The 144,179-nt window shown below is 41.5% G+C and overlaps 1 protein-coding gene across 1 annotated transcript; it reads right to left on the minus strand.

Annotated features, from left to right (window-relative positions):
* Positions 1–19,738: 19,738 nt before the first annotated feature.
* cacul1 (CDK2 associated cullin domain 1) lies at positions 19,739–104,927 on the minus strand. The gene is made up of 10 exons (XM_055646940.1): positions 104,800–104,927; positions 104,341–104,660; positions 95,436–95,562; positions 92,933–93,035; positions 70,446–70,541; positions 54,619–54,721; positions 51,422–51,511; positions 35,278–35,416; positions 25,612–25,655; positions 19,739–24,549 (listed from the first exon to the last, which is right to left on the minus strand). Exons 2-10 carry the CDS (start codon positions 104,648–104,650, stop codon positions 24,488–24,490), a joined length of 1,074 nt encoding a protein of 357 aa, XP_055502915.1. The 5' UTR covers positions 104,651–104,660; positions 104,800–104,927; the 3' UTR covers positions 19,739–24,487.
* Between the last annotated feature and the right edge of the window lie 39,252 nt (positions 104,928–144,179).

The following is a 144,179-nucleotide window of genomic DNA, read 5'->3' on the forward strand; positions in this document are numbered from 1 at the left end:
GTAGATAGGGTGGTCAATAAGGCTTTTGGTAGATTGGCCTTCATCAATCAAGGTATAGAACATAAGACTCAAATTGCTGGACTAACTTAGCTGGTCAGGCAACATCCCTAGAGAACATGGATCAGTTATTTTGGGTTGGGACACTGCTTTACAGTTGTATAAGACATTAGTGAGGCCACAATTGGAGTACTGCACTCAGTTTTGGTCACTCTGCTATAGGAGGGATGTTATTAAGATGGAAAGAGTGCAGAAAATATATGAGGATGATGCCAGGACTTGATAGGCTGAGCCAAAGAGAGAGGTTGCATAGGCTAGGACTTTAGTCTGTGGAACATAGGAGGCTGAGGGGTGATTATATAGAGGTGTATAAAATCATGGGGAATAGATAGGCAAAAGGAATACAGAATCTTTTTGCCAGGATAGGGGAATCGAATACAAGAGGATATATGTTTTATGTGAGAGGGGCAAGATTTAATACAAACTGGAGGGGCAACTTATACACTCTGAGGGTGGAGGGTATATGGAATAAGTTGCTCGAAGAGGTGGTTGAGGTAGATATTATAACAGCATTTAAAAGACACTTGGGCGGGTACATGGATATGAAAGGTTTAGAGAGAGATGGACCAAACATGGGCAAATGTGACTACCTTAGAGGGGCATCTTGTTCAACATGGACATTGGTCTGAAGGGCCTTTTTCTGTGCTGTATAACTCCATGACTCTAACAGTTGTACCACCAAGTCACCGCAGACCTTCTGCCACATTGGAATTAATATTTATTTCAATATTAGGGCTGATTGTCCAAATTGGACACCCGTTTTACTTTAGTAATCCATCCGAGTGCTTGAAGCCCTGAACACCTTGATCTTGGTGCTGAAAGTAGGTTCTGAGGACCTTCATGTGTCAAGAGCTAAGTCGCACGTCATTTGTTTCTTTCATCATGATGCAAAATGCATTGCTGATCCCTCACATTTTCATACATTCATTCTTCACAATTCATGGCCACTATTGTGGTAATGGCAGCGATGTGTATGTTTGCAATCTGTCCCATGATTCACAGATGAAAAGGAAATGAACTGCCTGAAATATAACCAGTCTACTGTAATTTTATTTTTTTATTCCTTTGAAGGTATCAGTACTATAAGTAGCTCTTCATCCCGTGAAGCAAATCATTGATCATTATGTCTCAAACATCATCTCTGTGAACCAGCTTCTTTCATGATATGATGCACCTTTTACCATAAATTGGAATTAACACCCAGCACACGGTGTCACAGCTGGTAAAGCTGTTGCCCGACAGTGCAAGAGATCTCAGGTGCTGTCTGTGTGGAATCTGTACCTTCCAAAAGCTTGCGGGTTTGTAGGCTAATTGACCTCCGTAAAATTGCTCTTAATGGGTGAAAGATGAAGTGGGTAGGATAACATAGAACTAGTGTGCTCTCTCCCCCCTCTCCTCTCCCCCCCCTCTCTCCCTTCCCCCCCCCCCTCCTCCCCCCCCCCCCCCCCCCCCCTCAATTCACCAACCTTCTCTCCCCCACCCCCCCTTCTCTCTTTCTCTGCCAAGGGTCTCGATCCAAAACGTACCCATTCATTCTCTCCAGAGATGCTGCCTGTCCCGTTGAATTACATTGGCCAGGATACTCTTTGGTAAACATAAGATGATCTAGAACTTGCTTGGTACTGTAAAGCTCTTCAATCAAAAGTTAATTGATACTGTACTTAGAAATTAGATTTAAGGTATAAAGGCACTGTGAGCATCAGTTTCACTCCATCTGAAAAACAAAGGCATTGATTCTCTGTGGCATCTAACTTGTTAAAAACATAATATTAACTGACGGGATGAATAGATGCAGGAATACTGAATGTAAATGCAGTTATTTCATAAATCAATAAATAGGTGAAAAATAATATTTTTATTATTTTGATGGTGTTTAGTTAGTCGCACTCTATTCTCCGAGTCAGTAAACATCGAATTCAAATCCTAGTCCAAATGCAAGAGTATTTATGAATTTGAAGGAATGCAGCACTATTGTGGACATGAATAAATCATGAACCAAAATCTCTTGGGGATTGCAGACAATATCTCTCTAGTATGATTTCAAAGAATATTATTCTTCATATCTTGCCCAACTTTTATCATCAAACCAACATAAAAATACTAAATAGATTTAAAAAACTTAACCAATCCAATGTATAAAAATGAATTTTAGAACCTTTAACTCCATGTATAGTTAACTATTAAAGATAGATAATATTTTCTGTTTTAGGATTGCAATTATACTACTGACCACATTAGTATGCAGTGGTTTGGAGAAAATATTATTTTGAAGCCATAGCTCTGTAGTCGGGCCATGTTCTTACCACAGCGGACTGTCTGAAACACCGTGAGACTTTGTTTGATGAGATTGTACTTAAATTCTTTGAAGTCGATTTTCAGAAATATGAAAGTGTTTCTAATCTCTAGAATCCAAAGGTGTTCAATGAATTTTGAGCTGAATTATTTCACCGTTGCAAGAACACTAATGGGCCTGTCCCACTTAGATGATTTTTTTTTGGGCGACTGCAGCAAAATGTTCACATTTTTCGGCGACGGTGGCGACAATTTTTGCTGTCGTGGGTGAATTCCATTTAAACTAGTCCCTGGCTGTCGGCTAAAGAGTCGCCTAAGTGGGACGGGCCCATAATGTTCTCCTTGCATCCACATGTCAACAATAGATGACAGGGATTCAAGCTCGGTGAACGTGGGCAATTGAATGAGATTCAATGAGTGCTTTTGTCACATCACTGCGATTAAAAGCAAAAAATGATGTTATTATCACTGAACGCTGTTCATGCAGACAACAAAATTAATCTGCTTGTTTATTCATCGGCATTGCTGCTTATTCAGGCACAGTAGTCAAAACCTGTGCTGCTCCTAATTTAATTCTACATCACAAAATTATAAAATCTCCTCAGATTTTATGCCATCTCTTATCAAATTGTATATACAGGTCCACCATCAATTTTCCAGTAGCTGGTGGTCCGGCACCTTGTTTAACCCAGATACATTTCTGAGAGCGCACTAGAAATCCCTTGAAAAGCCCTGCTGCAAATGTGGAGCCAAGGCTGGGAGAGATGGCTGATCTCAACCTCATCGGGACTTCCGTGCTGGTCAGTGGTTCGAATTTACCCCTTGTGGCCTGGGCTATGGAATTCCGGCCCGGCCAGAACCGGCAGGACCGTTCCCTCTGTCTGGCAAGGCCAACTTTGTGGGCCGGTATCTCTGCCCCTCAGCGGACCATCCTGATACTGTTCAACTCTTATGGAGCCCATGACCTAATTGGCAAAACAGATAATCCAAAAAGGCACAAAATGCTGGAGTAACTCAGCGGGACAGGCAGCATCACTGGAGAGAAGGAATGGGTGTTGTTTTGGGTCAAAACCCTTCTTCAGACTGATCCAGAAAGGCTCTGGAACCAAGGTTCTGGAAAATTGGTGGTGGACCTGTAGTAGATTTTTCTTAGGTACCATGATCGGCTTCCATTTCTATTCAAATATAATCACCATGAATGCAGATCACATGAAGTTTAATTGTGTAGCCACAGCTGTACTGATACACTAACAGTTTCAGGCAAGTGTTCAATGGTAGTATGTTCAATGTTTCCATATCACCAGACAGCAATTTAAAATGTTTTGTTTTATTGCAAGATAGATAATTTAATATGCTAAGACATTAAATTTGGGGATGACTGACAAGTAACCTATGTGATACTATTTAAAGTGTGGAGTTTTCCCACTGGACTGCCAATCCTCTGTCTCACCCACATCATCCCAAATGGAGTAACCGAGCAATAGTCCCAATACTGTTTGTTGGACACAAAGTGCCTGAGTAACTCAGCAGGTCAGGCAGCATCTCTGGAGAACATGGGTGAGTGCCGTTTCCTGTCAAGACCCTTCTTCAGTCTGAAAAAGGCTTTCGACCCAAAACGTCACCAATCCAGGTTCTCCAGAGATGTTGACTGACCTGAGTTATTCCATCACCTGGTGCCTTTTTTTTTTAAACCTGAGGACATGGTTCCCCTTGTTCAGTTGTTCTTGAATTATCTTAAATGGTCTTCTCTCCACAGATTTAATCCACTGAGGAAAGATTCAAGGTAAATAATCCTCACATTTAAAATGATGTCACAAAAATCTGATATGATACATTTTAATCTGCACTTTGAGAGGGAGAAGTGTCAGTGTTGCAGTCGAACAAAGGGGACTATGAAGGCATGAGAGAGGAGCTGGTCAAGGTCGACTGGAAAAGGATCCTAGCAGGAATGACGGCGGAACAGTAATGGCAGGAATTTCTGGTTATAATCCAGAAAATGCAGGATCATTTCATTCCAAAGAGGGAGAAAGAGGCAACTGTGGCTGACAAGGGAAGTTAGGGATGGAATAAAACTAAAAAAAGGTGTATAACATAGCAAAGGGTAGCGGGAAGCCAGACGATTGGGAAACTTTTAAAGGACAACAGTAGGTAACAAAAAGGACAATACGGGGTGAAATGATGAAGTGCGAGGGTAAGCTGGCTAATAATATAAAGAAGGATAATAAAAGCTTCTTTAGGTATGTTAAGAGAAAACGATTAGTAAAGACAAATGTAGGTCCCTTGAAGACAGAAACAGGTGAAAATATTATGGGGAACAAGGAAATGGCAGAAGTGTTGAACAGGTACTTTGGTTCTGTCTTCACTAAGGAAGCATTAGGCAACTGAAATAAATTTGCATTAGGCAAGAAATACTATTGGGTAGATTGATTAGACTGAAGGCTGATAAATCCCCAGGGCCTGATGGTTTGCATCCCAGGGTACTCAAGGAGGTGGCTCTAGAAATTGTGGATGCATTGGTGTTAATTTTCCAATGTTCTGTAGATTCAGGATCAGTTCTTGTGGATTGGAGGGTAGCTAATGTTATCCCACTTTTCAAGAAAGGAGCAAGGGAGAAAGCGGGGAATTAGAGAATCGGTGGTGGGGAAGATGCTGGAGTCAATTATTAAAGAAGTAATAACGGTGCATTGGATAGCAGTAAAAGGATTGGTCCAAGTCAGCATGGATTTATGAATGGGAAATCCTGCTTGACTAATCTTCTGGAATTTTTTGAGGATGTGAGAAGTAAAATGGATGAAGGAGAGCCAGTGGATGTAGTGTATCTGGACTTTCAGAAAGCCTTTGATAAGATCCCACACAGGAGATTGGTGGGCAAAATTAGAGCACATGGTATTGGGGGTATGGTATTGACATGGATAGAGAATTGGTTGGCAGACGGGAAACAAAGAGTAGGAATAAACGGGTCCCTATCAGAATTGCAGGCAGTGGTGAATGGAGTGCTGCAAGGCTCGGTCCTGGGGCCGCAACTATTTATAATATATATTAATGATTTAGATGATTGGATTAAAAGTAACACTGGCAAATTTGCAGATGGCACAAAGCTGGATGGCAGTGCGAACTGAAGAGGATGCTAGGAGGTTGCAGGGTGACTTGGACAAATTGAGTGAGTGGGCAAATACATGGCAGATGCAGTATAACAAAGATACATGTGAGGTTATCCATTTTGGCAGTAAGAACAAGGAGGCAGATTATTATCTCAATGGTGTCAGATTAGGAAAAAGGGAAGTGCAATGAGACCTGGGTGTCCTTGTATACCGGTCACTGAAAGTAAACATGCAGGTACAGCAGGCAATAAAGAAATTTAATGACATTTTGGCCTTCATAACGAGAGGATTTGAGTATAGGAGTAACGAGATCCTTTTGCAGTTGTACAGGACACTGGTGAGACCACATCTGGAGTATTGTGTGCAGTTTTGTTCTCCTAATTTGAGGCAGGGCATCCTTGCTATTGAGGCAGTGCAGCGTAGGTTCACAAGGTTAATCCCCGGGATGGCAGGATTGTCATATGAGGAAAGATTGGAAAGACTGGGCTTGTATTCACTGGAATTTAGAAGGATGAGAGGAAATCTTATAGAAACCTATAAAATTATAAAAGGACTGGACAAGCTAGATGCAGGAAAAATGTTCCCAATGTTGGGGGAGTCCGGAACCAGGAGCCACAGTTTAAGAATAAAGGGGACGACATTTAAAATTGAGTTGAGAAAAAACGTTTTCACCCAGAAAGTTGTGAATTTGTGGAATGTTTTGCCACAGAAAGCAGTGGAGGCCAATTCACTGGATGAATGTAAAAGAGAGTTAGATAGAGCTCTAGAGGCTAGCGGGATCAAGGAATATGGGGAGAGCACGGGTTACTTATTGTGTGTACACAAAAATGCTGGAGAAACTCAGCGGGTGCAGCAGCATCTATGGAGCGAAGGAGATAGGCAACGTTTCGGGCTGAAACCCATCTTCAGACTGATAGGGGGTGGGGGGGGAGGCGGGGAGAGGAAAGGAAAAAGGAGGAGGAGGAGCTTTTGTGGATGATCAGCCATGATCACAATGAATTCTGGCTCGAAGGGGCAGATGGCCTCCTCCTGCATCCATTTTCTATGTTTCTAATCCCAAGAATTTATAAATTCACCTCCACTTTTCAGAACTTGTCTGTAGTTTTGAAAGAGGGAAAAGTCTCTGCCCTCTCCTCCACACCTCACTTACTCAGTCTGAATTGTACAGGATTGCTCCACCCCACCTCCTCCCCATCACTTCCCGACCATGAATCATAAACCACAATTCAAAGTACACATAAACAGAAATATCCAAACATTTACAAATCTACTTAGAAATAAGTAATGCAAATATTAATGCACCGAAATCATACCCACGACTTTCTATAATAAATGGACATTTCGCTCTATTCATTTGAAGACTGGAGGAACTAAGCTTATGATCTTGGATTTCGAGGCAGCTAGTTTCTACAGGTCTACTGTAAACTAAATACACAAAAGTAATGTAAAAAATCTTCAATTAATGGAGAACAGCAGTTACTATTTAAAACTGCAAATGAATGCACCCAGGCTTTGTCAAAAATCAAATTTATAACATTTGCCCTTTCAAATTGCTGTCATAATTCGGGTTTCAAACTCAACAGGCTTGGCATTCCTCAGTGATAAAATGTTAATACTGAATAGAAATTCATTTGTCTTTGAAATTCATGAACACAGGAGGCTGTTTGATCCAGCAAGTACACAGACACAACAAAATGTGACTTTATCCCACTCAGCAGCTTCGGATCCAGAACCTTTGGAGTTTGGTTAATCAGTACTCAAGCTTTTATTAACTTATCCGGTGAGATTTTGTGCCTGCATTACCCCAAATACCAAAACCCTACATCGCATGAAGTGAATTATTTTTTCTTCCCCCCCAGTGTTATCCTAAATGCACAATGCTTCAACAAATTCATACTAAACCCAATTTTTAAAATGTAATCAATTGACTGCAATGACAACGAATTTCGGAGATGAGTTTACTGTGCAAAAGTTACAATATTGCTCATTCAGTGCATCTGGAGATGGGTTTTTTACCTGCTGATTCTGCTGGAGGTATGTTTCCAATTTATCTCCAGGCAACAGAAGGCTAAAAATAATCATATTGCTGCACACTTTTCCACGAATGCAAAAACTCATCACCTTTAAAATGCACTCAAGTAGCTTTCAGAACCAAGTACAAGTCATAATCAGCTCCTGATACATTGAACATCACGTTTGTATTTGCAGAATGTTTTTGTTCATTTCAATTCTTAAAAGTTATAAAGCCCAGTTTTCAAATTGCACAAAGTAAATCTTGTGCATTTTACATTGAAGGTGGACGTGGAGAACCCTCTTGAAGCACATCAAGCAATATCAGTTTCCAGGAATTTCTAATAGAGCCTAGGTAAGCTTCATCTGTACCACCTCTTTAATAATAAAGTTTCATCTAGTTTTTAAATTCAATCCAAGGGTTGTTACAGGTAAGGGAACATGTTATTGTGTAATTAAACATGTAAATTGATGGGTCTGTGTAAATGTGGTCCATGAATGGTCTCATCTATTACTAGTTTTCCTTTGATGTCTTGCTGTGGAAAGCTGAGCAATGAAATATAGCAGGGCTTGGGTTTTTTTAAAACACTTCATGGAACAATACATATATTTTTTCCACATAGATTAGCTGTTGAATTATTACTTTTGCTAACTTAATTTCACAATAGAGAATCAAGATTAGTTCACAAGGGGAAATGGCATGATAATAGTTTACTCTGATGGTTGAATATTATCCTGTTAAAAGCTTGATTAACTTTGTATTTAAAGTGATGAAAAACAATTGATCCAAAACTAATGGTCTTAGCAGCGGCTTGACCCGCTGAGTTACTCCAGCACTTTGTATTATCTTGTAAAACATAATCTGCAGTTCCTTTCCTGTCTTATCTTGAATATTGTCCTCGAGTAAAGTGCAAATATATTACTTAAACCACTAAAAAAACAATTAATATTATAGTTACGTGTGCTTGGATAATGAAATATTGTGTGCTAGCCAGTTAACTAATTGGTTAAATTAGTGCAACTTGTACACAAGTGTAACAGGGAGTATAAAGAGAAAAATATCAGAGTGCCGAATACGGTTTAATGGTGTTACAATTACAGAGAAAGTGCAGTTAAAAAAAATTGAGTGGCCACATTGACTACACCCAATCAAATGCACAAAAATATGGTTGTAAAGCTCAAATCATTAAATATCTAGAAAAGGCATGGCAATTCTACAGAAAGTGCATCTGTGAATCTACTGAAAATAGGAAACTGAACAGCACAGGCTACGTTGTATCTGTCCAGACTTGCAAGAGGCTATAATCGTACTGCTACCAACCCTCATCTCAGTGGCTTTATAAATTCTTTGCTGGCAGCACATTGGAACTACACACGTCCACTGAGTGAGAGCTCGTAGATTCAAGGCAAGATAAAAAGACACTAAACAGCAGAAGCATGGAGGAACACAGAGCCAGGAATACATACCCTCAGTCAGTAACAAGACAGGTGAAGTTTCAGGTGACATGGTGCATTTACTGTTATTGGCTCAGACATAGAATGCTCTGGAGCTGCACAAAAATCTATTTGGACCACAGCTCAAATAACTAGGTTGCACAAAACAGACTGGCAAGAGAATATGTTTTGGTATATTCTCAAGAATGATGGCTATCTCAAGAATCAGAGGCTAATGGAACCCCGGAGAGTCAATTATCTGAAGCGTCCCTCTTATGCGGTCATTCAGGATCAAGGACGGCTTCCTTCCACTCAGGTTTTCTGAGGACAGAGGCCAACGTGGGAACTGTAGTCCCTTCTACAGGTATGAATTGCAAAACAGAGCATGGGGGTATGCAGTGTGTGCTTTCTTCAGTTTACGCAGGGCTTCTGCACTTACGGTCCATGGACTCGAGATTCACAATATCATCCTGAATACTCCTTCTCCATTCTGAGCTGTCGTAGAAACATAGAAAATAGGTGCAGGAGGAGGCCATTCGGCCCTTCGAGCCAGCACCGCCATTCATTGCGATCATGGCTGATCGTCCCCAATCAATAACCCGTGCCTGCCTTCTCCCCATATCCCTCGATTCCACTAGCCCCTAGAGCTCTATCTAATTCTCTCATAAATCCATGCAGTGGTTCGGCCCAGGGATCAATCTCTTGAACCTACGCTGCACTATATTTCTATAAAATTATAAAAATCCCCCTCATCCTTCAATCACAAGGATGTACTTCCTCAAATTAGGAGACCAAAACTGTACGCAATACTCCAGATGTGGTCTTACCAGAGCCCTATACAACTGCAGAAGAACCTTGCTACTCCTATACTGAAATCCTCTTGTTATGAAGGCCAACATTCCATTAGCTTTCTTCAGTGGCCAGTGTACAAGGACACCCAGGTCTCGATGTACCTCTCCCTTACCTAACCTAACCCCATTGAGATAATAATCTGCCCCCTTGTTTTTGCCACCAAAGTGGATAACCTCACATTTATCTATATTATACTGCATCTGCCACGCATCTGCCCACACACTCAACCTGTCCAGGTCACCCTGCAACCTCCTAATATCCTCTTCACAGCTCACACTGCCACCCAGCTTTGGGCCATCCGCAAACTTGCTAGTGTTGCTCCTAATTCCCTCTTCCAAATCATTAATATATATGGTAAACAGTTGCGGCCCCAACACCGAGCCTTGCGGCACTCCACTCGCCACTGCGTGCCATTCTGAAAATGATCCATTCACTCCTACTCTTTGCGTCCTGTCTGCCAACCAATTTGCTATCCATGTCAACACCCTACCCCCAATACAATGTGCTCTAATTTTAGTCACCAGTCTCCCGTGTGGGACCTTATCGAAGGCTTTCTGAAAGTCTAGATACACTACATCCACTGGCTCCCCTTCATCCATTTTACTTGTCACATCCTCAAAAAATTCCAGAAGATTAGTCAAGCATGATTTTCCTTTCATAAATCCATGCTGACTTGGACTAATCCTTTTGCTGCTATCCAAATGCCCCATTATTACCTCTTTAATAATTGACTCCAGCATCTTTCCCACCACTAAAGTCAGGCTAACTGGTCTGTAATTCCACATTTTCTCTCTCTCCTTTCTTGATAAGTGGGATAATATTAGCTATCCTCCAATCCACAGGAACTGATCCTGAATCTATTGAACATTGGAAAATGATCACCAATGCGTCCACTATTTCTAGACCCACCTCCCTGAGGACCCTGGGATGCAGTCCATCAGGCCCTGGGAATTTATCATCCTTCAGTCCCATTAGCCTACCCAATGCTATTTCTCGCATAATGAAAATTTCTTTCAGTTCCTCGACCCCCTTGGATCCTTTGTCCTCCAGTACATCTGGGAGATTGTTTGTGTCTTCCTTAGTGAAGACAGATCCGAAGTACCTGTTCAACTCTTCTGCCATTTCCTTGTTCCCCATAATAATTTCACCCGTGTCTCCCTTCAAGGGACCCACATTTGACTTTTCTACTCTTTTTCCCTTAACATATCTAAAGAAGATTTTACTGCCCTTCTTTATATTCCTGGCCAGCTTCCCTTCGTACTTCATCTTTTCAGCCCGTATTGTCTGTTTTGTTTCCTTCTGTTGTCCTATGAAAGTTTCCCAATCCTCTGGCTTCCGGCTACTCTTTGCTGTGTTATAAATATTTTCTTTTAGTTTTATTCTATCCCTAACTTCTCTTGTCAGCCACGGCTGCCTCCTACTCCCCTTAGAATATTTCTTCCTTTTTGGAATGTCATGTTCCAGAGGTCCACAGGAATTTGTGGGTATATAACTTTGTTTTGAAAAGACGTCTTTGATTCTTCTTCATCTGGTAACCACTTCCCACAACAGGGCTTATTTGGTAGAGTACATGCCAATGCTGTGGCCTACCCAACAGAGGCTATGTTGGCCTGGGTTGGGAACACAGATGCTGATTAACATCCTTCCAGGGAATTTCTTGAATTTTGCAACAGCAATGGGGTCACATTTATATTGCCTTTGGGTGCATACTCTCAATAGTCCAGGTGTCAGAAGCATACAGGAGGGCAGGGATCACTGCTCCACCGTGGAGAGTTCTGTGCCATAACTGATGTCTTGTATTCCACAGCTGAAGTCTTCTATACCAAAGGATATGCTGGTGTAGTGAAGATAATGAATTTCATCAGTGAAGTCTCTGCCTTTACTGACAGGCAACTCCTGAGATGGGTAAGGTAATCCATGCTCTATAGGGTCGCGTCATGGACTTTGAATGCCAGAGGGCAGTGCGATACAGTGATTAAGGCCCCAGATCCTTCATTTAATAATTAATATACAGGCAATGAAAGCTGTGTGGTCTCTGGCACCCCCTACTTTCAGTCTGAAGGGTCTCAACCTGAAACGTCTTTCAGGTTGAGACCCTTTTTTCTCCAAAGCAGTGCTGGGCACGTACCTCAGCTGGACAAGGCACCGTCTCGCCTCCTCCAGAGAAAAGGTTATTTTTTAAGGCGGCACGGTGGCTCAGCAGTAGAGACGCTGCCTTACAGTGCCAGAGACCCAGGTTCGATCCTGACTACGGGTGCTGTCTGTATGGAGTTTGTACGTTCTCCGTGACCTGCGTGGGTTTACTCTGGGTTCTCCGGTTTCCTCCCACACTCCAAAGACTTACAGGTCTGCAGGCTAATAGGCTTGGTAAAATGGTAAATTGTCCCTAGTACGTGTGGGATAATGTTAGTGTGCAGAGATTGCTGATTGGCGCAGGCTCGGTGGGCCGAAGGGCCTGTTTCCATGCTGCATCTCTAAACTAAACTAAAATAACTAAATTTCCATGGTTAAAATTAGGGTCTGCAACTGGGAGGGCACAGAGAAACTGCTATTAAAAGTTGATCTTGAGTCTTTGGAACAAAATAAATAGACGTTAGCATACAGATAATGGGGCAAAGGTAAATTGAGAAAGCAAGCAGCAGAATAAGGGGAGGGAATTTCAGGCCAGGGAATAGAAAGAATGGAAACAAGTGGATAAAATGAAGGATTCCTGGAAAGATAGACAGCATTCAGGAAGGTCAGATATCAGAGCAAACAGTTGGGCACAGGAACAAAAATATTAATTGCGTAGATGAAAAGTAGGAAATAGATGTTCAAAAAGGGGGGATAAATGATATTTTACTTGAACGTGAACAAAAAGCAGATGAACACAAATTCATGCAAAAGAAAATTAAAAGATGAATTGTATTTTAAAGAGTAAGCCATCCATAAGACTTTCACATAATCTATATAATGAAAAGTCTCATCTTGACCACTTCCTGTTTGCACTGCATATTAACTTTTTTTAAAACGCTACCACTTACGGCTGAGATTTTTGGCCATCTTACTCAGATTCCCCCTCCGCTGCGCAGGACAAGAGGATTTTTCCCATCGATGAAAACTAAGAGTTATTAGTTTAAAAAATGTTGAGGTTCTCTCTTCTATCCATCACCGCCATGAAGGCCACGCCCCTTCCGGCGGGAGGGACTATAAAACCCAGAAGTGTGGGCGTGGCTCAGTTTCTGCAAGATGGGGGAGGGAGAGGTCACCTTGGTGGCCTTGCACCCTGCTTGAAATGGTAGGAAACTGCTTTTGAATTTGGTGGCCTTGCACCCGGCTTGAAATGGTAGGAAACTTCATTTGCATTTGGTGGCCTGCACTCTGCATGAAATGGAATTTCAAGGAATAGCCGTGAGTCAACTGCCAGCCCACCAGCCGTGAGTGAGCTGCTAGCACACTATGCTTGAGTGACTGAGCTGCCAGCCCAAGAATCCATTTGGCCCACGGTCCATACTAGCCCTCTGGAAACCTATCCCTTCAGCCCACAACACCCATACTAGCACTCCAGAAAGCCCCCCCCCACTGGCCACCAATATTGGAATTGGTGGAGAGGTGGAATATTGCGTTGGGGGACCAGCCCTCCTGTGTGAACATGAGACCCAACGGGTCCCACTTAGTCTAGTTTCTTTATCATTCTTAAGAAATGCTATTAGCATTTGTTTTCATTTATACTATAATTTTTTACAAGGCCATGTGTCAATTAGCTAAAACGGTTGGAAATGGAAAAAAAAAAATTACAGAGCTAATTGATAAACAGGATAAATGACAATTCAAGCTGTTGGGGAGGTGGGGGGATCCTAACTTCTGCTACAAATAATACAAGTTGAACGTTACTGAAAGTGTGAATTAGCATAAGAATTGCAAATTATTCTGTTAAATTAAACAATTTTGACCAAACCACGATTGAGATTAGGATATTGCCAAGAGTCATAAAAATCAATTTAATATAATATAGGAATTAGAAGCGACATCCATTTTACAGGCTACAATTTTTGACAAAACATCCAAAAATAAAACCGCATCCTTTATTAACTCGCCAGACAATTAATCTAACATTCTGAAATACAGTGCCATCCATGTTTTATGGTACACAGTCAGATTTTATTAAAGGGTATTTTTATACATGTTGGCTTTACCAGGTAGAAATTACAGCAGCGTTTATACATAGTTCCCCACATTTCAGGGCACCATATTGTTTGGGACGCATGACTTCACAGGTGTTTGTAATTACTCAGGTGTCTTTAATTGCCTCCTTAATGCAGGTATAAGAGAGCTCTCAGCACCTAGTCTTTCCTCCAGTCTTTCCATCACCTTTGGAAACCTTTATTGCTGTTTATCAACATGAGGACCAAAGTTGTGCCAATGAAAGTCAAAGAAGCCATTATGAGACTGAGAAACAAGAATAAATCTGTTAGCGACATCAGCCAAACCTTAGGCTTACCAAAATCAGCTGTTTGGATCATCATTAAGAAGAGAGCACTAGTGAGCTTACTAATCGCGAAGGGACTGGCCGGCCAAGGAAGACCTCCACAACTGATGACAGAAGAATTCCCTCTATAATAAAGGCAAACCCACAAACACGTGTACGACAGATCAGAAGCACTCTTCAGGAGTCAGGTGTGGATTTGTCAATGACCGCTGTCCGCAGAAGACTTCATGAACAGTAATACAGAGGCTACACTGCAAGATGCAAACCACTGGTTAGCCACATAAATAGGATGGCCAAGTTACAGTTTGCCAAGACGTATTTAAAAGAGCAACCACAGTTCTGGAAAATGGTCTTGTGGACAGATGAGACGAAGATTAACTTATATCAGAGTGAGGGCAAGAGCAAAGTATAAAGGAGAGAAGGAACTGCCCAAGATCCAAAGCATACCACCTCATCTGTGAAACACGGTGGTGGGGGTGTTATGGCCTGGGCATGTATGGCTGCTGAAGGTACTGGCTCACTTATCTTCACTGATGATACAACTGCTGATGGTAGTAGCATAATGAATTTTGAAGTGTACAGACACATTCTATCTGCTCAAGTTCAAACAAATGCCTCAAAACTAATTGGCCAGCAGTTTATTCTAGAGCAAGACAATGATCCCAAATATACTACAAAATCAACAGAGTTTTTCAAAGCTAAAAAATGGTCAATTCTTGAATGGCCAAGTCAATCACCGGATCTGACCCCAATTGAGCATGCCTTTTACATGCTGAAGAGAAAACTGAAGGGGACTAGCCCCCAAAACAAGCATAAGCTAAAGATGACTGCAAAACAGGCCTGACAGAGCATCACCAGAGAAGACACCCAGCAAATGGTAATGTCCATGAATCGTAGACTTCAAGCAATCACTGCATGCAAACGATGTGCACCAGAATACTGAGCACGACTACTTTCATTCACATGACATTGCTGTGTCCCAAACCTTAAGGAGGCCTGAAATGGGTGGGGCCTATGTATAAACATTGCTGCAATTTCTACATGGTGAAAACAAAATGTATAAAAAGGGCCTTTATTAAAATCTGACAATGTGCACTTTAACCACATGTGATTTTTTTCTATTACAAATCTCAAATTGTGGAGTACAGAGGCAAATAAATAAATGATGGGTCTTTGTGCCAAACATTATGGAGGGCATTGTAGAAACAAATGCAGTTACGTATATACAACAATTACAAAAATAAATCCTGGCAAATTTGCAGCAAACTAAATAACTTTATTGGAAGAGGGGTGCACACCCAAAGTTGTGAAGATCACAAAACTGACATCCATTGTTAAATAATCAATTCTCTTTTAATAAAATAGGTGACTTTACCAAACATCATAAGTTTTAGTGCAAAAATGAATTCAATTACTGTATAGTCAATTACTTTATATTGCCTTCCATTCTTAAAAATGTTTATTAATAAAGTGAACCACATTCATTGGATTCCATGAGTTTAATTTTTAAAGTAATTAAACCCATGCAACATTCTGCTTTACTTGCATTAGTTTTTTTTCTCCAAGCATATGTAAAAATGTTAACAGGACTACATAATCACAGCAATATCATTATTTGAAGACACACTAAGCAATCCTACTATAGTAATCAGTTTTACAGAAACTACTTTCAAGATTTGAGGGATTTGAATTGAAAAAATGTGCAAAAGATCTATTTTTAACATTTTGAACAGCCTAGTTAAACCATAATAAAAGAATACCATGCCGCCGCAACTTAAGACATGTGCTATAATGCATATTCTACTTGCTTCCTATGCATGAAATGTCCCAGAAAATGTCCCAAAAAACCCTAGATTTAGAGTGGAGAGGAGTGCAAGGGTTTGAGCTTAAGCTCTTTAGACTGAGATGCAAATATACCAATTTAATTGTACTTTTAAGAGAATGGGTTACAAATGGCTTGTATTTAAAATTGAAATGTTTAATCATTTCATTCTCTGATTATAGTTGAACCAAAATTGTCAATGTAATCCTTGTGTAGTCCCTCACCAAACAATTACAAAAAAAATATGATTTCCACCCATGTGGAAATGTAATTTGATTTGGTTTGAAATTTGATTTGAAATAAGTGAGGCTACCCGATTTCTCTCTCTGCCGGTTACTTATTGAAGGATAATTTCCCACCCCACACCATTTGTTCCATTGAAGTTTTCTCTATCACATTAAAAAGTTGTATGTGAGAGACATTTATGTACTTGCCATTTGAGGTATCTAGATGGGCAATTTAATAGGAATGATTTGACTCTGGATTAGAACATTTCATTGTGTCTCAATTCTCATACAACATCCATTTAACGCAGTCACTATAGCAAATCGAACATAGGCAGTAAGGCTAATTTATTATTAAATATCAGTCTGGCTCTTACTATTCAACCATGCTTTGATCAGCCAATTGTGCAAAGACAAGATACTAAACCCAGCATTTTCAGATTTGCATCACACAAGATACACACATTAAGCATGGAAGATACACAATGATGTACAATGTTGTACAAGTGGTCAACTGGGGTAAATTTGATCTTAAGGCTTGGTAATTGTTGGGAGAGAGAAATAATACTAAACTTGGCTCACAGCAACCAAATGGACATGCACCAATCGTCGGATTTCCTCCAACAATGTCAACTGGCTTCTCATTTAGACTGCCTTCTGGGCTACAATATTTAAAACACTTTTACATAGTCAAGAGGGCAAGTTGAGCAGAACTCCAGCATATAAAAGAGCAGATGCTCCTGGAATCAAAATCTTGATCAGCAACTACGAAGGAGTTAAGGTGAATCATTTAGAATAAAAGTGGGTGAATTATTGGCATTCAGATTTAGTTTTAGCTCAAGCACACAGCTATCCAGAGAAATGGACTTCCAACTTTGGGCTACCCCTTATCTAGAAATCAGCAAAGAAATCCAATCATTAACAATTCTAAAAGTAGAGTCAAGAGGCATACTAGAGAAAAGTGGCCGAGCTAATGGAATGCATTTTATCAGGACGCAGCACAGCTTGGTTTGGGAACAGCTCCATCCAAGACCAGCGAATTGTGGATGCAGCCCAGACCATCACACAAACAACCTCCCTTCTATTGATTACATTAATACCTCACGCCGCCTCAACAAGGCCAGCAGCATAATCAAGGACGAGTCGCACCCTGGCCACTTCCTCTTCTCCTCTCTCCCATCAGGCAAAATGTATAGAAATGTAAAAACACACACCTCCAGTTTCAGGGATAGTTTCTTTCCAGCTGTTATTAGGCAATCAGTTTTACAGAAACTACTTTCAAGATTTGAGGGACTTTGAATTGAAAAAATGTGCAAAAGATCTATTTTTAACATTTTGAACAGCCTAGTTAAACCATAATAAAAGAATACCATGCCGCCGCAACTTAAGACATGTGCTATAATGCATATCCTACTTGCTTCCTATGCACAAAATGACCCAGAAAATTACCAGAGAGCAGTGCTGAACTACTATCTACCTCTTTGGTGACCCTCAGCCTGTCCCTGATCACTTTGCTGGCTTTACCTTGCACTAAACGTTATTCCCTTATCATGTATCTATGCACTGTAAATGGCTTGATTGTAATCATGTATTGTCTTTCTGCCGACTGGATAGCAGGCAACAAAAGCTTTTCACTATACCTTGGTACACGTGGCAATAAATTAAGTTGTAAACTGTAACTGAGGCTTTAAGAATACGGCTCTGAACATACATGCACCTTTCCCTAATAGGTATCGATACAAAAATTCCAGACATTTCTAGCATAGGGGAATAATAAACCTGTGTGTTATTGAACAGTGTTGTACAACAAGTGGCAACTTCCTGCAATTTTTGGGTACACAAGGAGGCACGAATGACTCCAGATGCTGAAACCTGGAGCAAACAACAAACTTGAAGAAACTCAGCAGGTCTGGCAGCATCTGTGGAGGGAAATGTTGATGTTTGAGGTCATGACTGGACAGGAAAAAAAAAATCAGAGGAGAGTTAGAGATGGGGAGGAGGGGTAAGAGCTGACCATGAAATCGATGATCCAGGTGAGGAGGGGTGGAGTGGTGGATGGAGTCAGACGTGTGGGAGATAAGAGGCCTGGACATGGTTGGTTGAGGTAACCAGGGACTAAAGATGGTGGAATTTGATGAAAGAGGAATGTGAAGTATGTGACCAAATAAGGGAGGTAAGCGATTCTGATAGAAGAGAGTGAGCGTTGGGCAGATGGGGTGGGTAGGAAAGAAGCTGGGTGAGAGGTGTATGGAGTTATAGGAAAGTAGGGTTGAGTGGGAGGATCCAAGTGGAGAGAGGGATAACAAGTCTTCTGACATTAGATAATTCAATGTTCATGCCTTTGGGTTGTAGATGATCAGGATGGGATAGTTGGTTTCTCTAGTTTGCCTTTGGTCTCGGTCTGGCAGTGAAGGAGGCAGAGGACCGAGATCACTGTGGGAATGGAAATGGCTCCAGGTAGCCAAGGCAGACAGAGCGCAGGTGTACAGCAAATAGATCGCCTAGACTATGTTTGGTCTCTCTCATGAAGAGGAGGCCACATCGAGAACTCCAATGCAACTAATGAGGTTGGAGGAGGTGCATGGGAATCTCAGCCGAGGTCTGGATTGAACCTGGGTCTCTGGTGCTGAGAGTCAGCAGCTCTACCAACTGTGTCAATCATTTTGTAACTAATATCTTAACTTAAACACGTCGTCTTATGTTGATATCATTCAGACAGAAAACAATTTACAGCAGAATTGAAATGAAGCTAAATACATTTCACTTACAGCATAGAGTTTTTTTTTAATGTGGGAAATGGTATGAGGGAAGAAATGTTTGGCCAGGATGCATGTTCCCAGTACAAACACAAACCGGAAAGCTATGCACCATTGCTTCAAATCACCATTTCCGTTCACTGCCATAATCGTGCTTTAATGCATTTTCAATAGTTAATTATCTTAATCAGACACTTAACAAAAATAACTTGGCTTTGCACAACTATAGTTAAACGATTTTGCCACATTTGAAACAACGAGCAAAAAGGTTTAAACTATTATGCAGTCAACCTGATTTTGCCTGTGTGCTATTAAATGACCAAAAATATAAACGCATTCCTTAAACATCCATTTATGATTTCAATATAAATGATGCACCAGAGATATTTTGCTTGTCATACCAGAACTTCATAAATTTGTGATGAGTGAGTCAGCTTTATAAAACTGATTAATTATCTCTAATTAAACCGCAGCTCAGTCAATCAGAATGCTTCTTTACATTGATGTTCATTTCTATTTCACATAAAGCACTACAATTTACAATTGGAATATATACTCGAACAAAGACTTCCCTTTCATTTTTTTTAAACCAAAAATGGTGAAGTAAACAAAATCATTTGTTTATAATGGCAGAATTAAAATGGGAGACGATAACCACTAGGACCAATTTCAGACGCATGCGCTCCCCCCCCCACCCCCCCCCCCCCCCCCCCCCCCCCCCCCACCCCCCAGGGTAGAGAAGCATTGGGGAGAAGTTTAAGGTGAGAGATCGGAGGTTGGTGGGTTTGTTGAAAAAGCTGTCAAAGGTTGTGGCAGAGGCTGGTACAATTACAAATGTTTTCAAAAACATTTGGGCAAGTTTATGGATACGAAAAGGTTAGAGGGATATATAAAAGCAGGCAATTGGGTTTAGTTCATTTAGGCATCTCAGTCAGTACGGATGAGTTGGGTCCAAGGATCTGTTTCCATGCTGTACAACAGAACTAATCTATGCAAAATTAGATGAATATTAAAATTGTTACACAGATCTCCATTGTGCTAGGATTAATTTAAAATTAAGTAGCAGGTGCCATAACTTATTTTAATTAATTATCAAATATCTCACCAGCTAGATAACCCCTATATTAAAGTATAATAATTCAAGATGGTATGCAATAATTCCAATAGAAATACATTGGAAACTCATCTGTCGATAAAGACTACAATTTTACAGCACCCTTCACAACCTCAATGTAAAGCATTTACCAGTCAATTAAGCACTTTTGTATTGTACTCAGTTTAATGCAGGAAACAGGAATTTCTGCAAAGATCCCATGAGCAATAATGTAAATAGCCAAAATCTGTTTTAATAAAGTGCTGTTGGATAAAGGCTAAATATTGGCCATGGTACTGGATGCAACTCCTCTGCTATGCTCTGATGTTATAGGATCTTTTGTCCACCTGAGAAAGCAGGTACAGACTACAGTGTAATGTCTCATCCTAGAGCCATCAAACTGCCAGACTTTAGTTGAATGTGGAACATGATACCATGAGGCCAACTCAGCTGAGGCAAATTTAAGGGCAGAAACAGTACATTATGCTGAAAGAACTGGGTTGAGTAGGTACACTTTAGAAGGTGCTTCAACACTTATATAGAACAGTTGTGTCAAATAACCTTTTCCATACTCTGAAATATCTATGTGTGACACGTGGGGAGCACAATGCCACTAGAAATTACCACTGTTTATGTTTAAAATGCACCAAAAGCCCATTCAGGACTTCAGCTTTGCAAAGGCGAGAGTGTATTCCATCAAACAGAATATCTTTAACTTGTGTCACGAGAATTCCCCATTATCAACAGTGAGCAACGAAGCTGAAAGATGGAAACTAACACATTTTTAGAAGTTATTTTCAGAAGAACTAAAACATTGTTAGAAACTTAGAGAGTCCTGGAACAGAAGTAAAGTTCTTCAGCTGGTCTGCCATGACCACGAGATATTTCTAACCAAACCAGATGAGTTAAGACCTCATTTTAATCCGTGCATCAGAATAAGAGCTACCCATTTTTATTGAGAACTAAATGCTGGGGAAGGACCCATGACTTTCCATATCAAGGATAAACAACCTTAAACATGGTCACTCTTCCACAGTGGCTTGCAAAAGTATTCATACCCCTTGAACTTTTCCACATTTTGTCACGTTACAACCACAAACGTAAATGTATTTTATTGGGATTTTATGTGATAGACCAACACAAAGTGGCGCATAATTGTGAAGTGGAAGGAAAATGATACATGGTTTTCAAATTTTTTTACAAATAAAAAACTGAAAAGTGTGGCGTGCAAAAGTATTCAGCCCCTTTTACTCTGATACCCCTAAATAAAATCCAGTGCAACCAATTGCCTTCAGAAGTCACCTAATTAGTAAATAGAGTCCACTTGTGTGTAATCTAATCTCAGTATAAATACAGCTGTTCTGTGAAGGCCTCAGAGGTTTGTTAGAGAACAATAGTGAACAAACAGCATCACGAAGCCCAAGGAACACAACAGACAGGTCAGGGATAAAGTTGTAGAGAAGTTTAAGGCAGGGTTAGGTTATAAAAAAAATATCCCAAGCTTTGAACATCTCACAGAGCACTGTTCAATCCATCATCCGAAAATGGAAAGAGTATGGCACAACTGCAAACCTACCAAGACATGGCCGTCCACCTAAACTGACAGGGCGGGCAAGGAGAGCATTGATCAGAGAAGCAGCCAAGAGGCCCGTGGTAACTCTGGAGGAGCTGCAGAGATCCACAGCTCAGGTGGGAGAATCTGTCCACAGGACAACTATTAGTCATGCACTCCACAAATCGGGCCTTTATGGAAGAGTGGCAAAAAGAAAGCCATTGCTGAAAAAAAACCATAAGAAGTCCCGTTTGCAGTTTGCCACAAGCCATGTGGGGGACACAGCAAACATGTGGAGGAAGGTGCTCTGGTCAGATGAGACCAAAATTGAAGTTTTTGGCCTAAATGCAAAGCGCTATGTGTGGCGGAAAACTAACACTGCACATCACCCTGAACACACCATTCCCACTGTGAAACATGGTGGTGGCAGCATCATGCAGTGGGGATGCTTTTCTTCAGCAGGGACAGGGAAGCTGGTCAGAGTTGTTGGGAAGATGGATGGAGCCAAATACAGGGCAATCTTGGAAGAAAACCTGTTAGAGTCTGCAAAAGACTCGAGACTGGGGCAGAGGTTCACCTTCCAGCAGGCCAACGACCCTAAACATACAGCCAGAGCTACAATGGAATGGTTTAGATCAAAGCATATTCATGTGTTAGAATGGCCCAAAGTCCAGACCTAAATCCAATTGAGAATCTCTGGCAAGACTTGAAAATTGCTGTTCACAGACGCTCTCCATCCAATCTGACTGAGCTTGAGCTATTTTGCAAAGAAGAATGGGCAAAAATTTCAGTCTCTAGATGTGCAAAGCTGGTAGAGACATACCCCCAAAAGACTTGCAGCTGTAATTGCAGCGAAAGGTGGTTCTACAAAGTATTGACTCAGGGGGGCTGAATACTTTTGCACGCCAAACTTTAGAGTTTTTTTATTTGTAAAAAAATTTGAAAACCATGCATCATTTTCCTTCCACTTCACAATTATGCACCACTTTGTGTTGGTCTATCACATAAAATCCCAATAAAATACATTTACGTTTGTGGTTGTAACGTGACAAAATATGGAAAAGTTCAAAGGGTATGAAAACCTTTGCAAGCCACTGTATATGAAGCATATTGGAAGGTTTCTGAGGAGCCATATTTCAGCATTTGCATCATAAATCACTACTTGTAATAGTCACTGAATATATTAAATTTAACAATGATTGTACCCCTCAGTCCTAGCATTTCCAGTTATCATTAATATTCAGAGTATAAACAAAATCCTGTCTATCAAATTTTCTTTTTGTTCTCTATCTCAATATTACTCCTTGACAATTCAATAGGTAATATGCAAACAGGCCGATGCTCACACGAACTATCACAGTGGTTCCACCAGCGAGCTGTGGGGAGAAAGCAGGAACAGGGTACTAATGCTGGATAATCAGCCATGATCATATTGATTTTGCCGGTGCTGGCTCGAAGGGCCGAATGGCCTACTCCTGCACCTATTTTCTATGTTTTTAAGTGTGCTATAATATCCAAAGTTAATTTTGGATTTTATTGCACAAATGGAATAACAGCTATAACCAAGTGGGCAAGAGTTGCATAATATTAGTCTAAATTTACAATCATTATTCTCATACATTTTTCCCTCAAACCATTATTTCAATCATTATCAAACCAACTTAGAAAGCCATCCTTCAACCATGATCATTGAATGTCAAATTATTGGATCACCTTCATTTGTGTGCATTTAGCCTCTGCTTTACTTTCCTCGAATGACTTGTGCTCAACAGTGAAACAGTAGGTGAAATTGAAAACAATCTCAGCATGCACAGCAATTCTTTAACAGCCCAGGTTTAAAATAGCAAATGTGCGGGAATAAAATATTTTACATTCTGAGTGTCGCTTGACCAACCCAATTCAAGGTGATGTGAGGAAATAAAAAGTATAATGGCAGAGTTTTCACATGGCCAAAATACCTTCAATGGCAACAAGTTCAAGATAATCAAACCAACCTGAGGAGCTGGGATGTTAATTATTTTGCAGTGTTACATAACTGAAGTTGTGCTGCACTCAACAAGAGATTCGTTCATTGAAAACAATGTTGTTGGATTTTCCCATCAGATGGATGACAAATCCTTTTATGGCTATTTTTGAACAGACTATGTTGTTTAATCCTTGAAACAATAATTATTTTTAAGATTAACTATTTTCAGCTCACCATATGTTGGATAAGGCAGAATCTCATAATTGTGCACTCATTTCATCAAATGAAGTGCATTGGAATTAAATTTAGTTGAGATATTAACAGAACACTGGTTCAATAATTTAAAAACTATTTGGTGAGGATGTTATTAGTGTGTAAAATAATGTCAATAACAAACTCCAATCAAAATTTACCTATATGCAAACATTTAGGAGCACAAAAAAATCATATTCTGGCTGATGCCATAAAATATGGAGTACTTTCTTTATACAAAGTGTCTAGATGACAAACAGCAGTCAAAATGGTTAGTGGGAGAAAAACTGCTGGAAACTGGGTTTCTTGTGAAAAAAAGTTACATTCCATTCAGACACCAATGGCAAAATGCTGAAGCTTGCTCAAGAGGAACCAGTATACTATACAACAGGTCCAGACAGTTCACCACATTACAAGCCAGTAGAAAGTACTCTCAAGTCAGTTAGCAGCATGATCATCAAAAAAAACCCTAAGATGGCATCCTTTTTAAGGGCAAGAGGAAAAACAGGCCCGAGCTTCAGCAGATCTCTTCACTGCATTACTTCTCTACCGTCCTTGCACCTTTGTGTTCAGTCCTTCTTCCAAAGGCGATTTAAAACAGGTCTTCACTATCTGAATCCTCTTGCATTTGTACATGATGACGAAGATGATGATGATGATGATGACCCATCTAAAATAAAATAGGAGCAAGTACTCATTTTCTTTCCATTACATGATTACACAAGGAGGTAGAGCAGTGAAACTTTATAGTATTTGAATAGATCCAATAAATTGCTCTGGAGGAAACCAAATTAACCCAGTAATTCGTGGAATTCGCACACCAAGAACAAATTGTGTCCAAAATTACACCTCAGAAATGTCTTGTCTGATAAATTTTCCACTCAGATTGCAGAATTCCAGGAACCAGTTCAACCAGGCATTTTAGCAAAGTAATTTAAAAATATTAATTGATACATCTATTGCCAATTTTATTAACACCACCGAAATAGAATTGTCAGAAAATAGTATTTGCAATTTGAAATGCTCCTCCAAAGTAAAGTCTTGCCCACCAGTAATAATTCATTGAATTTTAAATGTACTAAACCATTTACTGAATAAAACCATTTACTAGATATATAGCAGCTTCTTAAGTAAACTGAATAATATTTAGAAGATATTAAAATATCCACTTCTCAGCTCTTTAGTACCATGAGCTCACATTTTTATAAAACTCATCATTACAAGTAATCCATATTGACCAAATTTGTGGGCAGTCTGTTTTTAGCACAATGCCCTGTAAAAGATTGCAGATCATTCATTTGCACTACACATAGTTGGCGATGGGGCCTCTGCCTCACTGCGTCAGAGACCCAGATTTGATCCTGACCATGTGTTGCTGTGCGGATTTTGTACGTTCTCTCTGTGACCATGTGGGTTTTCTCTGGGTGCTCTGGTTTCCACTCACATCCAAAAGAAGTGGTTGTGTAGGTTAATTGGCCTCTATAAATTACCTCTAGTGTGTAGGATGAAATGGTGGGATAACATGGAACGAGTGTGTAGGTGATCAATGGTCGGCGTAGAATCGGTGGCCCCGTTTCCGCACTGTATCTCCAAACTGAAAATTTGTAATCTTTAGCAGCGATTTAAAAATAGTGCACCCTGGTGAACGTTCCTAGCATAATTTACATATCTTATAGTTTACATTACAACATTGAAAAAAAGTCAAAACACATTCAAGATTTAGGGTACTCACTGAATATCAGCTCCTCTCCTGCTCTTTTCCGTGACTGGTCCCCTCTAATAAAATAAGTAGAGAACAAACATCAAAAATCTCCCTGTATTTGGGATCAGATCAGCTAATTCTTGTATTAATAAAAAGTAATTGCCAGTTTTGCTTAAAGTACTTTCATGAACTTTCAGCGTTGAGAAATTTGACAGCTATTTCTTTTTGAAAGCAAAGACTTTCGAATCAAATGATAATTTTCTCTTCAATCACTTAACCAAGTCTCATCACCAAGCTCCAAAACCTAGGCCTCCAAACATCACTTTGCAATTGGATTCTTTACTTCTCTATCAACAGACCTCAAACAGTGCGGATCAATAATAGCAGCTTCTCCTCACTGATCATCAACAAAGGTGCACCTTAAGGCTGCATGCTTATTCCCACTTCGGCAATTCCAATACACAGGAACGCCAGAGGTTGAAGAGAGTGTGTATTCAGCTCAATCCATCAGCATTGAGAGCATCTACACGAGGGGTTTTCTCAGATAGATCTCAGTCAGATAAACAAAGGAATACCAGAAACACTTCCATATGGTTTAAGTGGGAGCTAGGATGCCTCCAATCCCAAAACATTTTCAATGATTTGATTTTAGAAGTGACAATTTTGGGTAGCAAAGTTTCAGCAGCAAATCTCAATACAAAGCCATACCAGAACACTGCAAATGTAAAACAATCTTTCTAGTCAAGTCAACTCAACTCAAGTCAAGTTTATTTGTCACATACACATACGAGATGTGCAGTGAAATGAAAGTGGCAATGCTCGCGGACTTTTGTGCAAAAGACAAACAACCAAACAAACTATAAACACAATCATAACACACATATTCTTTTACATAATAAATAATGGAAGGAAAAACGTTCAGTAGAGTTAGTCCCTGGTGAGAGAGGCGTTTACAGTCCGAATGGCCTCTGGGAAGAAACTCCTTCTCAACTTCTCCGTTCTCACACCCTGGCAACGCAGGCGTTTGCCTGACCGTAGTAGCTGGAACAGTCCGTTGCAGGGGTGGAAGGGGTCTCTCATGATATTGTTGGCTCTGGAGTTGCACCTCCTGATGTATAGTTCCTGCAGGGGGGCAAGTGAAGTTCCCATAGTGCGTTCGGCCGAACGCACTACTCTCTGCAGAGCCCTCTTGTCCTTGGCAGAGCAATTCCCAAACCAGATGGTAATGTTCCCGGACATTAAAAGAAATCGCTGGCGAAATAGATAAGCTGTCACTTGGGATTAAAGAATAATCAATTAATTAAATAGTTTAATGTTCTCATCAAACTCAATCCTCTGAGCAAAAAGGAAATGGCCACATGTGGGCCTGTAGCTTCTTGGAATCAAATAGTTCAACCATCGATATAGGCTGTAAGCAATTTCAAAGCATGGGGATAAAAGGCTAGCGAGAGTTGTGCATTCAGCTCAATCCATCAGCATTGTGAATATCTACGCAAGGCGCTTCCTCACTCAGATGAATCTCCAAGAATAAACTTGAGGAATTGGTGCAAAACAAACTGCTGGAAGAACTTCAACAGGTTAAACAGCATCTGTGGGAGCGAGGGGTGGTCAACATTTTGGGTCAAGACCCTGTGATCAGGACTGAATGGCCTCAATGCAGGTCCTGAATGCAGGGCATCAACCAGAAACATCAACCATCCCTTTCTTTCATTTTGGTGCATGGCCCAGAGTTCTTCCAGCAGTTTTCAAGTTTTCTAAATGTCTGTTATTAAAGCAGTCAAAACTGATTAAAAAAAATGTTATAACTGATAAACCACTAAAATAATTAAAAACATTGTACGGATCACTGCGTAAAAATGGATAAATAACTACAGTTTCATTTGGAACCCTCAGCATTTACCAACAAAATGCTGTTTGAGTATCAAAGTTGGGATGTTATGTTAAGAGTTGTATAAGACGTTCGCGAATCCACATTAGGAGTATTGTGTTCAATTTGTCACCCTGCTATAAGAAAGATGTTAAACTAGAAAGCGTGCAGAGAAGATTAACGAGGATATTACCAGGACCTCAGAGCCTAAGTTATAGGGAGAGGTTAGCCAGGCTAGGACTTTATTCCTTGGAGTGCAGATGGATGAGGGGTGATCTTATGGAGATGTACAAGATCATGAGGGGTACAGATAGAGTTAATACACAGACTCTTTTATCCAGAGTAGGGGAATCATAGCTTTATGGTGCGAGGAAAATATTTAATAGGAACTGCAGGGCAACTTTTCCCACACTGAAGGAGGTGGGTATATGGAACATCCTGCCAGTGGTGATAGTCAAGAGAGGTACTATAACATTTAAAATACTTTTAGGAAGGAACATGTACAGTGCCTCCCACAATGTTTGCAACAAAGACCCATCATTTATTTATTTGCTTCTGTACTCAATTTGAGATTTGTAATAGAAAAAAATCAAGTGGTTAAAGTGACATTATCAGATTTTAATAAAGGCCATTTTTATACATTTTGGTTGCACCATGTAGAAATGACAGCAGTGTTTATACAAGGTCCTCCCCCCATTTCAAGGCACCATAATGTTTGGGTCTCAGCAATGTCATGTAAATGAAAGTAGTCATGTTTAGTATTTTGTTTAGTATTTAGATACGTTTTTTGGCCTTCCATCACGGCAATGTGATGGATGTTTATGTAAATTATGTTGCGTCTTGGGTCTATTTGTTTGTAACATATGGCTGCAGAAACGTCATTTCGTTTGGACCTCAAGGGGTCCAAATGACAAATAAATTGAATCTAATCTTGTTGCATATCCTTTGCATGCAATTACTGCTTGAAGTCTGCGATTCATGGACAGTAGTTGCTGGGTGTCTTCTCTGGTCATGCTCTGCCAGGTCTGTATTGCAGCAATCTTTAGCTTATGCTTGTTTTGGGGGCTAGTCCCCTTCAGTTTTCTCTTCAGCATATAAAAGTTATGCTCAATTGGGTTCAGATCAGGTGATTGACTTGGCCACTCAAGAATTGACAATTTTTAGCTTTGAAAAACTACTTTGTTGCTTTAGCAGTGTTTGTGGTGTGGCGGCGCCTATCGGCAGTGGCTCAACTACTGTCTGTCAGTATTTTTTTACATTTTTGTCTTGTTAACTGTATGTCTTGACCCTAGTTTTTATTATTATTTTTCTTTAGCTGTGTATATGTGGGGGGTGGGGGGAAACCGTTAGTCTCTTCCCTGTATGGGGACCACGACTTTTTCTCTGTCGGATCTCCGGTGTCATTGGGCCTAACATCGTGGAGCCAGCTGCGGTCTCCGGCCAGTAGCAACCTAAGGGCTCCAGTCGCGGAGCCTGCGGACCTGCCATCACGGAGCTGGCCATCGTCGGAGCGGGAAGAGCTGTGGCGGCGCGCGGCTGCGACCCGACTTAGGAGCTTCAGAGGCTCCGGCCGCAGGCCTGGTGGACAGGAACATCAGGAGCTCGCTGGTCCCTGGTGGGAGACCGCTTTTCGGAGTTCCTGCAACGGCATCTTCCCCCGCTGGAATCGCGGGGTTTAAAGGACTCGGAGCGGGGCCTAACATCACCCGGCACAACTTAAACGGCCACGGGACTTACCATCGCCCGCCGGGGGCTTTAACATCGGGAGACCCAGTTTGACCTCGATGCTGCAGTTGGACTACTGGACCGCGGGGGGAGAAGAACAAATGGAAGAGATAAGACTTTTGCCTTCCATCACAGTGAGGAGGTGTTGGAGATTCACTGTGATGGATATTTGTGTAAACTGTGTTAAGTGTGGGTCTTGGGTTTTTTTGTAATGTAAGACTGTAGAAAATGCAATTTCGTTCAAACCAAGCTGTTTGAATGACAATAAAAGGCATTCTATGTTTGGGGTCATTGTCTTGTGGAATTAACTGCCGGCCAATGAGTTTTGAGGTATTTGTTTGAACTTGAGCAGAACTAACTTGAGGATGTGTCTACACACTTCAGAATTCATTATGCTACTACCATCAGTAGTTGTATCATCAATGAAGATAAGTGAGCCAGTACCTTCAGCAGCCATACATGCCCAAGCCATAACACCTCCACCACCCTGTTTCACAGACGAGGTGGTATGCTTTGGATCCTGGGCAGTTCCTTCTCTCCTCCATACTTTGCTCTTGCCATCACTCTGGTGTGTTAATCTTCGTCTCATCTATCCACAAGACCCTTTTCCAGAACTGTGTTTGCTCTTTTAAGTACTTCTTGGCAAACTGTAACCTGGCCATCCTATTTTTGCAGCTAACCAGTGGTTTGCATCTTGCAGTGTAGCCTCTGTTTTTCTGTTCATGAAGTCTTCTGCAGACAGCACTCATTGACAAATCCACACCTGACTCCTGAAGAGTACTTCTGATCTGTCGAACACCTGTTTGTGGGTTTGCCTTTATTATAAAGAGAATTCTTCTGTCATCAGTTGTGGAGGTCTTCCTTGGCCTGCCAGTATCTTTGCGATCAGTAAGCTCACCAGTGCTCTTTCTTCTTAATGATGTTCCAAACAGTTGATTTTGGTAAGCCTAAGGTTTGGCTGATGTCTCTAACACAGTTTTATTTGTGTTTCTCAGTCTCACAATGGCTTCTTTGACTTTCACTGGCACAACTTTGGTCCTCATGTTGATAAACAGCAATAAAATTTTCCATAGGTTATGAAAAGACTGGAGGAAAGACTAGGTGCTGAGAGCTCTCTTATACCTGCATTAATGAGGCATTTAAACACACCTGAGCAATTACAAACACCTGTGAAGCCATGTGTCCCAAACATTATGCAAATAAATAAATTATGGGTCTTTGTCCCAAGCATTATGGACGGCACTGTATAGGAAGTTTAGAGAGATATGTGCCAAATGCAGGCAGATGGGACTAGTGTAGATGGGCACCTCAGTCGGCATAGGCAAGTTGGGTCAAAGAGCCTGTTTCCATGCTATACAACTATAAGACTCTACATTCTTGATCACCACAGTCCATTGGGAATGCAGAAGGGTTGGATTAAGTCTTTTCACTCTTCATTTATACTGCATTCTACATTCTTTCCCAAGGCTTTATTTTCTATTACTGTTTTTCTATTGATCGTTCTACTTAAATTATTTTCCACTGTCTTGCTGCTTTACCTCTCATCACTGCACATACCGATTCAAAATTCAATTGTACTGGAACTTAAGAACATTGCAGGCATCAGGATCTGAACTCTTGAGTAGATTCAAATATAGGTTGGGATTCAGAGCCATTAGCAGGCAGACAAATGAGGGGATACCAGGAACACTTCCTTATGGCTTAAGTGAGAGCAAGGAAGCCTCCAATCCCAAAATATTTTCATTGATTTGATCTTGGAAGTGACAATTTTGGGTGGCAAACTTCCAGCAACAGGTCTCAACACAAAGCCAGACCAGAGCACTACAAATGTAAAACATTTTTTCTGTTATAAATCACTGGTAGAAACAAATTCATTGGGGATTAAAGAATACCCAGTAAATTATTGCTCTAGAAAGGTGACCAAAAACATATCATCTGCTTCTATGAAAGAGCCAATCAAAGCCTAAAATAAATGTGGTTATGTACTCAGTTTCCAAAGACCTATGCTTTGGAATGTGCACCATACATTTCTTGGCCTCTGTAGATCTCCCCTTCCAAGGCACTCCCATCAAACCTGCTTTTTTTGTGCCAGTTTATAGAACCATGCCCTTGCAAACTGCAAGGTCAAATTCACCCCTGAAGCTCAGAGACTTGTTTTGCAATAATAAAGATGCTCTACAGTCACAGATATCTCAATACCAAAAAATTACTAAACTAAGTTTGATGATACGTAGTTTAATAATCCAAGATGGTACAACCTAGCCTTCTTCCCCAACTCTAGAATTACTTCAATGAATGGAAGAATAGAGGGAAACAATGGAAAATTTGCTATTTAAATTCTAATGGAACCTAAATAATGGACTTTAAAAGAAACAGAAAGTGCAGTAAATATTCAGGAGAGGTCTGTGAGATGGCTTTGTCAGTCCTAATCTACTGAATATTTCTAGCATGTTGTTATATTTTGTTTGTCATGTACATCAATGATCTGGATGATGGTGTGGTAAATTAGATTAGTAAGTATGCAGATGATACTGAGATAGGCAGGGTTGTGGGTAATGAAGTAGATTTTCAAAGTCTACAGAGAGATTTATGCCGGTTGGAAGAGTGGGCTGAAAGATGGCAGATGGAGTTTAATGCTGATACGTGTGAGGTGCTACATCTTGGCAGGACAAATCAAAATAGGACGTACATGGTAAATGATAGGGAATTGAAGAATGCAGGTGAACAGAGGGATCTGGGAATAACTGTGCACAGTTCCCTGAAAGTGGAATCTCATGTAGATAGGGTGGTAAAGAAAGCTTTTGGTGTGCTGGCTTTTATAAATCAGAGCATTGAGTATAGAAGTTGGGATGTAATGTTAAAATTGTACAAGGCATTGGTGAAGCCAATTCTGGAGTATGGTGTACAATTTTGGTCGCCTAATTATAGGAAGGATGTAAACAAAATAGAGAGAGTACAGAGGAGATTTACGAGAATGTTGCCTGGGTTTCAGCAACAATGTTACAGAGAAAGGTTGAACAAGTTAGGGCTTTATTCTTTGGAGCGCAGAAGGTTAAGGGGGGACTTGATAGAGGTCTTTAAAATGATGAGAGGGATAGACAGAGTTGACGTGGATAAGCTTTTCCCACTGAGAGTAGGGAAGATTCAAACAAGGGGACATGACTTGAGAATTAAGGGACAGAAGTTTAGTGGTGACATGAAGGGGAACTTCTTTACTCAGAGAGTGGTGGCTGTGTGGAATGAGCTTCCAGTGAAGGTGGTGGAGGCAGGTTCGTTTTTATCATTTTAAATTAAATTGGATAGTTATATGGACGGGAAAGGAATGGAGGGTTATGGTCTGAGTGCAGGTATATGGGACTAGGGGAGAATACGTGAACGGACTAGAAGGGTCGAGATGGCCTGTTTCCGTGCTGTAATTGTTATATGATTATATTATATGGTTATATTTTGGATTTCCAGCACATGGAGGGTTTTACTTACAACTTGAGACTCTGTGCAGCTGCTACTGAAAGATATCGCCATTAAGCAGCAACAGGTCATCAGTCTCAAAGTAACAGCTTGTGGAATGAGTGAATTGATAGATTGTTTTAAGCAAGAATGTGATCAAGAGCAACTTCAATGATCTTTCAGAGCAAAAATTTGATCTGCAAGTATCAATATTATTGGTACCATCACAGGTATTGCTGCTGACTTAGTTTTAAAATTCCAAACAAATGGAGACCTTGAAAATTCAAGGTAGATTGGAAATCTCAGTTTTTGACAAAGATGGCCACAGTCTAGAAACCCTCTGGTCAGAGACATTATGGCCAGCAATTCAGATGTCGTGGAAAAGCAAAAAAAAAAATTGTGTGTTAAGTAACTTAAAACACAGAAGCCCAAGCTGAAAATATCAAATTATTTATTTAGCATTGGTGTGCACAGAGATATTTCATGTATTCATTTGTTTTCTTTCCCCTCACAAATACTACAAAAGGCAAGACAATATAGTAACAATGGTCAACAGCGGACAAGAGAAAAATATAAGCAAAGAAATTCTGAGCGATGCAAAGTGAAATGAGCCTCAAAGTTAGGTTTCAGTTAAAATAGATGAAGAATTTAGTCCCCACCATAAACCTAACACTAAATATATCCTGTTCCACTAAATATATTCACTAAATATATCCTCTTGTGCTTGTCATACAACACTTGCATCTCATGACATATTTTCCAATGCATCAAAAATAAACCATAGATCTTGTATAAAATGGAATCCTGATGTGTCTTTTAATTGTTTCAAAATGACATATGCCTCACTCTCCGAATTCTCCATCACTTAAGTCAAAGCTGCAGCTTTGAGTTATAAAAATGGTCTGATAATGTTAGTGTCTTTTAAATCAGCAATTTCTAATTGAAAAAATATATTCACATGAATACTTTACACCCCAGCAATGGAAGGAATCTAAAATGTAGTGTATTTCATTATCTGTATTGGCATTAAGATTTATGGCCTTGAATGCTGTAATGGGTGCTTGTGGTTTGTGGCCAAACATCCTTTTGCTGTAAGCCTATTGCTACAAATTTTAGGCGGACAAGTGCTAATTGAACTGTGCTGCATTATTCCCTTCAATGGTTCAGCAGAGCATTAAGAAAAATCTGCCTTTCACAACTGCCCTTTCAGAGGCCGGAAGGTTGAGTGATCAGAAGGGGGTTGGGGTTGGCCTGCAGGAGGCAAGGGTATACAACTGATACATTCTGAAAATCAACTGTGATGATGCACACGGGGGGAGGGGGGGGAGAGGAGGAGAAGAGGGAGCAGATGGGAGAGCATGGTGTTGATAGTCTGCACAAAAGGAGGTAAATACAAGTCGCAACCTAGTTGGGTACCAGTCCAGCACCATAGTAAACATGGCTGTCCTGAGAGTGATCAAGAATGGTTCTTCCCAAATCAACATGGACTAATTTCTGCTGTAATGCTCCCTATGGAGTTTTATACAGGACATCAGTTGGCTATACATTACTGAGATTGTGCCAGAGGATCGATTAGATTTTATGCTGGTATTTTCCCGAGTGAGACAAAACAACCCAGGAAAAGTTATTGCCAAAACACTCCAAAGTGCATTTTCAATTATGTACCATAATTGTACCATGCATTTGCACTCAGAGGCTAACTAAATTAGCATTTAAAATGAATATGAAACTATATTTTATATATTATATTGGGGCGGCACAGTGGCACAGCGGACGAGTTGTTGCTTTACTGCGCCAGACCCAGGTTCAATCCTGACCATGGGTGCTGCCTGTATGGAGTTTGTATTTTCTCCCTGTGACCGAGTGGGTTGCCTCCCCGTGCTCAGTTTCTTCCCACATTCTAAAGACGTGCAGATTAGGTTAATTGGCCTCTGTAAAATTGCCCCTAATGTGTAGAATAGAAAAAGTGTATGGGTGATTGTTAGTTGGTGCAGACTCGGTGAGCCAAAGGGCCTGTTTCTATGCTGTATCTCAAAATTAAACATTAACTATTCAGTCACTGCTGTAAGGAACATTGTTAGTGGAAGGATCATTGAAAAAGTGACAAAAGGAGACAAGGTTTGTGACAAATGTCTGGACAGTAAATTCTACAATGTAATTTCAACAAAAACTATTTGTTTTTGTTTGTATGGTCAGTGTCTCAGACATTAGTCATTTCCTGTAAACTTATTTTCAAAGAATCATCAGGTTGATCAATATTACTCAGAAATAAATGACCTTTAATATTTCATTTCAAAGATGAGTAATACTGTGTATTTCAATTGGATAGTGAAGTAAACAATGGCGATTGAATAGCAATTATGAATTTATCTAATAATGCCAGTACACAGACAACAGAAGCAACTTACCATTTCACTCACTGCTGTAAATTTGAACCAGAATTTTTAAAGAATAAAATTGCATTAAATGACGGGTGGAGTGGTGGGTAAAGAGAGATCAACAGTTTTTAGCTCAGCATCACCCATTTTTTTTGCATTCCTATTTGCTGGATCACAGAGATCGGCAGTGAGAAAATCTATGCCCAATGCCTGATTTAACTGACAGAGCATATAAATACAGGGCTGTGAAAGATTCAAAAACTGATGTCCTAATGTTACCTGGCAAAGCCATTCTGTATTAATTCTCGCTGGAGTTTTTGGTCTTCAGCGGCATATTCTGACAGCTTGGATTCCATTGCAGGGGGAAGGATATTTGGGATAAATTTAGAAAAGAGACTTGGTGCCAGCTGTGCCCAATCTAGAAACAATACACATAGAATGAACAAGATTATTAAACAGCAGTTTTGTCAGTATTTTTAAATGCTTATAGATGTGACGATATAAAATCAGCATTAAAAAAATTTAAACTGGAGACAAGAGTCTTGAATTTGAGACAAGTTGCAAATTGCCTTCAATAATATTCACGTATCCACGTCTGTCAACACCTTATCTAATTCAATGATTAGAAATATAGAATGCAAGCGAAGAAAAAAAACATGCTTCAATTACTGAAATATATTTTATACGGGCTCCCTAATAGGTCAACACTGCAGAAACAGTCGTAACAAAATGTAAGATTTAATTTCCAAATTAGAATCCAATAGAGCAAGAAAATACAGTGATTGAATACTAATTAACCAAGAGGTTCAGAATCTTGAACAGCATCTGGGAAAAGCTGATTAATACTACGAGCATTGCTACCATGAAAAGTTATTGCCTTTGTGCTTATTACTTATGATATCCGTTTTATTATTATCAGCAAGAGCAAACAAGCATAAAGGGCAAAAATGCCTCCTGTACTGTCATCAAGTATCCATATTCACTTAATCTGTGAACATGATTACCCATCAGATACAAAAACATGCCTACACTATTTCAGAAAATCCAATCATTTTGAAAGAGAAAATGTTCAAATTATGGGAATACTTAAATTGACCAAAAACAAATGCAAAGTTGAAATGCAATCACAGCTATCTGCCTGCTATAACACAGTAAAGGGCCTGTCCCACTTTGTGATTTTTTTTCACTGGAAAATACGCGGCGCGATGACGCATGACGCGCGGTGTTTTTTCAAATGTCACAACATTTTTTTTGACGCCGCTGGATTTTGAAATGTTCTTTTAGCAGTTTCATTTTGTGCCTCCTCATTTTTCCTGTGAAACTCACAATTTAACACCTTGGCACATAGAAAGGAATTAAATAGTGTTTTACTCTGCATCTGTTAAAAGTTATGCAATATCTAACGAGGGCAAAGAATATATAGAAAATGTGGCGATTGATTAACAAAAAGCCTTCCTCAAAAAACTATGGAATAAATTACACAATTATTTGATGGGACATGGCAGAGATTCATGAACTCTGACTGCAGCCAGCTGAGCAAATACCTGAAGACCATATTTGGAACACGTTTCCAGTGGGTGTCAACAATTATTTGCAGTAAGTCAAATTGCATGAAACTTATTTAAAACTAAGCATTTTATAAGCAGTAAACCGCAAACATTTTGAATGCAATTTTACATTGTCTTAAGAATACAATTTCCAAACGTAAATAGGTTTTAGATTAACCACTGGAACAAAAAACATGTTGGGAAATGTCTGTAGTTTTATACCAAACACCTACCCCATAGACATCTCGTTAAAGACTGCGTTATTAAGTATTATTATTTAAAACCACTTAAATATTCTTTAAAATGATTAATTGGTTCATTTTAGAAGACAATTTCTAAAGTCTTATTCATCAACTAGTTGCTCTTCAAGATTTGAGAAAGTTTCACTTGGATCCAGTCACCCAGAGTTGCCAGAGAAACTAAGGTTAACCGATCGGCATAGTTTAATTTTATTTAACAGTATAATTCGAGTTTTATGACAAAGTGGCAAACACTAATAAAAATGGCTAAGATCTGTAATCCTGCACTCTTGCCATCCCAAAGTTCACTCAGGGTAGAAGTGAGCAGACTTCAGTTCCAAAACACTGCCCTTCTGTTGCCTGATAACATGATGCACATTCCATATGAACCAGCAATAAATCAGATGAGCTCACTAATTAAGTCCATTCCACAAAACTGATAATATAGCTGTGGGAAACCAGTTCGCCCAATAATAAAATGGAAAATGAACAGAAGTGAACTAAGTATTTAATTGTTGTCCAAATAAAACATCAAGTTGTCAGGCTTCCAGATGAGGCATGTTCAGGAAACTCAGAGAAAGAATCAGAAATGCAATGTTGTGGCGGCACCCAGTGGTTAGGCCACTTGCTGTGCGAACCCTCAGCAGTCGGGAGAAGGGTCACGTGACCGGGCAATGGCGGGAAGGAGTTGTCTCGGGGTATAAGGGTGTGCCCTAGTATATAATGAACCCCGGGTCAACCTTCCCGCTCTCTTCCTCTCTCTTCGCATGAGTGTCCTGCCACCTCAGCAGGAGCTCAGCTTGAGCCCATGAGGCAACAACTTCGCAGCAGCAACAATTACTTTTGTGTTGGAGGACTAAATGTGCATGTATATCTAACAGTTTGGTGCCTCTACTCTACAATAAATACTTAAAACTAGTGTAAGCATATCACTTTTTTTCAAAACGGGTCTTAAATTCAAGCACAATTATAGATGATGATTGTGCAACAGGAAAGTAAATGGCCAGATGAGTAGTTTGGAAGCTATTTTTTCGCTGTGTTAATTATGTTGAACATTCGGTTTATTTTATGATGTCACTAAAAGCTGCCAAAATGGAGTCTTGAAAATTTCCATCCCTTACAACCCAACAACCTTCACTTCTAACTAATTAAATATAGCCACCAATAACTTCCGAACTGTTGCAGTGATACTTAGGTATTATTTTGTTGGAAAGTACATTCCGTCCAGTTGTCTCGCACCACAGTGATCTAGGAATGATGAACAAACAGTGGTGAACAAGTTGAAAATCCAACTTGGTTTCTTACCAAAGTTCACTTCACTGCTCTGCAAGAAATACTCTTCACCACAGAAGATCAAGAAGTGGATTGATACGTGAAGTTGGTTCATATACTGGAAAGAAAAGGTCCCAAAGATACCTCTTTGATTGGTAGGTTTGTGCTTCAGAACTGATTCTTAGGCCAAACTGTTCAAGTACAGGTGCACAACCTTTTATCCGAAAGCCTTGGGACCAGACACTTTTCGTAATTCAGAATTTTTCGGCTTTCGGAATGGAAGATTTTTAGCGTAGATTTTAACGGCTGGCTCAGTGGTAGAGTGCTCGGCTCATATCCGCAAGGTCGCGAGTTTGCGCCTCGATCCCGGCAGTTACTCGATCGCGAGTTTGAGTCTTCAATGTAGTTTTTTTCTTGCAGAATAGGAGAGAATAGGGAGGGTTAGGCTGGGATCATTCTCTGTGAGATGATCTTAGTGCGGGAGACAAGTGTAGGAGAGGTGTACTGACTGTGTGGGCAGAACTTTGGAAGAGATTGCCCACCATTCTCAAAAGCCGCTGTGTCTCCCTGTCCCTCCAACTCCAGAGGAATCCGCTGCCCGATGGGCCGCTACGGCGACAAGTGGCAGTTCGCCCACAGCCCGAGCTGCGCCCCCTCATCCGCAACCCGGGCTCCTCTGGAGTTGGAGCGGGGCTGGGCTAGAGTTGTTGCTGGCTGTGAGTCTCTGGGATCTCCGTGCTTGCAGTGGGCCTGGGGGTCGGTGTCCCGATGAGGGGGCGCAGCTCGGGCTGTGGGCGAACTGCCACTTGTCGCTGTAGCGGCGCATCGGGGAGCGGCTTCTGGTGGTCCTGACGTCTCTCAGCTCCTGTCCAGGGGGGTGGCCAGAGACGTCAGGACCAACAAGAACCCGCTCCCCGATGCGCCGCTACAGCGACAAGTGGCAGTTCGCCCACAGCCCGAGCTGCGCCCCCTCATCCGCAACCCGGGTTCCTCTGGAGTTGGAGCAGGGCTGGGCTAGAGTTGTTGCTGGCTGTGAGTCTCTGGGATCTCCGTGCTTGCAGTCAGTGTCCCGTTGGTCCTGACGTCTCCAGTCACCCCCCTGGAATGGAGCTGAGACTGGGAACTGTACCGCCCTTGCCCCCTCCCTCTGCAAATGCAAACAACCCCACAGTTCCCAGTCTCAGCTCCTGTACAGGGGGTGGCCGGAGACGTCACAGCCCGAGCTGCGCCCCCTCATCCGCAACCTCAAGACCAAGACGCACCTTGCACACCATCAGCTTCGGTCCCTACGGGGAGCGTGTTCCTCTGGAATTGGAACGGGGCTGGGCTGCTGCTGGCTGTGGGTCTCTGGGATCTCCGTGCTTGCAGTGGGCCTGGGGGCCGGTGTCCCGTTGGTCCTGACGTCTCCGGTGACTGGCACTAGCTCCGACGTGAAGACAGTGCAAAACCCCCGCGCCGGTGCAATGGGCGGGGAGCTGGAGAGGGGAGGGAAGGGGTCACACACATGGCCGGGAAGCAGAGGGGTGTAGGTGGGGTGAAACTTAAGGGAGCGACAATTTGCTGCTGCCTGCCCGCTGAGTTAAAAAGTTCTCATGCAAGACTCACGATACACTGTGTATCGTGAGTCTACCGTGGGAACTTTTTTAACTCAGCGGGCAGGCAGCAGCAGATTGTCAATTATTAACCCTCGCGCAATATACCCTCACCTTCTCTTTTATGAATGGGGATTTAGTTCCCCTTTCTTCGAGGACCGACCGGAGGTTCCGCTGTCACCTCTGCGGGCCGCCCTCGGTGAACGTTTTCAAGGACCTTTCTTCAAGGACTGAAAAAATGTCGCTATTCGGAGGTTTTCGTTATTTGGAACTTCGGATAAAAGGTTGTGCACCTGTATAACCAAAACACTTGTGGCCCATTAACGTGTGTGGCTAAAAATATGAAGAATTGTGGAATATGTCACTTCTAATTCTGAAAGCTTTACAGGTATATTGTTTTGTACCGTTTATATGAATCTTTTTTTTTTCAAGGTTTATCAAGTGACACACACATATATATACACATATACATATCATATCATATCAGGCCGCCCCCTCCCCTCGCAACCGCGTGTTGCGGGAACAGACCCAACGGATCTGCACTTGGTCTTGTATCTATTAAAATTGTGTGTGTGTATGGGTGTGTGTGTGTCATTTTGCATGTGAAACGTATCTCCTCGAAAACCAGACCCCGAAACGGGAAAATCTTTACATATTTCAGTAAAGATTTTCCATCTGATTTTAGAAATCCACTGCTCTGTACATTTGGTACATTATTTTCCCGGCTTTTTTATTAAAATAGTTGACCAATCTGACCTTTTTTTAACATCTGACCGCTGCCCAGCGGCTGACGTTAGAATAACAGTGACATTTTTACATCTTCTGGTAGAAATTTTCCTATGATTTAAAAAATCCAATCCTCTAAAAATCTGGTCCATTATTTCACGAGATATTTACTAATATTTATCACCAAACTGACATTTGTTTTAAATATTGGTTGCCCAGTTGCTGAACTCACAGGCTGCCCTCGCTGCTCACCTCACAATGCTCTCTCTCTCTCTCTCTCATGGATTAATGCAGCTGCTCTCAACGCTCATCTGCAGTTTTCCACGAGATACGTTAGCCCACCCACTCCCCTATTCTTCAAAAGGCGCAGAAAGACAAAAAGAAGAGAACGTTCTGCAGAACAAAGATCCTACAGCTCAGCTCATCCGCTATAGGATCTTAGTTCTGCAGATCTTGAGCTCAGAGGCGCCTCACACGATGAAACTTCTCCTCACTGTCGGCGCAGGTAGTGAAGCCCCGCACGTCCCATCCCCTGCGCGCTCATTCCAACTGTGGGTTTCCAGAGAGTCAAGCCGCTTCCGTCTCTCTCCACATTTCACAGCCCACTCACAGCCCACTCACTCTCCCGGCTCCCCCCTCACCCCCCCTCCTCTTCTCACCTCCCCCCCCCCCCCCCCCCCTCTCTCCTTCCTCCCTCTCTCCCGTCTGCTCTCTCTACCCGTTACAGTGGACGACCTCCTCTCCGGGGAAGCCCGATCGTCAGTCCCCCCCCCTGGTCCGGCTCTGTCACGCTGGTGGGTGCGCTTCCCTTTGCGGAAGCCACGATCGGCTGGTCCCCCCCGCTACTTTTCACCGTCCTCAGATCGCACCGTGCCTCACTAGGGCTGCCGCCCCGCCCCTCTCCTGTTCCTGTCTCTCTCCCCCCCTCCTCTCCTGTCTCTCTCCCCCCTCCTCTCCTGTCTCTCTCCCCCCCTCCTCTCCTGTCTCTCTCCCTCCTCCCCTCTCCTCTCTCTCCCCCCCCCATTCCTCTCTCCCCCACCCCCCTCCCCCCCCCTCCTCCCCCTCCCCTACCCTCCACCCGCTCCACTACCCCCTTCCCTCCACCTCCCCCCCTGCATTACCCCCAGAGGTCAGAGAGATGCCGAGGAGCACCCGAGTGATCATAAAGAGCGACACGCAGTACGCTCACCTCGACTTTCCCAAGAGAACCCGAGGGCTTTATACTAGAGTCCGGCCCTGTACTACAGTTCTCTCCGCTTTTTGCAGCACCCTCGCTCGCCGCCCTCCCCCCCTCCCCCTCCACCTCTTACCCACCTCCTCTTCTCCCTCCTCTCCCTCAAACTCCCCTCTCTCCCCCCTACCCTCCTCTCTATGCCTCCCCTCAACCCCCTCCTACACCCTCCCTCCCCTTCAACCCCCCTCTACCCCTCCCTTCTCTCCCCTTCTACTTTCTCCCCCCCTCCCCACTACCCCCCTCCTCCAGCCCCCCCCTTCCCCTCGACTCTTCAACATTTAAAGAGGATGAGAAGGATTTGGTACTCCCATCTTCATTTTGTGGTTCTAACTTTTCAGGTAGTAGCCCTTTTATCCAAACTGCAACATGACATCTTCCTTTCAGTTGTGACTTTTTCTTCTTCAACTTTATTAATATTTTCTATTGTGCTTAGCATGTTTGAAGCATTATCGTGACGATGCATAGAATCTGGTCTTTCTTAATTTCAAAACCTTTCAAAATTTCTTCTACTGGAGATAAATGTCTGGGGAGATAAATGCTGTCATGATGTGCCTTGGTGTCCATTACGCCTAATGTACAAGGTACTATTTTATTGTTTTCATCGATAAATCTAGCATTGGTGGCAAAATAGTTAGCTTTGTGTGGAGTGATGGCATCCATTTTAATGAACATGAACCGCTCCTTAAGAGTTTTTCATTGTAAGTTACAATGACAGACCTGGGTTCAATCCTGACTATGGGTGCTGTCTATGTGAAATTTGCATGTTCTCCCTGTGATTGCATGGGTTTCCTTCGATGCTCTGGTTTCCTCCTACGTTGCAGGTTTGATGGTTGATTGGCTTCTGCAAAATTGCCCCAGTGTGTGGAATAGAACCAGTGTACAGGTGATCGGTGGTTGGCATGGGCTCAGTGGGACGAAGGCCTGTTTCCATGCTGTATCTCTAAACTAAACTAACACCAGAGCAGCACCCTATTTCAATCCACCTGTTAGAGTCATAGTGATAATGTGTGGAAACAGGCCCTTTGGCCCAACTCGCCAACACTGGTCAACAATATTCCAGCTACACGTCCCACTTGCTTGCGCTTGGTCAATATCCCTCCAAACCTGTCCTACATGTACCTGTCCAACTGTTTCTTAAACAATGGGATAGTCTCAGCCTCAACTACCTCATCTGGGAGCTTGTTCCTTACACCCACCACCCTTTGTGTGAAAAGGTTACCCTTCGGATGCCTATTAAATCTTTTCCCCTTCGCCTTGAACCTATGTCCTCTGGTCCTCGATTGCCCTACTCTGAGCAAGAGACTCTGTCCATCTACCCGGTCTATTCCTCATGATTTTGTACATTATTTATGGTAAATACAGAGGAGAAATACTCATTTAGGATTTTGTCCATCCCCTGTGGCACCACACAAGGAGATTGAGAACGTGTCCTGGTGTTGAGGCAACAACCTTTCTCTCAACGCCAGCAAGACAAAGATGATCGTGATCAGGAAGCGAGTTTACATTGACGGCACTGAAATAGAGATGACAATTCCTAGGAGTAAATATCAGCAACAACTTGTCCTGGACCACTCGTATTGAAGCAACGACCAAGAAAGCACACCAACACCTCTACTTCCTCAGAAGACTTAGGAAGTTCAGCATGTCCCAACAACATTCAACTTCTACAGATGCACTGTAGAAAGAGTTTTATCAGGATGCATTACAGCTTGGTTTGGGAACAGCTCCATCCAAGACCGCAAGAATATGCAGCGATTGTGGACACTACCGAGACCATCACACAAACCAACCTCCTTTCCATCGACTCCATTTACAAGTTCACAAGTTATAGGAGTAGAATTAGTCCATTTGGCCCATCGCGTCTACTCCGCCATACAATCATAGCTGATCTCTGCTTCCTAATCCCATTTTCCTGCCTTCTCCCCATAACCCTTGATACCCGTTATAATCAAGAATTTGTCTATCTCTGCCTTAAAAAATATCTACTGACTTGGCCTTCACAGCCCTCTTTGGCAATGACTTTCACAGATTAACTCCCCTCTGACTAAAGAAGTCCCTCCTCACCTCCTTTCTTAAAGAGCACCCTTTAATTCTGAGGCTATGACCTCTGGTCGTAGACTCTCCCACCAGTGAAAACATCCTTTCCACATCCACTCTATCTATGCCTTTCATTCTTCTGAAAGTTTCAATGAGGTCCCCCTCAACCTTCTAAACTCCAGCGAGAAGAGGTCCAGTGCTGTCACATGCTCATCATATGCTAACCCACTCATTCCTGGGATCATTCTTGTAAACCTCCTCTGGACCCTCTCCAGAGCCAGCACATTCTTCCTTAGATATGGGCCCCAGATTTACTCACAGTACTCCAATTGCAGCCTGACCAGTGCCTTTGGAGCCTCATCTCTTGATCTCTCGGCAAGGCCAGCAGCATAATTAAGGACGAGTCGTATATTGGCCACCTCCTCTTCTGCCCTCTCCCATTGGGCGAAAGGTACAGTGTCAAAAGGTTTCATGTAATCTCAGAAATTTATGTTGAGGTCGGAGTCGGAGTCAGAGTCGGGACTTTTTAACCGTCTCCGACTCCAGCATCACCAAAGTTGCTCCGTCTCGACGACTCTGACTCCACAGCCCTGCCCGAAACCTTCTCTTGCCGCTTGATGTGAAGTACCTTGCACTGACAGGTCATTTGGAAGTGGTTAAGCTGTCTTGTATGTCTGCTGCACTCTGTTCATATCTTGCAAGCATAGAGTAAGGAGAGTACAACAGCACAATATGCCTTCTATTTCACCATTAGGTCGATTTCTCTTCATTCCTACAATTTATTTCTCAGTATTGCAAAAGCAGAGTTAGTTTTTGCTATCCTGTTGTCTTTGTCATGAATGTCGGCTGTTCTTCAAAGAAAGTAGTCAATGTATATGAACTTCTCCACTACTGGCAGGATAAGGCATGGTTTTGGTCAATCACCATAAGACATTAATGCCGAGAGCCCAATGGGTATACCGTGGAACATCAAAGTGACAAAAAAGTTCCTTTTTATTGCAAATAGTCACTTCCCACTCTTGTTTGGAACTGTTACTTATCACAATACTTATAATCTGGGTATACTAGAGTGATCATTAGAGCCAGGATTTTGCCATAAATGCCTTTTCATGGATTTTTCGATGATTTCACCAGGATGCCTTTTTCACGATCAAGTGTCTAAATCAGCCTTTTTTTTGCCGTTTTGAAAAGGTCGTGCTATTTTCTCTAGTCGTACCATGATTACAATGACGTTTTCGATGTTAATATTAATGTTATTATTAACGTGTTGACATAGTATAACTCACAAGTAAACTTTCACCACCGGGGCAAAACCGGGGGTGCCACCGTCAGTCTTTCATTCATTTGTGCCGCTGCTCGCTGGTTCAGTCTTCTCCAAGATCTATTTAAGAAAGAACTGCAGACGCTGGAAAAATCGAAGATAGACAAAAAATGCTGGAGAAACTCAATGTGTGAGGCAGCATTTATGGAGAGAAGGAATAGACAAAGTTTTGGGTCGAGACTCTTCTTCAGACTAATGTGGGGGGGGGGGGGGGGGGGGGGGAGACGGGTAAAAGAAAGGAAGAGGCGGAGACAGTAGGACTACAAGGAGAGCTGGGAAGGGGAGGGGGAGGAGGGAGAAGATAAGGGCTATCTCAAATTTGAGAAATCAATGTTGATACCACTAGGGTGTAGACTACCCAAGCTAAATATGGATCTCAATAGATGAGATAACCGATGCTGTGGGGAGATATGTTGCCAATGTGGTCATCTGTACACTAAAGGCAGGTCAACCATCAAAGGAGTATTTGTTGACATGGGAAGTATTGGAGAAGTCAAACCGCTCAACTATTGCTCAGTTGTTTACATCTTCACTTGCTGTTCTTTGGCCAGAAAGTATAAAACACGAGAATGTTCTTCTGTTTGTGACAAAGTTTTATTCCCCAAAATGTTGCATTTGACATGCTTAGCTCAAGGACTTCATAAAATTGCCAAGCACAGACATAGCTTGTTTCCAAATGTCAATCCCTTAGGCAATGTCAAGAAAATCTTCCTCAAAGTACCGTCACGAGTACAGTTGTTCAAGGAAATGGCACGAGAGATTCCGCTACCTCCTCGGCCCGTTTTGACTAGGTGGGGTACATGGCTCTCTGCTGTACTCTACTATGCTGCAAATTTTTAAAAGATAAAAGAAATCAACTGTTTTAAAGAAGAAGAATCTGCTGCAGTCAGAATCATCAGTAAAATCATGCAGAAAAAGTCCCTCCACCGCGATCTTGTGTTTATTGCTTCCAATTTTGCAAACTTCCCACAAGCTACCCTTGAGAAACGTGGCGAAACATTAGTGAATAATTTGCAAGTTTTCAACAAAGTAACTGACGATATTCGTAAAGTTCTTGGCAATGTAGGTAAAGACATACAACGAAAATGTGAGAGACTGATTTTAGCTAGCAAAGATCTTGAAGAAATACAAAACATAGCTAAGATTCTCAAACTTAGTTGTAATGCACAAGATATCAACAAGAATATAGTCAGTAGCATGTTTCGGGTATGCACCAGTGACCTCAGCTGGGGTGAAATAAGTTTTTCACAACTGAAGCATATTTTGTCTGACAGACGGTATAGTTTACCACCAGATAATATGAGAAATAAATACTAGTAATGATGTGCAACCAGGCAACTTTGGTCATTTAATGTAGTATACCTTTACATTATTATTTGTAACCATATTTTGGTGGTGGAAATAAATGCCTTTTTAAGCCGTATGTCAATAAATGCCTTTTTCCTGCCTTTTTTAAAATTTTATTTTGCCTTTTTACCTCCCTATTACAGACTTTTAGTGCCTAAGCATCCTGGCTCTAGTGATCATGCATCTAAAATAATGCCCCATTTAACATTCCCACATGATTTGACGGAGAAAGAAGCAGCTAAGATAACCGTCCAGGACATTCTTGAAGAAGATTCCAATGAAATTTCTTGAAGTAGACATGGCCAATAACCCAATATCAAAAGCTTTTTCCATGTGTGAATAAAAAAGACTCATGCAAGAGGAGTTTTCTCCCCAATGCCCAATAAAAAGTTCTCAGTAATCCCTATTGCAATAGTCAAATGATGCCACGATATTAAAAGGCAGTCGCTCTCACTTGTGGAACTCTTACACTTTTGCCTGTTTGTGGACAAAGGCTCTGCCGAGTTTCAGGGATAAATAGTTCAGGTAGAATTCAAATTGAGCACGATGAGTATGTTTGATCAATGTGCTGCTCAATAGCACTGCGGACATCACATTCCTTCACTTTGCTGATTGAGTGGTGATGCAACAGTCACTGTGAATGAGACAAGCTTGAGAAATTCTCCACATCTCTGTAAATAGTTTGAGTCATAATTTAGTTGGTAACTCGTATCCACAATCTGTATTGATCATGAACTTGGTCATTTCTAATATCAGATAAACTTAACTAAATTTTCTCTGGACAGGAAATTGTGATGGTAGGGCTGCTAGAAGTCAGATAGACATAGACATAGAAAATAGGTGCAGGAGGAGGCCATTCGGCCCTTCGAGCCAGCATCGCCATTCATTGTGATCATGGCTGATTGTCCCCAATCAATAACCCGTGCCTGCCTTCTCCCCATATCCCTTCATTCCACTAGCCCCTAGAGCTCTATCTAACTCTCTCTTAAATCCATCCAGTGACTTGGCCTCCACTGGAATTCCATAAATTCACAACTCTCTGGGTGAAAACATTTTTTCTCACCTCAGTCTTAAATAACCTCCCCTTTATTCTAAGAGTGTGGCCCCTGGTTCTGGACTCGCCCAACATTGGGAACATTTTTTCTGCATCTAGCTTGTCCAGTCCTTTATAATTGTATATGTTTCTATAAGACCCCATCCCCCTCATCCTTCTAAACTCCAGTGACTAGAAGCCTAGTCTTTTCAATCTTTCCTCATATGACAGTCCCGCCATCCCAGGGATCAATCTCGTGAACCTACGCGCTGCACTGCCTCAATCACAAGGATGTCCTTCCTCAAATTAGGAGACCAAAACTGTACACAATACTCCAGATGTGGTCTCACCAGAGCCCTATACAGAAGAACCTTTTTACTCCTATACTGAAATCCTCTTGTTATGAAGGCCAACATTCCATTAGCTTTCTTCGCTGCATGCTGTACCTGCACACCAACTTTCAGTGACTGGTGTATAAGGACACCCAGGTCTCGCAGCACCTCCCCCTTACCCTAACCTAACCCCATTGAGATAATAATCTGCCCCCTTGTTTTTGCCGCCAACGTGGATAACCTCACATTTATCTACATTATACTGCATTTGCCACGCATCTGCCCACTCACTCAACCTGTCCAGGTCACCCTGTAACCTCCTAACATCCTCTTCACAGTTCACACTGCCACCCAGCTTTATGTCATCCGCAAACCTGCTAGTTTTGCTCCTAATTCCCTCTTCCAAATCATTAATATATATATATGGCAAACAGTTGCGGCCCCAACACCGAGCTGTGCGGCACTCCATTTGCCACTGCCTGCCATTCTGAAAAGGACCCGTTCACTCCTACTCTTTACTTCCTGTCTGCCAACCAGGATACACCATCAATAAAAATACTGATGCCGGAAATATGAAATAAAAACAAAGTATCGGAAACACTCAGCTGGTCAGGCAGCATCTGTGGCAAGAGAAACAGAACTTGCAGACCCTTTACAAAAGATTATCCACTTGGCACTTCTGGCTGAAGAAAGGTTGCGAGCCATACTTTCCACCCACAGATGCTGGATTTTGCTTGTTGTCCATATTATAATCATAAACTGTTTAGCCCTATCCACAATATAGTGCTATCATTCTACAAATGAATTGCAGACAATCAAATGGCACCATTTCATCAGGGTGTCAAATAATCGGTATACTTGGTGAAGTTCCTGTGGGAAATTAATCATACAATAGCAAGGTGAAGGGATAAACCACAGCTTGAGGTTAGTAGATAATGTTCCACATCAGGTGCCGATGGCTCATGGCATCCCACAGATGCCTCATTTGGTTGTCACACGAGGAATCTATTCTATTTGACGCACCAAGCAAAGTAAAATAACATGAACTACGAGCTGGCCACATTTAGGAATAATGACATGAATAGATCTAACAATGATGGTGAGATTTGTGAACAGATCAAGTTCTTTAATTAATTTATCTACCATACAGTGCCCTCCATAATGTTTGGGACAAAGACCATTCATTTATTAGTTTGCCTCTGTACACCACAATTTGAGATTTGTAATAGGGGAAAAAAAAAAAAAAAAAAAAAAATCACATGTGATGGTCATGTCAGATTTTAATAAAGGCTAATTTTTTTTTCATTTTGGTTTCACCATGTAGAAATTACAACAGTGTTTATACATAGTCTCCCCATTTCAGGGCAGCATAATGTTTGGGACACAGCAATGTCATGTAAATTAAAGTAGTCATGCTTAGTATTTTGTTGCATATCCATTGCATGCATTGACTGCCAGTTCATTGGCTATATTTAAGAGTTAGATGTGGCCCTTGTGGCTAAGGGGATCAGGGGTATGGAGAGAAGGCAGGTACTGGATACTGAGTTGGATGATCAGCCATGATCATATTGAATGGCGGTGCAGGCTCGAAGGGCCGAATGGCCTACTCCTGCACCTAAATTTCTATGTTTCTAAAGTCTGAGATTCATGGGCATCACCTGTTGCTGAGGGTGTTCTCTGATGATGCTCTCCCAGGCCTGTACTGCAGCCATCTTTAGCTTATGCTTGTTTTGGGGGCTTGTCCCCTTCAGTTTTCTCGTCAGCATATAAAAGGCATGCTCAATTATGTTCAGATCGGGTGATTGACTTGGCCACTCAAGAATTGACCATTTTTTAGCTTTGAAAAACTCCTTTGTTGGTTAAGCAGTATGTTTGGGATCAATGTCTTTCTGTAGAATGAACTGCCAGCCAATGAGTTGAGGCATTTGTTTGAACGACCAGAAACGATGTGTCTTCTAAGACAGTTCCTGACGGGCCGCACTGCCAGAAAGCACAGCCGGAGGCTTTTATCGAGGCGCCGCGGTCTCGATGCCTCCCGAATCGCCACGTGGAAGCCCGGGTTAGGGCCCAGCCGACTTTCTTTGACGTTCATTGGCACAACTTTGTCCTCATGTTGATAAATAACAATAAAAATTTCCAAAGGTGATGGAAAGACTGGAGGAAAGACTCTGTGCTGAGAGCCCTCCTATACCTACATTAATAAGGAGGCAATTTAACACACCCGAGTAATTACAAACATCTGTGAAGCCAAGTATCCCAAACATTATGGTACCCTGAAATGGGGGGGACTATGTATAAACACTGTTGTAATTTCTATATGGTAGGCAAAAATGCTGGAGAAACTCAGCGGGTGAGGCAGCATCTATGGAGCAAAGAAAATAGGCAAAATTTCGGGTCGCGACCCTTCTTCAGACATTTCTACATGGTGAAACCAAAATGTATCAAAATACCTTCTAATAAAATCTGACAACGTGCACTTTAACCACATGTGATTTTTTTTTTCTATTACAAATCTCAAATTGTGGAGTACAGAAGCAAATAAATAAATGATGGGTCTTTGGCCCAAACATTATGGAGGCACTGTTTGTGTTACAAGCCTCATCGAGAATCCATCCAGTTGAGGATGGATCAGTAATGATGCTCTTTGGCAAAGTGTCTATCAAGACCTTTCACTAAGTCCATGCACATCCTATGCCCTCACCATCTTTGGCTCTTTTTCAAGTGGAATTCAATGTGCAAGTATTCTAATTCATCAGCTGAGGTAGCGCTTGAATACATCTCCTTGTCGTACTGACCTTTTTCGGGAAGGGGGTAAAGGAGGAAAAGTTATGCGCAGATTTTCAACGTTGATCAGATTTAACCAGTTGTTCTTTTTGATAATCCATGGTTTCATGCTGATCATTAGCAATACTAGTTCTTGAATAGTTTTTTTTTTTAATTAAGTAATTTGGTTAGAAAACTAATCAACTTGAAATTCCTCAAATTTTACCTAGATATCCTGAAACCATCTCAAGGACACACTGGTCTTTGCAAGAACCTGACCGACAGCTGCCCCAATAAAGTGACCCATATCATTTTTTTATCCAAACATCCCAGTTGTATGCTTGGTCGGCCCCCAAAATTAAGGCCTTTGTGACTAAGATGCAGTTAGGTCTAATTTGTGCCCTTCACGAAAAAGAAACTATCGTATTTATAGCCCACACAAAAAAAAAAATCAATCTTACTCAACATCAATCAGACAATTGGTAAAATCCATGCATGCAAATGGAGTGAATTAGTAAGAGGTTGTGTACCACGTTATCAGTCGTGCTGTAAAAAAAGTGTCGCCTCAATACATAATCTCATGTGGCTTTGAATCAGACCAGAAACTACCAGCTATAAAAACTAAAATAGAACTCTTAAATTGCGATCCATGTCCGAAAACCACACATTACCTCTAATTAAGGGTATCAATAATATTTACTTTTTTGATTAGCTAATGTGTTGTTGGTTGATAAGACCAACTTGTAATATTCCACCAAAGCTCAAGAACAGAAAGCAATAAATCAACCACTATATAAGACTATGGTTAAATATTTTAGAAATTGTGAGGATACAAGATAAAGGAAAATATATGCACAAAATTATGAAGAATGGTGTATTCAGAGCTTAAGAATAATGCTCCCCAAGGTTATTTCACAAGATAAGAGGCTAACAGTTTAGCCGTGAATATTTTTTTCCTAAAAAACATAGAAGGCACTTACCAGGTCTAAGTGTGTATAAGCCTTTAACTATATTTGCCATGATTGAAGGAGTGATCTGAAATGGAGTTGACTGAGCTTCTATTAGCAAAGCTGAAACAAAAGTAGAAAAGATATTGTCAAAGTCATAGAACACTTAAACCTTCGGCCCAACTTGTTTACGTCGACCAAGGTGCCTACCTGAGCTAGTCCCACTTGCTCATCTTTGGCCCATATCCCTCTAAACCTTTTCCATTTAAATACTTGTCCCATTGTCTTTTAAACATTGAACCCAAATGTACAGCTTCTTCTGGTAGCTCTTTGCATTTACTCAGCACCCCATGTGCAAATGTTGTCCCTCAGGGCCCCCCCCCCCCCCCCCCCCCCCCCCCCCCCCCCCCCCCCCCCCCCCCCCCCCCCCCCCCCCCCCCCCCCCCCCCCCCCCCCCCCCCAGTAGACAAAACAGTAGACAGAGCACCAATCCCAGTAGCAGTTTGCTAGTCACAGACCTCCAATCTGAATAACAATCCTCCACTACTATCCATGACACTTACCATGAAGCCAATTTTATCTGCAATTAACTAGAATGCCCTGGATCCTACCTGGTCTAACCTTCTGCACCAGTCTATCATGCATGACCTTGATAAAACCTTGCTAAAGTCTACAAAGTCCACTGCCCTGCCTTCATCAAGCTTCAGTCACTTCTTCAAACAATTCAAATTCAAGAGATAATTTTCCATGCACAAAGACATACTAGCTATCCCTAACCAATCCTTGCATTTCAAAATGCAGGTCTATCCCACTCTCAGAATCCCCTCCCGTAACTTTCCCACCACTGATGTTAGGCTCTCATCATACTAGTGGTCCTGGCTTAACCCTTGTTAAATAAAGATTGAAATTTTCCAATCTTTAGATTTTTGGGCAAGTGCAACACAGGAATTCACAAATGGGAGAATACAGATGTGTGGAGGAACTGAAGGAACTTAAGGAAAGCAACAGAAGTTTAAATTCTTTAAATACAGCATGCCAACAAAACCTCACCAAAATGATGAGTGTGAAAACTAGATAGGTTGAAGTTGTCTAGACTGGACATTTGGAGGTGTATACAATTACAAGGAGACTAAAGAGGTAGTGTCCATTTCATTTTGCTATAGGTCCCAAATTTGAAGGCACAAGTTTAAGATAACCAGTAGAAGAAAAAAATATTTTCACCTTGAGGATAGGGTACCAGAATTCACCCGAAAAGGTGGTAGTGACACAATCCCCCACAATATTTATCAAGGACCTAGATCTGTACTCGAGGACTTGGGACCTGCAGGATGCTGGGTAGTGGGCTTGCTTGACAGAAGCTACCTTTTGCGTAATATTTTTTTTCAGATTCCAGATTAACAATTCTTTGAGAAGTGTGTGAAATCTGGAACTGTAAATGAGAACTTATTGCTCATCTTCACCTGGCTTCTGAACCATTAACCACCACCACCTGCCAATCTCATCCAATTGACAATAGACACCAGGTGCAGTAGTAGGCCAATTCAGCCCTTCGAGCCAGCAACCGCCATTCGTGATCATGGCTGATCATCCACAATCAGTACCCGTTCCTGCCTTCTCCCCATATCTCCTGACTCCGCTATCTTTAAGAGCTCAATCTAACTCAGTCTTGAAAGCATACAGAGAATTGGCCTCCACTGCCTTCTGAGGCAGATAATTTCACAGATTTACAGCCCTCTGTGTGAAGATGTTTTTCCTCATCTTTATTCTAAATGGTTTACCCCTTATTCTTAAATTGTAGCCCCTGGTTTTGGACTCCCCCAACATCAGGAACATGTTTCCTGCCTCTAGCATGTCCAAACCCTTAATAATCTTATGTTTCAATAAGATCAATTATAATTTAATACATCCTCATTGTTACACTGAAATTCCAGTCTAAATTCGGCACTCAATGCTGTAGTGTGCTTAATCTTGAAGGGAATACTAATTTACAGTCAAACTATCACACAGGAGACCCATGGAAAAGAACAATCATTCAAATGGTTATCTCTACAACACTTCTACCTTGCACCCAACCTTACTGGAGCATGAAAACGCAGTACTATCAAATAATAGCGTTATTTCATGTTTATTATATTAGAAAAAAATCTACTTTTTCCACTTAGATTTATGTGATAATATTTAAAGATTCGGATATCAATACATACTCTGGCAACATCACCCAATAACATCCCACTCAGTAGACTGTGCAGCTCATTTATTTTCTAGCTATCCTTCTGTACATTTTGTTCTTTTGTACATTTTGTCCTTTTGTACATGCTCTAATGCAGGCATTTCTATTTTGAAATTTTGAAATGTGACATAAAATTTTACACTACAAATTTTGAGCCCTGAAATGTATTTTTAACCCTCAGTGTAAACACTAAAGATTTTTACTCACCTATTCTAAAATGTCACATACCAATAGCTTACAAAAATTACAATGCAATTAGTCTTCAAAGTATTATCATCTCAAAGTGTCCAAAACCACAGCAAAACCTTTCAATATAAAATCACATTTCTAGTATAAAATTAGTTTACCTGCACAAATTGAAAACTGATTCAAGGTCAACTTTAAATTGTTTGTTAAATCTCCTTTCTCTTTTGCTCTTTTCTTTCAGATATATTGAGAAAATCGCCTACCGTTGAGTAATCAGGGACTTTCCATTTACCTGGAAGCTATTATTTTTCCTTTCGCTTATTATGACGTTTTAGACTACTTGGATCATGAAGGTATATGTAGCTATCCTTCCAGCTCTAAATGTGGATATAAAATCTGCCTGGAGTTATATTAAATAAACTGAGGTTTTGCATTAGAATAATAACCCAAGAAACAAAATGAAAGCCAATCCAAATGAAATCTGACTATTTTTCTGAAAGAAAGAAATGAAGCAAGTATAAAGAGCTGAAGTCATTAATTTGTAGTAACAATCTAAATATCGCACATAGTACATATAAAATAAAAAAATTGTCAATGCAGATATTAAAATAACATATTCCCAGTTGCATCCAGGGAACCAAATGATAACATGTTAATAGTGAAGGCCAGGCTTTAGAAAAGGCACATATTTCCTTTCAAGATGGTATTTCAAATTGATGCGAAACACAAGTAGCACTGTATTCAAGGTTAATTCTGAAGCCGTCCCATAATTAAACTAACTCTGGCACAAAAAAAAAGGATCAACAATACTTACGCATTAAGGTGGGAACATGCTTTTCTGCAACCTGTTCTGTAAACAATTTTATGAGGTCATCTCTCAAATCTCTGTTAAGTTTGGTTTCAATGTAAAATTTGTTCTGCAAAGCATGAGAAAAAGTTATCAGCAGGATTTAAAGTTGGAAGTGAGCAATTTTGGGAGGGGCTCATTTTCTGGGCCCCGACCCATGTGCTAGGCATTATTCTGCTTTATTTCAGCTAGATCAAGCAGGTATTCCCTCATTTTGACTGCTCCATTACTTAATCCCAGTCCATGCTGCCACCCATGAATATCAGCCTGGTCAATATTACTGTGATGACCTTCACAGTTAAGCAGGTGCTTTGCTCTTGTTCCCCCCACGGCACCCCCCCCCCCCCCCCCCCCCCTAAAGACCCATCATGTATTTATCTGCCTCTGTACTCCACAATTTGAGATTTGTAATAGAGGGAAAAAAAATCATATGCACATTATCAGATTTTATTAAAGGCCATTTTTATACATTTTGGTTTCACCATGTAGAAATTACAACAGTATTTATACACAGTCCACCCCATTTCAGGGCACCATAACGTTTGAGATGCAATGTCATGTCAATGAAAGTAGTCATGTTTAGTATTTTATTGCATATCCTTTGCATGCAATGACTGCTTGAAGTCTACGACTCATGGACATCCCAGTTGCTGGGTGTCTTCTTCGGTGATGCTCTGCCAGGCCTGTACAGCAGCCATCTTTAGCTTATGCTTGTTTTGGGGATGAGTCCCTTTCAGTTTTCTCTTCAGCATATAAATGGCATGCTCAAATGGGTTCAGATCAGGTGATTGACTTGGCCACTCAAGAATTCACCCTTTTTTAGCTTTGAAAAACTCCTTTGTTGCTTTAGCAGTATGTTTGGGATCATTGTCTTGCTGTAGAATGAACTGCCGGCTGAAGAGTTTTGAGACATTTGTTTGAACTTGAAGAGATAGAATGTGTCTAGACACTTCAGAATTCATTATGCTACAAGCATCAGCAGTTGTATCATCAATGAAGATAAGTGAGCCAGTACGTTGAGCAGCCATACATGCCCAGGGCATAACACCCCCACCACGTGTTTCAGAGATGAGGTGGAATGCTTTGGATCTTGGGCAGTTCCTTCCCTCCTCCATACTTTGCTCTTGCAATCACTCTGATATGTTAATCTCATCTGTCCACAAGACCTTTTTTCCAAAACTGTGGTTGCTCTTTTAAGTACTTCTTGGCAAACTGTAACCTGGCCTCCTATTTTTGCAGCTAACCAGTGGTTTACATCTTGCAGTGTAGCCTCTGTATTTTCTATTCATTAAGTCTTCTGCAGACAGTAGTCATTGACAAATCCCTGAAGAGTGTTTCTGATCTGTCGGACAGTGGATTGGGAGGGGGGGTTCTTTAATTATAGAGAGAATTCTTCTGTCATCAGCTGTGGAGGTCTTCCTTGGCATTAGTAAGCTTGCCACTGCTCTTTCTTCTTAATGATGTTCCAAACAGTTGATTTTGGAAGCCTAAGATTTGGCTGATGTCTCGAACAGTTTTATTCTTGTTTCTCAGTCTCATAATGGCTTCTTTGACTTTCATTGGCACAACTTTGGTCTTCATGTGGATAAAAAGCAATAAAAGTTTCCAAAGGTGATGGAAAGACTGGAGGACAGACTAGGTGCTGAAATTAAATAGGCAATTAAACACACCTGAGCAATTACAAACACCTGTGAAGCCATGTGTCCCAACCATTATGGTGCCCTGAAACGGGGGGGGGGGACTATGTATAAACGCAACTGCAATTTCCACATGGTGAAACCAAAATGTATAAAAATAACCTTTAATAAAATCTAACAATGTGCACTTTAACCACATGTGATTTTTCCTATTACAAATCTCAAATTATGGAGTACAGAGGCAAATAAATAAATGATAGGTTTTGTATGTGTACAGTAAATACTTAGTGTGTGGCTTCTTTTGTTATATTTGACCCAATACATCAGGTATGTATGATGCAGAACAAATGTTGAATGTTCCAATGCGGTTTCATCTCCACTACCCTGCCTCGCCAAAAGAACGTTGGATGAAAAGACTGGACCATTGGCTGAGAGCTGATTACCGTATTTCCCAGCAATGAAGACGCACCTGTGTCGAAGACACACTCCCATTTTGAGGTGGTAAATTTTGAAAAAAGGCTGGCGGGACATAGAATTTCCCACGCTCAAAAAAATAAAAATAAAAATAAAGAAAGTAACAACTCAATTTGCCCAAGGCTTCCAGATCTCCTCCATTCTGAATAACTGAATGGGGTGGGGGGGAGGGTGACAGCAGGTGGAGAGATGGGGAGGAGGGGGAGGGGTAAACGGGAGCACACCGGAGCTTTGAGAAGGAGGGGGTCGGGGATCATGCCAGCAGCTCATTCACTGCTGCCGCGGCGCTCCGTATGTGGAACCATCGCATTGTGGCTGGGGAGGGAAGTAGCTCAAGTGGCTGCGAGCGGCCGCCATTCCTTAAATTCCGACTGCCGCCAGGAGCAGGATATGGCCTCAGATGTTGTGCTGGGTGACACTGCATAGCATGCACTGCCCGGTCTGTGTCTTTCAATGTAGACCGGACAGTGAGGGCACTAGCTCGAGAGCAAAGATCATAGAACGGAGCAGGTCAGTCGGCGATGGATAACAGGACAGCAGATGGATAGTGCGATCAAGGGACCAATTGTGGTTACTCGCGCTGACACAGGAGTAACCTCAATTAGTAGATGAGGTTGGAGGAGGTGCAGGTAAACCTCTGCCTCACCTGGAAAGACTGCTTGGGTCCTTGGATGGAGTCGAGGTGGGAGGTAAAGTGACACGTGTAGCATTTCCTGCGGGTGCAAGGGAAAGTGCCGGGGGGGGGGAGGGAGTGGTTTAGGTGGGAAGGGACAAATTTACCAGGGAGTTACGGAGGGAATGGTCTCCACGGAAAGCAGAAAGGGGAGGAGATGGAAAGATGTGGCCAGTGGTGGGATCCCGTTGGGAGACGGCGAAACCACCCCCTCCCCAGGTACTTTTCCTTGCAAACGCAGGAAAAGCTACACTTGTCGCTTTACCCCCCCCACCTCGACTCCATCCAAGGACCCAAGCAGTCTTTCCAGGAGAGGGAGAGGTTCACCTGCACCTCGTCCAACCTCATCTACTGAATCCACTCTTCCAGGTGTCAACTTCCTTACATCGGCAAGAACAAGCGCAGGCTTGACGATCGCTTCGCCCAACACCTCCGCTCAGTTCGCACTAACCAACCTGATCTCCCGGTGTCTCAGCAATGCAACTCCCCCTCCCAGTCCAAAACTGGCCTTTCTGTCCTGGGCCTCCTCCATTGCCAGAGTGAGGCCTAGTGCAAATTTGAGGAAAAACGCCTCATATTTCGCTTGGGTAGTTTACACCCCAACGGTATGAACATTGACTTCTCTAATTTGAGATAGTCCTTGCTTTCTCCTTCCTTCCCATCCCCAGCTCTCCCACAAGCCTACTCTCCACGCCTCTTCCTTTCTGTTTCCCGCCCGTGACATCAGTCTGAAGAAGGGTCTCGACCCGAAACGTCACCTATTCCTTCTCTCCATAGATGCTGCCTCATCCGCTGAGTGTCTCCAGCATTTTTGTCTACCTTCATTTTTTTCAGCAACTGCAGTTCTTTCTTAAACAAGGTTTTTTTTTTTTGTTTTTAAAAGGTAGCTACCAAACATTTGAAAGATTAAAGAATGGAGGGAATGGGGAACTGGCACAGAAGAGGAGCCGAGGCTAGCATCAATCAGCCATGAGGACTTTAAATGGTGGGAAAGTCTTGATGGGCGAGTATTGCTCCTATGTTCTTGTGTTGTGTGGAAAGAACAGTAAATGAATTGTTGCGTCTCTCCATTGCTAAATAAAATCCTTTGGTGGCCTCTCTACACCTCTGTTGAACCGGAGTGTAAGAGAAGAAATCAGTAAGATTTTCACACATCTTCATGTTATCTTGTGTTCTTTGGAAGTTGCACTGAGCCAAATGTGAACATTTCATAGTTTCCCATTCATAGCACGTTTCCCATTCAGATTCTAGAATCTCTATCAATTCTTCCAAGATAGTTCCTGACGGGCCGCACGTCCAGAAAGCTTCCTGAAGGGCCGCGGCTATGAACTGGGAACGTGGCCCAGAGGCCTTTATCCAGGCGCCGCGGTCTCGCTGCCTCCCGAATGGCCGGGTAGATGGAGGGGGGTGGGGGGACAAAAAGGGGATCCGGCGTGCTCTGTAACTTTGTCAGCACCGTGGGTGGCTGCTATTTGTTCACATTGTGTATGCAAGTAAATAATCTCACTGTGCCTAGTCACATGTGACAATAAAGTATTCCTATTTCTCACCCATCCCCCCCCCTTCTCTCACTTACTTTTACCCCTCCCTCTCCCCTTCCACCTACTTTCCTTCCTCTAGCTTCATAATTCACAACCCTTCAATCCTTCTGTCGCAGGCTTTGTCCTGCCTCTCTTCTCACCATCTTCCCCACCTCCCTTGCACCACCAACAGTCTGATAAAGGGCCGTGACCCGAAGCATTGCCTATCCATGTTCTTCAGAAATGCTGCCTGACCCACTGATTAATCCAGCATTGTGTCTTTTATCCTTACATTGCAAGTTCAACTAGACTGGAACTTCCTAAATCTACACTGGTGTTTAGGTTGCTACCGATAGAAAAGGATGGCAAATCTTTTTCAAATGGTACAAATCAAAACAAATCGGATGCAAATGGTTAACACACAATGAAAATTATTTTACTTGTGTAGATGTGAAATTTGAACCTACTTTCCCAGATGTTAGTCTAAAATCAAAACCATATGTCACCAATACCTACTTAGAATTAACATCCACACATTTTGGCCATACTAACTTATTAGAATATGTGTCATTAGAATTCTGGTGAATAATTCAGTCTTTAGGCATTGTATGTTTAACACTGTTCTGCTATTCTACTAAATCTTACCCGATTTGAACAGCAAGAATAAAATTAACCAAAATATTTTTTAAATATTACTTAAAAATCATTTTTTTGTACAATAATTTACATTGCTGTGCTTATTAGCAAAGGCTGTCTAGTTCTGCAAGTTCAACTAGACTGGAACTTAATCTTTAAATCACATTAATCTTATTCCACAAACCAGACTTTTAAAACAGCAGTGAAGAGAAAGATGTTTACATTTAACTTCAAGAGACTTTTTGATACAATTGTAATATAGTGATTTCAAGTTATCCTCGAAGTAAAGTTACTTATTTACAGAGAATTAAACATTTCCTTCCTTCCAATTACTCTGCAGTAAATATTTGTGTTAAATAAGGTGGGGAGCCTTACTAATCTGCTAATGTAGCTCAACTATGTGGAAAATGCAATTCCAGCAATCCTGTTCTCAAATATCTCAGATTCCAAAAATCTGGCTTATAACATGCACATGTGCTAATGGATTATCATAATTACTGCTCTATTTTGTAGAACATTTCACTTTTAATTTTATTTTTTTTGTGCAGGAGAATGGACATCTTTAGCTTTAAAATGCATTACATTTGAGCAAAGGTATAGATCAACTGATTTAAAAACAAACTGCATATGACAATTCCACCATTCAAATTAATTGCAAACAATCTGAATTAGTCACTAAGTATTATTTCTTCTGACCCTTGCAAACTGAAGAGCTCACTGGAGCTTGTAAATGATTGCCTAACCACCATGGTATTTGGATTCTGTAATGTCAGACTAAATCAGGATGGCATCGGTTTGGTGAGGGTGGAAAGTAAAGAGGAACTCATAAGCAAATTAAATGTACAAAAAGGTCAAACTGTCACCTCATGAAATGAAACTTGCACTGAAATATTCACTGGAATTAGGCAAGTTGTTCCCGTTGCAAATATGATATTCAACAATAAGTCACAATAACCTTTTGCGAAGGAGCAAACACATTTGTCTTAAAGACTTAAATTGGTACAACTGCAAACCAGTGGTCATGCTGCATCATTCCAAAAATATATCTCTCCATAGACAATGATCTGGTAATAAAGAGAAATTAACAATATTGCTCCAAATTATAAGAACACATTCTGCACAGGAGAAGGCTTTTCTCTTTGAATCGTGGCTGTGTTGATATTGGACTGTGATGTTAAGTGAAATCTATTGTTACAATCCAAGCTTAGTTAGTTTCAAAGCAGTCTACCCTAGTTGTTGGCAGATAACCCAAGCCACAATGGCAAGCTTGTTCTGCTGAATCCTTAATCCAACAGCGTTTAGACTAAGTTCCGATAAAATAACGTCTAGATAATTTCTAAAATTTGTAAGGCATTCCATGGCTTTCAATGGAGCTAGAACAGAGATGTATTAATAAAAACGGGAAAAGAACTACTAATTGTCCGTTATTCCTGCCATTTACAAGCGCCAACCCTTGTCCTGCCCATGTATACTCTAATTTTCCCCTCAACCTACAAAACACCTTAAAAACAGTCGTCTTTTGTTACTGAATAAGATTATGATTGATCTGGACGATTTACCTTCCCGATTCCCACAACACTAGATTATTTAAAAATTTAAAAAATCAATTTCAGTCTTGAACACACTTCACAGATCAGCATCTGCAATCCACTGGGGGTTCAGAATTCTGAAGAGATACTCTTCAAAAGCAAAGCCTCCTCATCTCAGTCAGAATAATATCATGTTAACTTGTGATTTCTCCCTTTGGCTCTAAAGGAAACGTTCTAAAGATCTAGCCTACAAACTTGCTTAAACAAGATAATCTCTTGGTCCTCCAAACACCAGAAAACATAGGGTAAATTTATTTAACCTTTCCTCATCCAAGAATTACACTAGCACTGGATTCTTCAGAATTCAAAATTGTGCACAACTCTCCAAATATGAGCCCAGCACAATGATGCAATTATCATAAGATTCTTAAGTGATCGGAACAGAATTAGGCCATTCGGCCCATCAAGTCTACTCCGCCATTCAATCATAGCCGATCTATTTCTCCCTCCTAATCCCATTCTCCTGCCTTCTTCCCATAACCTGACACCCATACTAATCTCTGCTTTAAATATATCCATTGACTTGACCTTCATAGCCTTCTGTGGCAAATAATTCCACAGATTCACCATCCTGACTAAAGAAATTCCTCCTCATCTCCTTCCTAAAACAATGTCCTTTAATTCTGAAGCTATGACCTCTAGTCCTAGCCTCTCCCACTAGTGGAAACATCCTCTCCACATCCACTCTATCCAAGCCTTTCACCATTCTGTATGGATCAACGTCCCCCCCCCCACATTTTTCTATACTCTAGTGAGTGTCCTTGTGGATAAAGGGATCAGGGGGTATGGCGAGAAGGCAGGTACAGGATACTGAGTTGGATGATCAGCCATGATCATACTGAAAGGCGGTGCAGGCTCGAAGGGCCGAATGGCCTACTCCTGAACCTATTTTCTATATTTCTAAACCACCCCCTCTCCTGGCACTTTCCCTTGCAACCGCAGGAAATGCTACACTTGTCGCTTTACCTTCCCCCCTCGACTCCATCCAAGGACCCAAGCAGTCTTTCCAGGTGCGGCAGAGGTTCACCTGCACCTCCTCCAACTTCATCTATTGCATCCGCTGCTCTACATCGGTGAGACCAAGCGTAAGCTTGGCGATCGTTTCACCCAATACCTCCGCTCGGTCCGCAATAACCAACCTGATCTCCCGGTGGCTCAGCACTTTAACTCCCCCTCCCATTCCGAATCTGACCTTTCTGTCCTGGGCCTCCTCCAGGGCCAGAGTGAGGCCCACCGTAAATTGGAGGAGCAGCAACTCATATTTCGCTTGGGCAATTTACACCCCAGCGGTATGAACATTGACTTCTCCAATATCAGGTAGTCCCTGCTTTCGCCATCTTTCCCTTCCCAGCTCTCCCACAGCCTACTGACTACGCCTCTTCCTTTCTTCTTCCTGCCCCCAGCCCCACATCAGTCTGAAGAAGGGTCTCGACCCAAAACGTCACCATTTCCTTCGCTCCATAGATGTTGCCTCACCCGCTGAGTTTCTCCAACATTGTCTACCTTAAATTTAGTTGCGTCTGGTTGGGCAACTATGGTAGGGTGAAGATTATTCCATGCTTTAATTGTGCGGGGGAACTCCATGGAGCAGCCAGCATCTCTAATTGGGTGACGTTTCAGGTAGAGACCCTTCTTTAGACTCCCTCTGGTTTTAGTGTTTTTAGTTTAATTTAAAGAAAGAGCGCGGAAACAGGCCCTTCGGCCCACCGAGTCCACGCCGACCACCTGTACACTAGTTCTATCCCACACATTAGCCACGCAAGTCAAGAATCAAATTTCTATTCTTCCACGTTCCAGTTAGAACAATGAAATCCTTACTTGCAGCAGCACATCAGAAAATGTAAACATAGTACTCTGTAAACAATGTTATAAACAATGTTATAAACGAGAAAACAAAACAGTGTATATTCATGTGTGTGCGATATACACACACATTCCCTCCTGGGATTAATAAACACACACACACACAGCCTGTCGGCACGCAGCCACATTGAGGCCGTACACAGTGCCTCAACGGGCGTACGCAGCGTCTTGACGTCGTATGCATCGTCTTGACGTCCTTCGCAGCGACTTGACGGAATAGCCTAGCAAGCGGCGTTGCGTGACGACATCACCGCCCGGCGTGCCATTGCGTGATGTAGTCACCGCCCGACGCCATGTGACGTCCAAATTCAGTCGGCCCGCCTATCGGGGCCAGCCCTGCACAACTCCATATGCCTCCGCGGTTTGAATTTAACATTAACGGTCCGTTTTCCTTGTTTCTGAAAACTCGTGCATACGTTTCTTTTTCCCCCCAATGAGCCAATTAAAATGCCCTGTCAGCAAAGGAGACTGCCGACGGCTACCTCGACTACCTATAACTACATGGCGACCCCACTACCACTGCACTAAGAGTTCAAAAGAACTATGCCAACCAAGTTTTACTCGCGGAAAACTGATTGCCGAGATAAAAATCAACATCAGTCAACTATCAAAGCGGGTACAAGAACCCACAGTCCATTGTGACTTGGATTTACTTGTTTGTATACTGTATTGCAGCATGCATGGCATGAATGTAGTTAGCAAATGTGAGAAATAGCTCATCTACCTTTTGTAGTAATTTCTTGGGGGGGTGGGGAAGAATAGGAGATGGGACAAAATAGAGATGAGACAAAAATTATACTATGTAAATGAAGAATGATGTTTCAATTATAATCACATTTTGGGTAAAAGCAAGAATATTGATAAAAACTGAAGCTATTTAGTTTACACTTTCAAAGGATACAAAAATGGAAATTAGACATTTCCCTGTGAAGGACCTCTACCATTCAATATGATTGTGATTGATCCAATCAGCAGCTTCAACAGCATCTTAGCACTCCTTTCCCATAACCAACAATTCTTCTACCTGCCAGACTGGAACCAGATTGGAACCGTATAAATAGGGGTGTAGAAAGAGCTTTAAACGAAATAGTGGGGGGGGGGGGGGGGGGGGGGTTGGAAATTGGAAGTATAAGAGTGTTAAAGGGAAAGAGTGCAGGAAATGTTACAGGTCTCCCAAATTAATGGGACGGAAAGTTCAAGGGGTAAGAGAGTAAGGTTGGGTGAAATCGGCACGTGTGTGCGAAGGGAGGCGAATACCAAATTAAAGGTGTTGTATTTGAATACGCGTAGTATAAGAAACAAAGAGGATGAGCTTGTAACACAGTTAGAGATGGGTAGGTATGATGGTATGAAAATTAAAGAGACATGGCTGCAATAGGATTGGAGCTGGGAACTAAATATTCAGGGTTTTACGTCATATCGGAATGACACGAAGGTGGGCAGAGGAGGTAGAGTAGCTCAGTTGATTAGGAATGAAATTCAGTCCTTAGTGCGGGGTGACATAGGATCAGCAGATGTAGAGTCATTGCAGATAGAGCTGAGAAATTATACGAGTGAAAAGACCCCAATAGGAGTTATTTACAAGCCCCCCCCAAACAGTAGCCAGATATAGGGTACAAGTTACATCAGGAAATAAAATTGGTATGTAAAAAAGGCAATGCTACAGTGATCATGGGAAAATCACTTTGGTACTGGACCCCAAGAAGGGGAATTTGTAGAGTGCCTCCGTGATGGATTCTTAGAGAAGCTTGTAGTGGAGCCTACCTGGGAGAAGGGAATTTTGGATTTAGTGTCATGCAATGAACTGGATTTGATTAGAGAACTCGAGGTAAAGGAACCATTAGGACGTAGCAACCACAATATAAGTTTTAATCTGCAATTTGAGAGGGAGAAGGTGAATTGCGATGTGTCGGTATTGCAGCTGGGCAAAGGGGACGACAGAGGCATGAACTGCCAAAGTTGACTTGGAAGGGACCCTAGCAGGGATGACGGTAGAACAGCAATGGCAGGAATTTCTGGGAATAAACCGGAAGATGCAGGATCTTTTAATTCCAAAGAGGAAGAAAGAGGCGATTGTGGCTGACAAAGGAAGTCAAGGACAGTATAAAACTAAAAGAGAAGGCATATAACATAGTAAAGATTAGTGGGAAGCTAGAGGATTGGGAAGCTTTTAAAGAACAGAGAGTAATTAAAAAGACAATACGGAGAAAAGATGAAATACGAAGGTAAGCTAGCCAATAATATAAAAGGTAGCAAGAGTTTCTTCAGTTATATAAAGAGCAAGAAAGAGGCGAGTGTGGACGTTGGACTGCTGGAGAATGATGCAGGAGAAGTGATAATGGGGAATAAAGAAATGGCAGAGTTGAATAACTTTTTTGCACGAATCTTCACAGTGGAAGACACCAGCAACGTGCCTGAAATTCAGAAGAGTCAGGGGGTGGAAGTTAGTGGAGTGGTTATTACCAGGGAGGTGTTTGGGAATCTGAAAGGGCTGAAGGTGGATAAGTCACCTGGACCAGATGGACTGCACCTTAGGGTTCTAAAAGAGGTGACTTTGGTGATTATGGAGGCATTGTCAGTGATATTTCAAGAATCACTACAGGAGAGGTCCCAGATGATTGGAAAATTGCCAATATTACCCCGCTGCACAAGAAGGGAGCAAAGCAAAATAGCGGGAACTATAGGCCGGTTAGTTTGACCGGTGGTTGGCAAGATTTTAGAGTTCATTATAAAGGATGTTACGGAGTACTTAGAAGTTCACGATAAAATAGGCCAAAGTCAGCATGGCTTTGTGAAGGGCAGGTCTTGCTTGACAAATTTGTTGAAATTCTTTGAAGAAGTAAATAGCAGGGCAGACAAAGGAGAGTCAGTAGATGTTGCTCATTTAAATTTTCAGAAAGCCTTTGATAAGGTGCCACACATTAGGCTGCTAATGAAAATAAGAGCCCGTGGTATCAAAGAGCAGATACTAGCATGAATAGCAAGTTGGCTGGATGGCAGAAGACAAAGAGTGACAATAAAGGGGGCTTTTTCTGGTTGGCTGCCGGTGAGTAGAGTAGTGCAGTGCCACAATGACCAGTGCTGGGGCCGCTACTCACCTTATATATTAATGATTTGGACGAGGGGATTAAAGGCTTTGGGGCAAAATTTGCAGATGATACAAATATAATTGGAGGGGCAGGTAGTGTTGCGAAATCAGGGACTCTGCAGAAGGACTTGGACAGGTTGGGAGAATGGGCAGAGAAGTGGCAGATGGAATATAGTGTGGCAAAGTTTGGTGTCATGCATTTTGGTAGTAGGAATAAAGGCATAAACTATTTTCTAAATGGGATGAGAACCCAGAAATCAGAGATGCAAAGGAACTTGGGAGTGCTGGTGCACGATTCTCAAAAAGTTAATGTGCGTCAAATCGGTAGTAAAGAAAGCAAACTCAATGCTAGCATTTATTTCTAGAGGGGTTGTATACAAAAACAGGTATGTATGTTGAGGCTCTATAAGGCGCTGATAAGGCCGCTTTTGGAATATTGTGAGCAATTTTGGGCACTATATCTGTGGAAGGATATGCTGGCTCTGTAGAGGATCCAGAGGAGGTTTACAAGAATGATCCCAGGAAAGAGTAGGTTAACCTATGATGAGCGTTTGTCGGCACTGGGCCTATACTCGCTGGAGTTTAGTAGAATGAGGGGGGGGGGCCTCTTTGGAACATACAGAATGGTTAAAAGCTTGGATAGAGTGGATGAGGAGCTGATGGTTCCACTGGTGGAAGTCTTGGACTAGAGGTCATAACCTCACAATTAAAGGACGTTCTTTTAGGAAGGAGATGAGAAACATTTTTTTGTCATAGGGTGGGGAATCTGTGGAATTATTTGCCACAGAAGGCTGTGGAAGCCAAGTCAGTGGATATTTTGAAAGCAGAGATAGATTCTTGATTAGTATTGGTGTCAGAGGTAATGGGGAGAAGGCAGGAGAATTGGATTGGGGGAGATAGATCAGCCATGAGTAGGGTTGATGGGCCAAATGGCCTAATTCTACTCCTATTCCTTATGACATCTCTTTCAGCCCTGAACATCCATAATAAGCCTCAATAATTCTCTGGGATAGAGAATTCTAAAGAGGTACAATGCTCAGACACAAACTCTCATCTCAGAATTGAATTTGTTTCCTTATTCAAGGTCAGTCTCACCGTATCTATGCATCCTACCTGGTCAGTCACCGACTCTCAAGTCACAAATGAAACACCTCTCGTCTTCCAAACTCTAATGAGTGTAAACCACATCTACTCAATGCTTCCTCATATGATAACACCTCCTTTCTAGAAATCTTCAGAACGAATCTTCAATATCGACACCGTCAAGCATACCATACCTAGGTATGTTGCGAAACCTACCTTCAGCAGGGCTGCAGATCTGTCCCAGCCCGTGTGCGTGATTTTGGCGCCGTTGAGAGGGGGGCGGGTTTAAAACGCGATTTTCCCTAGGCTATTCAAATCGAGGTTGTTCAGCCTACTTAGTTGCTGATGAAAAATCGCTGGGAGGTTCATTCGCTGGAGCTATTTTTAAACTTAATTGGTTAATTTAATTGTTATAGTAGGTTAAAAATTATCCTCTAAACCCGCGACCGCCGACAACGGAACGGATCTCATACAGGGGACAACGGAAGGTAGGTTGTTTATTTTTACATTAAAAAGGGCTTCTTAAGATCCCTTTATACAAAGTTTTATGTTGCGAGTAGCCCCATTAAATCCCGCAGTATTTTTCTGGGCATATGGGGTACAAATCTACCGCAATGGGAACATTCCAAACCAGCACGTTCCACAGAGTTCCACAGGATCCCACTCGAAAGCCGATTTAAATGGCCATTAATTTTGCAGCAATTGAACACTAAATTCCTTCCATTTGGCTTATAAATTAATGTAAATGAGATTTTAAAATCATGTTTTATTGTGAATTCTTTGTGAATGTTATTTGGACACTTAGGCTATTTAAAAATGTTAATCTTTTCTTAAGAAATGGTTAGATGTTTAGATCTAGTAATTGAAGTTTGGAATTAAGCTGCTCCTGGAGGTACCGAGGTCTAAGCGGAAGCTCAGAGGGGATAGAGCCTTCTCTGCTGCTGCTCCGGCACTCTGGAACACCCTGCCGTTGCACATCAGACAGGCCCCCTCACTGTCCATCTTCAAAACCAGTATTAAAACACATTTATATTCCTTGGCTTTTGACACTGCTTGAGACTTTGCTCCTGTTTTTAGTGCTTTTAATGTTTTTAATTTTTATTGTTTTTATTCTTTCGTTTAATGATTGTATTGTCATGTAATAATTTCTTGTCCATGATCAGTCATGTACAGCACTTTGTTGCAACTGTTGTTGTTTTAAAGTGCTCTTTAAATAAAGTTATTATTATTATTATTAGCTACAATTGGGTAACTGGCTAATTATATGCTTTAATTTCCGGTCATCCAAGTAAGATTGTTTCATATTTGTTTCAGAATGCTTCAATCTATAATAACTGAAAATGTTATTATAAAGTTATAGCCATTTCACTGTCCCCGATCACGGCTTTTGTGTTGTCAATGGAAAATCAATGGGGAACAAGATGCTAATTTCCAAGTATGAAAATGGCCATAACTTTTTTAATACTGAAGATATGAAAGTGAATTAGGTGTCAAATTACTTATTTTTGTGCATTATCTGATGGGATAAATTGCAGCCTTGATTTTTTTAAATCTCAAAATGTTGTAACATTGCTACCCTACCCAAAAGAGTTGTCCAAAACTGCAACAATACTCCAGCAGCTTTCAAAAGCTGTAGTAAATTTACACTCCACCACATTTGGAATAAAGATCATTCAATTTTCATTCTAATTACTTGCTGTACTTTTGCCGAGTTAGTGTAGATTAAAAAACATTGTATGAAGCAGATTTCTAGGAGCAGCTTAACACTTCTCCAGTTTCACAAAAAATGACAGAGACTCTGCCAAAATTATAATGCTGAATGGAACAGTTTATACTTGCCTGACAAGACTAGCAATGCCATTTACCGTAATTAATGTTCAATTCAAGACGCGCCAGTTACATGTTTGAAAGAAAATGTCATTCAGTGGGAGAATGCAGATTCTTAGATTTCTGGTGAAGCTTTTCTATTCTGAAAGTCACGAGTTGATATTTCACTTGATTAAACTGCCTTGTTATTAGCAAGCTAACACTACACTGTCACTCGCAGCTATATGAAAGTAACATTACAGGCACAAGAACAGGTATCTGAAGAAAAACTAAAGGCATTAATAATGCTTTAAAAAAAAATATCAAGTCTGCTTTCAGCATTATTTCCCACCAAGCTCAAAAAGAGCAGATAAATCCAAATTGTTCAAGCAGAATTAAGCTGGCATTTGGGAGTTCTGGAGTCTGCAACTGATTAACTTAGTGGGACATTAGCATTGGGTGGGCGGTGCGACTCTCAGTGGCCTCTGCAGTCTGTCTGTCTGTCTTTTTTTTTGTCTCGTTTGAATGTAGTTTATAGTGTTTTTATTTTTTAAACTGGGTGTGTATGTGGGGGGGCGGGGGGTGGGTGGGTAAACTTTTAAAATATTTTCCCCTGTACGGATAACCCGGCCTTTTCTCTGTCGGGTCTCCGTTGTCGTTGGGGCCTAGCACCATGGGCGGCCTCCAACCGGAACGACCTGGGGCTCCAGTCGCGGAGCCTGCGGACTTACTTACCATCGCGGAGCTGGCCGAGTTCAGAGCGTGGAGAGCTGTGGTGGCGCGCTGCTGCGGCCCGACCCCGGAGATTCGGAGGCTCCAGCCGCAGGTGGACAATAACACCGGGAGCCCGCGGGTCCCTGGTGGGAGACCGCTTTTCGGGGCTTCCGCAACGGCGACTTCTCCCGCCCGAGTTGCGGGGTTGAAAATTACCTGGAGCAGGGCCTTACATCGCCCGGCGCGGCTTTAAATGGCCGCGGGACTTGCTACAGCCTGCCGGGGGCTCCAACACCAAGACCCGGAGCGCGGCCTTGCATCGCCCGGCGCGGCTTTAATGGCCGCGGGACTTACCATCGCCCGCCGGGGGCTTTGACTCTGCAATCGGGAGTAGAATGAGGAGTGCAGGGGAGAGATAAGACTTTGCCTTCCATCACAGTGAGGAGGAGATTCACTGTGATGGATGTTTGTGTAAATTGTGTTGTGTCTTGGTTCTTTTTCTTGTGTGTATGACTGCAGAAACCAAATTTCGTTTGAACCTCAATGAGGTTCAAATGACAACAAATAAATTGTATCATTGTATAAATAACCTTTTAATTAATTAAATATCTGGATAGAAGACAGTACAATATGATTCTAGAGTTATATAATAAACACAATCTATTACCATTATATATTTAATGTCAAAAGTCTAGACGCACAGGTACTCACCATGTAAATGAATAGAGGCACAATGCTCTGTAGAGCTCCCATGTATTGGCTGAGTGCGGCATTAAACCTCTCAATGTAAGCATCTGGACAGCTGACCTGCAAAGAAAATTTAGGAAAGCATTAAAGTAATATGCATGTCTAAGAAATATACCAATGTACAGCAATAAACAAACCTTGTATTTGACAGCACTATGAATGTTTGATGTTGCACAAAAATTGCTGTAATACGTGTTCTAACTTTGTTTAAAAATAACCAAAAACGTGGGGCAAAATAGTGAATGTAATCCTAAAACAATTCCTCGTCAATATACTGTGATCTGTCCATAATTAGTTCTCCACTTCCAATATATTTGAGCAAAATTAGATGATTTGGCCCATCGAGTGTGCGCCACCATTCAATCACAGCGATTTCATACCTTTTTCCCCGTCTCATTTTCATTTTTCTTTATTGCCAACATTGTATATTTGCCAATCTTGAGTGAAACAATTAATCTAATTCCAAGTGCAACGGTCAATTTAGCAATCGGTATCCTCACTGGGAAGGCACAGATAGGAAGTGCAGGTCAGAGAATTAGAGTGTTTCAGCACATTCAGAATAATGAATGAATGGTTCAAATCATGCTTCCTGTGGGAACCACCAGCATTCAACCGCTCCATCTTAAATCAATGGAGTCAGTGGTGGGATTCATCAGCTTTACACCAGGGAAATTACTCGGATCCAAAATAGACAAACCGGTCTTTGGAATGAAAACCCTACCATTTGGATGGAGATCCTCATTGTATTTTAACATTTTAAATCAATTCTTAGTGTGACTTGATCTTTAATTACAGCAATTTTAATATATTTTTAATATCTCCAAATATCCTGAATTTGACACAAAGGGAAGGCCCTGTACCTAGTGTTGCCACCTGACAGTGCGTCAGGGAACTATACCTAGAGGCCAACTCTCCACTGTGGCTTTACTGAACACAGAATACAAAAGTCTGTTTGTGTGGACAGGTGGTATAATGAGCGACAAGCCAAATCTAGCATGATTAGGCTCAATGGGTAAAAAGGCAGGCTGGTTATACTTAGTATTTGAGGAAAAACACAACTTCGAATCCTTGTGAACACTAGGTAGCAGAGTTTTTATATTTGTTAGAACTGAGGAAAATACTAATTAATGAAGAGGAAAGAAAGATAACAAGGAAGATAGAATGCAAGGAATGCAAAATATGCTGCTTAGTTCCTGTGCTAGTTTATCTACCCGATTGTTTACATAGACAAAAATATTTGCTGCAGTAGTCCTAAGGTATGTTAAAATTTAGTAATACAGGTGCACAACCTTTTATCCGAAAGCCTTGGGACCAGACACTTGTCGGATTTCGGACATTTTCGGATTTCCGAATGGAAGATTTTTAGCGTAGATTAGGTAGGTAGCGCGGGCGGCTTGAAAAGTCTGGAGCGACTGCCTCCTCCCCGGAGACCGGGGAATCATTGTAAATCATTGCATAAATGTTAGTCAGTTAGTTTGGAGGGATTTTATGTGGTGGTGGTGGGTGGTGGTGGGTGGGTGAAGGGGGAAACTTTAATTCTTAGTCCCCTACCTGGTCGGCGACTCCCAACATCGCGGAGCTGGGGGCTCCGTCCGGCCGCGTGCGGCGCCGGTTGTAGCTCCGACCCCGGCAACTCTACCCCTGGCTGCGAGGTGCTCCAAATCCAGCGCCGCCCGCGGCCCCAGCTCCGCGAATGTTGGGAGAAGGCGGCCTCCGCGCCCTGGAGCTTACCGCACAGCGACCCGGTAAGGCATTGCCCGCTCCCCGCTGGTATCCCAGCGCTGCGGAGCTTACTGCACGGCGACCCGGTAAGGCATTGTCCGGGTGGGGGACGTCCGGCCGCGGGCGGCAGTGGATTTGGAGCGTCTCGCAGCCAGGGGTAGAGTTGCCGGGATCGGAGCTACAACCGGCGCCGCCCGCTGGCGGCCACAGCGCTGCGGAGCTTACTGCACGGCGACCCGGTAAGGCATTGACCGCTCCCCGTCTCTCCGACCAGGTAGGGGACTAAGAATTAAAGTTTACCCCTTCAACCCCCCCCTTCACATAAAAGCCCTCCAAACTAACTGACTAACATTTAAGCAATGATTTACAGATGTTTAAGTGTCTCCCCGGTCTCCGGGGAGGAGGCAGCCGCTACAGTAGTACAGACCTGGGTTGACCGTGGGTCGTTTCGGGTCAAGTTTGGCGCCAAACGCGAACTTTGTTGTGCCGATGACATCCTGGAAAAAATGGCCGGTTTTCGGAGGTTTTCGGTTTCCGGAACACCGGATAAAAGGTTGTGCACCTGTACTGCCTTAAATATATTGTATTCTGCCCTAGATTCCAATTGGAATATGAGCAATAATCCATTGCATTTGCTACTCTCCAGAATGATCCAGTTGTTTGTCAGATCCATTAAATATACAGCTATAGGGAAGTGTTGTAGGCAGTTCATTGCATCAGCTGAGATTTTGAGCATTTACTATGCAGGGAAATCAGTGACATGAATCTTTCTGCTCACCGATTTAACAGTTCATGTAAATCAGCAACTATTCCCAAAACAGTCTACAAAAAGACATCCTGATTTCAAAAGGAAAGATGTTTCTTCTGCCAATAGCAAAATCAGTAACTGTGAGATTGTATAGCATTTTAATATAATCAGAAAATACCCATAAGGAAACTGAAAAATATGCATACCAATGCAATTACCAGTTTCAGAACCTAAAGCAACAGTTGCCAAAAACAGGTCTGTTCTCATTGCCGACTTGGAATGTGCCAAAATTAGACACGTTTTAATAACTAAAGTTTCACAGGTCACATGTGCCAATTATGATACAGTGATATGCAAATTACAATACAAAAAAGCAACAAGACACACTACATAAACGTTAACATAAACATCCACCACAGCGGATTCCCCATGTTCCTCACTGCGACGGAAGGGAAAAAAAAGTCCAATCTTCTTCCTCTTTATTCTACCGCCGTCGGGGCGGTCGAAGCCCGCTCGTCGGGATGGTCGAAACTCCCGCGGCTTGGAGATCCCGAAGTTGGTCTCTGACCAGAGACCGTGGGCTCCGTGATGTTAAGTCCGCAGGCAACCGCGGTGGAGCTCAAAATGGATCTCCAGCAAAGGAGGGCAACTTCTCGATGTTAGGCCGCAGTGCTGACGGAGATACGATATGGAAAAAAAGAGAAGAGAAAAAAAAAAGGAAAAAAGGGGAGGGGGAAAAAGAGGGGGAAAGAAATAAAATAAAAATAAAATAAAAATAAAAAAAATTTAAAAAATCGCATCTCCGTCGAGGTAAGCAATGAGAAAAGGTTTCCCCCAACCCCACATAAAACAAGCTAAAAACATACATTAAACAGATACAATTAAAACGCAAAGAAGGAAAGGGCAGGCAGCGTCCTGTATGGGTAAGGATGCCCAGCCTGCAGCTGTCTGTTTTTTCACATCTTTTTTTTATTTTTAGTGAGTTGAGTGTCTTATTTTTGGAGCTCTAGTCTTTTTTTTTTTTATGTGGGGGGGGGGGGGGGGGACTGCTTTTGAGGGTCCCTACCTGGTCGGAGAGGCAGCTTTCCTACGAGCAGCACCTTCGACCCGTCCTCGCGGCCTACCAGCAGGCCTGGAGCGACGTTTACTGAGGGGACTGGCCAGAACCTCGGCTTCGGTGGCGGCACAGCGCTGGAGCGCCATCGCGGAGGGGGCGATGCCTTGCCCGGGTCGCCGTGCTGGATACGGGTCGCCATATGCTAGGACCGCCAATAAAAAACATTGCGGAGCTGCGGAGCGGCCAGCCGCTGGCGGCGGCGCTGAATTTAACACCCAGAGCCTGGGATCTCTCGCCGAGATCAGCAGTGGTGGAGCTCCATCCAGCGCGGCCTGTCGGCTTCGGAAGCTGGCAAGGAAGCGGCCTTTACAACTTTCCCATGCCGCTGTGAGGATTCGCCCGACGCTGGAGCACCATCATCCGGCGAGAAGGGCCTGGAACATCGGGCCTCCGTAATGGCGACTGCGGAGGCCTCAATAGGCCCGACTATGGTTGGACATGGGGATGGGGACTGGACTTTGTGCCTTCCCTCACAGTGGGAACCATTGTGGGGGGGATGTTTTTTATGTTTAAATGTCTTTATTATTATTGTGTTGTATTCTTTTTTATGTGCTGCAATGGCAATCTGCATTTCACTACACCAATTGGTGTATGTGACTAATAAGGAACCTTTGAGACTGTTGGCGAGGCTATGAACCCTATACATAAGGTCTGATAGGGAAATGGGTTAAACACATTGGATCCGAAGCAAGGGCAATTTCAAACTTTCCAGCTTTGTTCAGTTCTTTAAACATATTGATTTCCCAGTCCTTCTTAAAGCTTTTGCATGATAACAGTGAATAACAAATGGAATAATCAGAGCGCTTCGAAAAAACAAAACATTTCCTCTCCACAAGAGCTAGTGCTCTGGCAAATCTTCAAAGCACAGGAATTTATTTTGAAATCTTCTGCCACAAAACTATACAATACTCAATGATCTCAAGCGGATAACGTGACACATTCATTTCAAGCATTCCTCCTTGTATTCTTAACATTCCTTATTAAAACAAAAAGCTTCTTAAATGCAAAGCTTAACATTTCATTGAACCTATACTGGTTATGAATATGACCAGTAACAACACTATTTGCTGTACTTCTTCCCACAACTTCCCTCTAAGCTTGCTGAAATCTAAAACAGCAGTTCATAGATATTAACTATGTGGAAAAGTGTCCCAATGTAATGCACAGTGCTCAATACGGCTGACATGCACACATTTCAAATTGATTAATCTGCTTTAATTTTTACTATAATATTCTTCCAGAAACCCTTTTAATGTTGTCATGATATTTACATTTATAAATTCAAATCTTTGTGATAGACAAATAGTTTGCGATTTTCATTAATGGCAATAATTTCCATAATTGCCCAGTAAGAGTTACACGTGGCGAGCTATGTATAAACACTGCTGTCATTTCTACATGGTGAAACAAAAATGTATAAAAATGACCTTTATTGAAATCTAACAATGTGCACTTTAACCACATGTGATTTTTTTCGATTACAAAACTCAAATTGTGGAGTACCGAGGCAAATAAATAAATGATGGGTCTTTGTCCCAAACATTATGGAGGGAAGTGTAGGTTCAAAGAAATGTTAAGCCGTCTCTCTTTTAAAGAGGCTTTTTAAAAACAAGGAACATTAGTAATGAGGAATGCCTGGATTGTTTTTTATCAACATTACCCATTCAAAAGTGTGATCTCTTGCACAGTACTTTAACCTCCAGTTATCCAAGCATGGAGACAATAAAAGATGGCCACCTTGTCCAAACACCAAATAGATAACTTATCCAAGAAATTGCAATGAAAAATTTCTGAAGGTGTCCAGAAGTTATATAACAGATTTAATTAGACTATATTCAATGAATTTCATTGCTCATTTCGGGACAGATGACAATAAACCACACTTGACTCTCTTGGACTAGCTGGTTTTCTCTGGTCTTTGAAATAAAAAACTGCAAAATGCTGGAAGCACTCAGTGGTTCAGGCATCAGCAGAGAAATTTTCAGATCTAAGACTTCGGAGCTGATGTAGCCTGACCCGATGCTTCCAGCAAATTCCACTTTTATTTCAGATTTTCAATATCTGTGGGGGTTTTTTATTTCCCTTCACTCTCCAGAGTTTGAATAATCTCATTTAGGTTATAAGCATGACTGGACAGCACCATTCCAACAATCCAATGGTGCTTCATCAGATCTGTGCTGTCTCCATTTGCCCATGCTTCATTCAATAAGCAGCATCATAGTGCTGACTTATAGAAGCAATTGCTGACAAGCTATCACAGATATGTCCGGATGGGTCTCTCACAAAAGTTCATTCAATATTTCCCATTGGATCCATTAAATCGCATTTCGCCAAGTAGTCTCTCAAACTGCGGAATGCAAATTATATAGTAGACTAGCCTAGTGGGACCCGTTGCACTTGCTAGGGCTGCCAGGACTCAGTGTCCTGGGTTTGCAACATTGTAGCGGGCAAGGGTACAATCCCATTGTGATGTTATAGCTGTAACTGCCAGTGCATTTTTCTCAAAGTGGGATTTTGTAAAGTTGAAAATGTGAATAACTTGTAAAATATAACATCAATCTGAACGAAACTTGATAACAAAAACATCACAAGACAATTGCGAGTAAGATGGTCCATTTTTTTTTTGGGGGGGGGGGGGGGGGGGGTGTGTGTGTGTGTGTGTGTGTGTGTGTGTGTGTGTGTGTGTGTGTGTGTGTGTGTGTGTGTGTAGTTTAGACGTGCTGTTCTCAATATATTTGTGGTGGTAGTTGCATCTATCAACGTGTATATGGATCACTCTCCGTTGTGCCCTTTTAAAGATGGATTTTGCTTATTATAGGGTAAAATATCCTAAAATATTTCTCATTTCAGTGAAATATCTACCAAGGTATACAAACTTCTAAAATTAAAATATCACATGGGCTGAGAATCGCTAATTAGCCCAAAAATGAATAACATGATAGTTTCAGTAAGCACCATTTGTCTAGTACGCCAAACAAACTCACCTTCTTTACAAGGTTCTACTAATCCAAACTTAAATTAAGCCCTTAAAACCCTTTTGTGACAAACTAATCTAACTCAGCAAAATTTAAAAGCAACCAGGCACTTTCTACAGTTTCTTTCTTCACTGAAAGTTTATAAAACACTTTATTCTGAAGTATTCTATTGAACTGTACATTATGTTCAAATTGTGAAGCTACAAAAGCTCATGTATATGACAAACAGTACATACTGGAACACAGACCGATTCATCTGACGCAAGAAAGCCTTCACCACTATTCAGTACCATTTAATATCAATATTTTCATGACAGTAGCACAAATCCATACTGTACAACCAATCTACAGTGAATTGAATTTTAAATACTTAAAGGAAAAATGAAAATATCATTAAGTAGTTTTTACACAATATAAAGGAATGACCTAGTGATATGACATTGATTATTTAAAAAAATATTCTGCAGAAAGTTTCCATGATGTTGTTCTCATCTATCTTTATCATTGCTTTCACACACAATGGATGCCAGGATAATTAGTCAGTCAAAGAGCAAAACAGCATGTAAATAGCCCACCTTGTCTAAAGTTGACAAATAGGCTAGTCTCATTTGCCTGAATTTGGCACATATCCCTCCAAATCCATCCTATCCATGAATCTATCCAAATGGTTTTTGTAAGTCATCATTGTATCTGCTCCTATGGTTTCCTCTGGCAGCTCACTTCATATACAGTCTACCTTACCGAGTGAAAAGGTTGTTCAAGTTACCTCTTAAATCTCTCTTCTTCCACCTCAAGTCTACGCACTCTAGTTTTAGAATCGTCCACCCCGGGAAAAAATTGATGCTCACCTTATCCGTGTCCCTCATAATCTTGGATACTTCAAAGTCACCCCTCTGCCTCCTACGCTGAAAGAAAAGAGCTCCAGTCTATCCAGCTTCTCCCTATACCTCAAGACCTCAGGTAACATCCTGGCAAATCTTTTCTGAACCCTTCCCAACCTTCCTGTAGCCGGCAACCAGAACTCCACACAATACTCCAAATGTGTTCTCACTAATGATTTGTACAACTGCATCACAATATATCATGTTGTAGCAATAGCCTTCCCAATGAAGGCAAGCATGCGAAACACCTTCCAATCCAATCCACTTTATTTGTTAAGCACTTTAAGACAACCAATGTTGAACAAAGTGCTGTACAGTGGAATAAACAAGACATCATAAACAGACAACATAACAGAACATAACATAACAGCTCACATAAAGTGCAAAAATACAACAATAAATTAAAAGACATAAAACATGAGTAAAAATAATAACCACGCAATAAAGCAATCAAAAAAGAAATTAAATCAACTAAATAAAGTCGACCTCTTACTGTGTTATCAAAGGCCACGAAGAAGAGATGGTTTTAGAAGTGACTTAAAAACAGATAGTGAAGAGGCCTGTTTAATATGGAGACACAGATCGTTCCATAATTTTGGTGCCGACACAGCAAAGGCACGGTCCCCTCTGAGCTTCCGCTTAGTTTTAGGGCCACTCGGGAGCAGCTGTTTATCTGACCTGAGAGAGCGGGCAGGTGTATAAGGATGTAGAAGCTCAGATAGGTAGGGCGGGGCAAGACCATTTAGGGATTTAAAAGCAAATAAAAGAATTTTAAAATGGATCCTAAACCGAATAGGCAACCAGTGAAGTGAGGCTAAAATATGCGAAATGTGATCATATTTACATGTGCCAGTTAAAAGAGGTACAGCTGCATTCTGTACCATCTGGAGACGGGCGATGGAGGACCCACTAACCCCCACATACAGTGCATTGCAGTAATCCAGCCGAGTGGTAACAAAGGCGTGGATTACCGTCTCAAAGTGCTGCCTTGACAGAATTGGCTTTATTTTGGCCAGCTGCCTCAAATGGAAAAAACATGATTTAACAACAGCCTTGATCTGACTGTCAAATTTTAGCTCAGGGTCCACTTTAACCCCTAGGTTTGTGATGTTTGGTTTAATATACTGGGCCAGGGAGCCCAGATCTACAGGGGTGGCCCCAGTGGTGCCACCAAAAACCATTACATCCGTCTTTTTATCATTAAATTTTAAAACGTTCAGAGCCATCCAGGCCTTTATGTTGTTGAGACACTCAAGTAACAGTCCGACAGAGTGTTCATCCTTTTTAAGAGGCACATAAATCTGACTGTCGTCTGCATAAAAGTGGAATGAAATTCCATGTTTCCTAAGTATGGAACCAAGTGGGAGCAAATAGAGAGAAAAGAGGAGAGGGCCAATAACTGAGCCCTGTGGGACCCCACACGAGAGAGGAGCAGAGGAGGATACAGAGTCCCCAAGGCTGACACAGAAAGTTCGATCAGCCAGGTACGACCTGAACCACTCCAGTGCTATGCCCCTGATACCCACCCACTGCTTCAAATGTGAGATCAATATTTCATGATCCACTGTGTCAAAACCAGCAGTCAAATCTAAAAGCACAAGGGTAACACAGTCACCACGGTCAGTAGCTAAAAAAATATCATTAAACACTCTTAAAGGGGCTGATTCAGTGCTGTGCAGGGATTTAAAACCGGATTGGAAAACTTCTAAAATATTATGTTCTTCCAGAAAGGCCATTAATTGACTGTGCACGATCTTCTCCACGATTTTTGATAGAAAGGGCAGTTTGGAGATAGGCCTGAAATTACCAAGAACTGCAGGGTCAAGAGCAGGTTTTTTAATCAGGGGTTGTACTACAGCATGTTTAAAATTTTCAGGGACAACACCTGAGGACAGACTGCTATTAATGACTGCAATAACAGATGGTCCTACAGTGGGGAAAACCTCTTTAAATAGTCGAGGAGGGACAGCATCGTTTGGAGAACCTGAGGGCTTCAAATGACCAACAATCTCTTGTAAAAAAAGGAAAGAGTCACAGGCTTAAACTGGTCAAATACAGCCGAGCAGGGGACAGAGATTGAGGGGTCATAAGCAGATGGTGGAATTAGAGCTCGAATAGAAGTGACCTTATCAATAAAAAAGTGAATGAAGTTTTCACACACAGCAGGGGACGCCTCCATACAGATCGTCTGCGGGGCATTAAGAACAGTGTCAATGGTGTTAAACAAAACACGAGGCTTGTGACAGTTTGACAGGATAATATCCAAGAAATGGTTTCTTTTAGCATCTTTCACAGTTTTCTGATAATGACGCCAACACTCCCTTAACATTTGAAGAGACACCTGCAGTTTGTCCTTCTTCCACCTTCTTCACCACCCTGTCCATCTGACTTGCCACTTTCAGGGAACCATGCACCAGTACTCCTAGATCTCTCCCTTCTATAATACAAGGCTCTACCATTTACTGTGCAAGGCCTGCCCTAGTTTGCATGCCCATCTTTCCAATTGATCTAGATCCTGCTGTAAACTTAGATCTTCTTTCTCTGTCAGCTATACTATCAATTTGGGTGTCATTTGCAAGTGTACTAACAGTCGATTGTATTCCAAAGTGTTAATTAGATAACAACAGTGGGCCCAGTGCTGACCCCTACGACACTCCACTGATCACAGACCTCCAACCAGAAAGACTGGCCAGAACCTCGGCTTCGGTGGCGGCACAGCGCTGGAGCGCCATCGCGGAGGGGGCGATGCCTTGCCCGGGTCGCCGTGCTGGATACGGGTCGCCATATGCTAGGACCGCCAATAAAAAACATTGCGGAGCTGCGGAGCGGCCAGCCGCTGGCGGCGGCGCTGAATTTAACACCCAGAGCCTGGGATCTCTCGCCGAGATCAGCAGTGGTGGAGCTCCATCCAGCGCGGCCTGTCGGCTTCGGAAGCTGGCAAGGAAGCGGCCTTTACAACTTTCCCATGCCGCTGTGAGGATTCGCCCGACGCCGGAGCACCATCATCCGGCGAGAAGGGCCTGGAACATCGGGCCTCCGTAATGGCGACTGCGGAGGCCTCAATAGGCCCGACTATGGTTGGACATGGGGATGGGGACTGGACTTTGTGCCTTCCCTCACAGTGGGAACCATTGTGGGGGGGATGTTTTTTATGTTTAAATGTCTTTATTATTATTGTGTTGTATTCTTTTTTATGTGCTGCAATGGCAATCTGCATTTCACTACACCAATTGGTGTATGTGACTAATAAGGAACCTTTGAGACTGTTGGCGAGGCTATGAACCCTATACATAAGATCTGATAGGGAAATGGGTTAAACACATTGGATCCGAAGCAAGGGCAATTTCAAACTTTCCAGCTTTGTTCAGTTCTTTAAACATATTGATTTCCCAGTCCTTCTTAAAGCTTTTGCATGATAACAGTGAATAACAAATGGAATAATCAGAGCGCTTCGAAAAAACAAAACATTTCCTCTCCACAAGAGCTAGTGCTCTGGCAAATCTTCAAAGCACAGGAATTTATTTTGAAATCTTCTGCCACAAAACTATACAATACTCAATGATCTCAAGCGGATAACGTGACACATTCATTTCAAGCATTCCTCCTTGTATTCTTAACATTCCTTATTAAAACAAAAAGCTTCTTAAATGCAAAGCTTAACATTTCATTGAACCTATACTGGTTATGAATATGACCAGTAACAACACTATTTGCTGTACTTCTTCCCACAACTTCCCTCTAAGCTTGCTGAAATCTAAAACAGCAGTTCATAGATATTAACTATGTGGAAAAGTTTCCCAATGTAATGCTCTGTGCTCAATACGGCTGACATGCAAACATTTCAAATTGATTAATCTGCTTTAATTTATATTATAATTTTCTTCCAGAAACCCTTTTAATGTTGTCATGATATTTACATTTATAAATTCAAATCGTTGTGATAGACAAATAGTTTGCGATTTTCATCAATGGCAATAATTTCCATAATTGCCCAGTAAGAGTTACACGTGGCGAGCTATGTATAAACACTGCTGTCATTTCTACATGGTGAAACAAAAATGTATAAAAATGACCTTTATTGAAATCTAACAATGTGCACTTTAACCACATGTGATTTTTTTCGATTACAAAACTCAAATTGTGGAGTACCGAGGCAAATAAATAAATGATGGGTCTTTGTCCCAAACATTATGGAGGGAAGTGTAGGTTCAAAGAAATGTTAAGCCGTCTCTCTTTTAAAGAGGCTTTTTAAAAACAAGGAACATTAGTAATGAGGAATGCCTGGATTGTTTTTTATCAACATTACCCATTCAAAAGTGTGATCTCTTGCACAGTACTTTAACCTCCAGTTATCCAAGCATGGAGACAATAAAAGATGGCCACCTTGTCCAAACACCAAATAGATAACTTATCCAAGAAATTGCAATGAAAAATTTCTGAAGGTGTCCAGAAGTTATATAACAGATTTAATTAGACTATATTCAATGAATTTCATTGCTCATTTCGGGACAGATGACAATAAACCACACTTGACTCTCTTGGACTAGCTGGTTTTCTCTGGTCTTTGAAATAAAAAACTGCAAAATGCTGGAAGCACTCAGTGGTTCAGGCATCAGCAGAGAAATTTTCAGATCTAAGACTTCGGAGCTGATGTAGCCTGACCCGATGCTTCCAGCAAATTCCACTTTTATTTCAGATTTTCAATATCTGTGGGGGTTTTTTATTTCCCTTCACTCTCCAGAGTTTGAATAATCTCATTTAGGTTATAAGCATGACTGGACAGCACCATTCCAACAATCCAATGGTGCTTCATCAGATCTGTGCTGTCTCCATTTGCCCATGCTTCATTCAATAAGCAGCATCATAGTGCTGACTTATAGAAGCAATTGCTGACAAGCTATCACAGATATGTCCGGATGGGTCTCTCACAAAAGTTCATTCAATATTTCCCATTGGATCCATTAAATCGCATTTCGCCAAGTAGTCTCTCAAACTGCGGAATGCAAATTATATAGTAGACTAGCCTAGTGGGACCCGTTGCACTTGCTAGGGCTGCCAGGACTCAGTGTCCTGGGTTTGCAACATTGTAGCGGGCAAGGGTACAATCCCATTGTGATGTTATAGCTGTAACTGCCAGTGCATTTTTCTCAAAGTGGGATTTTGTAAAGTTGAAAATGTGAATAACTTGTAAAATATAACATCAATCTGAACGAAACTTGATAACAAAAACATCACAAGACAATTGCGAGTAAGATGGTCCAATTTTTTTTTTGGGGGGGGGTGGTGTGTGTGTGTGTGTGTGCGTGTGTGTGTGTGTGTGTAGTTTAGACGTGCTGTTCTCAATATATTTGTGGTGGTAGTTGCATCTATCAACGTGTATATGGATCACTCTCCGTTGTGCCCTTTTAAAGATGGATTTTGCTTATTATAGGGTAAAATATCCTAAAATATTTCTCATTTCAGTGAAATATCTACCAAGGTATACAAACTTCTAAAATTAAAATATCACATGGGCTGAGAATCGCTAATTAGCCCAAAAATGAATAACATGATAGTTTCAGTAAGCACCATTTGTCTAGTACGCCAAACAAACTCACCTTCTTTACAAGGTTCTACTAATCCAAACTTAAATTAAGCCCTTAAAACCCTTTTGTGACAAACTAATCTAACTCAGCAAAATTTAAAAGCAACCAGGCACTTTCTACAGTTTCTTTCTTCACTGAAAGTTTATAAAACACTTTATTCTGAAGTATTCTATTGAACTGTACATTATGTTCAAATTGTGAAGCTACAAAAGCTCATGTATATGACAAACAGTACATACTGGAACACAGACTGATTCATCTGATGCAAGAAAGCCTTCACCACTATTCAGTACCATTAAATATCAATATTTTCATGACAGTAGCACAAATCCATACTGTACAACCAATCTACAGTGAATTGAATTTTAAATACTTAAAGGAAAAATGAAAATATCATTAAGTACTTTTTACACAATATAAAGGAATGTCCTAGCGATATGACATTGATTATTTAAAAAAATATTCTGCAGAAAGTTTCCATGATGTTGTTCTCATCTATCTTTATCATTGCTTTCACACACAATGGATGCCAGGATAATTAGTCAGTCAAAGAGCAAAACAGCATGTAAATAGCCCACCTTGTCTAAAGTTGACAAATAGGCTAGTCTCATTTGCCTGAATTTGGCACATATCCCTCCAAACCCATCCTATCCATGAATCGATCCAAATGGTTTTTGAACGTCATCATTGTATCTGCTCCTATGGTTTCCTCTGGCAGCTCACTTCATATACAGTCTACCTTACCGAGTGAAAAGGTTGTTCAAGTTACCTCTTAAATCTCTCTTCTTCCACCTCAAGTCTACGCACTCTAGTTTTAGAATCGTCCACCCCGAAAAAAAATTGATGCTCACCTTATCCATGTCCTTCAAAATCTTGGATACTTCAAAGTCACCCCTCTGCCTCCTACGCTGAAAGAAAAGAGCTCCAGTCTATCCAGCTTCTCCCTATACCTCAAGACCTCAGGTAACATCCTGGCAAATCTTTTCTGCACCCTTCCCAACCTTCCTGTAGCCAGCAACCAGAACTCCACACAATACTCCAAATGTGTTCTCACTAATGATTTGTACAACTGCATCACAATATATCATGTTGTAGCAATAGCCTTCCCAATGAAGGCAAGCATGCGAAACACCTTCCAATCAAATCCACTTTATTTGTTAAGCACTTTAAGACAACCAATGTTGAACAAAGTGCTGTACAGTGGAATAAACAAGACATCATAAACAGACAACATAACAGAACATAACATAACAGCTCACATAAAGTGCAAAAATACAACAATAAATTAAAAGACATAAAACATGAGTAAAAATAATAACCACGCAATAAAGCAATCAAAAAAGAAATTAAATCAACTAAATAAAGTCGACCTCTTACTGTGTATCAAAGGCCACGGAGAAGAGATGGTTTTAGAAGTGACTTAAAAACAGATAGTGAAGAGGCCTGTTTAATATGGAGACACAGATCGTTCCATAATTTTGGTGCCGACACAGCAAAGGCACGGTCCCCTCTGAGCTTCCGCTTAGTTTTAGGGCCACTCAGGAGCAGCTGATTATCTGACCTGAGAGAGCGGGCGGGTGTATAAGGATGTAGAAGCTCAGATAGGTAGGGTGGGGCAAGACCATTTAGGGATTTAAAAGCAAATAAAAGAATTTTAAAATGGATCCTAAACCGAATAGGCAACCAGTGAAGTGAGGCTAAAATATGCGAAATGTGATCATATTTACATGTGCCAGTTAAAAGAGGTACAGCTGCATTCTGTACCATCTGGAGACGGGCGATGGAGGACCCACTAACCCCCACATACAGTGCATTGCAGTAATCCAGCCGAGTGGTAACAAAGGCGTGGATTACCGTCTCAAAGTGCTGCCTTGACAGAATTGGCTTTATTTTGGCCAGCTGCCTCTAATGGAAAAAAACATGATTTAACAACAGCCTTGATCTGACTGTCACGTTTTAGCTCAGGGTCCACTTTAACCCCTAGGTTTGTGATGCTTGGTTTAATATACTGGGCCAGGGAGCCCAGATCTACAGGGGGGGCCCCAGTGGTGCCACCAAAAACCATTACTTCCGTCTTTTTATCATTAAATTTTAAAAAGTTCAGAGCCATCCAGGCCTTTATGTCGTTGAGACACTCAAGTAACAGTCCAACAGAGTGTTCATCCTTCTTTTTAAGAGGCACATAAATCTGACTGTCGTCTGCATAAAAGTGGAATGAAATTCCATGTTTCCTAAGTATGGAACCAAGTGGGAGCAAATAGAGAGAAAAGAGGAGAGGGCCAAGAACTGAGCCCTGTGGGACCCCACACGAGAGAGGAGCAGAGGAGGATACAGAGTCCCCAAGGCCGACACAGAAAGTTCGATCAGCCAGGTACGACCTGAACCAGTCCAGTGCTATGCCCCCGATACCCACCCACTGCTTCAAATGTGAGATCAATATTTCATGATCCACTGTGTCAAAAGCAGCAGTCAAATCTAAAAGCACAAGGGTAACACAGTCACCACGGTCAGTAGCTAAAAAAATATCATTAAACACTCTTAAAGGGGCTGATTCAGTGCTGTGCAGGGATTTAAAACCGGATTGGAAAACTTCTAAAATATTATGTTCTTCCAGAAAAGCCATTAATTGACTGTGCACGATCTTCTCCAGGATTTTTGATAGAAAGGGCAGTTTGGAGATAGGCCTGAAATTACCAAGAACTGCAGGGTCAAGAGCAGGTTTTTTAATTTGGGGTTGTACTACAGCATGTTTAAAATTTTCAGGGACAACACCTGAGGACTGCTATTAATGACTGCAATAACAGATGGTCCTACAGTGGGGAAAACCTCTTTAAATAGTCGAGGAGGGACAGCATCGTTTGGAGAACCTGAGGGCTTCAAATGACCAACAATCTCTTGTAAAAAGGAAAGAGTCACAGGCTTAAACTGGTCAAATACAGCCGAGCAGGGGACAGAGATTGAGGGGTCATAAGCAGATGGTGGAATTAGAGCTCGAATAGAAGCAAAGTGAATGAAGTTTTCACACACAGCAAGGGACGCCTCCATACAGATCGTCTGCGGGGCATTAAGAACAGTGTCAATGATGTTAAACAAAGCACGAGGCTTGTGACAGTTTGACAGGATAATATCCGAGAAATGGTTTCTTTTAGCATCTTTCACAGTTTTCTGATAATGACGCCAACACTCCCTTAACATTTGAAGAGACACCTGCAGTTTGTCCTTCTTCCACCTTCTTCACCACCCTGTCCATCTGACTTGCCACTTTCAGGGAACCATGCACCAGTACTCCTAGATCTCTCCCTTCTATAATACAAAGCTCTACCATTTACTGTGCAAGGCCTGCCCTAGTTTGCATGCCCATCTTTCCAATTGATCTAGATCCTGCTGTAAACTTAGATCTTCTTTCTCTGTCAGCTATACTATCAATTTGGGAGTCATTTGCAAGTGTACTAACAGTCGATTGTATTCCAAATTGTTAATTAGATAACAACAGTGGGCCCAGTGCTGACCCCTACGACACTCCACTGATCACAGGCCTCCAACCAGAAAGACAACCTTCCACAACTCCTCCTTGCAAGTCAATTCTGAATCATATTGGCAAGCTCACTTTAGAATCCATGTGATCTCACTGATCCAGACTAGCAGACCAGGCTGGACCGCAGAGGCTTTCCTAAACTCCATAAAGACATGTCCATAGTGCATAAAATAAGTGCATTAGCTACTCTCCAGTTTTCTGGAACCTCATCTGTGGCTAAAGATGACACAAATATCTCTGCAATGGCCTCTGCAATTTCTTCCCTCGCTACCCACAAGGTTCAACGTCGTACTTAATCAGGCCCTGTATATTTATCCACCTTGCTGCACATTAAAACCACCAATATCTCCTTTTTGGCCATTCTTATATGGTTTAATGTTTTACAACTCATCTCTCAATTTATTAACTTTCATGATCTTCTCAGTAAAAACATTCATACCTCCCCCCCCCCCCCCCCTATAGTTCTTTGGATCTTCACGAAGATAACCATGTTTATATTTAGGGGACCTATTCATTTTTTGGTGAAACTTTTTTGCAGCTAAATGTGAACCAAAACCAGTTTCTGGAAGAGAAGCTAAAACAAGATGGATAAACCAAATATATTTTATCATGCATTTTCACAAATTGTATACTCAGTACAAATGTCATTAACTTGCAATGTGAATCAGACATATGCCCAATGTGACAAATTTCAATGACCTCCATTCTGGAAGAGATTTTCCTCCATCTTTTGGCATTGGCATTGTCACTGCTACCCCCAAATGATGCTACAGGAAGTTTGTAAGTGAACTGTAACAGGCAATGCACCAAAGTAACATTTTTTAGAAAAGAAAAACTCCATGTTGTAGCACTAAATCATACATCTGGGTTTGCAGATCATAATCACCCTTAAGACTCACTAAAATACAGATCCAAATGAATAATCCATATACACTTGCCAACACTGGAAGCTTACAAGTGATGGATCACTTGAAAATGGAATGAAGAACTACCTGTAGAAGTTGGCACACTTCAGGTGACCACTTTCAGAATAGCACAAACCTTGCATTTGTCAACACCACATTATTTTATATCAGACTACACTGACACCTTCTGGCTCTGTTAAACTTTAAACAAAAGCCTGTGTATGATTTAAAAAAAAACACACATTTTTCCATGCCATCTACTGTATATACAATCCCAGATAATTCAAATGAAGTCAAGTAGTATAAACCAACCAAGTGTGCAACATGTTATGTAAATGTATTAGTCATACAGCTTGGAAACAAACCTACAGACTAATTTAACCATGCCGACCAAGGAGCCAACTTAGTTCCTTTTGCTTACAATTGACCATAGCTCTAAACTTTTCCTATCCATATCCAAATATACCCATCTCAATCACTTCCTCTAGCAACTAATATAATGTGCATACCATCTCTGTGAATATTTTGCCCTCGGGTTCCTATCTTTCCCCTTAAACCCACAACCTCTAGTTCTTGATACCCTTTCTACGCCTCTCACAATGTTACACCCCTGTCAGATCATACTAGTTATCTATACTCCAGGGTTAAAGTCCTAGCTTGCCCAACTTCTCCCTATAACATTAGTCCTGGCAATATCGTCATAAATTGTTTCTGTACTCTTTCTAGCTGAATGGCATCATTCCTAGAGCAGGGTGACCAAAACTGAAGAACACACTTCAAGCACAGTCTCAAGGATTTATACAACTGCAATAAAGGCTATCTGTCTATCTATCTATCATTCCAATTTCTATACTCATCAAAATCAACTTTCTGCTATCGCCTTCTGCTTTCTGCCACCAAGCCACTCGAGTATTCATTTTGTTAGTTATTTCTAGATTCCATGCAATCAAACCTTTTAGAGCAGCCTATCATGTGGAATCTTATCAATGTCCTTGCTGAAGTCCATATAGACCAAGTCTGCGTCCTGGGTCTCAGATCTTCTTGGTTACTTTGAAAAACTCAAATTTATCAGACATCAACTCACCATAAAAACATGAGGCATCATTGCCTGCAGCTCCACACATAGATGGTCAATTTGGTCTTTGAGGGACTATTCTTTCCCTCTTTACTCTTCTTTCTTTAATAAACTAATAATACTTTGGGATTCTCCTTTATCTCTTTGCCAAAGCTATTGCATGCTCCATTTTTGCCTTCCCATGGCCCCTATGCTCCTCAGGGATATTCCATAGCACCCTGTACCTGACCCATGCTTCCTTTTTTCTAACCAGCACCTCAATATATTTTATGAAATGTTCTTCATTATAAAGTACAGCATAGAATTATTTCACACAAATCACGTATTTCCAACAAAAGGCCTGATAATTTAAGAGAACAATAGACGCATCCAAACAATTGCTATTACAATATTCCGATGGCACTCCAATGTTTACAATTAGCATGGATTAATTCATCATTACAGCAAAATGATTCAATGCCTACACATCTTCGCAACTGTCTTTTAATCCTGTATCCATGCAACAACCTACACCTAATCCTGTGATTGCAAGGACATGTGGATTCACATGGAATCTGAACACTTCACACTGCAATTGCAACAGAAAGCAGAATAATCTCCGAGCACAACCTCTAAACTCACACCTCCTGGAGTTTTAATGCACACTGTTAAAATTATAGTTGTCGCTTTTACATATTCAGAGTTGTAATGATACAGAGGGCCATTCAGCTCACCAATTCTATGACACCTCTCTGCAGAGCAATCCAATTAGACATTCCCCTCCTATGTATCCTATACCCTGCAAGTCTGTTTCCTCGCATCTATTATCCATTTTCCTACCTAGAATAAGCTCAAAGTTGTATCAAAAAACCCATTTGTCAAATTAAAAACAGAATTGAAAACACCAGTAACCAGTTGTTTCACATCTCCAACTACACAATGCAATACAGCAATAAAACCTCAGTCGGAAATTCACAGCCTAATGAACAATCCTGCCATATGTTCCACTGGGAGGAATGAAATCTAGTACAAGGTTTCTTTACAATAAATAAAGAGAAGGCATATTTATTGGGAAGTAATTAAATTAACTACGGAGCTAATCATTAAAGCAATTCAGCTGGCACTAAAGTTATTCCTAAATATTTAAATGGCAATTTCCCAACCTTATAATTGCATTGCCTAATAGTTGAGGGATATTTTAGTACTCCATGAAATAAGCCCAACAAATACAATATAAACAATTATAGACAAGATACAAGAAAATGTACCAACCAAAAACCAACCTGTGTTTGGGACAAAGACCCAGCATTTATTTATTTGCTTCTGTACGCCACAATTTGAGATTTGTAATAGAAAATCTCATGTATTTAAAGTGCATATTCACAAGGGCCATTTTTATACATTTTGGTTTCACCTTGTAGAAATTACAGCAGTGTTTATACATAGTCCCCACATTTCAGGGCACAATAATGTTTGGGACACAGCAATGTCATGCAAATGAAAGTAGTCATGTTTAGTATTTTGTTGCATAACCTTTGCATGCAATGACTGCTTGACGTCTGCGATTCATGGACATCACGAGTTGCTGGGTGTCTTCGTTGGTGATGCTCTGCCAGGCCTGTATTGCAGCCATCTTTAGCTTATGCTTCTTTTAGGGGCTAGTCCCCTTCAGTTTTCTCTTCAGCATATAAAAGGCATGCTCAATTGGGTGATTGACTTGGCCACTCAAGAATTTACTGTATTTTAGTTTTGAAAAAATCCTTTGTTGCTTTAGCAGTCTGTTTGGGATCATTGGCTTGCTGCAGAATGAACTGCCGGCCAATATGTTTTGAGGCATTTATTTGAACTCTGGCAGATAGGATGTGTTTATATACTTCAGAATTCATTATGCTACTACCATCAGCAGTTGTATCATCAATGAAGATAAGCGAGCCAGTACTTTCAGCAGCCATACATGCCCAGGCCATAACACCCCCACCACCATGTTTCACAGATGAGGTGATATGCGTTGGAGCTTGCGTAGGTCCTTCTCTCCTCCATACTTTGCTCTTGCCATCACTCTGATATGTTAATGTTCGTCTCATCTGTCCACAAGACCTTTTTTCCAGAACTGTGTTTGCTCTTTTAAGTACTTCTTGGTAAACTGTAACCTGGCCATCCTATTTTTGCGACTAACCAGTGGTTTGCATCTTACAGTGTAGCCTCTGTATTTATGTTCATGTTGTCTTCTGCGGACAGCGGTCATTGACAAATCCACACCCGACTGAAGAGTGTTTCTGATCTGTTGAACAGGTGTTAGAGGATTTTCCTTTATTATAGGGAGAATTCTTCGGTCATCATCTATGGAGGTTTTCCTTGGCCTGCCAATCCCTTTGCGACTAGTAAGCTCACCAGTGCTCTCTTTCTTCTTAATGATGTCCCAAACAGTTGATTTTGGTAAGCCTAAGGTATGGCTGATGTCTCCAATAGTTGTATTCTTGTTTCTCAGTTTCATAATGGCTTTTTTGACTTTCATTGGCACAACTTTGGTCCCCATGTTAATAAACAACAATATAAGTTTCTAAGGGTGATGGAAAGACTGGAGGAAAGACTAGGTGCCGAGAGCTCTCTCAACCTGCATTATTAAGGAGGCAGTTAAACACACCTGAGCAATTACAAACACCTGTGAGGAATGTGTCCCAACCATCATGATGCCTTGGTTATGTATTAACACAGCTGTAATTTCTACATGGTGAAACCAAAATGTATAAAAACACACTTTAATAAAATCTGACAATGTGCACTTTAACCACATGTGATTTTTTTCTATTACAAATCTCAAATTGTGGAGTACTGAGGCAAATAAATAAATGAGTCTTTGTCCCAAACATTATGGAGGGCACTGTATAAGATATCAACCAATTCACAAAAGGTAAAAACCACCTTTGGTCAAAATATCAACCATTCCCCTCTCCTCACAGATGCTGCCGAGCTGATGGAATGAATGAAGTTGCATACCAACATCAGAGTCCAAAATATAACATCAATTAATCTATAGAAACATTACTGGAATTCAGACTCTCATATCTCAACACCACTTACACATGTACCATTAGTCATCCATTCTTTAATCTTTTCTCCAAGAATTGTGTACAGATAAATGCCCCAAATGGATCAGGCAATTGACATGCCAGTAACATTTCAAGAGGTAAGTCGTTATAATGGCATTGGCAATAGATACTACATTATATTAATATGATGGCGCCATGGATCAAAATTTCTGAGCCAAATTATCACATTTTGCATTGATGGTGGAAGAGTTTTCTCAGTATTGATGACACAACGAGAATTGGAATCATCCTTTTTAATTCCAAAACAATTAGATAGTCAGATTAAACCTAACAAGGTAAACAGGCACCTTCTGGAATACTTACTTGTCAAAACATTCTGCAATCATCAATAACAGCAACGCTAAAGTAAACAATGTGGTGACACTTTTCTGCATCACTCTTCAAAAATACAATACCAAAATATGATCTTGTCAATCAACCCCATCCACAGACACACAATATAATCAATGTGTTCAGCTCTGCCTCACGTTAAATCATTTTTTTGTTTAAGATTATTTTCACCCTTGCATTTAAACACCCTATGCATGCATGGCACTGTGCCCAAATGCATCAGCAATTCAGATATATTTTGCTTGTGGACAAGACAGATGTACAACACAGCACCAAATTGTGAAAGCTTACATTTCAGTTTCTAAATTAGTCAGCGTGATATCCAAACTAATTTAGAACACAGGATTCAGCATGTGCAATAATACTGCTGACAAGCAAATATTAGGTACCAAGTGCTAAACAATTGTAGTGATACAGATTTATTATTGAAACAAAAACACAATACATAAAGGTTTGCAAAGAAAATAAGACATTCCAAATTACATGTACCTGCAGCTCCTCTGAGATTCGTCTTAAGTGACTGGTTATCTTTGTGATGAGGTCACAGTACATCTGCTCTGAATGTTGCTGGCACACACACTTGTAAACACAACTAAAAATAAAAAGATAATCTGTCTTTTAGTCTTGACTCTGCTCATGCAACAATCTTCCAAGAGCACATTTGATAAAGACTATAAAGTCAATTGTTAACCTACCTGACTCACCTGTTGCATTGCTCATGGATTCATCCACTCTAGGCACCTACTCTAGAATTCAGATTGGAATGAACCAATATGAAGCAAGTTTCAACAGACTTAATCTGTTTCCTATTCTGCATGTGCGGAACACAAAATTGGCTGTTTGAAAATAATCTGGTGATTGCATTTAGAATTTATGGTTTTGCAGCGATTAAGAGTCAACAAATACTGTTGAGGGATGCATCTTTCTGTACCATTATTCACCGAGATTAATAGATAGTAATAATGTGTGAGATCTTCAATTCTCGAAAGGAGATATTACTCATCCATTCAGTACAAAAGTCACTCCCACCTTTATTAAATTACATAAAGTACACAGTGTAATGTGACCTGCTATTGCCATCAAGTTCAAACAGTTCAACTGCATGAACATTTCTTGGTGCAAGAATAATATAAACTTAAAGAGAAAAAGCAGAAAGCAATAGAAACTCAAATCACTTAAATGACCTCAGCTTAGTGATAACTTTATAACGAGCAGCAGTGTGGCCCTTTCAATGGAACTTGCCCTTGAAGTAAGATGAGAGGAAACTGGCAAACATGCTGCAATATGATCTTAGGATGTATATTGGAAGCTTAAGAGTTATGCAGTTCATGTCATCATATTACTATAATCCTATTAATCATATTCAAAATAAACACAGCTCTTTGGTGCTAATGTATACTTCCATAATAATACACACTGATGCCCTACAACACTGAGAACAATATTCTGCACTCTGTATTTTCCCGTTTGGTCTATTTATTGTACTCAAGTTTGACGATGGTATTTATGCATGGTATATCTGTTTAGATAGCATGCAAAAAAAAGCTTTTCACTGTACCTCTGTACACCTGACAATAATCAACCCAAAGTGTCCTCTCATGTCATGATACACGGGGAGGGAAGAGAAACCTGATATTTTCATTCTCCATTGCTTCTCTGCAATGAGTCAGAGCCCACAAAATAACAAATAAAGGACAGAAAATGCCAGTGGTTTCAAGACCTTTGCATCACATTAGCTAGAGTTAAATGTGAATGCACCTCAAAGTCCAATGTGGGCATTATATCTATAACTTGCAGTGTTTTAAGTAAAAATTGAAATACAGTATGCCTAATAAACGACAGGTGGCGCAATGGGCTAAGTGTTCGGCTGGCGACCGGAAGGTAGCTGGTTCGAATCCCGCTTGGAGTGCATACTGTCATTGTGTCCTTGGGCAAGACACTTCACCCACCTTTGCCCTGTGTGTGAATGTGTGTGAATGACTGGTGGTGGTCGGAGGGGCCGTAGGCGCAGATTAGCAGCCACGCTTCCGTCAGTCTGCCCCAGGGCAGCTGTGGCTACAAAAGTAGCTCACCACCACCGAGTGTGACTGAGGAGTGAATGAATAATGCGATGTAAAGCGCCTTGAGTATCTAGAAAGGCGCTATATAAATCCCATCCATTATTATTATTATTAAACATATTGCATTAGAGCTCCATGGAAAGGCTGGAAATTGTTTAATTGTTTAAATGGATAAGAGATAATACTGAACTTTCAAAATCTCAATCCCAAAGAAATTTTAATTCACTCATTTGCACAAGGATGTTTGCCACTCATGAGGTGATTTCAGCACGTCAGAAACATTTTTCTATAGCTACCCGATTGTATCACTGTGCTTGCACTTGCTATCATTTTTACATTCAATAATCACCCAAACACTATCCATAATTAGAACAGAATATATACTATATTCAGTCATTATGGAATACTATGAACTTTAGACTGGGTTGAAAAAGGTTTTAAAAATGTATTTGTGTAAAGTTGTTCTTTCGTGAGTCAGATCTTTCATAAATCAGGCAACCTTTGTATATATTTACCGAGGACATACAGCACATAATATCAATTCCATTTAATTAAAGACGTTGCAATTAAAACTGGTCAGGGAATCAATCCCAAACCAGAAAACATATACAAAGGTCAGAATATAACAAGGAATATTATAGAAAATGGTAGCCTAAAAGGGAAAAGTGTGAAGGTGCAGTAAATAAAAACCAATTCCACCAACAATTCTACAAATTACTTTAAGTTAATTGGACTGGCAAATTTGTATAATGCACTAATTCTAACAGTCTTCACTAAGCCTCAAATGATATGAATTAATACGCTTGAAAGTCTGGGCTGCAATGTTAAACAAAGTATCAAACATTGTTTTCACAAATTGAAGTTATTTTAACTCAGATTACTCTTTATAAAAAGTCACATTACTGATTACAACTAATTCTATTTGCTCTCACCTGTAAATTTGCTCATAAGAAATAGGGATGCAGTCTCCAGGAGACTGTGTCAAAAGCTGATCAATGGCACTGTCCAGCTTCGGCCAATAAGTGCGTTGGTAGTCTTCTGCTGTTATAACGTTCATCACTAAACAAGGTAAAACAAAATTACCAAAAACAGTGCAGACTTCAAGAAATTTAAGACTCTTGGAATCTTTTTCTAATTTTTCTTATTGCTTGGATGGACATAAATTAATGGGTCTCCCAAGCTTTTTAAGAGGACTAGTCTGGAAAACCGGACATCATACATCTGAAATTAATCACCAGCTCCCTCTACCAACAATCTCATCCACTTAGCTGAACTTGTCAGCCATGATCATATTGAATGGCGGTGCAGGCTCGAAGGGCCGAATGGCCTACTCCTGCACCTAATTTCTATGTTTCTATGTTTCTATGTCCTTACCCTGAACAATTTCTCTTTTGATTCTTCTAACATCCTCAGAACAAGGCGTAGCCATGGGCACCGCATGAGCCCCAACTAAGTCTGTTTTTTCATCAGGGACATGCAATAGCAAGTCTTGCTCTCAAAATGCCATACCCCACACAATAAACAGAATACAAAAGGCAGGAGTAAATCAACAGGTCAGGCACCATCGCTGGAGAACATGGACAGGTGATGCTTTGCGTCAGACTCCTTCTTCAGATGGCTGACTCGCTGAGTTACTTTATGACATTTTGTGTAAACCAGCATCTGCAATTCATTGCTTAAACAGATCATAAAGCTCCCGTAGTGGTAACCTTTCACCTTACAAGCATCTCCATCGAGCACATTTTCCTTCTTCATTTCCAGCTGCAGATATTCTACCACCAGTCACATCTTTTCCTCCCCTCACCTCTCCATTAACTGCAGGAGCCACACTTTCCATGGGCCTATAACCTGCTCATCACTCTCAATCCAACCATTCCAGGTTCCTGGCACTTTCATCTGCATCTCCCGCAGTTGCAACACTTATTCCTGCACCACTATCTCGTGACCAAAATGGCCGCTTTCACCGAGGCAAAGATTCACATGTACTGACTCCAATCTTTTACACTGCATGTGGTGCTCCAGTTGTGGCCTCCTCTACATCAGCAAGAGTAAGCACAGACTAGGCCACTGGTTTGCTGAGCACCTGCATTCTGTCTGGAATGGAGATCCAGAGTTCTCAGTCACAAGGCATTTCAACTTCTTCCCCAATCCCAAACCAAGCTGTCAGTCCTCGGCCTTCACCATTGTCAGTGTGAGGCCTAAGGCAAACTAGAAAAATAACACCTCATCCTGTTGGAGACCAGTTGGACAGTCATCAACCCATTGGTACACACTACTAAACTTTCAATTTAAGTAGCCTTTACCTCCCATGTTTCCATCCCCCTCTTCCGATCCATCTTGGCCCTCCCATTTTTGTTCCTTTTACTAGACCTCTCACCCTCCAGTCCCCATCACCCATTTTTGGCCATCTTACTCCCCTGCTTCCATCCACTTCACCCAACAGATAGTCTCTCCCACATCTGTTTTCATATGTTCTTCATCTCTCTCTCTCTCTCTCTCTCGCTAATGGCTCCCATTATCACCTTGTCTGAAGAAAGGTCCCAACCCAAAATGTTGTCTATCCATTTTCTCAAGACGCCACCTTACCTGTTGATTTACTCCAGCATTCTGTCTATCTTTGGTATAAAACTGTATCTGCTGTTTCTTGTTATTACCATCCTTATCAGAGTACAGCACTGATAGGCTTTACATCCCTGCTTATTAACTTCCAACCCGCTTCCCATATCACTACATCTCCCCTCCACCTGGCTCCATCTGCCTTTTTTTATTGTCTGCTTTCACTTTTCATCAATCTGCTCCGGTTCCCTATTCCATCCCACCCCCTCTATCCATCATCCTCCCTGAGACCACCTACTGGCCTGTCTCACTCCCTTCCCTCTCACTTCTGCTGTAGAATTTCTACTGAAACATTCACAATTCATGTCCCCACCCTGAGAAGCTGCTCAATCCATTGAGTTCCTTCAGTGGTTTGTTTTTCTGCACCAGACACCAACATCTGCATTCTTTATCTACATCCATGAATAAATCCATACATAAATGATGTAGCTCCAATAATGAGAAAACGATGCAAGTGCCCAAATATCATAAAATTCCAGCAAATCACCAATGCATTGTGATTACATGTTGAATGACGATTTCAAATAAGATTGCAGCTGTTATTTTCTTCTTGTACACAACTTGTGGTCCAAAAATTTAGCAAATTGGAGTCAATGAGCATGGGTAATTGCAGTCAGTACTTCCACAAAAATGTTTTTAAAAGCTCAGTCAACATCTAGCACTGATCTTTGGTATGTGATGTTCTTGATGATGAGTGATTTAACAGCATGAATATATGACATGAACCACTGGTTTGAAGTTCTCATTGTCCGGGATAATTATTGCAGCCCCAACAACTATTGCCCCCTCTTAAGTATTATTCTCAGGTACTGATATGACTAAATAGAGTCAAACAGAAAAAAAAAACATAATTGATAAGCTTTAATCAATTGCCACTTCCAGAAAGTTCTAGTTATGTATTGTAACATGCAAGATGAGATTTAAGAGGTGCACTGATCCTTTGCCTCACTTGGAAGGGCTGCTTGATGGAGGTGAGACAAGATATTGGAACACAGGTTGCATCTCCTGCAGTGTTTGAGGAAAGTGCCGTGGAGGGGGCGGATTGGGTACAAAGGAATGAGCAATGAAATTGGTGGCATAGTGGACAGAGAAGGAGGTTGCACAAGACTAACGGGATCTTGATCAACTGGGCCAATGCGCTGAGGAATGACAAATTTAGTTAAATTCAGACACAGATATGTTGCATTTTGACAAGTCGAACCAGGACAGGACTCGCACAGTAAATGGTAGGAACCTTGGGAGGGTTGTAGAATTAAGAATGTAGTTATGTAGTTCAATGAAAGTGGCAACACGGTAGACAGGATGGCATTTACCTTAATTGGGCTGTATCTTGACTCCAGGCGTTGGGCAGTTAAGTTATAGCTGTATAAGATGTTGATAAGGCCATGTTTCAAGTACTATGCACAGTTCTGAGTGCCCTTCTGGAGGGAGAATGTCATTTAACTGTAGTGAGGATGCTTCTGGGTCCGATGTTTCTGGGTCCAAGCTACGAGGAGGAACTAGATGTACCAATTCATTTTGCCCAGGAGCAAAGGAGACTGAAGGGCGACTTTATGGTTTATAAAAATCATGAGGGGCATAAATAAGATTAATAGCCACAGTCTCTCTCTCTCTCTCCCCCCCCCCCCCCCTCCCCCCCCCCGCCCCCCAGTATGTGGTGTTATATGGAACAAACTGCCAGTTTTTTTTCCCCAGGGCAAGGGATTTTTTTTACTATGACAATTAAACTTCCACTTAAAAAATACAAGTGCTGAAAATTTGATTTGTTTCAAAAACAATTGTACAAAGCCTTTTTTCTTGAAATCACCAAATAAGTTGGAACCCAAATGATCAATGGACTGTATTCTACAACATAACCTATTGCCAATTAAATAGTAAATGTCAAATTATTAAAAGTTCTCCAAAATTCCAAAGATCGATCTAATACAAAAATAATATAAAATTGGGCTTTAACATGGAATCGTCAGGTAACAACAGTATGTTGGAAGTTTGAAAACTCAAGTCTGGTGCGATCCTGAGCAAAGCTTACTCCACAAAAGTTCCAGTCAGATGATCAGGAGGCAAATGTTTGCATAACAGTTAGAATGCAATTGTTCAATGCATTCGCTCACAGATCCCTAGCTTAACACGTCAGTTGCCTCTCAATAACATTTCCAATTAACAATCTGATGTGTTGAAATCCAAGGAGCAAGGTCTGCGCAGCAAACTATCTTCATACACGGCAACTTTGATCACTTTATTAGATTATCCACAAACAAGCACACTTACTTAAGGGTCACTGAATTGCAGTTAACATTGACCCTGGATAAAAGCGACAGAAACCAGCTACAGCAATTGTAATGCAATTTCAATAGACCATAAAACTTGATTTGTCTAATGTTCGGCTTTCAATCACACAGTATGCTGCATTACGAATCAGCTACTGAAGATAGTTGGGTTTAATTTTATGTAGCACAAGATACACACAACATAATTTAAACATGACAAGTTTAACTAATTTTATGGCAAAAACTCAGATCCAACATTGTGCACAATTCATATAACTCAGGAGTTGCAGGCTTACAGCAGCTCCCACTTCCAACCAATACAATTGTTACGTATAGAAAAGTCAGCACTTGAATTTCAATGTGCTGCAAATTTTCAATAACCAACTCAGCTAACACACAGATTTCAATTTTCAAGAGCTGCCCCATAGCATTAAGCTCAAATAACATGGAAGGCCATTCAGTGAATTGTGTTTGTGGTAGATCTTTAAAAGAGCTTTCTGATGTGCCTCATTTCCTTTATTATGTCTCATCTTTCATTTTGAAACTTATCTTGAATCTTATTTCAATACTTTAGCCAGTGCATTCCAGACTGTTGCTCAATAACTAAGATTTATTTCCCCTTCAGTCCTTTCCACTGGCACAAAAGCCTATAATTGGAAGGCAAATTAATTTAAAAAAAGCTTCTTTCTTATTTTAGCAAGACTTTTATTTTTAACCTTAATTATTATTTTTTTTATTCAAGTTACCATCATCTCTATTAAATACACCTCATGCCACTGATATAAATCCAGATAGACTCCACTACACTCTCTCCAAAACCTTAATCTTCTTCCTCCTGCCCACATTTTATAATAATTCAGCTTGGGCCTAAAAAGTGAATTATAAAAGGTTGGATTATAACTTAATTGTTTTTGTACTGTGTTTCAATTACAAAGACAAAGAATGAAAAAAAATCAAAGTGTTGGAGGAACTCAGCAGGTCAGGTGGCATCTGCAGAGGGCAAGGTGATATTTCAAACAGGGCCCCTTCTTCCCCACTACTGCAACCAGTCCGAAGAAAGCTGGAAAAGGCACATTGGGATGAGACAAAGTCCGGTTTGGTCTGCAGGGGGGCGTGGGGGGGTTGATTGGCTGACAGCTGGAGTAAGTGACAAAGTCTAGATGTGAAACAGACATGAAAAGGGAGACACAAATGGTCAGGTAAGGAGAGAAGAGGGGGACTTGAAATGTAAAGCCAGAGGAGAAAGGAGACAAAGGGGATGGGAAAGAGGAAGACATTGCTACCATCCAACACCAGTCATTTCTTCCTATCCCCACTTCTTTTCACTTTCCCTGGACACCACTCCCTCCACAATTCCTTGGTTCGTTTATTTGCTCATACCTAACCAGCCTCCTTCCCAGCACTTTCCTCTGAAACCCAGATGCAACATGTTTCCCAATAACCCGTCCGACTTCCATCCAGGAATCTCAACAGCCCTTCCAGGTGAGGCAGACGATCAGTGCACTTCTTTAAACCTCATCTTCTGCATTCAGTGCTCCCAACAAGGCCTCCACCACATTAGCAGGATCAAGTGTAGACCAGGTGACCATTTCACCATATGCTTTGCCAAGGCCTGCTGGACCACCTCCTGGTTGCTAACTATTTTAGCTCCCCTTTTCCTATGCATACGGACCTTTCCGTCCTCCATTGCCAGAGTGAGGACACATGCAAACTATAGGAACAGAGCCTCTTAGTCCACTAGGGTAACTTGCATCCCAAATATTGTCACCCCACACCGTTTCCCTCATTCATATACACATTTCCCATCACCAAGACACTCTGCTCAGCCCCATTTTCCTTTCTATCACTTCCTCTTCTCTCCTTATCCATTCCCTCCACAAATGTTACCTGACCCGCTGAGTTCCTCCAGTACTTTGCATTTTGCTCAATCTTCCAGCATCTACAACTTTGTTTCTCGATTAAAAAGTCTTGTCAATCTGACCTGAAACCTTCAGATTCGAACATTTGATTGCCTGCGGCTTTCTGCTTTACAACCTATTTTAAACCAGTCATTTCTTTTTTGCCATGTAATATACAATAAATGTATATGAATTACAGCCAAGAAATATGACAAAAGTAATTTTTTTGGTGACAAACACAGCATGCTGCCATTATGCGACTGTTACGTTCCAATCTCAATTCTATTGGTATATTGAAGAATACATGATGTGACCATAAAGTACACAAATCAGAGTTCAAAACTCAAAATTTTGCTCTACACAATGCACTTCAGTGGCTGTGGTACTGTTCATCGCTTAAAATAGCTGAGGAATTGGTGCAGAGGAATATTACGCAGATTGGTGCCCCCTAGATCTAAAGTGTCACAAGATGGGAAAAGACTTAGGTATATAAATCCATCACCTTTTGTTTAGTTTAGTTTAGAGATACCTCGCAGAAATAGGCCCTTCGGCCCACCGAGTCCACATTGACCAGCAATCCCTGCACATTAACACTACCCTACACACAACTAGGGCCAATTTTACATTTATACCAAGCCAATTAACCTACAAACCAGTACGTCTTTGGGAGTGTGAGAGGAAACCGAAGATCTCGGAGAAAACCCATGCAGGTCACAGGGAGAACGTGCAAACTCCATACAGACAGCACCCATAGTCGAGATCGAACCCAGATCTTGTGCTGCAAGGCAGTAACTCTACCGCTGCACCACTGTGCAGATCTGTTGGGAGCCCTACTTTGGTACTGGGCAGGACAAAATAAAAATAATGGAGATAGAAATAAAATCTATTTTTTCAATATATTTATGGTAGGAATATTTAAAATATTCTGTCCAGATGTTCTCAGCAAATAGCATGCCTCATATCTATAAATTATGTTTATTCTGTACAGTCACTGTTAAAAATGTTTGAATATTTCAAGGATAGAAATTATCCTTGACCAAATATTTCCTGGTAGCCTTCAACAAGTGTTCATGCTAGTGGGTTCAAACCCAGAAATGTGAGCCTATAATTTAGGCCGACTTCTTTGCAACTCTGGGGGTGGAGAGCAAGGCATTTCCAAACGAGAGCAAGTTAAGCCCACTGTGAATGCAAAAGGAAAAACATACACAAACTACAAAAAGTAGACATGGTGTCCTGCTGTTCTAACCAATATTTAGCCTTTCACAAACATTATTCAAAAATGGTTTATGTAGCCAATACTGAGTTGCTGCTTGTGAGACTTACTCCATATTCAAGTAACAATACTTCAAATCAGCCTATTGCTGGTAAAAAGACTTTCATATCTTTCAAGGTAATGAATTGCAATAAAAAGTTTGTATTATGGCAAAATAAAATGCAACATTTTCTTTCAAAGCTATACTGCTACAAAAAAAATGCATTTCACTTTAGTGTGCAATAATCACTTCAGTGTAATACAATCATTCCAAAGCCTAAAATATTACTTATGTGTCCTAGAGCTATACATCACGGAAACAGGCCCTTTGGAGCAACTTGTCCACGTGGACCAGATTTTATAACTAAGCTAGTCCCATTTATCCATTCTTCACACTTATCCCTCAAAACTATCCATGCAACTGTCTAGATCTATCTACATGGCCATTAAATGTCAAAAGATTACCTAAAGTTTATTGATTCAGAGAATGTTTATAAACTTGAATATATGGCGTTTGAATTCCTGCACATTTTGCAATTAACAGAAGCCACTTATTCTAGATAACAAACTAACCATTATTGTATTATCTTTTTTTGGTTTGCTCCAATTATCCCCAAAATCTCCCAGTGTGGCATTTTGGTTGGTATTCAAGATCTAAGAGATTAGTCTTCATATAGCACCCTAAAAATTACAATCCCAACTTTGCAAAGTCAGCTCCTGACACACCATCCTCATGACCACATATTGACCTTAATGCAGGTCAATGAATAGCAATCACCTCCCAGAACTCCAGCCACCTTTACCTTTTCCAAAACACGAGTGCTTTCACAACAGTTCCGAAGTGCCTTACAGCTTTGCTGCTGAGGAGATTGTTCTTCAAGCGCAGCATCCTCAAGCTCCATATTATTCCATACAACAATGAGTTTTGCACATGTAGATCCAAATATCCAAGGGGATCTGCACTTGCACTCTGCTTTGTGGATTCTGGCAACATTACTCTGCCAATTATTTTAGATTTTGTTTGTTTTCTCTTGTCAGCGAGACAAGTCCAATACATCCATATTATATTTATGCCACAAGACCACCTTCTGGGAAAGACACCTTCTTTTGACATTGATCGTTTATGGTATGTTTACATAGTATTACTGATCATTCACTGTATTATTGATTATTGTATATATTTACTGTGTTATTGCATTCATGGGTCTATAAAACTGCAGCAAGAATGTCATTGTTCCTCAACATTTCACTCCTCTTCTCTTCTTATTTAGTCCCTCCACAAATGGTCTCTGACCCGCAGAGTTCCTCCAGCACTTTGTGTTTTGCTCAATCTTCCAGCATCTACAACTTTTTGTTTCTCGATTAAAAAGTCTTGTCAATCTGACCTGTAACCTTCAGAGATTCGAACATTTGATTGCCTGCGGCTTTCTGCTTCTACCACTTATTGCACATGACAATTAAAGACTTAATTCTTGACCAATAGCTTACTTCAATAAACCAATGTTCCTATGAAACATGAAAAAAATTGATGAATGGAAACTAATAGCTGGTTTAGAAGCATGTTTTGTGTTTAATCAGATAGGCATCCGACTATTTCTTTGTTGCTGAGAGGGGCATTTGTGTAATTAGGCTTTCTGGCTCAACTATATTTTTACTTCATCTCTACAGCATTGCTCACGAAAATATAATAGGTTTTAAAAATAGAAATAGCCGCCAAAAAACAACATATGAAATCCTTTTCACGTTAACTATGAATTGTTGACGCACATATCCTGAAGAAATGTTTTCCCCGTGCGTGACTTACAGAACTTGGACGCTGAGGTGTTAATGTTCAGGGTTACTTTACTGGTCATGGGCTCAGGCTCTCTGTGCGCCGCCGGCCCTCTCTCTTCGCCGTTGGCAGACATATGATGGAGTAGTTCTTTGGGGTCCTGCTGCGTTTGCGACATCCCCCCTGACTCGGGCAGGGTGAGCTCAGCGTGGTGATGGGTGTGATGATGGTGATGGCGATTATGGTGGTGAGGCTGATAAGCGTCCGCCTCCCAGTTGTTGTGATTGTGGTCGTCCATTATCAGCTGCTGATAGCTGGCGTCCTCCTCCATGTTCTCGTCCATGGTGTGGCAGCTGTGTGAGTTGGGGGGAAACAGGAAGAACACTTTAAGGCAGATGCGCAAATAACAGTCGCGGATAAATTAGTCCCAGGGACATGAATGTTCCGGGGTTACATATATGTGTGTCTGTGTGCATGCGTGTCTCTTTCTACCTCTGCTTATATGCTGCACTTCATTCCAGCGTCGCCACCCTGGCTGGGCCCAGCTCCTTCCCCGCAGCGCTCCCCTTTACGGCCTTCTTGTTGCCTACCGGCTGCTAGCTTTGCGACACTTGGCGACCACCCCAGTGTGCGCCGGGAGCGGCGGAGGCCCTTGGTGACGGTAACCATGGAGACGGGCCCATTGTGTGGCAAGGCCTGACAGCGCCGACGAGACCCGCGCCTCACGCATCGGTACTTAACTTATTTTTTTAATTTTAAGCTGTTAAATTGTTGCTTTGGGAGGCGAGGAGCCCGGTTTGTAATCGAAATTATCTGCTTTTCTTCCTGTAACTAGGGACGCAAACCTCTCCCCCGAGGTTTAAACTAGCGGAAGTTTAGATGTAAACCAGAAGATAGACACAAAACGATGGAGTAACTCAGCGGGCCAGGAGCATTACATTTTCTCTGTGTGTCTCTCAGGATCCTTCCTGGCAATAGGTCTGAAGAAGGGCCTCGACCCGAAACGTCACCCATCTTTTCTCTCCAGAGACGCTGTCTGGCCCGCTGAGTTACTCCAACATTTTGTGTAATCTTCGGTGTAAACCAGCATCTGCAGTTCCTTCCCACACATTAGTTGTAAACCAGCGTTGGTTTAAACTGAATTTTAGGGAATCCTTTGCAGCCGCCGCCCAGATGTGTCTTTCCCTCATCCATCCCATCAACTGACAGAGCCCCGGGGTGATGTTCCTGCTTCCAAGAACGCTTCAAATTAGGGCCAGATTTTATTTTGCAGAAGAAAGGTTTGAACCTTAGAGGTTGCATCTATTGGGATTCCGGATGTATTTCCGAAGGAAAAGTGAAGAGTGGTTGCAGTTATAGAGGAAGGGAAGGAAGGGAAGATGCTCGAGTGGAACACATCCCACTTTGGGTATTTGGAGGGTGGGAGGGGTGGTGGGATAAGAGAAGGATGGGGGATGAATGAATGGAGGGAGGGAGAGATGGTTGGAAGGGCAGGGGGGTGGATGATGGGCCAACGGGAGGGTGAATGGAGTGAGGGAGCAGTGGGGTAGGAGGATAGGGGTGGGGTGCTGGGGGAGAGGATAGGGTGAGGGTGGAGAGCTGGGGGGAGGAGGGGATGAAGGAGTAGCTGGGAGAAGGGGAAATTAAACCTAATTTCAGTACGGTATATAACTGGGAGGCATAGGTAGAGTAAACAAAGTTTTTTTACCCTGGGTGAAAATGTCAAGGATGAAAGGGCACAGTTTTAGGGTTAGAGGAGAAAGTTTAAAGGAGATGTTCAGGCTTGCAAATGCTGGAATAATCAGCAAAACACAAACTACTGGATGAACTCAGCGGGTCAGGCAACATCTGGGGAGGGAATGGTGGGTGACGTTTAAGGTCGGGACCCTTCCTCGGGGTCTGAAACGTCACCTGTCCATTCCCTCCACAGATGCTGCCTGATTCGCCAAGTTTCTCCAGTATTTTGTGTTTTCTCTTTTCTATGGTTGCGCACTTGCACATAATTCATAGAACAGTACAGTGCAGGAACAGCTCCTTTTGCCCACAATATTTGTGTTGAATGTGATGCCAAGTTAATGTAGTGGAGACACTGTTCCTTCGACCAAGATGTCCTATCTACACTTGTCCCACCTGCCTAAGTTTTGCCCATATCCCTCTAAATCTTTCCTATCCATGTACATGGCCAAATGTCTTTCAAATGATGTTATAGTACCTGCATCAACTACCTCCTCTGGCAGCTCATTCCATATTCCCACCATCCTCTGTGAAAATGTTGCCCCTCAGGTTCCTATTAAATCTATCCACTCTCACCTTAAACCAGTTTCATAATTCCCCAACTCAGAGTGAATGCAGAGAGTCTTTTACCCAATCTATTCCCTTCTAGAAGATCACCCCTCATCCTCCTATGGTCCAAGGAATAAAGTCCTGCCCAACTTCTCCCTATAGCTCAGACCTTCAACATCCACAAATCTTCTCAGCACTCCTTCCAGCTTAACAGCAACCTTTCTCTAGCAGGGTGACCAAAATTGAACGCCATAATCCAAATATGGCCTCACCAACAATTTATACAACTGTAATATAACATCCCACCATCTATACTTGATACCATGACAGATTAAGGCCATATACCTGCACTCCTAGATCTTTCTGCTCTACAACACTCCCTAGGGCCTTGCCATCTACTGTGAAGGCCCTACATAGGTTCTAATAGTTTTATGTTCTATATTCTATGCCCTTGTTTGATTTCCCAAATTGCGACTGCTCGCACAGAGCACAGCAAACAGTATGTGAGATTAAAGGTGTATGTTAATCTTTGCCTTAACTAGATAACTGTTTGAGTCCCTGAATAGGAGCAAGGAGGAGGTGCAGGAACAAATGTTGCACCTCTTGTGGTTGCAGGGGAAAACCAGGGGTCAAGGAGGAGTGAGCAAACCAGGGAGTCACAGAATGAGTGGTCCCTACAGAAGGCAGAAAGGGATGGTTCAAAGGTTCTTTATTAGTCATATACACCAATTGGTGTAGTGAAATGTGTATTGCCATTGCAGCACATAAAAAAGAAAACAACATAACAATAATAAAGAATTTAACATAAAAACATCCCCCCACAATGGTTCCCATTATGAGGCAAGGCACAAAGTCCAGTCCCCATCCCCATGTCCACCCATAGTCGGGCCTATTGAGGCCTCCGCAGTCGTCTTTACGGAGGCCGATTTTGCAGGCCGTTCTCACCAGATGATGGTGCTCCAGCATCGGGAGAATCCTCACAGCGGCTTGGGAAACCTGGAACGGCCGCTTCCTTATCGGAGGCCGCGGCTGCCAAAGCCAACAGGCCGAGCTGGATGGAGCTCCAACACTGGTGATCTCGGCGAGAGATCCCAGGCTCCCAATGTAAAGTTCGGCACCACGCGGCTGGCCGCTCCACAGACCCATAGCTCCGCGATGTTTCATCGGTGGTCATCAGCTCACCGGAGTTCTAGCGCGGCGACCCGGGCAAGGCATCGCCTGCTCAGCTCCGCAGTAGCGCTCCAGCGCTGCGCCGCCGCCGAGGTTCTGGGCGGTCCCCTCAGGAAATGCTGATCCAGACAGTAGGCCGCGAGGACGGGTCGACGGTGGAGCCCAGAGAAAAGCCACCCCTCCGACCAGGTAGGGACCCTAGAAAGCAGTTCCCCCCACCCCAACCCCCCACCCGCGCATAAAAAAGACTAGAACTCCGAAAAAAATAAAAACTCAACTAACTAAAAATTAAAAAGAGATGAAAAACGGACAGCTGCAGGCTGGGCAGCCATACCCATACAGGACGGTGGCCCCCAGGATAAGATGAGGTGTGTTGCAGCGGATGTAAATGACAAGATCAGGGAGGGGTCGGGCGCGACTACATGCATACACACAGCCGTCTGGAGCGCGTGACGTCATTTGAAGACGGACACAAAACTGGAGTTCGGCGGGACCGGCAGCATCTCTGGAGAGAAGGAATGGGTGACGTTTCTCTTACTCTTCACTTCTCCTTCAGATGTACACCCAGAATCCTCACAAATGCAACCACATCATTTAACCACTCCTTGCAGCAAATCACGAATCTCTTAGAATCTTGAGTCCATCCCCACCCTACCTGACCCTGAGCTCTACCTGTCCCCTTCCACCCACCCCTTCTTGATCGTTGTCATTTATGCCAGCTGTCCTATACAGGGACAGATGACAATAAACTCACTTGACGACTTCTCCTCCCCACCCTTTTCTGCACTCCCTCCGTGACTCTCTGGTTCCCTCATCCTTCCGCATCCTCCCCTCCTGACCACCGATGCTTTCCTCTGCAACCATAGAAGGTGCAACATTTGTTCTTGCACCTCCTCCTTGCTGCTGTCCATGGACCCAATCTGCCCTTTCAGTTGAGGCAAAGATTCACGTACACCTTATCCAACCTTGTATACTGTGCTGTGCTCATAACATGGCCTCATCTACATTGGCCACACCAAACACAGACTCGGTGCAGAGGACCCGAGCTCCAAGCTCCTTTTACAATTATTTCAATTCCCATTCTCACACTAGTCTGTCCATCCTCGGTCATCTCCACTGCCACGTTGAAGCCCAAAATGAGTTGGAGGAACAGCACCTCGTATTCCATCTGGGTACTCCACCCACAAACTCATTTCACCCATCACACACCACCTCCCCCCCCCCCACCCCCTCCCATGGACTTTCTACTACAAGTGGATGCTTCTCTTGTCATCCATAATGTTGACATATAAAAGTTCAACGCCTTGCTGTTTTCTTATTTTCCATTGTAATCCCCTATTGGTCCCCTAAGGGACCAATGTTCATCTCAGCTACATACCCTCTCCCCTTTTATCTACCCGTACAAACTCGTCATCTCTTTTTATATTTCTTGTAAGCTTACACCCCTGGCCTATTCTTACCCTGATTTGTTTATTTATATCATTTTCCCAATTTTATGGTCTTTAACTAATTTTGCAACATTGTATGCTGCTTCTTTATTTCTGAAAAATGACCTGGAAATGTCAGCACTGACAACAAAGTATTCATTAACCACCAGAGGGCATACGAGTTAGATTTTATTTTTGCTGTTCACAAATCTGTGATATGCAACAGAACAGCTTGGCTTAAAGAATCTTCCCCATGTAACCAAGCATTTAACAAAAAAACACCTCATCGCTTGACTGATTGCTTATAGTTCTTTTTGGAAATACTTGCCATAAAGTCAGTCGTTTCCCGTGTTTCCATCAAGGCCAAATAATTAAAAAAAAAACTATGCATATAATTCTGATTTTCTCCTCTAATATGGTTTCAGACAGTGAGTGACTGAAAAACCTATCCAGACAGTTCTTGTTACAATAATAAACTAAATTAAAATAAAGAGCTGTTTAGTTTGTTTTCTTGCTCCAGATTCCAACTTCTGCATCCCCTTGTATCTCTCTGAACTACTCTTGACCTAATTACCAAATACCTTTACATTTACAACTCACAAAGCAAAAAGTTTGTTCATGGTAGATTGAAACAACCTAGCCCACCTTTTGTTGACAAAAATAAATGTGCCCCTTTTTTATCAAATAATTTCCCTACCCTCACATTAATCATTCTGTTTGAAAATAGAGACTTCCTGAATTCAGACCTAAATGTGTCCTATCACAATAATGTCCCAGATTTATCTTTTTAGTTCCATTTATGATATTATTAAGTCATCTCACTAACCCCTTTGAGACGATGGGCAGATGCAGGCAGGTGGGGGAGGGTGGATGGATGGACTGGAATTAAGTTTGCTCGTAAATTGATTCATCCTCAATTTAAATCATGGCTGATGAATGCTAATTAGCAGAATAATTAACTGTTGATTTGACGTGCAGTTCTTACATTGAAATCACTGAGTAATGTTGACAGGAAAGATTTAGTTGCACCTCTGGCCTTAATACCTCTAACCTTGCTTTGCTAGAGGGATTCTTGCTTATTAAAATTCTTAAATGTGAATACTGTGATAATAATTAAGTCATTCTAAAATGTCCATTACCATTTTCTTTTTTAAAGTTTCTGTTTTGAACAAAATCTTGCATGACAAGGTAGTGCATATTTTACTTTTTGACATCCCAGAGGATGCCTATAACTATTCAATTTTTTTTTTGTAAAATAAAAACCAAATGTAAATATAACCTATTTTTCCCATATTTCACATCCATAAGAAATAGGAGGAGGAATAGATCATTCATTTCCTCATGTCTACTTCAACCCCCTTTCCCTGCATCAACGCTGCATCCCTTGGTTCTCTTAATGTCGAAAAATCTATTGATCTTTGATTTGAATTTAATCAATGATTGAGCCTCCATGGTTGCCCGGGGTGGGGAATTCCACCTATCTTTTAGCTAAAAATAAGGGCATGCAGTTGATTGTCTAAGCATCAAGTATGTGTGGGTCAGTTGGGTTACTGATGCCGAAGTTTCAAGGAAGCGATTATATTGGCACTGCATTCAAATTTCCACAATCCATTCCAATTTGTTTACCTGGTGCTAGAACTCCTATTTAAAGGTGTACAGCCGTTATTACTGCCAATAAAAAGAGAGGCAATGACTGTCAGCTTTTATTTTTAGACTGAAATGTCAGGGCAGCCCTTGGGATTGTGAAAAATCTGGGTCAAATCTGCTACTGGAGCCATGAAGGTCAATTATTTTACAGCTAACCATGAAAGAACCCAAGGGATGCTGTCAGCTGTGCTCTCCTAATGTTAAAAAAAAAAAGGCTTATAAATGAGATCTGGATCTCCATCAAGATTGGTATTCAATGGACATCACTGCAGGAGCACTCATTACTTAAGTAATGTGTAGGGGTTCTATAACAGTTACCTCTATGATTGTTATATATGAGATGACTGGTTTAGTTCCAAATAGCGCAACATTCCAGGCAAATTATGTTGTTTACTCATGCCCAATATGGGGCTGCAAAAACACCCGTTAATTTCAAATGGAATTCTTACCTCAATTAGAGGGGAAATATCATTGTTTCATACATGAATGGGAGTGAAAATATCTCTCTGTTTCACAGCCATTTAATCTATTCTTTATTCTTTTGTAAAATGAAAAAAACACTATGAGATGAATCATTTTTTGAAGACCTAAGGAACAGGAAATGTAAAGGAATATTTTGCTCGGAATCTAACTATTGATTCTGCGCATGATTTTAAACATTGCACATTAAAAGAATCGTGTCAATATTTTTTGGTTTAAATGATGGGTATTTTGATTGTATACTTAGTACTGGCGAAGAGGTTTCATCTGGGAAAGCAGTTAAGTTTACCTCATTCTCTTTCCTCTTATGTTGAGCCACAGTTCAGCAAAGCCAAGTTAACTTCCTCCAATACGGTTTTTCATGTGTAACATCATGCTGTTCATTTGCTCTGTTTTCCTGTGTGAATTGTCTCTGCCGAGTTAAAACTTGCACATTTACACAGATCCAGTAGGGGTCACTAGATTGTAATCAAGAACCATTGAAGTCAATTATAATCCAAAACGCTCTTCCAACTGAAATAATTAAGTGGGTTCAGGCCAAAGTTCAATTTGGGACCTTCTGATCTGCACAATTCAATTCAATGTGCTTAACAATTGATAATAACATAATCTCAATTACACAACTGTCTAAATGTATTATTGTACAAAACAACAGGAGGCATACTCGTAGGTATTATAGAGGATCAATAGTCTGTCACTGATCTTCCTTTACAACATTATAAGTCCAACAAACAATATTACATGAGAAATCTATAAAGGATTTTAAAAAATGGCACCTGAAAAAAGATCATGGATGGAGCAGCCCCACTCACCCTGTGGCCATTTCAGCTGTTCCTTATAATTCCATTCAACTCCACCTTGAATTTTATTTTCAAATTTTGTGATGGTTTCATGTTGATTCAAATTAATTCTAACCACTTTTAAATTCCCCTTAAATGTGTTACTTTCCAGGAATCTGGCATCTTAGTATATGTAACACAAGGCAGAGTCATTACCAAGCCATCAGTTTGTTCACAGTGCCAAATCATACCCCATGTGCAATCAACTCACCAATCACAAGTGTTTCAATCTGAATTTTCTACTCCGGAAATGCAGACAATTGATACAGCATTCTGAGCAGATCAACACCAGTAATTATAACTCTCTGGGGAATTTACAGGCATCTAGCCATCTCCGTTTAGGCAGCATAGCCAACCATGTGGGCATTCACAGGTGTGAAACTGTTGGCTCCGTGGCCCAGTATTTTGGAATGGTAATACAATGTGCTGTCAAATATTACAGCACCGAGCTGTTGTGAATTTCTCTTCACTGCTTCTCCCGTTTACCTATTATTGATTATATTTTGTTGTCAGAACACTTGCCCTCACTTTCACAATGCACAATGGCAGTACAATTCTCTTTCCAATTTAAACAATTAGCAACCACTGAATTAATCATTACATAAACTGATTTCATAATTCAGGCTTTAATAAGAATCACCGTTATTTATTAATTGTTCCAGACAAAGACAGAACTTGGAGCTGCTGTTTATTCAGAGTCCAGGAGCTACTTGATGTCTTGCTATAAAATAAAATATTGTATTGAAGTGTTATGTGTTGCAAAATTTAATATTAATAAAGGGTTGATAGGTCAGGTTAATGAATTATCTAAATTTTCAATCCAACTGAAATATTGACATCATAAAATATGCATGGGAAAATTCAAATATTATAGTCATTGTCATAAAGCATGGAAACAGGCCCTTTGGCCCAACATGCCCATGCCAACCAAAATGTCCCATCTACAGTATGCCAGTCCCATCTGCCCACATATGGCCCATACACCTCGACACCTTTCATATCTGTGTACCTTATTATTTGAAAAACAATTTGCATGCATTTGATTTGAAGAACAAATATTTTCACTTGAATTTACTTGCATGTGGTATTTGAATCCCGGTTTTCACCTGTTTCCATACTTGGGTCTTTGACCAATATAAAATATAACCAGACCATTTGCAGCTACTGCCTTTATCTTTCTATAGTAGCCCTCCTCCCACTCCCACCACCCATTTGATGAAGCAATTTACGTCCAGTAATATTTCCCCAGCTAGATAGCTGCTGTCAGTGTATGTTAGATGCAGGAAGATTGTGCTAGATGCAGGAAGATTGTTCCCGATGTTAGGGAAGTCCAGGACAATGGGTCACAGCTTAAGGATAAGGGGGAAATCCTTTAAAACCGAGATGAGAAGAACTTTTTTCACACAGAGAGTGGTGAATCTCTGGAACTCTCTGCCACAGAGGGTAGTTGAGGCCAGCTCATTGGCTATATTTAAGAGGGAGTTAGATGTGGCCCTTGTGGCTAAGGGGATCAGGGGGTATGGAGAGAAGGCAGGTACAGGATACTGAGTTGGATAATCAGCCATGATCATATTGAATGGCGGTGCAGGCTCGAAGGGCCGAATGGCCTACTCCTGCACCTAATTTCTATGTTTCTATGTTGCAGGGACAACATCTGTGTAGTCTTTTGGCTTCGAAGGGACCTACATGAAGCACTGCGTCGAGAAGGCAACTAATGCCATCAAAGACCCTTCAATGAATGGATAGCAAATTGGCTCCATGGAAGGAAGCAGAGGGTGATGGTGGAAGGTTGCTTCTCAGAATGGAGGCCTGTGACTAATGGTGTGCTACAGGTTTGGTGCTGCGCCGTTACTGTTTGTCATCTACATCAATGATTTGGTTGAGAACATACAGGGCAAGATTAGCAAGTTTGCTGATGATACAAAAGTTAGTGGTTTTGCAGATAGTGAAGATGGTTGTGAGCGATTACAGCAGGATCTGGATCGATTGGCCAGGTGGGCGGAGGAATGGTTGATGGAATTTAATACAGAGAAATGTGAGGTGTTGCATTTTGGGATGTCGAACAAGGGCAGGATGTACACAGTGAATGGTAGGCCACTGAGCAGTGTTGTAGAGCAGAGGGATCTAGGAGTACAAGTGCATGGTTCCAAGAAGGTCGAGTCGCAGGTAGATAAGGTGGTCAAAAAGGCTTTTGGCACTTTGGCCTTCATCAGTCAACGTATTGAGTATAGAAGTTGGGAGGTCATGTTGCAGTTGTATAAGACGTTGGTGAGGCCGCATTTAGAATATTGCGTTTAGTTCTGGGCACCATGTTATAGGGAAGATATTGTCAAGCTTGAAAGGGTTCAGAAAATATTTAGAAGGATGTTGCCAGGACTTGAGGGTGTGGGCTATAGGGAGAAGTTGAGTAGACTGGGTCTCTATTCCATGGAGCGTAGGAGGATGAGGGGAGACCTTATAGATGTATACAAAATCATGAAAGGAATAGATCGGGTAGATGCACAGAGTCTTTTACCCAGAGGAGGGGAAACGAGGACCAGAGGACATAGGTTCAAGGTGAAGGGGAAAGGATTTAATAGAAATCCGAGGGGTAACTTTTTCACACAGAGGGTGGTGGGTGTATGGAACAAACTGCCAGAGGAGATAGTTAAGGCTGGGACTATCCTATCGATTAAGAAACAGTTGGATAGGTGCATGGATAGGACAGGTTTGGAGGGTTATCGACCAAGTGCAGGCTAGGGTAGCTGGGACATTGTTGGCCAGTGTGGGCGAGTTGGGCCGAAGGGCCTGTTTCCACACTGTATTGCTCTATGACTCTATGACCCAATAGACTAACCACACTCTCATCTTGCTGCCATTATCAGGAAAAGGTGAGACTGAGAGCCGTTATCTCCAAGTTCAATAATAGCCTCTTCTTGTCAAACATCAGGCTCTTGAAACCTTTGCTAGCCCCTATTGCAGCACCAAAGTACCATAGGGTTTTCATTACTAAGGTTGCAATGTTATTTGGCTTCATTATCATGGTCTGCTTTACCTAGAATAATTATAATTTATTATATATCATTTTGTTTAATATGCCCGTAAAGCTGTAGCAAGTAAGAATTTCACTTTTCTAATTCTGGTGTATATGATTTTTGACTCTTGGTGTGGTTAATGAAGCAAAACTGAAATAAAATTATCAGAATCAAACTGCTCATGGTATGTTTGTCTTAGAAGAATAAGATATTGTTTTTCAAATTTAAAGTATTTGATTTTCATGCAATATTAAAGTACGTATGTTCAAAGTTTGGTATTGGTTTGGTTTATTATTGTCACATGTTCTGAGATACACGGACAAACTTTATTTCCGTGCTTCCCAGCCAAACCATATTATACACGAGTATAATTAATCCATATATAAGCACAACGTGTAGTGCACAGAGAGAAATAACCAGAGTGCAGAATATAGTGTCACAGCTTTACAGCTACAGAAAATGTATAGAATTTTAAAAGTGCATGGGCGTTATGAGGTAGTTTGGGAGATTAGGACTACACGCTTACCTTATGAGAAGTCTGTTCCATAGTTTGAAAGCAGCAGGCAAAAAGCTGTTTCTGAATCTGGTGCCTTCGAAATTGGAAAGAGTCATTGGAGACCTGTTGAATTTCCTTGGTCTTCTGAGGAAGTAGATTCCGACACTTCCCTACCATTCCTTGACCTCACTATCTCCATTGCAGGTGATAGACTTCTAACCGACATACACTACAAACCCACTGACTCCCATGGCTATCTGGACTACACTTCTTCCCACCCTGCTTCCTGTAAGGACTCCATCCCCTACTCCCAATTCCTCCGTCTACGCCGCATCTGCTCCACGGATGAGGCGTTCCACACCAGGACATCTGAAATGTCCTCACTATTCAGGGAACGGGGGTTCCCCTCCTCCACCATAAATGAGGCTCGCACCAGGGTCTCCTCCATACCCCGCAACACTGCTCTCTCTCCCCATCCCCGCACTCACAACAAGGGCCGAGTCCCCCTAGTCCTCACCTTTCACCCCACCAGCCGTCACATACAAAAAATAATCCTCCGTCAGTTTCGCCACCTCCAACGTGACCCCACTACTCGCCACATCTTCCCATCTCCCCCCATATGTGCCTTCCGCAAAGACCGCTCCCTCCATAACTCCCTTGTCAATTCTTCCCTTCCCTCTCGGTCCACCCCCTCCCCGGGCACTTTCCCTTGCAACCGCAAGAGATGCAACACTTGTCCCTTTACCTCCCCCCTCGACTCCTTTCAAGGACCCAAGCAATCGTTCCAGGTGCGACAGAGGTTTACCTGCATCTCTTCCAACCTCATCTATTGCGTCCGCTGCTCTAGATGTCAGCAGATCTATATCGGTGAGACCAAGCGGAGGTTGGGCGATCATTTCGCCGAACACCTCCGCTCGGTCCGCAATAACCAAGCTGACCTCCCGGTGGCTCAGCACTTCAACTCCCCCTCCCACTCCGCCTCCGACCTCTCTGTCCTGGGTCTCCTCCATGGCCACAGCGAGCAGCACCGGAAATTGGAGGAACAGCACCTCATATTCCGTTTGGGGAGTTTGCACCCCCGGGGCATGAACATCGAATTCTCCCAATTTTGTTAGTCCTTGCTGTCTCCTCCCCTTCCTCAGCTCCCCTGCTGTCTCCTCCCACCCTCCAGCCTTCTGGCTACTCCTCCTTTTCCCTTTCTTGTCCCCACCTACCCCCACCCCCGATCAGTCTGAAGAAGGGTTTCGGCCCGAAACGTTGCCTATTTCCTTCGCTCCATAGATGCTGCTGCACCGGCTGAGTTTCTCCAGCTTTTCTGTGTAACCTTCGATTCTCCAGCATCTGTAGTTCCCTCTTAAACACAAGTAGATGCATGTATTGGTCGTAGTGTTAATATGGGTAGACCAGGAGAAATTGGTAGTGATATTTACCCCTTGGAACTTGAAGCTCTTGACTATTCCCATTTTATTATCATTGATGCAGAATGGGGCATGTACTCCTGAAGTTGACAACCAGCCCCTTCATTTTGCTGATATTGAGGGAGGTTGTTGTCATGACACCATGTCATTAAATTCTCTCTCTCTCTCTCCTTCCTGTACTTGATCAATCTCGTCATTGATCAAGATTCAGTTCATTGACTTCGTTGCTGTCATCTGCAAACTTGAAACTATGTGCCAAATAATTCACACTTTAAATATAATATGTGCCAAGTCAACATTTTTTTTAATAAACTTTAAAATAAATGTACACAATTGCTAACTACTAAATATAATCACGGATCTCTGCTGTATAAAAACATCTAAAGTGACAGGATAATCTTAGCTGTGTCGGTTATTGTTCGAGTAGTTGATGGGCAGGTTATTTGTGAATAACTAATTCTATGCTCTTAATGGCTGTTATAGCAACAAGAACAAATAATGTCAGATGATTGAAATGCAAAATGTGATTTTGATACTGATCTGTAGTTCTATCACATGCTGTTTGCAAAACCTGGCAAGATCCATTAAAAAGATTAATGATCAAGGTTATGTACCCTGTTTTAAGCAAAAGTATGCACACTGTTCCATTTTTGTGGTTATTGGATGAAATGCCAGCATTCAAGTCCAATTACAAAGAGATGAAAGAATAATATTAACCCCATAAGTTAAAACCATATGGATTCAGATGTTATAACAATGCAAGGCCAACCTCTTCAAATTCCTGAGGAAGTATCATCTAAAGTGGAATGTGGAAAATCCAAGTCTTACAGCAGACATTTCACTCACCCAATTAGGGAAGTTTTGTCAAACTCAAATTGTTAGGGATTCAGAATAATGCTGAGAGTGGATTCAGAATTGGTTGAAAGCAGGCGGCTGGAGGCCCACTGCAGAGGAACGTGATATTAGGAACAGAGCTCTGTGTTTGAACTATGGTATTTTACTTACAAGGTTGGACGGCGATCTAAAAGACTTAAAATCATGAAGGCTATATTCAGAGTAGATAGAAATAAACTATTTCCAATGGCATAGGAGATAATGAACCACATAAGAAGATAATTGACAAAAGAACAAAAAATAACATGAGGAAAAAAAAATCTAATGCAATGAAGGTTTGGGGTTGGAATACCCTGGGAGGAATAGTAATGGTGGCAGAATCAATTGTGGCTTTCAAAGGGGAAACTGGGTTAATATCTGAAAGGAAAGACTTTGCAAGGCAGCAAATCATTACCACTAAGGTACACAAAATTGCTGGAGAAACTCAGCGGGTGCAGCAGCATCTGTGGAGCGAAGAAAATAGGCGACGTTTCGGGCCGAAACCCTTCTTCAGACTGATGGGGGGTGGGAGGGGAGAAGGAACGAAAAGGGGAGGAGGAGGAGCCCGAGGGCGGGGGGATGGGAGGAGACAGCGCGAGGGTTAAGGAAGGGGAGGAGACAGCAAGGGCTAGCAAAATTGGGAGAATTCAACATTCATGCCATCAGGATGCAAGCTGCCCAGGCGGAATATGAGGTGCTCATTACCACTAACTTGGCATCCTAAAGTTCTACACTATTAGCTTGCATTGCTTAATGAATGAAATAGCAAAAACAACGTATTGTATTTCCATAACTCCCTCAACATCACAAATTGTTCCAAGAATATTAATAACAAATTAGCAAACCAAGTTTCAACGCTGAATTACAGAAGGCGGTGATAGAGCAGATAGCATTGGCCACTGAGATATGTTTTGCTGAGTGTCTTGAGAAAGGAGATGCAGACAGATTGGGAGATTCATGAAGTAAATTCCAAAACTTGTATCTTAACTGCTGATAACATGGTTGCTAATGGTGGAGGAGTTATGGTTGGTGATGGGTGTGGCCAAAATTGGAGATACGCAGGGGCCTTGGAGAGATGTTGGACTGGAAGTGTTTGAAGAGATAGGGAGTGGCAGGGTCAAGGAGGGATTTGAAAAAATCATGTGATTTAAAAATAGGAGATCAGCTGAACCAGAGCCAGTGTTAGTGAATAGTATACAAACAGCAACATTTCAAATGATCACATCATCCAGGGTGGTATGAGGGAAGTAGGCTTGAAGTGCATCAAAATAGTCTGGAGAAGAAAAAGCAGTGAAGAGTATTGCAGCAACAGCTGAAAAGTGGCTTGTGGACAGCACATGGGTCCAGCTAGTAGAGTCAGTGCCTTGCAGTGCCAGAGACTTTGGTTCAATTGTAAAGTTTACATTTTCTCTCTGTGATGATCACATTGATTTCCTCCAGGTGCTCCAGTTTTCTCCCACATCCCAAGAATGTGCAGATTGGTAGGTTAATTGGCCTCTTTAAATTGTCCCCAGTGTGAAGATGAGTTGTCGATTCTGCCAGGTGGTGGGGTTATTGATGAGAATGTGGGAAGAGTAAAATAAAATGGGATTAGTGTAGGATTTAAGTAAATGAATGGTTGATATTTGACACAGACTCAATGGGCTGAAGTGCCTGTTTCCATGTTGCATTTCCCCCTCCCTTTCCCCTCTATCTCTCTCAGCTGAAGCAGGGGGGCATTTGTCTGGAGTTAAAGAGGTGAAAACAGGTGGTTAGGTTGCGGAAATATGTGATTCATTGTTTAGCCTTGGGCTAGATATGACACCAAGATTGTAAATGGGCTAATTTGAAAGAGAAATATATGGTTATCGAGAAGAGAGCTGTTAACAATATCAGCTGAGGTGAGGGACAGGGAAATAAGTTTGTCGGTAAACAGCTTAATGGAAAAATGGTTCGATGTGTAGAAAGTGATTCTTATTGACAAGAGGATGTCATAGAGAGCAAGATATATGAAAAACACCCTCCCCAAAAAAATAAATGTGTTCTGGACAAAAGCTGGAGTCAAACTGGTAGTAGTGAGTTTTAAAAATAGTGGGAAGGGTGTGATATGCTGCTGTGGAGGATGACTGCGGCAGGGCTAGAAGTGACAGAGGAGGCCGTGGGATGGCCACAGATATAGTAGAAAGAAATGTGGTAAAGAGAGTTTGGTTAGAATGTGCGTGTGATACACAGCAAGCTTTCTATAGATGTCCTACAACGTGTAACGTGGGGCATATTTTAGTGATGATATTTGCAAAGGTTTTTGGTTTACATTGGAGTTAATTCTGTCTCTTTGCTGGCACAATGTATAATCAGAGGCTGGCTCGCAGACAATAGTACCAGCCAGGTGTTACTGTATCCATAGCAATTTCTCAAGTGCCACAGGCTATTGTACAGACCACACTGATGGACAACCGCACCTTTCATTTGGTCTGCATGTTGTTCAAGAATTAATTATAGTCCGGCTTTACTGTTGTCATTAATATTAATTACACTGTGGTTTGGCTGTCAGATAAGGATTGTTATCCATTGCTGAAACTAACAGATAGGATAACTGTACCCATGTGTTGCTCCAAATATTGCAGTCACATGATACTGCATATACTGTGGTCTGAATGTTAGCCTATGTCTATTGTACTCCGGTTGAAACTGTAAGTGTTTTTCATTGTCATCAGGGTTGATTTATCTCCCCAACATTATAATTTGGAAATTTATTATTAGGGTTCAGAGATTAATATTAAAGACTGGAAATTCAAGAGACTGCAGATGCTGGGATACATAGAAACATAGAAAATAGGTGCAGGTGGAGGCCTTTCGGCCCTTCGAGCCAGCACCGCCATTCATTGTGATCATGGCTCATCGTCCCCTATCAATAACCCATGCCTGCCTTCTCCCCATATCCCTTGACTCCACTAGCCCCTAGAGCTCTATCTAACTCTCTCTTAAATACATCCAGTGACTTGACCTCCACTGCCCTCTGTGGCAGGGAATTCCATAAATTCACAACTCTCTGGGTGAAAAAGTTTTTTCTCACCTCAGTCTTAAATGACCTCCCCTTTAATCTAAGACTGACCCCTGGTTCTGGACTTGCCCAACATTGGGAACATTTTTCCTACATCTAGCTTGTCCAGCCTTTTTATAATTGTATATGTTCCTATCAGGTCCCCCCTCATCCTTCTAAACTCCAGTGAATACAAGCCTAGTCTTTTCAATCTTTCCTCGAATGACAGTCCCGCCATCCCAGGGATCAATCTCGTGAACCTTAGCTGCACTGCCTCAATCACAAGGACGTCCTTCCTCAAATTAAGAGACCAAACCTGTACACACTACTCCAGATGTGGTCTCACCAGAGCCCCATACAACTGCAGAAGAACCTCTTTACTCCTATAGGGTGATTGCACGAAAGGTCACTGGGTCATAGGGCTCGACGCACGGAGCCACTAAATCCAACTGGAAGACATCCGTCACTTCCGGTATATGTTATTAATGCTAGAAACGCATACTTTCCTACCTGTTAAAAACCGCCAAAATGTTGAATTTTTGCGCTGAACAAAATTGTGGCAGTCGGGGTAAGTGTGAGAGACATGTCTCCAACTTCAGAATTCCAAACGTGAAGCGAAATGAAGGTATAGAGAAGCGAGAACTGAAGGGACTACAGTAGCTAAAGTGCTTGGTAAACGTTGAAAATATCGGGAATTATCGCGTTTGCTCACTGCATTTCATCAAGTAAGGCATTATTTGTGTTTTTTCTTGAGTCCTTTGGCATCTAAAAATTCTCAGAAATGATAAATCTGGCTGTAAATTTTTCTTCAGATGCGTTTTCATTTTGTATGTAAAAACCCGCGAGAACCATGGGCGATTTAAAAAAATTACAGCCAGATTTATCACTTCTGAAACTTTTTAGATGCCAAAGGAATCAAGAAAAAACACAAATAATGCCTTACTTGATGAAATGCAGTGAGCAAATGGCCAATGTTCGCCAAGCACTCTGGCTGTTGTTGTCCCTTCCGCTCTCGTTTCTATCTACCGTCATTTCTCCTCACTTTTGGAATTCTGAAGTAGGCTAAATGTCTCACACGCTTATCCCGATTTCCATAATTATTTACAGTGCAAAAATTGACAATTTCAGCGGGTTTTAACGGGCCCGCTACGCTTGAAACAATGGTAAATGTTTACCTGCAGTACATCGCGTGTAATCCATTTGGAGTAGCCTAGCAACAGTACGGGTCATGGGTGGTGACCCGACTGTCGTGAAACCTCCCTATACTGAAATCTTCTTGTTATGAAGGCAAACATTCCATTAGCTTTCTTCACTGCCTGCTGTACCTGTAAGCTAACTTTCGGTGACACCCAGGTCTCGCTGCACCTCCCCCTTACCTAACCTAATCCTGTTGAGATAACAATCTGCCCCCTTGTTTTTCCCACCAAAATGGATAACCTCACATTTATCTATATTATACTGCATCTGCCGCGGATCTGCCCACTCACTCAACCTATCCAGGTCACCCTGCAACCTCCTAATATCCTCTTCACACTGCCACCCAGCTTTATGTCATCCGCAAACTTGCTAGTGTTGCTCCTAATCCTTCTTCCAAATCATTAATATATATATATAGTAAACAGTTGTGGTCCCAACACCAAGCCTTGCGGCACTCTGTTCGCCACTGCCTGCCATTCTGAAAAGGTCCCATTCACTCCTAGTCTTTGCTTCCAGTCTGCCAACCAATCTTCTATCCATGTCAACATCCTACCCCCAATACCATGTGCTCTAATTTTAGTCACCAGTCTCCCGTGCGGGACCTTATCAAAGGCTTTCTGAAAGTCTAGATACACTACATCCACTGGCACCCCTTCATCCATTTCACTTGTCACATCCATGGTGCAAAAAACAATCTGCTGGAGGAACTCAGCGGGTTAGATGGCATCTGAAGAGGGAAATGTCCATTTTCTCTTATACATGCTGTCTGACTGTGGTGCAGTGTTCCTCCAGCAGATTGTTTGTTGCCTTCTAGGCTGGATCACATACAATGGTTGATTGTTGTTTATCGATACTATATGGCCGGTATTGAGACGACCACATTATTCACATGCCTGACAGCAAGGCGGATAGCACAGTAGTGCTGCAGGTTGTTCAATTGTCTCATAGCTCCAACGACCCAGGTTAGATCCTGACTTCCGGTGCTGCCTGTGGAATTTGCACATTCTCTCTGTGGCTGGATGAGTTCACTGTGAAGGCATCCCCAAGACGTGCTGGTTGGTATAGTTACTCTAGGTTAGTTGGTAGGCTACTGTAAATTAACCTTACTGGAGATGAGTGAAAGAGGAATTCGGGGAGTGGATTTTTTGGGACATGTATGAGAGAATTATTTATAGAGGATTAAATGTGGAAATGGGATTGATAGGATTACTCTGAGAGCAAACACAGATTCAATGGGGAGAATAGCTTTGTCCAAGAACAGAAGGAAAAATGGAAAAAAAAACAATGAGGAAATATTCACCAGGTTCTTTGAAGACTTTATTCCAATCTCTGTCACAGAGAGTGATTACGAGAGAGCAAAGGAAAAGATTCAATAGGGTATTCAAGGCCTTCTAGAAAGAAATGTTACCATCATTTAACTCTTGGAAATCCCATGCCTTGTCAAAATGGTACTGAGAACCACATTTTCCATTCATGCGGAACAAACAGAATCCCAGCATATCTGACTGAAGGAGCGCACCACCATACAAACTACTCAACTAGTCACTCCATCAGATATCTGCTTCCTCATCATTGGAACAGTTTGTGGTTCTTTCATTGCCCTCTTCAGAATCTACAACATCAGAGTGGAAGTAATTCATCCTCCATTCTGTGGGACCATCTAAGGACAAGAAGGCAGAAGATATGTAATGGTCTACATAACTGCTGCTGGCATTATGAAACATTTTGTGCCATGGTTGAAGTATTCTGATCAGGTGTTATTGATCAACCTAATGCTGATCGCTAGACTTTGCACCTACTTGAAGGACTGAATGTCACAGCACTAGGTTTACAGATATGTGAAGCTCTCTAATGTCTTAGTTAGGACTAAATGCACAATGTCATTGTGGCAGTCAGAACTACCATATCACTTAGACAGACACAAAAAGCTGGAGTAACTCAGTGGGACAAACAGCATATCTGGAGAGAAGGAATGGGTAATGTTTCGGGTCGAGACCCTTCTTCAGACTTATCACTTATTCTGACAGGACATGTCCATTCAGGTTAAATGAAAATAAAATAGATTCATTCAAATGTAAATAATATATATGCCTTTGGTAAACCATAAATCATTCAACAAGTGCTATTTTGAAATTAGACAAACACAGAACCACCCCATAGAAGTAACGCTTTGATGACTGATTGATTTCAGATGTCTAAACCACTTAAACTAAAACTGTTGCTGCAATTGTAAAAATATTTGGCAGCTCCTCAAGAATTCAGCATAAGGTTTTCTGGTTGGAACAATACATCAGTGCATACATGCATTGTGCCAATTAGAGGTGGCATTCTGCCTTAAGTCCATGATTGTGGATGTTATGAGCACAACGTTCTTGCTGGTACCTTTCTAAAGTTATCCCCTCCTTTGAGGGTAAGAAGGGACCAATGAACAGAGACAAGTATGGTCGTGTGGACGAACTTGAAAGGGAAAACCTGTTTATGTTAATGTTCAGCAACTTACTAAGACACTTAGGTATATTTCTCATCTCTGCCATATTTGACGACAATTGTGTGTTCATGGAGGCAATTATTTTAGCCATTTCTCTCCAAATCTGGCTAAAGCACACAATGCTTTGAAATTCCATTGCATCCTAATAGGTGATCTGGAAACGCAATGATGCGGTGAAACAATGACTGCTTTGGTCATTGTCTCACTGCTTTAAAATTGACTTGTGACTAAGGTCTTAGGCATCAGCCATGTTATTAGAGGCATTGCTTATTAACGGCAGGGAATAGGGGTATCAGACTGAGGAGTCTGTTTCTGTGAGTGGTTCAATATTCTGGTAGTTCACTATGGGATTAAGATCACATTGCTCCAGGGCTGCTCTAAGACAAGCATCCCAGGACAGGATGGTCCAAGTATCCCTGTACAGCTGCAAAAGAAGCATTGCTCGAGGAATAACATCTCTTATGGCCCAGACACAGAAGACACTTTGGTTTTGCTTGAGTGATTCACAACTGGAGGTGCTTAGTCAAATTTCACTACTGACATACTTTGGCCTAGAAATGGTCACAGAGATGATTTACTAATGTGAAATAGATTTTTAATTATATAGTACACCAAAAAAATATTTGAGATGGAATTTCTAGGCATATAATTCTGCCAACAATGCTTATTATGCTTATTATTCCATGATCATCGTGGAATGTGAAAAACACCCCTTGGCTTATCCACTATAAACTGCCCCGATCAGTTCTCCCTGCGTCCCACACCCTTACCTGCAATAACAGGTTTGAGGAATGTCTGGATTACTTTATCACTTAGACTGAATTAATTTGTTCCACTTTTTCTGCAGCTTGCCCCCTTTCTCCCATCTCAATGGGCCAACCGGCCATCATGCAGCTTTCTCTTGCCCTCTCCAAACTCACTTTCACCGAGGCACCTGAAACTGCGCCTTTGGACTGATTCCCATGGAATTCCTGAGATTGCTATCAAAGTAATTTCCTGACTCCCCATGAAATCAATTCAAGTGTCTATCCCTGGTTCTATTTTCATTTTACATTTATGATTGTCATTTCCTTTTCAAATAACACCATTGATTCCTCCATCATTGAGTACTAACATGTCATTCCAACCCTCAACAAACAACTTGAATGTGTTATTACCTCCAAAATATATTAATTGATTTCCTTGCCATGTTTAGCATGCTACATCAGTTATTCCATCTCATCATTAACCATCTTGATCAAAATCTCAACATTCTCTATACATGTGATATCCATTGCTTCACACAATTTGGGTTGTTTATGACATTAGGCAAGAGTAACCATTTCATCATTCTGCAGTGTCTTCCATTGTCTAACTGGATTGGACTTCTATAGCCTAATTTTATTTTATATTCAATCAGTGAATCACCATAATGCCGCCTCTTGCTCCCTCACTGTTACATCTGATGTCCACATAAGATCCACTCTTTGCACCCTCCTACCACTCATCTATGTGTTGCTTCTCCACGGCATCATTTTAAAGCATGCCTTGATGACAGCCAACTTTGTCACATGGTTACAACATAGAACAGTACAGCACAAAAACAGATCTCACAATGTCTATGCCGAACATGATGCCAAGACCATCTCTTCTACCTGCACATAATCAATATTTCCCCATTTCCTGCATACTCGTGAGCCTATCCAAATGCCACTATTGTGCATGCCTCAACCACACCCAGCCACTGTTCCAGGCACGCAAAAGCTGCCCCACACATCTCCTTTAAGCTTTGCCCTACTCATCTTAAAACTATACCTTCTAGTATTTGATTGGTCCATCCTGTCTCTTCCTCAGATCCATCTGTCCTATATTTGAATTGCTTCTTCAAAAACCAAATCCTAATAACTGTTTTAGTTAATAATCCAAATTATTTATCCAACTTTCCTTTGAAAATGCTGCCTTATTGTTTCTTTCATCTTCAGGGGCAGTAAATTCCAGTCAAACTGCCGCTTGGGCAGAGATATTTTCTCTCATATAATTCGTATCTTTTGCCAGACCTTGCATTCCTGGTCCTTAAATAGTCCACTAATCGAAATATCTTCCCATTAGCAACTTTGACCTTGTGGTTATTGTTAGTGTTATTGTTGATGGGCTTTAATAACAAGCAGTCAGCTTATAATTTTAACACTGTCTTAATTAATTGAAGCCAAATGTACCAATCTTTACTTGTTGGCTCTATTGGGAACTTCCAACTTTGCAGTGTTTGGGTGAACTCACCTCTGACTTTTGCATATGAATATACACACACAAAAGTCAGAGGCGGACAGGAGGTCGGATGGTGCAATTGACCTATTCTGCCACAGGGCTGACCATGGCTGGGATCAGCAAGCTTGGTTAAGGTCAGTTCAAGTAGGTGGTATATCCCAAAGATAGACACAAAATGCTGGAGTAACCAGCGGGTCAGGCAGAATCTCTGGAGAAAAGGTATGCGTCGGGACCCTTCTACAAACTGAAAGTAGGGGGTGGGAGATTAAGGACTGGAGGCAAAAAACGATCAGGATCAATCAGAGCCAGCCACAAATGAGCTCAGGCAGCTAGGACCATTGTTGGCTGGGGAAGGTGTAATCTCAAGAGAAACAATGTGGTGAACTGGAATTGGTAAAACAACTAGGGTGGAGGAAGTGGGGGGGGAGGGGGGGGTCAAGGAGGGAGGCAGGGTGGAACTCAGCAGATCAGGCAGTATCTGTGGAGAGAATAGACAGATGAAGATGCGGGTTGGGACCTTTCTTCATTAGCCCAATGAAGGCTCTCAATCCAAAACATCGTCCTTCCTTTTCCTTCCACAGATGCTGCCTGACCCACTGAGTTCCTCCACCACTTTGTTTTTTTCTCAGGATTCCAACATCTGAATTTATTGTGTCTCCACTGCCTTCTCTAATTTGTGGGTTGCAGAATCTTGTCCTCCAGGAAAATCAATCCTACAGAGCCTCAGCGAGTACAGTCATGGAAATGGCACTGGGGTGAATGCAGGCTAGATTCAGGACCATCTGGACTAGCCATTAAAGAAGACTTGTATTTATCTTTGCATAAGTGAATTTTTGAACTATCATTAATCTTTCGGTTTGTCTTTATTTGCCTTAAAAATAACATGTCACGTCTTGTTCGAGTGCAAATCATTTTAAAAGCAATGTAATGGAAATAGTTTGCCAGATTTTAATTAATTCTTTCGAACTGGCCACAAGGAACGATATTAATGGTGGCAAATAGAGTCTGTTATCTTGAAGCATGCAACTTTTAGACAGGGTATGATTCATTGCAGATTTAAGCTCCCTCTAAGTCTCAGCCGCAACCATTTGACATTTATTGTACCAGCCATTTTGCACTTTGCATGAGACTGCCAGCTTACAGTCAGATCAGGAGTACCCTTGTGCTGTGGGAACATTCCAACGAATACCTGGCGCTCGAGATTTCCTTCGTTTCCACGTCAGCTGTTAGAACTCCAGAGAACATCACTGGTCAAACAGGTTACATTACATATATGTCACATTGCCATTTTGGGGTATTTGGCAGTAACAAAAATGAGAAGCTTTAATTAATAATCTAAATTCAATAAAATGCATCAATGTTTGATCTTGTTCAGCATATTCAGGATACTTACAGCTAGATTACCATTTATCTCATCACCTTCGCAAGGGCAGTGGCTATTTTCCCTTATTGCCGACAAGGCTCATAATGCTTTGCATAAAATTCCCCCTTCATTCTGAAAAATATCTGTTGCAAAGGAGTCATAGAGTCATAAAATGTGGAAACAGGCCCTTTGCCCAACTTTCCCTCACCAACCAACATGTCCCATCTACACTAGTCCTAGCAATGTTACAACATTTTAAGATTTTAAAATTCATGTCTGTAATTTATCCCATCAGATAAAGCAAAAAAGAAGTTTAATTTGACACCTAATTCACTTTCATATCTTCAGTATTAAAAAAGTTATGGCCATTTTCATACTCGGAAATTAACATCTTGTTCCCTATTGCTTTTCCATTGACTTAACACAAAAGCTGTGATCGAGGACAGTCAAAAGCTCATAACTCTCTTAAAAATTAAGAGAACTGAAATAAATTTTCAGTTATTATAGATTGAAGCATTCTGAAACAAATATGAAACAATCTTACTTAGATGACTTGAAATTAAAGCATATAATTAGTTAGTTACCTAATTGTAGCTAATTACAAAATTCAATTACTAGATTTAAACATCTATCAATTTCTTAAGAATAGATTAACATTTTTAAATAGCCTAAGTGTCCAAATAACATTCACACAAGAATTCAAAATATAACATAATTTTTAAATCTCATTGTCATGGATTTATAGGCCAAATGGAAGGAATTTAATGTTTAATACTTTTAAATTAATTGCCTATTAAATCATCTCGCGAGTGAGTTTTTCTGGAACGCGATCATTTGGAACGTTGCGGTTGCAGTGAACTTATACCCCCATATCGGCAGGATAAATACTGCCGGTTCGTATGGGGAAATAATCACCCTTTCGCAACTTAAAATGTGAATTAAAGGCATCTTAAGAAGCACTTTTATACATAAAATAAACGCTTTCTTTTACCTGTCCCGTACCTGAAATCCGTCCCCGTTGTCAGCGTTGACAGCTTTAGAAGCTGATTTTAAAATTACTCCAGCGCTGAACTAGTCGGCCGATTTAAAAAAAAAAAATAAATACACAGAACGCCCGTCGGAACGATTCTTCAGCAAAAGCTTGCACTCCAACCAAATATATTCCAGGACAAGGTAGGAAAAAAACGCGTTTTAACCCCCCCCCCCTCAAAGGTGCCAAAATCGCGCACACGGCCAGTGGCAGAATTGCAGCGCCGCTGAAGGTAAGTATTGTAACATACCTACTAGTCCCACAAGTCTGCGTTTGCCCCATATCCCTCTAAACCTATCCTATCCATGTACCTGTCTAACTGTTTGTTAAATACCTGCCTCAACTACCTGCTCCTGCAACTCGTTCTATACACATACTACCCTATGTGTAAAAACGATACACCCCTTAGGTTCCTATTAAATCTTTCCCCCCCTCACTTTAAGCCTCTGTCCTCTGGTTCTCGATTAAACCTATGTCCTCTAGTTTTTGATAAAATCTTTGTATTCTGGTTCTTGGTGTGCTCATGGCTGTGTTTACACCACGGAGGTTCCTTTACGAAAATATGGGGACCCATGGGTAGATACAATGGTGTCCCTAATTGTTGAACAAATTGACAAGTGAGGCCCCTCTCTACCTCATTCCTTTTTCTCCCCATTCTTGTTGGCTTCCACAGGAACACCTCTACTACTCCAGAAGTTGTGCCTTGAGTTATTATTGTACGTATTGCACTGTGCATGTGCTTTGAGATCTGACAGCTGGTTTTCCTGGGAAACAACAAAATATAACATTATTTATAAACTAATTTTTTTCCCTTAATTATTTTTTCAGACAAATCTTACATTTTTATGTGCATAACTGAGCACACCACTGGTTTTTCGCCCCATTTCAGCTCTCATGTCAACTTCGCCTGCTGCCACGTACCACTCACCACACTTCCCAAATCAGATCCGATCACGTTGAGCATGCTAGACATTTTCTCACCAAGCACAGTAGAGGGAACACAGCCAGCCTGTCTTCTCAATCAAACTTCATTACCAAGATACCGAGTCGCATGGACAGCCTTTATTCCCACGTTTCCATTCAAATATAGACTCGACTTGAAGTGAAAGTGGCGAAAAGATCCATAAACAAGTTATATGAGAACTTTTCGTCACAAAACCCTGGATTCATTTCTCCCCAGTACCATTTAAAATGAAGAAATTGATATATATAGTGATTCCCATCAGGTCAAACAACCGTCAGATAGACACAGAAAAACTGGAGTAATGGGCCTGTCCCACTTAGGCGACTCTTTAGGCGACTGCCAGAGACTAGTTTTAATGGAATTCACATACGACACCAAAAATTGTCGCCACTGTCATTGAAAAATTTTCAACATGTTGAAAATTCTGCGGCAGTCGCCTGTAGTCGCCCAAAAAATCGCCTAAGTGGGACAGGCCCACAACTCAGCGGGACAGTCAGCATCTCTGGAGAGAGGGAATGGATGACGTTTCTGGTCCTGACCCTTCTTCAGACAGCGTCCATGGAGAAAGAAGTAGGTCAGTGAACCTTTTTTTTCAGTCCTGATATTATACTTACGTCAGATTTTATTAGAAATTCAAGTTGTTGGTAGACCTCCCAGCAGATAGATATTTCTTCAAAACAGGTTCCAGTCATCTTGTGACAATGAGATTAGAAGGTACTCCTGTGCATCACTGTGCATTTGCTTTGTATTTTATTTTAATGATACAGTATATAAGCTACTCTTTGGAGTCGCGAAACACTAATGCCTCTAATGCTTGCAGTTACTGCACCTCTCAGTTACATCAGCCTGAACACGCTGCTAGTGGTTCCCAGTGGTAGTTTATCATTGGCACAGAATATCAAAGAGTTCATGACTTTCATTTTACTGGTGGTGTTACCAAGCAACAATAATGCTCTCTGTAATTTACAAAAGAATGCAAAAAGATTAGAAAATACAAACTATTTTATGAAATTGTAAAGTATGAAGAAATAGACAAGACTTATTTGCTTGGGAAAATGTAGGTATTATACTTCTATGCAGCTTTGAATGCATTTTGATCACCTTATCACTTATTGCAGTAATGTTTTTTAATTATTTCATTTCCATATCAATGAATGCAGGAAAATTAATATTTCAGATATTTCTATTTACGATGTTTAACCCATACATATGAAATTGGATAAACTCCTGGCTTTGCTTCCACAGTACAATCCTGGATATGAATGCAATTGCACATAATGGTTGTGAAAAATAATGTGAGGTTGGTGAAGTGAATATATATGAGGAACATTCTTGGGAATATTCAAACCAAAGGTAATAGTTCCAAACATATTAGTCAAGCAACATTTTCAAATGAGGTCTAGGTGCTTCATTTCATGTTAAAAAATAAATAAAAGCTTCTTGAAACTCGGTTGAAATTCTGCATGTCATGTCATGTTGGCACAGTGGCACAGCGGTAGCATTGTTGTCCTATTGCACTAGAGAGTTGCGTTCGATCCTGACCACGGGTGCCTTCTGTACGGAGTTTGTACATTCTCCCCGTGACCACGTGGGTTTTCTCTGGGTGCTCCGGTTTCCTCCCACACACCAAAGATGTACAGGTTTGTAGGTTAATTTGGTTTCTATAAATTGTAAATAATTCCTAGTGTGTAGGATAGTGCAGTGTAAGGAGTGATCGCTGGTCGGCGAGGACTCGGTGGGCCGAAGGGCCTGTTTCCACGCTGTATCTTTAAATTAAACTAAAAAGTAGCTAAATACAGTATTTCAGGAGAAAGTGAATGCTTAGTCCCACTGGGATTCTTTAATCAGAGGTGGAAACAACCTGATAATGACTGTGTTCAGGAAATGTAACGGGTTTTTGAAGACGGCAGATTACACAATGTCAATACCATGCAGATGGCTGTAAACATGGTTAAAGCAGAAGATTGTTATCATCCTTGTTCACACTAAGATGTAGAATTTACTAAGGAGATTTGCATTTCTGAAGGGTTTACTTGGGGCATAAGTAAGGGCAGCCCTATGGTGCTACCTCACAGCGTCAGGTACTCAGGTTTAAAACTGACCTCGGGTGCTGCTTGTGTGGAGTTTGCACGTTCTCCCTGTGACCACGTTAGTTTTCGTCGCGTACTTCAGTTTCCTCCAACATACCAAACACGTGCTGGTTTGTAGGTTAATTGGTCCCTGTAAATTGTCCCTAGTGTGTCGGGAGTGGGAAAGTCAGATAACATCGAAATTAGTGTGAACGAGTGATCAATGGTCCGCGTGGACTTGGTGGGCTGAAGGGGCTATTTCCATGTTGTATCCCTAAACTAAATGAAACTAAATCCTAGGAGGGTGAAGTTAGGTATTGAGTGAAATGTAAGTGCTGTAGATATGTAGACGTACGTGTGTTGGTGTTTGATCTTACAATTATCACCTTCATATTAGGTGAGCTGACAGTCATTATATTTATTGTTCAATAATCTGGACTTATCAATCAGACTGAACAGAAAATACTTTCCACCATGGCAATGTGATTTAGCTATTGAAGTGTGCTACAGAAAGGTTGGGGGCGCTGTCCTGTGCATGGCTGCCCAGCCAGCAGCTGTCTGTCTCTTCATCTTTTTTTTTTTTTTTTTTTTTTTAGTTAGTTAAAGTGTTTTGTTTGGAGGTCTAAACTTTTTTGGGGGTGTGGGGGGGGGGGGAAGGGGGAAACTGCCTTTCAAAGTCCCTACCTGGTCGGAGAGGCAGCTTTTCTCCGGGCTGCAGTTTCGACCCGTCCTCGCAGCCTACCAGCGGGCCTGGAGCGGCGTTTCCTGTCGGGGACCACCCAGTGCCACGGCTTTGGCGGCGGCACAGCGCTGGAGCGCTATCGCGGAGCGGGCGATGCATTGCCCGGGTCGCCGCGCTGGAACTCCGGTATGCTGGGACCAGCAATAAAAAACATCGTGGAGCTGCGGGTCTGAGGAGCAGCCAGCTGCGGTGACTTTACATCGGGAGCCTGGGATCTCTCGACGAGATCACCAGTTGTGGAGCTCCATCCGGCGCGGCCTTGTTGGCTTCGGAAGCTGCGGTCTCCAGTACGGAAGCGGCCATTCCAGGGTTCCCATGCCGCTGTGAGGATTCTCCCGACGCCGGAGTACCATCACCCGGCGAGAACGGCCTGGAACATCGGGCCTCCGTGGAGGCAACTGTAGAGGCCTCAATAGGCCAGACTATGGGTGAACTGGGGATGGGGACTGGACTTTGTGCCTTCCCTCATAATGGGAACCATTGTGGGGGGATGTTTTTATGTTTAAATGTCTAAATTATTGTTATGTCTGTATTCTTTCTTTATGTCCTGCACGGAGAGGACGCTGGCGCTGTTTGTTCGCTGCTTCTCCGTTTGCTATTGTCTGTTCCTATTGTAAAGCGACTTTGAGTCTTAGAAAAGCGGTATAAAAATTAAATTTATTATTATTATTATTAAGTGTGCGCATGTGCGGCGGGGCTTTTCCAGAGTGTGCGCATGATCGGGATCTCGGGCCGGCGAGGCCTGCGGAATCAGTGATATTTTCCAGACGCTGTGAAGTTATGTTTTACAGAAATTCGTTGCTTAAATAAAGTTTAAGTAAATTACGAGTAGTGTAAAAGTTTCATGTGCCTCACAACAATTTAAGCAACTCAATCTCAGAAGTTAAGCAGTGTGGCATTGAGATGGAGAAACTATTGAAAGCACAACGCTTGGATCTGGATCCCAACTCACCTACTGTTGCAAAGGAATGGAAGCACTGGCTTCGTACACTAAATAACTTCTTTGATGAGTGTGGCGACAATGCACCAGACAAATTCAGGAAATATAAGCTCTGTCTCTTATGATGTATATGATTACATAGAGGAATGTACAACTTATGATTCTGCTATTGATGTACTAAACAGACTCTTCGTTAAGAAACCCAACGTAATATTTGCTCGACACCTCCTTGCTACACGTAAACAAAAACCTGGTGAGTCACTTGATGACATTTTACAAGAACTTCAAAGACTTAGTAAAGTGTGCCTTCAGAGCAGTTACAGCTGATCAATATCGACAGGAACTTATTCGAGACTCTTTTATCAATGGTTTGGCATCGCCTTTAGTACGACAGAGACTATTGGAAAACAAAACCTTGGATTTGCAGTCCACTTACAATCAAACTTACTCATTAGACTTGGCTCAGAAAAATTCAGATGCTTATGGCTCATCTAATGTGTATTCTGCTGCAACTACTGCAGAAGAATCTCACACAACTACTAATATGGAGCAAGCTGAACCAATTTCTACTGATAAATGTGCCCTTGCTGCAGCATATACTTATTCAAAAAGAAAGTGTTACTTTTGCGGGGGCATCCCAAGGTACGGATCCAATGCCATTAGCCACCAGTATTCCTCAAGACCACAGTCTGTTAGGGTCAATTAAGTTTGCTGATGATACCACGGTAGTAGGACTGATCAGCGACAACGATGAGTCAGCCTACAGGGAGGAGATCCAGCACCTGACAGCCTGGTGTGCCAACAATAACCTCGTCCTCAATGCCAAGAAGACGAAGGAGATTATTGTTGACTTCAGGCAGACCAGAGGAGGCAGTCATACCCCCATCCATATAAACGGGACTGAGGTGGAGCGCGTCTCCAGCTATAAATTCCTCGGAGTACATATCTCGGAGGATTTGTCCTGGTCCCTCAACACCTCCAAGCTGTTCAAAAAGGCACAGCAGCGCCTTTACTTCCTGAGGAGGCTCAAGAAAGCCCACCTGTCCCCCCGGATCCTGACCAACTTTTACTGCTGTACCATAGAGAGTATCCTGACCACCTGCTTCACGGTATGGTACAGCAGCTGCACTGCTGCGGACAGGAAAGCACTACAACGGGTGGTGAAAACTGTGCAGCACATCATCGGTGCCCTGCTCCCTGCCATGGATGCCCTCCACCGAAATCGGTGTCTGAGACGGGCTGGGAAGATCATCAAAGACCCCTCACACCCCAATCATGGACTGTTTGCCCTCCTCCCATCAGGGAGGCGGTACAGGAGCCTCAGGTCACGTACAAGTAGGATGAGGAACAGCTTCTACAACAATACAATCACATTGCTGAACTCGGAATCCCGCCGATAGATTTCTCCGGTCCCTATTGTTTAATTATTCTGTATTTTTTGATTATTCTGTATCTTCTCTCTTTCTATTTTTTTTAATTTCTTTATGCACAACTACTACGGACTGACGCAAAACTGCATTTCCTTGTACTCATACTTGTATTTGTGCGATGACATTAAAGTTGAATTGAATTGAATTGTGTGGTTTTTCTGCTGCATCTGTTGAATGTCCTTCATTATTCACTAATTTATCCTCTAATTGCAATTGCTACAAAATCAAAACATTTTAGTAAAGATGACAGAAACTTTATCAACACAGAAGTAACTAATCTTTTACGAGAAGGCATCATAGAACCCAGCTCTTCCCCTTGGAGGGCAAAAGTTGTCGTGGTTAAAGACCCCTTGGAGAGACATAGAAAGAGACTCTGCATTGATTACTCTCAAACTATAAACCAGTTCATGGAGCTTGATGCATATCCATTACCCGTGTAGAAGAGATTATCAATACATTAGCTAATTCTAAAATATTCTCTACTTTTGACCTAAAAAGACCAAATTCCTTTGAAGGAATCAGAGAGGAAATACACTGTGTTGGAAGCAAATGGGAAATTATATCACTACTGCAGAGTTCCTTTTGGTGTAACTAATGGTGCGGCTGTTTTTCAGAGAGAGATGGACAAACTTGTTGAACAGGAAAACCTTAGATACTTTCCCTTATCTTGATAATATAACTATTGCAGGAAAAAATCAAGCTGAACATGACGAAAATGTACAACGGTTTTTAGAAGCTGTACATTCTAAAAATCTAACATTATATGAGGCTGTAAATAAAATCAGTCATCAATTAATATTCTTGGTTATTGGGTTGGAAATGATATAATCAAGCCTGATCCAGAAAGACTCTGCCCACTCCAAGAGATACCTGTTCCAGCTACATTAAACTCTCTACGAAGGGTTCTTGGTATGTTTGCATATTATGCTGAATGGATCCCAAATTTTTCTGACAAAATTCAACCTTTGATTAAAGGAAAATCTTTCCCCCTTGACTCTACAGCAATTGGTGCCTTTACTTCTTTAAAGAAACAATTGGAATCAGCGACATTACACGCCATCGATGAGGATCTCCCCAGTGTTGTTGAATGTGATGCGTCTGATTTAGCAGTATCAGCAACATTAAATCAAGAAGGACGACCAGTGGCTTTCATGTCTCGTACTCTCCAAGGTAGTGAATTGCACTCCCACCCGTCGAAAAGGAAGCTACAGCAATTATTGAAGCTGTAATAAAATTGAGTCATTTCCTTGCTCGCCAGCACTTCACTTTGATAACAGATCAGCGTTCAGTAGCTTTTATGCCGTATAATCGGAAACGAACAAAGATTAAAATCAGTAAAATTCACGAATGGAGGATTGAATTATCTTCATATAGTTATCCAATTGAGTAAGGATAATGTTGCTCCGGATACATTAACTTGAGCATTTTGTGCCTCTGTTCATTCTTCTACACTCACTGATCTTCACAATGTGCTGTGTCATCCTGGAGCCACTCGTATGTTACACTATGTTTGTTCCAAAAACTTACCTTTCCCTACAGAAGATGTGAAGATGCTGTGTGCTTCATGTGGAATCTGTGCTGAATTAAAACCAAGGTTTTTCCGTCCTGAAGAAGGAAGATTGATCAAAGCTACTCAACCTATGTAACGTTTGAGTATTGACTTTAAAGGGCCTTTACTCTCCTCCTCTCTAAATGTTTATATACTTATCATAGTTGATGAATATTTGAGGTTTCCATTTGCCTTTCCTTGTCCAAATATATCAGCTGCTACGGTTATCAAATGTTTAGGTCAACTGTTTTCATTCTGTGGATTTCCAAGTTACATACATTCTGATAGGGGCATCTCATTCATGTCAAAAGATTTAAAAGACTACCTTTCTAGTAGAAGAATTGGAACAAGTAAAACAACACCACATCATCTTATTGGAAATGGTCAGGTTGAAAGGTATAACGGAATCATTTGGAAAGCAGTGAAACTGGCTTTAAAGTCAAATGACATACCAGATCAGCAGTGGGAATGTGTTCTACCAGATGCATTACACTCCATCAGATCTCTACTGTCAACTGCTACCAATACTACTCCACATGAGCGGTTCTTTAACTTCAAACAGCGTTCTTCTAGTGGTACTTCTCTGCCATCATGGTTGACTAGCCCTGGACCTGTGTGCTTCGTCGGTATGTCCGATCAAATAAGAATGAGTCTTTTGTTGATGAAGTTGAACTGACTGACGTCAACCCTTCTTATGCAACTATCAAGTATCAAGATGGACGTCAGTCAACTGTCTCACTTCGTGACCTTGCACCATGTCCGTCTTCTCCATCAGCTCCATCACTCCTTGATAATATTAATCGAGAACTTCCTTCATCCCCTATGGAAACTTCTATAAGTAATTGCTATAAGCTATTGACAAACCAGACCTGAAATTTGCCACAGTAGCACAAAGTTTTGTTCGACTACAGTGTGACGCGATCTATTGCCTTTACTGCTTATTGGCATGTTATGGATTTGCTTTGGCTTTTCATTCAACTGTACATTTCCACTTACATCCCCGTTATTCATTAATTCCAACTCCGACTGAAATAATTTTGGTCTTTGCTGTTTGCAGTAAAATTATTAAATCAGCTCAAGTAAAAGCAACGAGATCTACCTGGAACAATCAAGTACCAGATAGCATGGTGCAGAATCAAATTGATGATCGTGGAGGGAAAAAAAGCAATCATAGCAATCAATTTCAATTAAAGTTGTTAATCAATTATCTACTTCTAGTTTGTTCCCACTATTACTTCACTGTTGACAATCTGCAAAGGCTGTGCCTACTTTGTAATAATCAGCATCTGCCGAATCAACAGAGGTATAATATAGTCAGGGTGGCAAAATACCTATTGATCCAGAGGTCAATAATCAACCATTTAAAAAACTTTGTGTTCAGTGCCTAACACTTTAGTGTCCTTCTGTTTTTGATTAAGAAAATTATCTAATAAGTTGAACTAAACATAAAGATCAGCAAAGGAAGAATTTAATGATCAACATTCAAATATCAGATCAAACAAGTTGGCCACAGTGGTTTGCAACTTGCTAATATTTAAATTTACTTTTGCCCATTGCACATCAAGGGAAATCCTGAACTGCTGATTTCAATAACTACTTCAAAGACCAAGAATTTACTTGGTTAATTAGAAATTTGATATCCAGAAATTAATCATTGAAACTTCAGCTGTTCAGGGAATAGAACTATTTATGAAAGTGTACTGCTTTAATTTGTTACTGCTGGTTAAATAATTGATAGGATGCTAAACACGACGTCACGGCTTTGCAAGCTATTAAAGATGTAAAGTTTATTTGAAATTCTGGTGTTTTGTAGTTAAGTGAACTATGAATAGTAAGCTAGGTAGTAGTATGACATAATCATCCAGTACAGAAATAAGCCCTTCAGCCCAACTTGCCCATGCCGATCAACATACCCCATCTACAATAGTCCCACCTGCCTGTATTTGGCCCATATCCCTCTAAACCTATCCTATCTATGTACCTGTCCAAATGTTTTTTATATGTTGTGATAGTACCAGCCTCAACTATCTCCCCCAGCAGCTCATTCCATATACCTTCCACCCTTGGTGTAAAAAAAGTTGCCCCTCAGATTCGTACTAAATATTTTCCCCCTCACCTTAAACCTATGTCCTTTGGTTTGTGATTCCCCTATTCGGGGTAAAGACTGTGCATTTACTCTATCTATTCCTCTCATGATCTTATACATCTCTGTAAGATTACCCCTCATCCTGTGCTCCAAGGAATAAAGTCCTAGCCTGCTCAACCGCTGCCTATTGCTATGTGTTGGGAGGAGGATGCAGAGGAGATACAGAAGGCTTAGTAAATGAGCGAAGACACAGCAGACTGAATATATAGTGGAAAATGTGATGTTATTCACTGTGAAATCCAAACATTTTCTGTTAGTGTTCTGAGGGACCTGGGTGCTGGACATTAATCGGTGAAAGTCAATGTACAGGTACAGCAAGCAATTAGAAAGGTAAATTATATGTTGCCCATTATTGCAAGGTGATTTAAGTGTCAAAGTTGGAATATCTTACTGTAAATATATGGGGACCAGCTGCGAAAGCACTTGGAATATTGTACGCAGGTTCAATCTGCTGGAGAATACAAAGAAGGGATCTTCTTGGGATATTGCTAGGAAGAGTGATTTCCAGAATGGGAAAATATGAAGAGCAATTAAGCAGACAGGGTCTTTGGTCTGAAGTTTAGAAGAATGAGATCTCATTGAAGCCATGAAAAATCTTTATGGTGTTTGACAGAGCAAGGGAGACACAGTGGCGCAATAATAGATTTACTGGCTTACAACGCCAGAGGCCCGGCTGACCAATCCTGACTATGGGTGCTGTTAGTACATTTTCCCCTTGACCAAGTGGGTTTTCTCCGGGTGCTCCTTTCTCCTCCAAAGACGTAGAGGTTTGTAGGTTAATTGGCTTCGGTAAAAATTGCAAAACGTCTTTAGTGTGTGGGATAGTGGTAGTTTACAGCAATCGCTGGTCGGCACGGACTCGGTGGGCTGAAGGGTCTGGTTCCGCTCTATCAATAAAACTAAAAATCTATAAAAAACTAAAATTAAGGGATGATGTTTGCCCTGATAGGGCTGTCAAGAATCATGAGTCACATTTCCAAAATAGCAGAGTAGTCATTCAAGACTGGGTTGAGAATAAATTTCTTTAGCCAATTTCTTCTGTAGATTTCTCCACTCAAGAAGATTGTATAGCTCAGTGACTTAGTATTCCTTAGATCTTAGTGAATGATGGGCAGACATTCTTTATTCTTGCAGGCGTCAAATTTTAGATTTTTTTGTTAACGTTTTACTCTAAATGGCTGATTTGAACCCAGTGCCGGATTTAGATGAAGAGAGGCCCTAAGCTGTTCCACTTGTGAGGCCCCCAACGACCGGACAGCCATGGCGGCTAAATCTCCCACAATTCAAAGCGAGGGAGAAAGATAGAGAGGGGGGCCGCCCAGAGTTGAACGGTAGGTGTTCTGCCTTGGCCGGAGGCCCCCCTAGACCTCGAGGCCCATCAATTTTTTTTCGGGGGGCTATAGCTTGTTTAGCTTATACGTAAATCCGGCACTGTTTGAACCTAATTGACAGTCACTGGAGCAGGTCATGATTTCCACAAGAAGTGTTCAGAGCAACTGTGAGATACTTTGTGAACACAGCAAACCCTATTTTCATTTTCCTTGAAAGATATTTTCTCTCCTTCAGTCAGAAATTATTATAGTGTCTGGACATTTATTACACAGTCCCGCTGATCCACTATATTTTTCATAAAACATATAGGCTTTAGAATTTAGGCTTGAGAGATACAGCGCAGAAACAGGCCCTGCAGCCCAATGAGCAGTCACCCCGTACACTAGCACAATCCTGCACATTAGGGACAATTTACAATTTTACCTAAGCCAATTAACCTACAACCTGCACATCTTTAGAACGTGGGAGGAAACCGGAGCACCCGGAGAAAACCCACGCAGTCACAGGGAGAACATGCAAACTGTACAGAGAGCACCCGTAGTCAGGATCAAATCTGGATCCAAACACTCTTTTCAGCCCAATAGACACAGAAGGCTTTTGTACGCATTGAATTATTCTGATTGATAAACATCTTATTTATGCCAAAAATATACCTTTTGAAGACCATTTACAGTTGTAGCTTGAAAAGTTTGCATGTTTTAGGCACAGTTCTGACTTTGCTGTTTTTTTCACCACACCTTATTCAAGATCCAATGCCTTAAAGTAAAAGAAGATGCCAGACCCACTGATTTACTCCAGCACTTTGTGTTTAGCTCAACCTTCTAGCATCTGCAGTGCCTTGTGTCGCCAAACAAACTCCTGAAATTGGTCAAAACCATATTAAAAAATAATACTGTGACATTTAGCATGCAAAATCAAGTGATAAAATAGGATTGTCGTCATGGTCGCCATTGGGAATTTTATGGGGATCTCACAAGTTCCGCATCATTGCCCTACTTACTGCTGGGAAGGCAATCGGGGCTCCTCAAGTTAGTTCCATAGTAGCCATAGTAAAGGACACAAGGGGAAAAATAGACGGGCCAGAGAGACACAACAATGTGGTTCCTGTGCGCACCACCATTCCTGACCCCCTCCACCCTGCCACCCCTCGCCAATCATTATTATAAAAGGTAGAAATGGTTCTCCCATTAAGTCATCCAATCTCTCTAGTATAACAAACCAAGAAATAAACAGAAAATATCTGTGAGCCAGTGCTGTCTAATACTGCATGTTGATACCATATCACGTTATGCCACCATCACCACACAATAAGCCCATTTTAAAGCTATTTACTTGGGAAAAGCTGCTCACTGACCATGAAAATCACTCAGTAAACATTGATCAAAGACAGCTATGTAAGCATCCTTGGCACCCTTTGGTATTACATAGTCCTGCATACTGAATTTCTGAATAGTGTACAGTAGATCTTACATTTGATATTTAATCTGCACTAAATTAGTAGATCTCCCCTGGGAGAGTGGTGAAGGCAATCCAATTGGACTCATGCCCTCATGCTTGGATAGAAAATGTTTTAAAAAAACCATCTCAAGGCCTGTGATTCAAATCAGTAACCACTCCTTAAACTTCACCTGCACTCTCACCACCATTCGAACCCCTTCCTGGGAATTGTGCACAAATAGATGCTGAGTTGAGGATCAATGATCCGCTTGTAATATCCTCCACAGATAAATAGACAGCAGACACACACTAGACAGTCTCGTTCAAAGTCTTCCTGCGAGAAGGAGATAAAAACACATTTTCTAAAATCGTTATGCAGTTCAGGAAACTGTGTGACAGGATGACAGTGTTTTCCTGTGATCTTTTGCATCATAAAAGCCAATACCTTCATACCATGTGTGCTCTAAATCTCAGCAATCGGTCAAAGAACAAATTGAAACTGGCTTAATTTGTCCCTCATAGATTCGCAATCATCCTTTGCCAGCCCACATCTATTGGTAAAACTTTGCATGGCTACTCAATTTCCTGAAGATTAGGGAATTACATGCAATGCAATCAAAGAGAAATCACATGTGAGATATGAGGAACTGCTGATGTTGGAACCTTGAATAAAGCACAAAGTACTGGAGGAATTCCGCGGGACAGGCTGTATCTGTGGAGGGAATGAACAGATGAGGTTACAGGTTGGGACCATTCTTCAGTCTGTCCTTTCCACACCATACGTTGTTATTCCCTCCGCCCTGCTGAGTTTAGATTAGTTTAAAGATGGAGTGTGGATACAGGCCCTTCCGTCCACTGAGTCCGCACCGACCAAAGATCACCCGTAAACTAGTTCCACTACACACTCGGGACAAATTACAGAAGCAAATTAACCTACAAACCTGCACGCCTTTGGGACATGGAAGGAAACCGGCGCACCAGGAGGAAACCCACGCTGTCACGGGAAAAATGTATGAACTCCATACAGACAGCACCCATAGCCAGCATCAAACCCAGATTTCTGGCTCTGTGAGGCAGCAACTCTACCGCTGTGCCACTGTGCTGCCCTAATGTTGCTCCAGCACTTTGTGAGAAACATGTGGGAGCTTGATTTAATTTAATTTATAAATTAATAAATGATTAATTATATTATATTCCAGTGAGAATTATATTATTTTCCAGTGAGAATCCATCAGTCCACATCAAATAGGAGCATTTGCCATCATAGTAAGCATCTCCAAAGCCTAGATGTCATAGACTTCACACGTCTGTACAGAGACCTCCATGGCAGCTTCCTGGGAAGCCTCCGTGACCTCATCAAATAGATATCATCCCTCCTGTGGGTGATGTGATCCACCAGCCTCTCGCGGGTCTTCTTGGTGAACTTGGAGCATGCCCTCCTACTGCCAACAGTGCTGCCATCTGCAAGTAAACAGCACCCTCAATTGACTGCAAGAATGCTGGTGGTGCCTGTGCACCATTAAAGTTGGGCGATGCCTCGCGTCTAAGCGCTGGCAGCTTCAAACTTCATAGAGCTTTTCAGAAACACGCTTCTTTCTGAAATAGTATTGTGTTGTTTTGTAAATAGTGTCAACGGTGACCACAAACCTTTTAGAACAGGGAGATAAAGCATGTTGACTTAATGTGAAATAACAGACACAAATGAATTTTTAGGCCCAGTGTAAAACTTAACTGTTCATGCTGTTTGACATCAAGCTTATAATGGTTGCCTATTGTAATATTCCCGGCTTGATCCCAGCCAATTATAATTGGCATAATTAATATTTATAGATCATGATGGAATAATAAGTGCTTGAAAGATTGTTTCTGTAGACCTAAGATGTAAAAGTTTAAAACTTTCACAGCTGGTATATAATGCAATACTTTCTTAAACCTCAAAGAAGTGGTGGATATCTGGAACTCTTTTCACCATGGCTGAGTCAATATAAATTTCAGTACTCAGAATGGGAGATTTTTGTTAGCCAGGGTATTAAGGGTTATAGAAGCAAAATGGAACAGCTGTGATCAAATTAAATGGTGGAACTGTTTCAAAGTCCATATCCCTTTTATTCTGAGCAAAGAATGCAGTCCCTGATCCAGATAAATACAGCATTTTGCAATGTAACACATGCCTTCATTCCTGAGAATCAAGAGGATCTGAAACGCCTATTTCAAAGAGGCAACATTTGCACATGGATCAACGCCACATCGCAAAAAACCTCTTTAAATATCCTCA

Source organism: Leucoraja erinacea, chromosome 15 (genome assembly GCF_028641065.1).
Source record: "Leucoraja erinacea ecotype New England chromosome 15, Leri_hhj_1, whole genome shotgun sequence".
In the NCBI taxonomy this organism is placed as follows: Eukaryota; Metazoa; Chordata; class Chondrichthyes; order Rajiformes; family Rajidae; genus Leucoraja; species Leucoraja erinaceus.

Coding starts and splice junctions, on each gene's coding strand:
- cacul1 (XM_055646940.1), bottom strand. CDS start 104,650: ATGGACGAGAACATGGAGGAGGACGCCAGCTATCAGCAGCTGATAATG. Junction 70,542..92,932: donor GAATCTCAGAGGAGCTGCAG/GTACATGTAATT, acceptor TTTTCTTTGCAG/GTCAGCTGTCCAGATGCTTA. Junction 25,656..35,277: donor ATACAGAATGGCTTTGCCAG/GTAACATTAGGA, acceptor TTATTTTATTAG/AGGGGACCAGTCACGGAAAA.